At 37.0% G+C, this 139,568-nt stretch overlaps 6 protein-coding genes and 1 long non-coding RNA gene across 12 annotated transcripts; 4 read left to right on the top strand and 3 right to left on the bottom strand.

The window, feature by feature from the left end:
• Positions 1 to 18,211: 18,211 nt before the first annotated feature.
• LOC18436888 (wound-responsive family protein) lies at positions 18,212 to 52,075 on the bottom strand. The gene is made up of 13 exons (XM_006847110.4): positions 51,330 to 52,075; positions 49,285 to 49,371; positions 48,528 to 48,620; positions 40,547 to 40,623; positions 36,675 to 37,296; positions 35,697 to 35,796; positions 35,426 to 35,535; positions 35,079 to 35,165; positions 28,534 to 28,659; positions 28,099 to 28,239; positions 27,958 to 28,005; positions 27,117 to 27,218; positions 18,212 to 19,289 (listed from the first exon to the last, which is right to left on the bottom strand). The coding sequence occupies exons 1-13, from the start codon at positions 51,591 to 51,593 to the stop codon at positions 18,762 to 18,764; spliced, it is 2,385 nt and encodes a 794-aa protein (XP_006847173.1). The 5' UTR covers positions 51,594 to 52,075; the 3' UTR covers positions 18,212 to 18,761.
• Positions 52,076 to 56,213: 4,138 nt separating this feature from the next.
• On the top strand, positions 56,214 to 77,176 carry LOC18436887 (zinc ion binding protein). 3 transcript variants are annotated; one of them, XM_011626071.3, is made up of 10 exons: positions 56,214 to 58,297; positions 59,789 to 59,844; positions 62,367 to 62,639; positions 63,512 to 63,748; positions 69,746 to 69,865; positions 70,072 to 70,200; positions 74,424 to 74,524; positions 74,681 to 74,783; positions 75,184 to 75,245; positions 77,057 to 77,176. In XM_011626071.3, the coding sequence occupies exons 1-7, from the start codon at positions 56,638 to 56,640 to the stop codon at positions 74,442 to 74,444; spliced, it is 2,496 nt and encodes an 831-aa protein (XP_011624373.2). In that variant the 5' UTR covers positions 56,214 to 56,637; the 3' UTR covers positions 74,445 to 74,524; positions 74,681 to 74,783; positions 75,184 to 75,245; positions 77,057 to 77,176. The 3 variants fall into 3 exon arrangements, with proteins under 3 accessions (XP_011624373.2, XP_006847172.3, XP_088707607.1); XM_006847109.4 differs by lacking the exon at positions 75,184 to 75,245; XM_088851481.1 differs by lacking the exons at positions 75,184 to 75,245; positions 77,057 to 77,176 and having other exon boundaries at positions 74,681 to 74,988.
• Positions 76,438 to 82,297, top strand: LOC18436886 (Photosystem II reaction center PsbP family protein). 2 transcript variants are annotated; one of them, XM_006847108.4, is made up of 3 exons: positions 76,438 to 77,263; positions 77,354 to 77,509; positions 78,448 to 78,723. In XM_006847108.4, exons 1-3 carry the CDS (start codon positions 76,919 to 76,921, stop codon positions 78,700 to 78,702), a joined length of 756 nt encoding a protein of 251 aa, XP_006847171.2. In that variant the 5' UTR covers positions 76,438 to 76,918; the 3' UTR covers positions 78,703 to 78,723. The 2 variants fall into 2 exon arrangements, with proteins under 2 accessions (XP_006847171.2, XP_088707608.1); XM_088851482.1 differs by lacking the exon at positions 78,448 to 78,723 and adding an exon at positions 82,055 to 82,297 and having other exon boundaries at positions 76,451 to 77,263.
• Positions 82,298 to 84,990: 2,693 nt separating this feature from the next.
• On the top strand, positions 84,991 to 87,299 carry LOC18436885 (putative receptor-like protein kinase At1g11050). The gene has a single exon (XM_006847107.3). The coding sequence runs from the start codon at positions 85,261 to 85,263 to the stop codon at positions 87,178 to 87,180; it is 1,920 nt and encodes a 639-aa protein (XP_006847170.2). The 5' UTR covers positions 84,991 to 85,260; the 3' UTR covers positions 87,181 to 87,299.
• Positions 87,300 to 99,286: 11,987 nt separating this feature from the next.
• LOC18436883 (2-oxoglutarate (2OG) and Fe(II)-dependent oxygenase superfamily protein) lies at positions 99,287 to 103,757 on the bottom strand. The gene is made up of 3 exons (XM_020668913.2): positions 103,049 to 103,757; positions 102,674 to 102,933; positions 99,287 to 100,051 (listed from the first exon to the last, which is right to left on the bottom strand). The coding sequence occupies exons 1-3, from the start codon at positions 103,148 to 103,150 to the stop codon at positions 99,436 to 99,438; spliced, it is 978 nt and encodes a 325-aa protein (XP_020524572.1). The 5' UTR covers positions 103,151 to 103,757; the 3' UTR covers positions 99,287 to 99,435.
• Positions 103,758 to 119,412: 15,655 nt separating this feature from the next.
• PI (K-box region and MADS-box transcription factor family protein) lies at positions 119,413 to 121,454 on the bottom strand. 2 transcript variants are annotated; one of them, XM_088851479.1, is made up of 8 exons: positions 121,211 to 121,454; positions 120,915 to 120,981; positions 120,777 to 120,838; positions 120,553 to 120,652; positions 120,418 to 120,459; positions 120,169 to 120,243; positions 119,899 to 120,041; positions 119,413 to 119,713 (listed from the first exon to the last, which is right to left on the bottom strand). In XM_088851479.1, exons 1-7 carry the CDS (start codon positions 121,396 to 121,398, stop codon positions 119,910 to 119,912), a joined length of 666 nt encoding a protein of 221 aa, XP_088707605.1. In that variant the 5' UTR covers positions 121,399 to 121,454; the 3' UTR covers positions 119,413 to 119,713; positions 119,899 to 119,909. The 2 variants fall into 2 exon arrangements, with proteins under 2 accessions (XP_088707605.1, XP_088707606.1); XM_088851480.1 differs by having other exon boundaries at positions 120,169 to 120,213.
• A 328-nt stretch (positions 121,455 to 121,782) lies between these two features.
• Positions 121,783 to 136,653, top strand: LOC110007482 (uncharacterized). 2 transcript variants are annotated; one of them, XR_016044051.1, is made up of 5 exons: positions 121,783 to 122,236; positions 126,296 to 126,363; positions 126,459 to 126,527; positions 135,463 to 135,857; positions 136,007 to 136,653. It is a non-coding gene; the product is annotated as an uncharacterized LOC110007482 (long non-coding RNA). The 2 variants fall into 2 exon arrangements; XR_016044050.1 differs by lacking the exons at positions 121,783 to 122,236; positions 126,296 to 126,363; positions 126,459 to 126,527 and adding an exon at positions 135,167 to 135,251.
• The last annotated feature ends 2,915 nt before the right edge of the window (positions 136,654 to 139,568 follow it).

Genomic DNA, 139,568 nt, shown 5'->3' with positions numbered 1-139,568 from the left:
GCATGGAAGATTGTAGAAAGAGAATGAATTATAGGCTGGAAGTAAGAAATAAAAATACAAGATGGAAAGTGAAAAGAAGGCAAAAGAAGAGAGATTGATAAGTTTGAATATGGGGTTTCTGAGATAAAGCGTAAGAGTATGAGTAAACTATATGGACATATGAAATTTATTGTAAATAAATTTATATGATTATATTCATTGGTTAGTGAGGCAAGACACCAAATGATGTTTGGAAATGGTTATTCTCTCTTTCTTTTCTTGAGCAGAATATAAATGGTTGGGTTTAATATCTAGGAGGTCCAACTCTAATACTAAAGTAAAGAATCAATCATATTAGTGATTGAATTATACTCCTATTATTTATGTATATGTAATTAAATAATAATTTGGCCTTCAAACAGGAATTCGAGTCTCTAGTACTCTTATTTTGATTCTTTATTCCTCAGTAACTATTCTATTAATATGTGAACCCCCAATGGGAGACTGTGTTGGGTGGCTCACATGTTAAATTGGTTCTCTGGAAAACAAAATCACTATCTGCATGCCATCCAATATGCCAAATTGTAGCCTAAGATAAGAAATTACATATTTGTGTCTGTTTTGGAGTCGTATGCAAAAATGTTGGTGACATGGGGAATCAAGAGGGCTCAAGTCATAATCAAAATTATGCAACTTCAAAGGCGAGGCTTTTGAATCTTCTTGTTTTGTATATTTCTTTCCATAACTCGCCATCCATTTTTAAAAAAAAATTAGAATCCTATCAATAATTTTTAGAAGTATCCTTTCTAAATAAGGTTTAATTCCTAACAAGAGGTTTTTCAAACTCATAGCCACGCTGGAAGAACCCTACGATTTTTTTTGCTCTCTCTGATTTTTTTATCTAGATATGGTTTTAATCCACACATGCTTATCCATTGTACTGTTTTGGTCACATTCTCTCTTGTTACAGCTAGAAGGCTATATTTCCTGTAGTTTTGAACCATTTCTTCCTTGACATGTATTTAGACTGGGCTGTGACAAATCACAAACAATTACAACATATTGGGCAAAACAGTAAATGTGAGAGAATTACCTGTGGAGTTCATTTAAATGGTTGGGTTTCATTTCGAACTCATTTGAATAAACAATTCATTCTTAAGAAGGTGTATTTTCTTCCCAAATAAATAAGATGAAGAAATTTTTGCAGTGTGAACAAATCCAACCTTTTACCCCTGCATAAATTACTATTTAATTACTTTTGCATGTATCTAAGATATGGTTAGAGAGGTTCATATTATTCTTTGAGTTTTATACCAGTGGTTTTAGAAGATCAATTGGTTAGCACCTTATATTTGTAGTTTATGTTTAAAATGGGTGCACAAAGATCGTATGTGTTTAGTGGTAAAAAGGAAAAAAAAGAAGTATGTGTTTTTTACTCTAAACCTTCACCTAGCTAACTTTGGGAGCATCTTTAACTTTTTAATACTTATCTTTTTCTATGCTTTGTAGTCTATTCATTGCCCGTTTAGCTCCTTATTGATTATATATACCTGCCATATTCTATGCACCTTTTGCTTGGGTCTGTTATGAATATGAATTTGAATTATAGACAACTTGAACTTAGAGGAACCTATGCTTGAAGAATAGGCACTTAGTGATTATCTTGCTTTCTTTTATAGGATTTGATTAGATTTTTGTTATTAAGCTCTCTTTTGTTATGCTTTACTTTGTGGTTTTGCAAGTTTAGGTGCAATGTTCACACAAATTCAATACATATGTGTGTTCTCCTTACAGGAATTTACTTATGTGACAAAATACATAAGCAAGTCTTTGCCTGTATACTTCAACGAATTGGAGAAGATATTTGGCATGGATGCTTCAGATTGAAGCCATGTGGAAGGGGGAAGAAATAGGTGTTGATGTTTTCCTCAAGGCATCTCGGCATCTCAAGACTGTCTTCCTTAGCATCCAATCTTTGCTTTCATTAAAATTCTAATTGTTGTCTAAATCTTTTTTTTAATATTGGGAACATTGTGGGATAAACAACAATTTTGTTTTATTGTTGAATGAAATACATTTTTGAGGTTGGCATCTGGTTTCATTAGTGGTGAATATATGTCTAAGTAGTGTTCAAGCTATTACAGGTTATTGTTGAATGGGCTGGTTTCTTATTGCTTGCATATGGATGCATTGATTGTCCATGTGTGTTTGTTTGTTGTGCTGAAGCTATTATAGCACAGTCCAATAGAATACAGTAAATTAAATCCATAATTGCCATGACCGTTGATAGATATGAGTTTGTATGTATGTGTGTGTGAGAGAAATAATGAGAGAGCAAGAGAGAGTTTGTATTCGGTTTAAGAAGAAAGTCATCGACTACCTACTTATGAGATTTAAGCACCTATTCCACTTCATAATTGTAAAAAGACTCAGCAAATTGTATACCCACAACAGGCAAGAAAATATATTGATTTCTATTTTAAGATAGTCGATTAGGAAACTAGTGATTTGGTACACAATATTGAATTGAGGTTGTGCTTGACATTGTCTACATGCTACTTCATTTTTGAGGTGCAATGAAGTTTTATCATGTAACATCTGCTTCAGTTGTTGTACAAATATATATCTCTAAGACGTTTCTCTCACTCATCAATAAAATTTTCTCTCTCTGTCTCTCAATCCAACGTACTGTACTTTCAATTGATATTTTTCCCAAAAAATAAAATTCTAAAAATTAATAAAAAAATAAATAATATCTACATATCAATTTTAACATTTTACTTGTTGCCTATTACTTCTAAAGCTAATCCAATACAAATACCCAGAACTTTTTTAACTTCACAGGAGGTTATCAAACACGAAAACCAAGAGCTTCTTTAACTTCTCAAGAGGTTATCAAACACAGAAACCATGAACTTCTTTAACTTCTCAGAAGGTTATCCAACACAGAAACCATAAACTTCTTACAGTAACTTCTATCTTCCCAGCAAGGAAGAACTTCCCATCTACAGTTCATGAACTTGCTTTTGGTTATCAAACTAGCCCTAGAGGTCAGCGGTAGGGCATCAAGTTGGGCCTTTAGGGTGTTAGCGTGAGGGAGAGAAATTATAAAGAGAGATGTCATGAGTTGAGGAGAGAGAGAGAGAGAAGTAGGGATTTATAATAATCTATGTATATTGTCATTTTTCTTTTATTAAAAATAAAATAAAATAAAAAGTCTCTCTCTAGATTTGGTATGCGCATATGTGCGCGTAATCTCTGATGTATACATGTTTTATTTATGTATTTTTTATTATGCACATAGTGCTTGTTTTGAGCGTAATTTTTTAGTTCCAGCAACATAGTTATTGTATTGCATTGTTCATATTGTGGATGGAAAACACTAGCCCATGGTTGAGAACATGCGACGATAGCATCTCCTGTAATAGGTTGGTATATGCTTCTAGCAATTGTGTTAAAGTGTTAATATTTATCTTTTAGTTCTATCTCGAGGTTTTCCCTTTTAAAGGATTCATGTGTAAAATATAAATTTTTTATATAGTTTCCTAAGTTGTGAGATATCAATTAGTATTTGGGTGGTACTGATATAAGGTGTCTTATGTGAGATGTCATGTCTTAATATTTAAAAAACATGTATTTACATTTTTAAAAAAACGGATTACAAATTTATTTATGTTATTGGTTTTCGTGCAATCTATTATGCTTTAGCATACTAAAATTTGCTTATAGTAAATAAATAAATAAAAACTATCAGGTTAATTTGGTTTAGTCTATTAAGGGTAGGTGCTCCTTATTTTAAACCAAATAAGGTAGAATGATTGTGTTAACCACCAAAGTGGTGCAATCATGAGAGCTTGGATTGTATTAAAATATTTGATGACTACCGATAATAATTTTTGCTTTGATTTATTTTGATAAAAATAATAGAAAGAAAGGTGTGAATCATCAAGGAGCCTACAAATTGGCGTTGAGCCGTTAAAAATAAAAATCAAACTCAAAGGTGGTTTTTTATCTGTAAGACTTGACGGAATAGGGTGGATGGTATGAGCACTGTAGAATTAGATGACATTAACCCAAATGAGTAACGTCTTCATTATCTATAATGTTTGTGATCAACCAGCCCTATGATGGACATAAGGAATGATTGTTCACTAACAATAGATCATTTGTGTGTTATAATCTCAACCTAAAGGAGGGGTTGTGATAATGCATTGGTTTACTAAAGGTACTTGATTTTAAAATTGTGAAATATTAATTACTCAGTTTTATGGGTAAATACAGTTTTGTGAGCATAATTTTTTTACAACTATGGCAATTATAAATCCCTTTGCACTTTTTGGATACTTAGCCAGAATTGAAATTCTGAATGGATCTAAATTACCTTATTGGAAGCAAAAGATTGAGATTACTCTAGGAATTTTGGATCTTGATTTAGCTTGCATGAAAATGAACCTCCCAAATGCAACAGAAAACTAAATATGAGAAATGGGAAAGGTCTAAACAGGATGAGCCTCATGATTATGAAAAGGTCTCTAGGAAAGGCTATACGAGGCGTTATTTCTGATAAACATAATGCTGAGAGTTTCATGAATAAGGTAGAAGAACAACTATTAAAGCACTGATGAACACACTTATGACAAAGTTACTGACCTTGAGGTATGATGGGCACTGCTTTTGTTAGGAACCACATTATGCAAATGATTGGTATCACAAATCAGTTGATGTTTATGGACATAGAGATCTCAGAAGGTGTTTTTTGTGCAATTCATTCTCCTCTTTGCCTGCGCAATCTGATAAGTTCATGCTTGCTTATAATACGCATAAAGAAAGTAGAATTTGAATGAGGTTCAAACTATGTGTTCAAAAAGAAGAAAGATTTAATTACAATAAGCTAGAAGTTTCCTATTTAGCAGAGGTTAGCTCAGGCAGAAAAATGAAACTTTAGAGTATTAGAAAATAAAGGTTTTGGAACACATGTAAATTAAAGGAACTACTACTTAGATTTAAAACAAAATGCCCATAAGGAAAGAAAGTACTACTTTTGCATAAAGAATGCGCATTTAAAGAAAGATTGTCTCAAATACAATAAGTAGTTGTAAAATAAACGTATCCATCAGCAGTCAGAGACTCATTGATAGAGAACGTAAGCTTGTGATGGCAAATGGAGTCGATAAAGAAATAAAAGCGATAAGAGTAGTTAGGTTAATTCTAGATGGTAGTTTTGTAGTTGACCTGGGACATGCTCTTTATGTGTCAACTGTTGTGCATAATCATATATTAGTATGAAAATTAGATATTTATAGTTTTAAATTAATTTTCGCAATGAAAATTACTTCTTATTTCATAATAAGCATTTTGTGGGTTCTGAAAAATTATGTGATGAGATCTATAAATTGAATTTGGATTTTATTTTTTTGTTGAATCACTTTTATCACTTTATGTGTGTAATATGAAACATGAAAAAGTGAATGAGAATTTATTATGTTGTAGCATAGAAGGCTAGGGCACATCTCAAGAGAAAAACTGCAGAGATCAGTCAAGTAAGGAGCATAGTTTGTAGTTCAAATTTACCTGTTTTCCTACGTGGAGCCCTGAAGACCATTGTTTATATAGTAAATCATGTTCTTGGTAAAAAAAGTTATACCAGAGACCCTATTTGAAGTTATGGCCTAGTAGGAAGCGTAGTTTAAGATATTTGTATCTATGGGGATGTCCTGCAAAAGCTAGATTTTATAATCCTTTTGAAAAGGAATTAAATCTAAAGTCTATAAGTTGTTACTTTAAGTCTTCTGGATTTGTGGAGAATATTGGGGACGAATGTATTTACCTCAAGTTCAGTGGGAGCGAATTCACTATTTCGATTCTATATATAGATGACATTCTACTGCCAACAATGACATTCATACGTTGCATGAAATAAATATTTTTATCTTTGACGTGAAGGACTTGGGTGCTGCTTCATGTGTGATTAGCATAGAAATTCATCAAGACATCTCAAGGGATTCTAGGACTATCACAAAATGCATATATTGAGAGAGTGCTCAAAAGTTATAATATACATAATTGTTCTCCAAGTATAGCACCTATTATTAAGGGCGATAATGTCAAAAATTACAAAATCCAAAAAATAATTTATAAAGAAAAAAATATAAAAAATATTCCTTATGTATTAGCTGTGGGAAGTTTAATGTATGCTCGAGACTGCACATATCCAAATATAGCTTTTTTGGTCAGTATATTGGCTAGATATCTGGGTAACCAACAGCTAGAACATTGGAACGCGGCTAAGAAAATAATGACATAATGCAAGGGATAAAGAACATTATGCTCATACAAAGTAAATTTGATCATCTTGATGTGATTGAATATTCGGTTACAGATTTTGCTGCCTATCCCGACGATAGGAAGTCGACATCAGGTTAAAACTTCACAATGACTGGTGGAGCCGTTCCATGATAGACTCGTCGATTACGTTAGCGAAATTTACAACTTGCTATAAGGTTACCAAGCAAGTTTTGTAGTTGCAGAATTTTATCTCGAGGCTTCGAGTTGTAGATTTTATTTCTAAGCCACTGAAATTTTTCTGTAATGATTCCGCTGCAGTTTTCTTCTCTTAAAACAACAAGAGCTTGGACTTATCCTAGCATAGAAAAATTAAATATCTTATTGTAAGGGAGAATGTAAGGGTACTTGTAGTGTCCATTGAGCATTCAGCACAAAACTGATAATCGTTGTTACTTTGACCAAGGTTTTGAGTCCCAAATGGTTTGTAGAGCATGTTGCTCATATGGATTTAACTAATATGTTAGATGCACTTGAACAGTGGGAATTATATTGTTAGCATACAGTATGTGACACTCATTCAGTTTGATTTATGCATATTGCATGCATCAAGTTTTTGTTTTATATATATACATAAGGATAACATGATATAAAAATTTTGACCGTTTTTAGATGGGATATGGATTTTACCATGTCATAAGGTTTTTGTCCACCATAAAAGTTAAATGTTGGAGATTATAGAGAGTGTTGGTGCTAATACTATAACTATAGAACGGAAATGTGTCATTTATATAATACAATTAGCTTTCATGATTTAGTATTAGTAGTTTCACTTGTAAAAGTCTTTATTTTGAGAGAGTATTTGCATTTGCTTAAATTGATGATGTATTTTTAGTTATAATTATTGGTAGCCCAAGTGAGAGAATGTTAGAAAATTCCCTATTTTGTGGTCTAACGATAATTATATAAGGGTAATATTATCCACAATTTAAGTGAGTCAATTATCCAATATTAAGTTAAGGATTAGTAATAATAATCTCCCCCATTCTCTCTTAAAGATAACTACCTATGATGGGTTAAGATAAAAGAAAGAAACATAATAAGGAAAGAATATAAGGTGATGCTCTCAACTCTTTCTCATTTTCCATAAGGAAGTTTCCCATCAAGCTTGGAGGAGAAAAGAGATGAAGGCCAATCTCCTCATTCAGATATCAGAACGACAAGTTGTTTTTTGTTATTATCGGATCATGGAAGGTATGTTTACAACTACTATTTTATTCTTGTTTTTCGGTAATCATGAACAACGATCCAAGAAAAATTTACATGTGTTCACATTCTTAAACATGTAAATCTGTAGTTTAAAATTACAGATCAAACCACATCTCCATGTATTTTACTAACTTAAGTATTTCACACAAGCACAAGGAGGCACAAAATCATTGGTTATTAAAAAACTAGCTCTTTCAAACTTGTTAGCACCTATCAACTAATGTCTATACAGTCCATACATATTCATTAAACAAACAGCCAAAATATAATTAAAGAAATATAAATGACACCAAAAAAAAAGTTATTTGAATCATTTTTCCCCTTATGACCTAAAAATATCATTTGAGTGGAAGGTGGAAACAACCAAAGCCTTGGGAGGATTTGATTGACCACAATTGTAGATTTCTCGTTATTCATCTAAAAAAACATGTTATATTGATCCCAAATTGTAGATTTTCTCCTCACTATAGGTTGAACAATTATAAAAGAAAAAAGTTTATATAATATGTCAACCTACTGTATAAGTAAGGCACACCTCAAAAACCATGTAGAAAATATTATTCTAATGTTGGAGAGCCGCCAATTGATGATCTTGATTTCGAAATGTATAGATATTACTCAAAATTTCATATCAATCCAATTTATAAAGAAAATATAAAAAAATCAAATAGTAACATACATTTTTAACCATTCAATCAAGATCTATTGGCTAGGAGTTAACCATTTTGGTGATATCTTAAATCTAAGTTTTAGAAGGATTTTTTTTTCATTTCCAAATTTTTGGACAGTTTTATTATCATTAGATGAACAATGTTTGAAAAAAATGATTTTGAGTTCGGATAGGCCTATACCTTGAAATGCATCAAATAGATGATCTAAATTTATTGTGGAATGGGGACTCATTTTGACTTATGTCAGGTGAAAATTGAATTTTATTTATTGGGATAAAGAAAGTATATGCGTAATTTTTTGGGTCATACAAATATCACAAATATGGTTTTTTAGAAGTGTAGATTCATTATTTACAATGATACGGTGAGATGTAATTCTTTCATTATGTTACTATAGAACCGTTGTACGAAACCACTCCCCTAAATCACTCTTCTATGGAGGGGAGTGGTTTCGTGCTACAGTTTTATAGTAATATAATGAAAGAAAATTAAAAAAACTATGTTAGGGCCATTTGGTGGACTCTAATTTTTATATATACACTCTAATCACTTTAATGAACAATTACAAATAAAATAAGAATGATTTTTGGTGGGACACTCAAATCTAGGTCTTAGAAGGACTTTTTTCCCTTTCTAATTTTTTAGATGGCATTATTGTTATTAGATAAACAATGTAAAAAAAAAGAATGATTTTGAGTTTGTAAAGGCCTAGATCTTGAAAGTGATTCAGGGAGAATTAATAATAAATCAAAAAATAAAAATAAAATAAAAGTTTGAGAGAATTAATAATAAATCAAAAAATAAAAAATAAAATAAAAGTTTGAGAGAATATATACTCTTTCAAGTTCTACAAGAGAATCTACCCCCAAAAATATCTTTTCACAAGACCAACTTTACACCATTCCAATTTATGTTGTTTACAAAGAAGAGATTTCTCTCTTTAAATAGACTTTAAAAATATAAACAAATAAAAAAAAACCCAAAAAAGAAAACTCTCTTTCTCTTTCTTCCAAGTTGATCAGCATTAAATCTCTAACTAAATCTCTTAAGTCCATGAAAATCGAACTTTCCTATATCCCAGAGCACTTCCTATCCTCAAGAAAAACTAAAAATAATAATAACACTAAAAAAAGCAAAAAAATAATAACACTAATATTTATCTGCATCAGAAATTTATCACATAGATGGTCTAGATTTATTGATGATGGGGGATTCATTTTGACCATACAAAAGGTGTAAACTGAATTGTTTTTTTGGGGGGATTGATTATTGGGATTGATTATTGTTTAGAGCCTCAGCTCTATACAAACCGCACCCTATTTTTAAATATACATTTTTTTTTATAACAACCACGTAAAAAAATAATAATAATAATAATATTTTTAGATCAATTGATATAGGTTGTCCATTGTGATGAGATGCTTAGATCTAAGTCTTAGAATGACTTTTTCCTTTTCAAAATTTTAAATGAATTTATTATCATTAGATGGATAATGTTGAAAAAGAAAAAATGATTCTGAGTTCATATTCAAGATCTTAAAATTCAGCAAATGGATGGTCTAGATTTGTTATTATAAGGAGACTCGTTTTGATCATATATAGGCACAAATGGACTTTATTTCTTCTTTTTTTTTTGTAGAATGATTGCTAGGATTTGGGTGTACGTATAAAGCAAGAGAGAGTAAGTATATGTGTAAGTGAGAGAGTATCACATATAGGTAAGTGAGGGTGGGGTGATTAATACCGGCAAGCCAAAAATCTTTCACCGAAAAAAATTTGAGTCCTAATTTTTTTTTTGGATATGCTTTAGGCTAAACTAAAATCTTTTTGAACGCCTATTTCCCAAACTGCTCTGAACCCTTAGATGAAGTTGTTGAGTTGAAATAAAAAAAAGGCAAGCTTTCTATGTTCCCCCAACAACATCGAAGTTCTATCTTCCCTTTTATCCAACCTTCTACTAAACCCAACCGTCTATTTTTTAATGGAGGGCTAAGATTGCTCCAATCACAACGTTACGTCTTTATACTATTTTATTTTACTTTTTTTTCTATAAACTGTTTTTACACCAAATTTTGGACGTCCATTCCTCTATTAAACTTGCACTAACAAAAAATATAAAAAATATATTTTTAATAAAATAAAATGACCAAAATACCTTTGAAAATTTCAAGGGGTATTTTAGTCATTATTTTTTATCGAAAAATTATTGTTAATATTTTTTATAATGAGAAGATGACACTTACTAAATTTAATATTTAGAAAAATTGTATTAAAAAAACTAAAAATAAAATACTTTGAGACGTCGGATCTAAGATCAAATGGTGAGTGGCTATTTTGATAAAAAATGGACGGCTCGATGGTAGGGGGAGGATAGCACTTCTATGTTGTAGGGGATACATAAAAAGCTTTCCCATCAAAAAAAATTATGCCAAATTTGAGTGATAATTGGTTATGCAAAAATAGCATTGAATAGAGGAAATGCCTATAATAGGATTATTTACCTTTTATACAATGACACAATAACTTTTCATTATTGGATTTCAAATAGGAAGGGTAAGAGTGTATCATTGAATAGGCTCCAAATTCAAAAAAAAGAATTTCGAACTCTATAACATGCTCTAATCTTACGATTTGACATCTGATAGCTAAGATAATTGTGACCTCATTCTAAATATAACTGGTCTCATAGAATCATTGTTAGAAAAACTGGGCGATCTAACCGGTAACCAACCCGGTTAGATTGAAATCAGCCCTTTACCAGTTATGGTTTTGGGTGGTTTTGGTGATAAGTTGGTATTTAAAAAAAAAAATGTCTATAAAATCCCAAAAATAAGGAATTTGATTTGTAATACATTTTTTAATATTTTTTATATTATGGTAAATATTAAAATTTGTTTTGGTCATTAATACTCACTTTTAACATTCATTTTTTCATTAATTTTCAACTTCATTTGAATGTGTTTTGTTTTAATCATTTTATATATACTTTTCATATTCTATTTTTTTTGCATTTTTTTTATTTTTTTCAACAATTTTTTGATCACCCGAGACTTGCCAGGCTAGAATGGTTGAATCTGCCGGTTTACTGGTTAGGCCAGTTAAATGGCTTTTAGCCCCATGTTCGGTTAACTGTTCCGGTTCAATTTTGCGAACACTGCATAGTATATAATCCCTTTAATAAAACTATACTGAAATTTCATGTTATTTTCATTGTTAGAGCTAATAATATTAAGTAGTTTATAAAAGGTTGCAACGTTATTCTATAGAAAGGTGTACCTAAACAATCTAGTGGAAAAGTGTGTTTTGAAATTGGAAAATCTCTCAATTGATTATCGCACCTTAAGATATATAGATATAAATAAAAAATATAATTACAAGTCCTAAAAATAATGCATCTTGTAACAAGTTTTCTAAATTGTTTTAAGAATTATAAAATATATGATACGCTTAACCTGCATTTTTTGAAATTTTTAACTTTATATTTAGGGTTCGACATAGATTTTCAACTCATCTTAATATTTCCAACACCGGAACTACAGCTTCTACTAAAATTTAAAGGTGTACCTTATTTGTATAGTACAAGGTAGGCACTTTATGCAAACCTCACCCTATATTAATTGCATAATAATCATTGGGTTCAGATCTGTGTTGTTTCTACGAGACGCTAAAGCCATAATGCATGACTACAAAATGATTACACATTATATTTTGTGTTTGATAGTTGGGGTCACGCACTATGCATGGTTAACGCATGGTTTAAAGTTAACGTGATTTATCTGCATATTGTTTTTTTGTTAAGAGTCATTTCTGCAATTTGTTATGGTCCAAAATCTTCATTTATCCAAAGTATTTCAGATATTGGGGGAGATTGATTTCTATAAATAATATGTAGAAAGAGAATCTTAAAATTAACTGACAAAATGATGAGGGTCCAAAATCTTCATTTATCCGAAGTATTTCAGATATTGGAGGAGATTCACTTCTATAAATAATATGTAGAAAGAGAATCTTAAAATATTGACAAAATGATGAGGTTAGAAGTGATATTAAAGTCCAACATATCGCAGAACATAAACAAAGATAGAAAATGAGAGGTTAATTACCCTAAATTTAAGGTCCCAAAACCAAAACTACTCCTAAATAGCATTTTTCGTTTGGGGATGAGTGAAGGATATATTGTGGAAGGAGCACGCAATCTTTTGACCCAACAAAATGTGCATCGATGCGCTTCAGCCTTTTTTTGATAGAATAAAAATGGGATATGTGCATCGATGAGCTTCAGCTTTTTTTGATAGAATAAAAATGGGATTAGCTTCCTCTGAGTAAAAAACTAGGGATAGCAACGGTTCAAGTCCGGCAAAACGTGGATTCAGACCTGAACACGCTTCAGCTTGAGTAAAAAACTAGGGTAGCAACGGTTCAAGTCCAACAAGACGTGGACTCAGACCTGAACACGCTTCAGCTTGAGTAAAAAACTAGGGGTAGCAACGGTTCAAGTCCGGCAAGATGTGGACTCAGACCTAAACAAGGTTTTGGACCTAGACCCGATCGGTTGGGTCTAAAAGTTGGGCCATAGCTGTACTCATTGGTCTTAGGTCTGTCCCATCGGGTCTTGAGTTTGGTCGGGCTTACTACGACCATCACTATGAGCTTCTTTTTTTTTTTTTTTTTGGGCCCTATTTTTACCATCATGTACCCGTGTTATTGGTAATAAGGTCACAATCACCCGCCATTAGATTTCAAGCCGTCTGATTTGTCATTTAATAGCCAAAGATGACTATGAGATCGTATTGTATACGATTCTTAATACACTCCAACGAATGGGGCTTGAAGTATTTTGTCATATTGTATACGATTCTTAATACACTCAAATGAATGGGGCTTGAATTATTTTGTCTCCAACATTTTACAGGTAAGTGTCAAGTGCGGGTCAGATCTACCCGAGCCCAGACCCAGACCCAAATAGTGTTCAAGTCCAGGTTTTGGACCCGGACCCAACCCACTGGGTACAAATGTTGGACCCATACCCGGACATGTATTGGGTATATCCGGCAGGTCCTAGGTCAAGTCCAGGACCATTGCCACCCGTATAAAAAACCCAACTCTTCGGCCAACGCAAAGACGATGTGGCTTCAAACCCCTATTTGAAATGGTCCACCAACCATTCGTGCTTGTTTAAGAGAAACCCTGTGATTTGTAACCATGTCCATCACTATATTCACTGTACCCACAACTGAGGGTGACAATGGTCTGGGCATGGGCCAGGCCAGCCTTAGACCTAGTCTCGCCCTTGTCCCCTATGGGCAAGACTTGACCTAGGCCAATAAAGAATGAAAAAAATAAATATAAATAAATAAATAAAGGGACCAGGCCGGATTGAATTGAGGCGGCACTAACCCTAACCCAGCCTTCGGGCCATAGTTTATGGCCCAAACCCTACCTTTTATGGCCGGGCCAATTGGGCCAAGCCAAGCCAACCGACTCATTGCCAGCCTTATCCACTGTAGCGCAAGACATTTAGTTCAAATTGAATATGTGCCAGCTTACTGAGTAAATGTTTTAAGTACTTACCTATTTCAAAATATAAGGTCTAAACCCCAAATTTACACCGTTGGACTTGATGAGCAGAAAGGACTGAATTCTTTTTTATGAGCCTAACAAGATAGAGAAGAACTCTTAAAATTACTCATGAGTTAAATTTTACAGTACTTCACTCATGGCTCATTATTATCTAAAGTTCATCAAACAGTAGTGATTGTACGATAATGTTTGAATTTTTTAATAATTTTTTCCAGAAATCTAATTAACCTCAAATTTTGTGGGTATATACCTTGGTGAGGCAGGATATAAAAAGTAATCCAAATGATAAAAATAACCAAATTTCCTTTATGAATATTTTAGGATTTTATTTTACTTATAAAAAGTAATGAAAATTCAAAAAATAACCAAATTACCCCGATGAATGTTTTAGGAATTTTATTCATTTTATTTTTAATAATTATTTGTAAATATTTTATTTAGTTGCAAATTGGTCAAAAGTACACATACTCCAAATTTCAGATAAATCTAACTTGTAAAAAAATTATTGAAATCCAAATACTCGCAAACAATAACGATCCTATAATGACCGATACGTGAAATACCATAGAACGTCACTCATAAGTGTTTATAAGAGTTTTTTATAGATAACTATTTGAGATTATACTATAGACTTTGATATGAATCCTCTCACTCACTCAAGCGATAAAGGAATCTAGTTTCATTGCTTGGTGGCTTGGCAATAAATAAAAGTTTTGATTTCATTGCCGGGTGGATCGTCAGGGAAGAAGTTTGCCTCCATCAACCATTGCAGTAGCTTCATATAGTGTGGTGAACAATTTTCTCCCTAACACCCCTTTTGAATCGGAACCAATATAGTGTATATCCTCATTAAAAAAATCTAACAAATGTTTCGAATCTTTCGCATGGTCTTCCAAGCTCTTAGCACTTTTGAAAAGATCAAGAGTTACTGGACCTAGATCCCTCAAAATAGGCATCATGGATATGTTTAATAAAAGGCAATATGTAAAAAGGCCACATAATACACAGATATCACAATCATTATTGAACATTGAATGTGAAATCGGATAGTTAGAAACATGCTGGTGATTGTTTATGAAGTCCAAAATGAAATTTTTCAAATGTTATAACGCATTTCAATCTGTCTGATTTCACATCCAATGACTAAGAATAATTATGACCTCCTTACATAAAAAATAAATGGACTTATAGTATACAATTCCTTTATAGAAGGTACCTGACCTTTACAAAATGCTAATTTTAAATCTCCACAATACGAATGAGTTTGATGGAGGGCATCAAAGCTTTCCAAAATGCCATTGCTCATGAAACCAGTGTAAGAAGGTATAGTAGCAAACGTTTTGCTTTGGAGAAATCTTTGGGAATGAAAATGGATAGCCTAAAATCCATGTGAGAAACACCAGGGAATTTTGTCAAAAATTCTTAAAACCAAAATTGCCTCACAAAAAGTCTTAACTTTCCAATCATCACTTGGGCCTCCAATCTCTCTCCCAGGCCGGGCATTTAGATCACATTTTCGACGAGATTTCCCAACTCTACAATTATATCAAAGTGTCCTGGACCCACATTTATAGAGAAGCCAATGCAGCAGCGGATCTATAGAGAAGCCAATACAGCAGCGGATCTTGTGCCCGCGCAAATACCCCATTGGGGCCTTTATTTTTTGGGATCCATCCTTTTCTTCCTCTCCTTTTTTTTGTTTTGTTGTTCTTCTCAATTGTAAATCATTTTCGAACCCCTTGGGGTTTTTTATAGGGCACCGATTGTTTGGTCGACTCATGTTTTGTACAACTTTCATAATCATCATAGCTTTTTTCCAATTAATTGAAATCAGCAACACCTTTTGGGCCTACCTTTTGTCATTTTTAGTCATTCTACTTGAACTAACTCGCACCTTGGGCCCATCTTTCATCATTTTTAGTCATTCTACTTGAACTAACTCGTACTTCTTAATAGGTATTGTACTTGATCGTAGGGCTAAGAATTTACCCAATTCAAATCCAAAACTTGAATTTCAGATTCAGGTATGGATCCAAGATTCGGATCCGAATAGTATTTCAAGTCAAATCCATATATATATATATATATATATAGAGAGAGAGAGAGAGAGAGAGAGAGAGAGAGAGAGAGAATAATGATCCTATGAGACCCTCCCACACCCATGTGTTTAGGACCCCAAAAGATCACTATTAAATTTAACACAGATCTCTATAAAAGTTATCACATGGTGTGGGACTTGACTTTTCTAGAGATCTGTGTCAAATTCAATGGTGATCCTTTGAGGTCCTACACACATGGGTGTAGGAGGGTGTCGCAAGGTCATTTCCCATATATATGTAGGGAAAAGTTCCTGTACGCCCATGTGTGTACCACTACAGTAAACGCCCAACGACCGCGATCGAATCTGGGCCAATCTGACATTCACAATTGTCCGAGAGTGTTTGAATTTTAGTTTTTTTTTCTACAAATCGGAATGGTCTGAAATTTAGAGCGTGCATACATCTTAGTAAAGTGCACCTAAAAAATATAAAAAAAATAATTCGTAAAAAATATATTAACCAATCCCCTGAAACTTTTCGACGGTATTTTGATCAATTCATTTCATGTAAAAATATTTTTTGATATTTTTCATAGATTTGCCTATTTTTTATGAACACAGGCTCCATCAGACCATTCAAATTAATAGAAAAAAAAAAATTGAAACACTATCAGACATTTGTGATCGTCAAATCGACCCAAATTCGATCAGGGCTGTTTGGTATTTACTGTAGCGTAGACGAATCGGTGTACCGTAGCATCTTTCATATATATATATATATATATATATATATATATATATATATATATATATATATATATATATATATATATATATATATATATATTATACTAATTTATATTTATAATATATGTAATACTTTTAAGAACTTTTAAAACTTCATCCGCAGTCATTTTAACTTTCTAAAACTAATTCCCACCGTTCGATTTGGGGAAAGTTAAATCTTTCCTCATTTGTATCTCGTTCTCTCTCAAATAGAAAAAGTAGGGTTTCTCTATGTATTATCTCTGCATGTAAGCCCATCTCTCTCCATTGACCCATCTCTCATCTCTCTCTACACTGAAACCCATCTATACTCACCATCGATGCTTTCATAGCAGAGAAGCTGAACATTCAAAGGGTGGAATCGATGGCCATGGTTCTCAAGAACGTGATATAAGAGAGAGAGAGAGAGAGAGAGAGAGGAGAATGTGTCCATTAAAGCAAGTCGGGATGGGTGCCACAAACACAGCTTGTACTGGCCCTATCTTTCCATTTGAAGGAGTCTATCCCACTGCTTAAGTCTGACAAATGTCTGACACTACTATATCGGACGTAAACATGGGCATCCCCATGATGTTTATGTATATACACAAACATGGGCATCGCCATGATATTTATTCCTTTGGACAAAATCGGCTCTCTCTAGCCTCCCTCTCTCTCTCTCTCTCTCTCTCTGCCTGTATTTTACCTTTTGATGGTGTGGATCTAGATAAAGTATGTATTTTCATGATGGGTGCAGTCGGCTCATCCGTAGGTGTAGAGGTAACGTGCACCTTCAAATTTTATCATGGTATATAATTTTGATGTAAAATGCTCTTAAGACTATCTCAAGATCTATTTTTATATCTAATTATAAAATTTTAAATTTTAAAAATGGTTAAAATCAAATACATCTATAAACATATAAAAATTTTGAAAATGGAAGGTGTAGATAACATGTTGTAAAAAGCACTATTTTTGATACTTAAAATCTTGTTATTTTTCATGATCATACATCTCGATGTCGAGATGATCAAAGGGTTTTTCAACATTAAAACTACCTTTTCTGATGGATTTTTGAAGTGCATCCGTAGTTCTACATTATAAGGTTGCATCCTTAGATAAACTTTTTCCTTTCATGATTGGAAAATATAAAACCTTAGATAAACTTTTTCCTTTCATGATTGGAAAATATAATGGATGGTGTGGTTCTAGAGTATTTTCATGCTCCGAAAATAAAATGAATAAGAAACAGTATTGTGCATGCTTAGAAGCAGTTTCTGCATTTCTTTCGAAGGTTCACTTTTCTCTGAGACAGCGAAGTCTTATTTGAAGAGGTGACCCTCTCTCTTAACTAATTCGGATCGGGTCCCACGGGTAAATTCAGATCCGGATTCATATCCACGCATTTCACATCCGATCGGATCCAGATCCACATCCGGATCGTGTATATTATTTGGATTCGAACCCAATCTGAAAAATTTTCAACCCCACTTGGTCGGTGCCACACATGGCCAACCCACCTAAATCTACTCTCTCATTTTGTCGCTTTTGATGCCACACCTAAATTGTCCCAAATTGAATTTTATCCCATCTTGTCTTGCTACTCATCCATCTCAATATCCTTAGCTACACTTTATTTTTTGTACAACTTTATTTCAAATGATACAAGAGAACATTCCAAAAAAAAAAACGGCACTCCCCCACTAAGATAATGGAAATGTGGCATAATCCCTGCTTTGGGGGGGGGGGGGCATACGAATTCCAATTCCCCTTCCTTGATTCTTAGAAATTCTATCTATAATTAAATGATGCTAAAATGTAGGTTAGGGTCATGGTCATAACACTAGATGAACCCTAACTAAGGTCTAGGCTTTCATTTTCTCCTAACACCAACGAAAACCACTAAAGATTTCAAAAAAGTGCAGGGACCTATATCCCTATTGAACTACTCAAAAAAATAAGGACGCTAAAACAATCGAGCTCTCTCTTTCTGTACTTTTTTTTTTTTTTTTGGTCAACATAAAACAATGGAGCAATTTTACATTTCGATTTTTCCAATGAAAATAGCAAAAAGAGCAGCCTCCTCCTCCTCCTCCCCCCTTTCCCCCCCCCCAATAATAAAACATAGAAAAGGCAAAGCGGCATCTACAAATGGATGACACTTGTTGACATACCTCTCAACTGTTCTTAAGTAGCTCATAACTGGAAGCAGGAGGAAGGCACGCGGCACTAACCGTGGAGTTTGCCTTGTGATGGTGCTGAACCAAGCTTGAGTGGTGCTTGTTCAACTTGTGGTGGTGTAGCGAAGAGCTTTGCTTGCCATCGAGTGACTGGAGTTTTGATGGATACATTGGGGAACCCGAGGCCTCCATTGATTTTCTCTTCAACTTCTTGCTAACAAGACCACTTTCATGATCTATTGTAGTTCTCCTCACCTTTTCTAATATTGCCCCAGTAGCTTCATTTGAAATAAATGAGTCAGAAGTCCTGTTGGGCAGGGCCCCCAAGGCATGGTTTCTGGGGGATGATGATGATAATGTATTATGGATGATGAGGTGGCCATGGGATGTGTATGGCTGTTGTTGATTGGAAGGTGGCCGTTCTTGTAAGGACCGTGCTTGAGAATTGGTGGCAGCAGCACCCAGATTCTCTTCTACTCTAACTGCAGCTGATGATATCTTCTTCCGCCTCAACTTCTCGCCATCCTGATCAAGGGCAAAAAACATGCTCCCACTTGATTCAAGGCTTCAATACACAAGATTTTGTATAGAAAGATAACTACGGTGCAAGGACATGATCAACAGAGGCATCTGTCTTTTCTTCTTTTTTTAAAGAAAAATCAATAGAGAGGGCCACCAGTTCTTCAGTTAGGAACAAACATTGACATGCCCAGTTGGAAGCCGAACAGAGGCCTCCAATTTTGCTATACATTTAACCACTAAAAGATTTTGTTTGCCACTTTAAAGAGCTCAAAACATCTCAATATACATCTATATGTATATACCCCACGAATCACAGTCATCAGAAAAATTACAGAAATAATTTCAAGTTTATTAACTTGCAAGAACAAAAGAAAAATGATAATCCATAGCAAGTTGTCCATTAAAGAATGTGAACTATTCAATAGAATATACAAAACCAAAGCCCCTTGGAATCATGGTCCAACGAAGTAATGAAAGTTGTGTGTGTGTGTGTGAGAGAGAGAGAGAGAGGAATGCACCATTGGAGTCATTTCTCGCGGTTGCACTCTCTCTACCAATGTCCACCATTCCATTGGACAGTGATAACCCTAACGGAATATCAATAAAGCATTTCTAGGATTCTAGAATAGTTCCCCTTCTCCTCTATTTATTTTTCCTTTTCTTTCTTTAATTCTATTTTTGGGGCTTTTTTTAATTTTATTTTTGGGGACGAAGTAAAATTGTAGTGACTTGGGTCAAAACCTACAGCTTGTTCGTGTATTGGAGGCAAAAAACATTATATGGATTGAAGGTTACATGATGTTAGTAGGTCTGACAGCCTGCTTACGGCAAGGGTGTCCACAGTGAGGGGTCCGATTGAGGCCCTTACTTTGGCAAGGGTGTCAGCAGCGGCATTGGCCTCCATGCATGTTTGAAGTTGATGTGGAGGCTTTGACAGAGCTTGGAGATCTCATCAAAGGTCTGTACAATCTCCAAAGGGCATTGAGTTTGGTTCTTGGCTCACTAATATTCTGGGAGTCTCCTTAATTTTTAAGTAAAAGGGAGGAACTCCAATTGGTATCAAAGACTTCGAACCCAGTTGGTGGTGCTAGTGCCCCTGCCCAAGTGGCAACTCAATGCCTAAATGTCCTGAGAACGTGAACAGAGAGTCTCACTTCCAAGGTTCCTGAGAATTTATCTCTTCCTGGCACAGAGGTTGCCAAGAGAGTTGCCGTCAAAGAAATTTACCTCTAGTAGAATCCAAACCTTGTGATTTTGTGGGGGATCTAGACCATACAACGTCTCTCCAGCATTGCTTAAGATCCGACAGTGTGCATTGTCCAAGATCTTGCCCAGAAACCAAGGCTTTGATGCAGTCCAAGATGGACTTGATGCACCTCTCATCAAACAGCCTACCCTTTCTCTCTAGCCAAATGCTCCAAGCTGTGCCATATACTAAGGCTCGCCACAAAAAAAGAACAGCAGAGAGGAAGGGGGGGAATTTGGAATAACTATGTGGTCGAATTTGGAGTTGCCCAGGACCAGTCGAATAGTATTAGGACCCATCCCAAATTTGGTGAGCCACACTATAATGCAAGAATAGGTCGTTAATATTTTCCTCTAGTTCCTTGCACATAGGGCATCTATGTGGCAGGGGATCCCTTTTGTTTTAAGTTTGTCCTGGGTCAAGACTTTGTTTGATGTCAACAGCCAGTAAAAAGACTACAACTTGGGAGAAGTAGGTGTGAACAAGGACGACTCAAAGAGATAGCCAGTCTAGGACCTGATGAGTTTAGGTGCCTCTAGAAAGATTTACTGAGACCAGCCCAAGGAGGAGGGTTCCCAGAATAGTTTGTTACTACCTGAGCCTGGGAGAAAGTGCTGGCCCAAGGCAGCAAGGAAGCGAGGTCTACCATCGCTTGGCCATTAAGATTTCTACTGAAAGTTGTGGACCATAATCTGTGACCTCCTAGAAACTCGTAGCAATCAGAGACCAGAGCATCTTAGGCAGCCACTAGAAGAAATAGTGCCGTGCTGTAGTCTCTTAACATTCGAATCCCCAAACCCCCATCTCTTTTGTGTAGGCAAACAGTATCCCATCTTACCATATGGAATTTGTGGTGGCCGAGCCATATTCTCTTGTATGCTGCCCTTAACTTACATTCCACATGGGCGGGCATCCAAAAAATACATTTGGAACACATGAATACATGTCAAAGTAGCCTTGAGCCTTAACCAATATGACAAGGTCCCCAAAGGACAGTAGCCTGCATTACGAGGCTACCAATCTTCTCTCAACTTTCTCGATGACTCCATCCCAGAGGGCCTTTCTAGCCCTCTCCACACAGTGCAAGATGAGAACCAACTACTTGGTGGGGAGCGAATTTACACCACACCAAACCTTCTGGCAAAGTTCAGGGTGTGGTTTGGGGGTATACCAACTCCAAAGGAGTTTTTATTCTTGGCCATGCTAACCTTTGAGTCCATGGAGAGCTCCAAGAATCTGATGAAAAACTAGTAGCACTTTACTTCGGCTGGACAGGCATCGCAGACAAGGGAGTCGTTTACATATTAGATATGGGAGATGGTTCGTCCTCTCAGAGAGGCACGAAGTCCAAGAGGGTGTGGCAATTGTAGATATTGGTACTAGAGGCATTGAAGATTTCAGCAACTATCACATTTGGAGTGGCCCAGGTCCGGGGGTCTCCAGAGGGAAGAACGGGTAGGGGTGGCAATGGACCTGGGATCCGAGGGGTAGACCCAACCTGGGTCCAAGTATGGGTCCAAAAATTGGACCCAGCAGGTCAGGTCCGAGTCCAAATCTTGGATCCGGAACACTATTCAGGTCCGGGTCCGGAAATATTTTTTGGGTCCCAAAATATGAAAAATTCAGTTAAATACATAATATTTTAATTTTTGGGTCGGGTCCAATCGGTTCCGGGTGCCACAGTATATTTTCAACCCGTTGCCACCCCTAAGAACTGGTCACCTGCCTAGGCATGTGATGGAGGATCATGGTCCAATTGAGGTGAAAGCCAGAGGTTGAAAGAAGCTTGAAGTGGTTGTAGTTGGTGGCCCAGAAGATCACCAGGAAATGGATAGATTCCAATACTTTTTTACTGTGAGACAGCTGTCCCCGAAAGATTCTATTGTTGCATTCCTTCCAGATCGACCAGAGAGTGACCGCCACAGCTGCCTTCCAAAGCATAGCACCTGATTTGGGCCATGTTAGGAATAGTAATTACTGGAAAAGCTGAGGAACTGATTTCGGTGTGATCCACGACCAGCCAAATAGTTGAAGCAAGTGCTCCCAGAGCTAGCTTGCAAATGTGCAGTGGATGAATAAGTGGGAATTTGCAAATGCGCATCTATTAGGGATTTGCAGGCCTTTTCTTTGCAGTTGGTCCATGGTAAGGACTCTTTCCCAGAGCCCAACCCAATTAAAGATCTGCAATCTAGGAGGAATAAATTTGATCCAAGCTTTGGCAATACTGTCGTGTGGGCAGTATAGTAAGGGGTGAGATAAGGCGGTGAAAGGAGGAGGATATTGAGAAGATCCCAGAAGAAGCGGGGATCCATATGATTTTATCCTCACTGAAAGAAGAGAGAGGAGGAATGGAGAAAGGAGGAGGGTTTGAGGAAGACCGGGATCTCTTCGTCGTGAAGAGCCCCACGAAAGTCAGGACTCCACGATCTGGTGTTCCCAACTGGCCCGAATAGATCTGCAATGAAGGCACTAGAGTCCCTAGCCAAGCTAAAGAGATTGGGGAAACATAGCGAAAGAGGGAGATGACCTAACCAAAGGTCGGTCCAGAACTTGATTCTCGTTCCTTCCCTGGGGTGGAAGTGGATGAAAGATTTAAGAGGTGGAGGCTACGGTGCAGGGATTTCCAAAAACCCGATGAGGCATGGGAAGGCCTATCAGGAAGGAACCAGGGACAGGAAAGAAGGCAATATTTGTGACTTAGGACGTGGTGCCAAAGTTGACCCCAAAAGTTCGCAAGCCTCCACCACCACTTGCCGAACAGGGTAAGGTTATGCTTGTGAAGGCTATGGATCCCCAAGCCCCCGCCTGATCTGGGTTGGCAGCTCAAAAATTTGGAATAAGGGAGAAATTCTTCAGTTCATTAGCCCTTCAAAAAATTGGAATAAGGGCAACGAATGTCAATTTTAGCCCCTTGTGGTTGGTACCTCTTTGATAAAACTCAGTGAACATGGCCATGAATTCCAGGCAAACGCAATCCCAAAAGTGGTAGTTGAGAATCATCAAAGAGCCATCAGGCCCTGAGGTTTTATAATGACAAAGGTCTTCAATGACTTGAACCAGAAATTTGTCGTGCTGGATCTAGTGGGAGGTTGGCATTGAAGAAACTAATGAAAAAGTTCGCAAGAATCTAGGTATGGTTTACATCTTTAATTTGCAGAATGGTATTGCTTCTCCTTCTACAGCTTGTCATCTTATGGAAGATAGCTGTGTTACATCACCTTCCTTGAGCCACATGATTTAAGACCTCTGGACCATTACAGTTCCTCCAGTTCGAGTACCATTTAGAATTTCAGTATTTAGCACCGTTCTTGCTCTCTCGTCAACAGACAAGACTCTGGACTCTTCAACTGGATCTATCTCCATGATCTCTTTGAGTAAAGTAGACACGGTCTAAATGACAGAATTTCTCGCGGTTCCACTATTCTAGCTTAGCTTTTAGACATTTCAATCTATTTGCAAAGTGGAAAGCCACCCATCCATGGGCTTCAAAACTAGTCCACCACTGAGGTATTAAAGAAAAAAGATCCTTTTCTTCTAGCTATGCCAGTTCCAACCTAGAGGGCCTAAGAGCAGCTTGGGCAGGTTTCATATTGAGATGGGTTTGCACATGGTGCAAGAGGGTACCCCTAGGAACCTATCCTCCCACTCATTGGAAATAAGAGATCTCTCTATTTTAGTGTGAATAGGACAGCTGGACCAAGTGTAGGAGGCACCATTTACTGGGATATCAATAATGTTTTACCTGAACATAAAATCAAATAAACATGTCATAGTAGAGGTAATGGAACCCCCCAGGTTCTAAAATCCCCACTGATGCACCATGGGAGAGGGTAGATGGTAGGGCTGTCAATTGGCTAAGCAACAGGGCCCAGTCCAGTCTGAAAAACCAAGGCATAGGCAACAAAATGTGGCCCGAGGACTGGGTTACCAGGTTCCAAGGGTCGGTAGAGGCCTGGACCTAGGCCACAACAGGACCAGCCGGGCCCAAACCCAGAATGGGCCAGGCACCCCTGGGCCGGGCCAGGGTTCAGGCTTGGGCCACCCCTAGATCACCTAGACCTCAAGTTAAGGCCAGCAAGGCCGGCCCAAAGCCCAGACCCATTGCCAGCATAGAGGCATTGGGAGGGATCTAGTTCTGCCTAAAACGATTCTCTAGGTTTGGCCTATTTGGACCGCAATGAACATCCACTTAAAGTTGTCTGAAGAACTTGAAAAGATGACAAAGACTAAGAACGCACCAATGGCGAAGGAGATTGTGACTACAGTTGGGGTTGTCCAGATCCCATATGTTCCATGCAAGAGTCTTTATTTTGTGGAGGTTTTCTTGGAGGTGGGGGGTTGTTAGTGCCAAGAGAAACATCTTCGGGGACAAGGATTATTGCTGGAGGGTTTTGATCCAAGCCTGAAAGTGGTTTGGTAAGCAGACTTCTCATAGTTTATATTGGAATTGAAGCTTGTTTAGTTTGCAGCTGCCATATGGGACTTTGCAGGAATTTTGTCTAAACATCGTATTGACCTCTTGCATAGGACAAATGATTCTTTAAACATTTCTTCTACTTCCCTTCATTCCTATCATACGCTCTATTTCCTCATGGTCAATTAGTAGAAGGATTCGTTTTCAGAAGTGCTGGACTCCTCCATAAGAGAATCTGTCAGCAGAGAGGCCTGAGGGTTGATGCTCAGGGATGGAAGATTTCGAGACTTTGGAGCAGTGGGGAAGAAGGTCTTGAAATCAGCAGAGGGCCAGCAGAGGGCCATGGCCCAACCCTGAAAAACTAGGGCTCTGGGCCACAAAATATGACCCAAGGGCTGACCTCGATCCTGGCCACCACATCCCAAGGACTGACCCACGCCTAGGGCCATGGCCGGGCCGGCCAGATGTTTCCCAAAAGATTTTCTTTCGTTTTTTAAAAGAGAATCTATTAGACCACACTTGGCCAGAGCCAGATAGGGCAGAAGTATCATCAATGAAGCGGGAAGTGTCAAGCATTGGTGTGGTTTGAATTTTGACTGGCTTCCATCTCATTGCCATGTCATCAACCCTGTTCCCCATGCTGTTTCTTCTCTGAAATCGCTGCAGCAATTTTTTCTGGGGACCACAATCTTCCACCCCTTATGGTCTTGACTTTCTAGATCATGGAACTCTTGAGCATCTTCCTCTAGTATTGTGCTGTATTGAGCTCTATGGCTATTCTCCGGGATAAGGGACTCCACCTATTCTTTGTATAGGGTCTGTTGACCCATTTTTTGTATAGGGTCTGTTGACCTGTTCGTTTTTACCAAAAGTCCCGTCTAGTGGGTACTGTCGGACTAACCCACATTTGTACTCTCCTTTTATATAGCAATACAAATGTTAACGCTTATCAAAAAAAAGGGACTCCACCTGGTGATTGATGGTGATTAAGAAACTTGCTGGCACAATGAGTACCGCGATGTTATTGGGGATTTTGACGGGGTTTGGCTGTTCCAAGGAGTAGTTGGACTACATCTAGGGGTAGAACCCCAAAAGAGTTCCACTGGACCTTGACAAAACCTCCACACAGGTCCCAATTTCCTAGAATGTTTCATAATGTGTGCAAAGGAATTCTGATGCCTTTGATCCATTTTGTTTTGGGTTTTTTGGGGCTCCCATCCATGGTGACCACCACCATAGATTGAGGGCAACACCCCTGTAACTCGCTGCTGGTATTTTGAGCACCTTTTGTGCATGGCAAATCAGTTGTGGATAGGCGCATAGTCCACTGGACTATGTTGTGATGCCTTTGATGTCTTGAATGGGAAGATTGATAGATCAGATGAGAGAAGCATTCAAGTGGGACAATATCTCTTTACTGATGTCAAGTTCAATTTCGTCGTAGAAGTCCCCCCAAGGCAGATGGGATGAGGGCAAGGAGATATGGCATATACGGTATCAATTTTGAACGCCGTAGTGCTTTGGGGAAAGCTTACATGTGAGATTTTGGATCTGGTGCAGGCAGATAGTGTTTACACGGGTTGACTGTGTGTGGGATATGTGGTAGGTATTGGGCATATTGGCTGTGTCATTGGGTGTGATGGGTGGGTGCTTTGGGATTGTTGGACATGGGCTTTGAGATGGTGTTTGAGTATATGGCTGGTGAAGTGGGGTTACATTGAGGGAAATGCCTTGTGGTTGGAGGGCTTGCTTGGGTATGGGTGGGGGCAGGTCCTTCTGATTTCAGCGGTTGGAGGTCCGTGTGCAAACTGCTCATGTTGGAACTGCTTCTGGTGCTTCTTGGCGAAATGTGTGGTTTCTAAAGAGTTGTGAATGGCAAGATTAGGGGAATGGGTTTGGCAAGATTGATAGGGGAATGGGTCAATGATAGTAGAGGAGGACGGCCATATGTCTGTCCCTTATCTTTCAACTCCATCATCTAAGGAGGTGATTTAGAAATTTGGCTTCCAATATGCATTGCTTAATTTTAAATATACTAAGTTATCTACAGATATTTGCATTTACTTTGAAGTCTGATTAGTCTGTCCACTGAATGTCTGAATATACTCAACAATATTGAGTTCTTTTCAATCAACAATACTGGAACACCATAAAAACAAGAATCTGGTACCTTTCCATGGCCATACAGCCGTTTCCTTCGTTCTTTAGCCCTGCAAACCGCATATTTTATCCCATTATTGTCCATCCAACCTTCTGGCCACAATTCTGCAAGCTGAAACAATGACACAAACTTGTTAGCAAGTGCTTCCTCTCAGGCAGCATATCCCAAACGAGAAGAAGGCGGATACAGATTTCCTAAAATAGTGTATTATCACATTTAAACTATGTTAAGCTAAGTGTTTATGATTACAAAACACCATCATGATACAGAACAACAGACTGAGAAAACAAGGAGCACGTGACTCAAGAACTAACACCAAAATAGAACATACTAAAACAGAATGTGAATACATCTCACTAATTAAGGGATGGCATGTTACAATGGAACAATGAATTGAGTACCACCAAGAGCAAGTCCATGAATGATCATGAAACGAGGTCTTATGATAAGGGGAAGTATACAATCAGAGCATTTACAAGTTGTACAGAGAGATCATAATGACCCCAAGCTGTCAGATGAGATTGAGCAATTGGGGTGTACAATGGACTACGCTTAAAGTCCAGGAAATTTTTCCTCATACTTTGTGCATAGAAATTACATACCCCAGCCATTCTGATTTTACATCTGATGGCATGAGGTAATTGTGACCCATGTGTACGATAGGCAATGGTCTCTTTGTACTATAAGTACAACCCCTTGTTGTAAATGAAAGATAACTGCTTTGAGCAGTGACACAACAAACAACACTACTTTTTATTTGTGAAGACTAATATCTGGACTGGTAGATTCCAGAATGAGTGACAACAGGCGAACATAAAATGGAAACAGGGCAGTAACAAGATTATAATACCTCCACATAAAGCTTCCTAATCTGAGGGCCCTTGTCTTCATCCATCCCCTGAAAATTTCACAAACATTTAGACATCTAGAGAGATTTCTTTATTTTGCATCACCAGGAATGAGATGTGTGTTCTTAGACATGTTTTAGCACCTCAACATACTGATCATAGAGATCACAAAGGCGGTCCTCAGTTGCGTTATCCCATTTATATCGTCCTTTAAGAGCTCCTTTCTCATCAGAATTGGGTGCATCTTGAAAATCATCAGAAGATAATTTATGCATGTCTGCTTCCTGCAAATAAATGACAATTAGAATCTTAAATAGAAACCCAAGCATGAGCTGAATTTGTTTGAAGACCAATTTTGACCATCGACACACTTTCATTGCTCAATGGAAGAACTGAAACTATCATGTTTTCCTTTTTTCGGCTAAGATGCCTTGTGATTTTAGAACCAATCTCAAGACCTATAATCCCCTATGGAGAAAGTTTTTTCCTTTTTCGTTGGTGGATCTCCAAAAAAGGTTACAATTTAATACTCATGACTTTTAGTTAAAAAAGAATAAACAAAGAATTCAGCAACCCACCTTGGACTTCAAAATTGAGACCTGCTCTTTAACCATTTCAGTCACTTCATTTTTCATCTTTTGAAGCTTATCTTCTTTTTCTTGTTTGGCTGACAAACCTAATTCAACCATCTCTTTCATGTGTCTCTGTCAAAGCAAGAACAAGTTAAAGCTTGAGCCTTGGCTCAACCATTTATTCATGAACAGCACAAGATTAATAAAAACTAATGATAGATAATACATTGACTACATTGGAAATTTTTCTTTTATACCATAAAATCTCTTTTTTTGATTGAATGTATAGTCTCAATCATTCAAGTTGTGTTTAGAAGGAAAATAACAACAGTGTGGATGCACCAATGCAATCTTAACAACTATGTACACAACACATCCTATTAAGGAGCCGCCTACTTTAGATTGTAAGGACAAAATGGCACTACTTCCCACCAATGTTATTAAGAAAAACCTGGTCCTGACAGACCAGCTGGTAGCAGGGCCCAGAACAGGTCCTGTCTGAATTCGTCAAAGCCAGTGTACTATGGTTTTTTCATTTGTTTTTCAGACTGCCCGAACCGGTGAACTGGCCAATCTTACTAGTTTGGACTGGACAGGTGTTCTCACCAGCTTAATGATAGGTCGAGTCCTATAAAGTTTTTTAATTGGTACCTGGTCCTAATAACATTGGATCCTGCAAGTTGAGAAGTAAATAAAATTACAATTTCCATTAGCTTTAGTTATATTTCTATAATATTTTGACACTAACCTAGAAAGATACAAGCCCCACTCAGTCCAGTGGGACAAACAATGAAACAAGGGCAATAAGCATACACTCGCATGTAAAAGGATCCCATGCATCTCCTATTAGATGCAATACTGCTCAATACCAAAATAAAGGATAGCTTACACCTCTCTCCAATCATATGCATACTTATCCTTGTAATGATTTCTCCATTTTTTGTCCTCGTAACAACCTTTAAAGGTTGTCTTCTTATGCTATGCACTCCTATTAGATGCAATACTGCTCAATACCAAAATAAAGGATAGCTTACACCTCTCTCCAATCATATGCATACTTTTCCTTGTAATGATTTCTCCATTTTTTGTCTTCCTAACAACCTTTAAAGGTTGTCTTCTTACGCTATGCACTCCACGCACATATGAATTCATAAATTCTCATTTTTATTGTCTCACTCCATCAGTTATATTGTTACTTTGTCAACATAATCATTAACAGGAATTGCTTGGTCTAGGGGCATCATTTTTTCTGTTGGATCGACATTAGGGCATCTTTGGCTATTGTAATGTGTAGGGGTATTTGTCACCGTCATTCCTGAAGTTACAAAGCCTATTGCTTTAGTAATAAGACAACACAAATCATCCCAATTTCTGATAGAATATGACAGGAAAACCAGGCCAGCGTCGCTAGAAGTCACAATGTGCAACCAAAAATTCCTGTCAGCATGGAAAAACAAGGGACTCAAGTTGGGACTCCCTAGGGTCCCAAGCCCCAGTAACGTCTGACAGACTCAGCCAACTTCAAATAAAAAATAATAAAATATTGGGAACCAGCTGGATTTGCTCAGTTCCATGGGTTTGGCTCCTACCTTGGAAGGGTGCCGAGCCTGAGTGACTCGAGTGAGTCACCAATCTTCATCATTATGAACTTGCCCAAAACTTGATCCATTCAAGAGTGTAACCTTGATCCATTCAAGAGTGTAACCGTTTTTAGAATATCAAAGCTGGTTTACATATGAGATGATTGCTCATAGCCTCACTCATTTCTCCAGAATTTAGATCTAGTCACAGTTTGACTTCAAAATGAGTTGATTCATTTATTAGAAAAAACAAAGTCAGTGGTGGTGGCACCATGTAAGTGAAAAAAGAGATCCCCAAAATTCATGTGAAACCCATCTTGGGGAGCCACACACCACATGTTTTCCTTCCTATCCAAATCCAATCCATATACATTGCTGAGAATCCTTTAGGCTCAAACTTTTAACTCATCATGACATCAAATCTAAAATTATGGTCGCACATTTTTCCATTTCTTTGTTTTAAATGGTCTGCTCAATGTCAATGGAGGAGGCACCATGGAAATGTGAAAAGAGATACCCAAAATTTATACACCTTGGGGAGCCTCAAGCCACGCACTATACATCCTTTCAAATCAAATACATATCACACTACAAATTGCTATGAGGCCTTTAGGCTCTAAGAATTCCATCGTGATGTTGATCCTAGAACTAAGGTTTGCACATTTTTCTATTTTTTAGTTTCTCCTGGCTCCCAATTTTTTCTTAGTACCTTTCACACATGATCTAGAGGTTTATGACACAGGTTGGTAAAGGAAACTGTAAGAACCCCATGTCTAAGTTTGGTTTCAAACCTAAGATGCCCAGATATGAGTACAAGTACAAACACACCACACAAATGCGGGAGGTGAGGACAGATCTCTGCAGTTCCTAAAATCCAAGACACAGCCATTGATATGAATATGAGACACAGTCATGGTCTACTTACCCATAAGACATTAGAAAGAAGTAACATAAAATATACTTGACCAATCCATGTGAAAACCTGGATGGAGATTAAAATCTAAAAATTACATGTAAACATGTATGACACTTTCATCATTAAAATGTGCCTTGCATAACAACTGCCACTATTGGAAATAAACGAGGTACCCACAGGTCAGTTTGGAATACATGACAGTTCCCAGAAGCTTTTCACAATTTTCAATAGGTTTGTGCCACACATGCCTCACAACATCTTACTGAGAGAGTATCAACGAAGATCATCAAAACCTTGGATATGAAGTTCAAATTCAATGGAATATGCATCGCCAGTGTGCGCCAACTAACCAACCCCAAGCTGCATTTGCATGCCATTTTCCTAATTTAAAATCAACAGGAAGTTTGCAAATTCAACCTGAAGTCTGATGCAAGCTACTAGAACTTGGCTAGACATATTCAATGGCATACAATGTTCAAAGAGGCAGATTCGGCCTCCTAGGCGGGCGCCCAAATACCTAGGCAGCCCTAGACAATGGGGGTAGGGGAATAAGTTGAGAGAAAGGAGAGAGAGAGAGAGAGAGAGACGAACCATACGGAATGAAGAGAGAGGGTGAGAGAGAGAGAGAGAGCATTAGACCATTTAATTTAAGTTGCCAAGCCTATTGTCTATTTATCAATATTTTAAGACCTTTGTGTTGCAGTTAATTGTACTATATTATATTAATAACTTTATAATTTGGTATTTGATAGTTAATAATATATTAGTGTACTTGTACTATAGTATCAGTTATATATTAGAAACATAATCAATCCATTTATTAATAATATACTGGTATTGACAGCATTGACACATATATCAGCAGTAATATATTAATATCTTAATACATTTGTACTGTAATCAATAGTACTACTGGTATTATATCAGTAACTTTGTAGTTTAGTATTAATATTTAATAGTATATTATTCTATTTGTACCAAGGTTTAAAAAAATGGATTGGTGACCCGGATCAGCCACCCCAAAAACAATATCGGATCGGTGGATCAGAGAATCGGCTGGTTTCGGCCTAAAATGCTTTAAAAACAAAACACTATAATTTCTCAAAAATCTAGTTTTTTAGGTTTCTAAAAAAAATAGTGGCAATTGCATTATGGTTTTTCATTATTGTGTCAAAAAAATATAAATACTGAGAACCTGTCTCATGTTGATTGTTTGTTGTCTTATCAAATTTATTTTATAATCAAAACAAAGTTTAAAATGCAACATGACAATAAAATAAATCTCTCTAACTCAATTTATTTATTTTATTATTGTATTAACTTAGGAGCTTTGATTTTTGAAAGAAGCTATATAGAACAAATTTAATGGAAGAGGTTGTTAGTAGAGAGGGAGAGAGAGAGAGAGAAAGAGAGTTTTAGTACAATTATTTGTTTGTACTACTTAATAGAGAGAATTTTAGTGGAATTAATTTTAGTGGAATTATTAATGGAACAGACTTTGTAAAGAGAGAGAGAGAGGTTGTTAGTAGAGAGAGACGCCAAGGTTGGGGCGAGGGGACAGCAAGGTTGGGGAGAGGGGATAGAGAGAGAGAGAGATGCCAAGGTTGGGAGGGGAGAGAGAGATGCCAAGGTTGGGAGGGGAGAGAAAAACGCAAAGGTTGGGGCGGAGTGAGAGAGAGAGAGGAGTTAAGTTTATGGTGATTTTATTAGTAAATAAAGCTACTTCAACTTTCAAGCCCATCACAGCTCATTTAAGAAAAAAAGTCAAACCTAGCTTAACTGACAAAACGTGAGAACAAAAGAAAAACAAAATCCCACATTGGGGATTCAAAGGTGCATAAGGCACTATACAAACTACCACATAACATTTGAAGTTACACAATTGGTGAACTGTGCTCACGTCTCACATAGCGTTGAAGTGGGATGATGTAGGTGACTGGCACTGCTTCCCATAAAGTTTGGTGGGGCTGCCACCTTTTTCTAAAGAATACTTTAAAAATTGCACAAGTTCCAGAAAAGATTTCAAAAACCTCAACAACACATGACGGCCTACTATCAGATTAGTTTTGGTCTGACAGGATTGGCCGATTCTATCAAAGAACAGGTATTAATACGTCTGGACCGGTTCCAAGGGGAACACAGCCGGATCCTGATATATTTTGGGATCTAAAATGGTCAGGACGATTCCTGATTTGGATCAGGCGATTCCGATCTAGATCACCAAATTTTTAAACACTGATTTCTACCAATGTGTTAAACCCGGCGATTTCCGATTCAGGACGCCAAACCGGATGCCAAATCGGTTGGGACCGAATTGGTTATGAATGGTATGGGGTCCCAACCTGATTCCCCCTTAAAACCTTTTACATTTTTTTATTTTAAGCTTATCTAATGTTTTCTGTGCAGCCACCACCCCCCCCCCCCCCCCCCCCCCAAAAAAAAAATTGCCACCCCAAAAACCTATATTTTAATTTCTATTTATTTCTTCTACTTTTTAATTTATTTTTTGATCACCAATGCAGACAATTTGAGAACAATCCGAACCACCAATCCAGTTGATCCGAACCACCAATCCGAACTGGGATTAAGGGTGGACGATCCACCCCACCGATCCTTTTTTCAAACATTGATTTGTACTATAGTAGTAGTAATATTAATTTTCAAAGGAACATCATTGACCCATTTATCAATAAAATATTCAGATTGACAGCAATGACACACATGTCAATAATATGTAATGATACTTTAATACATTTGTAATGCAGTTAATAGTACCATATAATAATATACATTAATAACTTTGTACTTTGGTATTGATAGTTAGTAGTCTCTCAATATATTTGAACTGTAGCATTAATAATATATTATTTTTTAAGAACATCCTTGACACATCTATTAGTGACATATTGACATTGATGCACTTGCACTCTCTCAAAAACAAAAACAAAAAATATACTAATGTATCACTTTCAAAAAATAATAATATATAATGTACATTATTAATGTATCTGTAATATGGTACTGCATAGTGAATAATATCTAAATAAATAATTGAACACCAATACAACATTGCCACGATATTATTAATATATTTATATTATAATACATGTGCACTATAGTTAGTAATATATTGATATATTTGTACTATGGTACTATTTATATTATGATATATGTGTACTATAGTTAGTAACAGTACTATGATACTAATAATATACTATTAATTGTCATTCCTTTCCCCCCTTTTAGGGGGAAAATACACCCAAAAAGCCCTTAGCCGAAGGCCATTTTTGGCCCTCAACCAAGGGCTTGTGAGGTGCCGCCTAGGCGCCTGCCTTGAAAGGGCACATAGGCAGTGCCTACTTTTTCAACCTTAATTACATATCTAATCAAAACATGGAAGACGCCATGCAATATGATTCTTTTCAACTTGACATGACCAATAAAACAGGATGAGAAACATGTTGCCAGATCATTGTAGGATATTCATAACTAGTTTCTTTTTGTGGCAAAACCTTCATTTACTAATAATTAATCAAAAAAAAAACTCATTTACTAATCGACCAATACAAAGGAAGAATGAGTCTTGGGCTCTGAACTCTATAAATGCTTTCAACATGATTGCAGAATCATTACTCAGTTACCATCAGAGAACTAGTAAGAAATCATTAAAATCCCCATATAGTTCTCATTGGATCATCCCAATTACTCGAAATTCTTGAGACAATCCACCAACTAATAACAGGTTTAGAATGCTGCTGCAACAGGAATCCAGTGTACATCGGTCTTTGGTGATTAATGAGGGTGGCTTCCCAAAAAAAATCCATAAGGTTATAACAGAAATAATAAGCCACTCTTATTACACATTTCCCCATTTAACAACAAATCCAAGCAAATATTCAAGATCGCTCTGCATGAATTATCTAGAACAGTGTGTCCGTTCAATCCAAGCACAGTGATCTGATTGCAATATGAAGTAAAATTAGCTATTACGATACAAACCGTTCATCAGAAGTTAAATTTGTTCAATGAATATAAATTGACTATAGAGAGATTACCTTCAATGTCTTAATTTGGACTACATGACCAAGGATGCTCATCAGGCGATTGATCAACTCCTCAGATATTCTCCCTTGGCTCGACTGCTGCAATCCGCATAGTACAACAACATAAGCATCCCAAGACAAATTCCCCAGCACACCACCCTCCCCCCACCGCCCCTCCCCGGGCCCAAAACAACACAAATGCACACACCAAAAAAAAAGTCCAAAATAAATAAACAAATAAACGGGCAAAGGAAAAAAAAAAAAAAAGGAATCACATTCCTTAAGGACCCAACAAAACATTAGGAGGGTAAGTATACAAAGATAAGCTATGCAAGTAAACTCATGCTAATTTCGAGTACCGCAAGTCTGGCAACTTTGGCGAGCTTCTGCTTTATATCTTGAGGCAATCTCCTCTTGATTCCTTGTGCTGAAGCATCAACTTCTTGAAGATCCATAGCTGGAGGTCGTACTATGACAGGTCCATTCAGCCAAACAACAAAATACAAATTTAAATGACAATCAAAGTCCACAACCTCCTTCTCCAGACACAAATTGATTTAATAAGAATCAAAATGAATGACGAATTTTCTTTTCCAAAAACAGTTTTGGTCTAATAGCAGTCACACTTACATTCCGCAACTTTATTTTCTAATTCTCGAATGGCCCTTTCGAGCATTGTGCCTTTTGGTCTTACTGCTGCCCCTTCCTTGGAAGCCAAGGATGGCAACTTCTGCATGGAAGGAAACACAGCATTCAATAGTCAGCGTACTTCATAATACCAAGTAATCAACGAAGCATTTGCATCAGCTTAAACATGAATTATCATAAACAAAAACAAGTTCTCATCAAACCACCAAATCTTTTAACATCATTCATAATAAGGGGAAGAATAAAGGTTTCAAACAATGCAAGGGACTCAAGCACCTAAGCTACATGAAACATAAGTTAGAAGCAATGAAGCATGGCTACACAATCCTACAGTTAAGTTTTCCTTTATCGATAGAAGAACTGGAAAAAGAAACAAAAAAAGGAGAAATCCAAGCAGGTGCAGATAGATAATCTAAAACTCCAGAGAAAAACTAGTATATATGTTGATCCACGAGTGAATTCATTTAATACAGCTCGTAACTACTTTGAATGGACAAGATTGGTCAGCTATCCGCAGTTGCAATGGCATAAAATAATTTTTAGCACACATTATTATCTAACGTGCATCAATCACGCGATTGGAAACCCCAACCACTCAAGTAAAAACAGATTAATATGTGAAGTGACTAGCAGCCATGCACAAAAGAGTTAATTTTCAAAAAATAACACGGATATCATCATCACATCACAATATTCAATTATAAACAGAAGTCTAATTACAATATTTACATGTGGACCAATAGAAAAGCATATCAAGAATGATCAAAATGGAAAGCAAACTCACAATGCATGCATATTGACTTGTATAGAAGATAGGTATTATCGCAATAATCACAATGAAACACAAAACACAAATAATGCCACATTAATTAAGAACCTCTAGTCAAGATCAATCACTAAAGGGGAGACAAGAAATATAAACCAAGAGACATCATTTGACAGAAGAAAGATGGAGAATACCATCTTTTGTAATGGAGACTTGCTTGCCAGAATATGAGTGTCTCGCATATCACTGCTCCCAACTCCCTCTTTCGGCCGAATTTTGCTGGATGGCAACAGTCCCTTTGCATCTTTCAGTGCTTTTTTGTGTTGACTTTCGACTTGTACAGGATTCCCTTTATCCAGCAAATCTCGATCAATGGGATGTGCATGCTCTTTATTCACAGTTAGTTTACTTGCACCTTCTCCAGATGGGAGGAGTCCAGGCTTTTGCTTACTACCATCCTTATCTTCCATGGATATATCCTTATTTGGCAACTTTGTAGAAATCGAATTCTCCTGCTTCATGGAAGAATCCAAAGGCTTCTGCTTGGAAGTTTCGACACAGGCTATCAATTGGTTCTGCGAGGACTTTATGTCATGACCTAGCTCACCACCAACAGAGGTTTTGGCAGTTTGTGAGGGCACCGACAACTTGTTCCCCACCAAAGGTGCATTCCTAGCAGCTGCTTTCATTCGAACTCCACCAACGTTCAGATGTCTCTTTGGCAAATTCTCAGCTGCATTTTCACTGATTGCATTATTCAGATCTCTCCTCCTCCGTTTCTTTGGTGCATGGACAGGGGAGGAGATTGGATCATTTCTAGGAGATATACAAAAACAAGAGGATCAGAATTGAAACAAATAATTCATCATTAAGGGCTCCGAATATGCCAAACAAAAGCAGCAAGATGCACTGATATTATTTGAAAATCAACATACTATTTAAAGCACATATTAAAAGCAATATGAAGATTACAACAGGTAATAAGCATGAGCAATGCATCTAATGAAATTGGCTTCGAGCCATGTTGAACAAATGAAACCAGCACATAGACCCCAAAAACACCACGTGCTCAAATATATTTATACCAAGAAATCGAATTTGTGATGGGGATGAATTCCTGCTTCTTAATAATAAAACTCAGCAGATAAAAATCCTGGCTGCTGAATTGGTATGAAAATCTGATGCAAACTTCCAGTCTCTAAATGCTACAAAGAATAATAAGTACCAGTTCTAATATACTTCAACAGACGATAGAGAGAAATTATCAGAAAACGATTCCAAAACCAGCAAACAACAAACTACTGATTGTAAAGGAATAAAACATATGAAGTGGATAATTCTCACAAAGGTGGGACCATATGAAGTGGATAAATCTCACAAAGGTGAGAAGAGACCAGAAAATTTTCAATTGTTCAAAGGAAAGAACCACAATATTATAACATATAAATGACCAACCGACCATGAGGAGATTGGTTCAACAAGAGGTCTTAGGATAGACTATGTGGCTCGTTTTAGCAGGCTAGAGCTTTGAAAAGATCGAGGTACAGTGAGGAGAGCAGAGATAGGATGAAAAAAGCTAGCTGGGATGAAGGCTTGTAGGGGTATCGGAGATTGTGAACAATTCAGGCTTACAAGGGTGGTGGAGTTGGCTGGTCTGATGAGGATGTGGGTAGGCTAGGGTGTGAGGATGTGGGTAGGCTAGAGTGTGACAGAGTTAGGGTCATCGGAAAGGTGAGTTAAGGTTATGGATGGAAGACTACGGTTTTGCTTAGATGAAGGAATGTGGTTTTGGCTGGTTGAAGGAGTTGAGGAGATGAAGGAGATGAGGTGAGGCATCGTTTGCAAGGAATAGAGACAGTTGGGATGTGATGGGCGTGGTTGATCTTGGATTGGAAGATCCCATGAGGTTTAGGGAGGGGTATGTTGGTGCTTGGTGGTTAGGTTTCTGGATAAGAGAAAGGAATAGGTGGAGTGTGGCTGATCTTAGTTTAAAGAGATGGGTAGTTGGGAGAGGGTTTGTGGGAAAAGGATGGCAGGGAGGAAAAGGGAGGGAGATAAAGAGGACAAGAGATGGATGATGGGCAAGCAAAAAAAATGGAGGAGGAGCCCTAACTTGTGGATGGAATCTCTCCTTTATGGATCTCACCACAGAAAATGGAGGAACCTCCCTCTCAAGATGGCATTCCACCACCAAAGAAAGAAGAAATCCTAAGTCTCCAAAATAACATGTATTCCAAAATAACTTGTATTGGGCATAAGGTCACGCCCTTGATTGCATTGTGTAAACAGACTCTATTTCTAATAGATTTGGGCATCAAATCATCTAATGTCTTGGCCATCACTTCTAAACAAGAAAACAAAGCCAACAAACTAATACCAATCAAATTAAGAGCGGCATTATCTACATGAAACCTAAGCCAACTCGAGAACCCCAATGAATAAACAAAATATAAACCTAAACATAATGGGACAGACATGGGTCCATCACTCTGTATTCTAGGGTGCCTTGGGACAAAGCCCCTTTGTCATGCATCTTCCAGAGAATCTGTCACTCTTCCTCCTAGTCTTGGGAGGGACCCAGCCCCCACCCCCACGCTATATACACTGCATGTGTCTTTAGTTTTTGGCACATGTAGACACACCATGGATAGTACCTAACACTTTAGAAACTTAGACACTGCTGCTTAACTTTTCTTTTTTGAGCCCAACTACGAAAGCACTCAATCTCACTTAAAAATCCCACCTCTCCTCTCCTTTAAATGATGCACAGATTTGCCATGCCTAAACGGTCAATTTTCCGGTTGGCATTTCTGACGCCTATGTCAGTGTCAAATGTTGACATGTGCATCAGTGTCTTTGTGACCTGGGATCCACATGATTGCCCGCCCTTCTTTCTATGCTAACTAGCCATGGATGGCTTAAGGCTTGCCAACAGCAACATAGGACAAAAACTCATACTAATCAAGGCACTTGACTGAACGACTTCATAAATACAAGGAAGAAAGGAAAGACAAACAAAGAGCAGAGCTATGATCTGCTTCAATGCCTTCCACATATAGATATGGACATAGTGAAATTCATATTTCCAATTGATCGGTATATATCCATAATCTCAAAAAACACTGATACTAATCCATAGCAATTTCAGAGGAGCCCTATCACATCTGACAACATTAAATGCATAGATCAAGGACTCCAAGGAACAAGCAGAGGCCATGCATTACGGCAAAAATTGATAATAATCCACAGCAATTTCAGAGGAGCCCTGTCACATCTGACAACATTAAATGCATCGACCAAGGACTCCAAAGAGCTCAACATCACTAACATCGCATCCACATATGCAGCGCATCAACTGCATATGCTGGTACATCACATTGAACATGTAATCCAAAATCGTGCTTGGTTACAGCAGGAAAGGAGCTTTAGCAGCTAAGCAGTTCATATTACAGCTCATAGATTAGTACACATAAAAGTAACAGGGAAGAAGTAGAAAGAATAGATTTTGACATGTAATACTAACTGAGATATATCTTTTAAAAAACCTAAAATAACTTACAGGCAGAGTAGAATACTGTTCTTTGTCAAAGAAGATGAACGTTCAAATCATGCTCAGTTTTAGAATCAAGGGGATAGACTGATCAGTCTTCTATTACATCTTTCGCATAATGAAAAGAAAGGGCAGTGCATAAGTTAGATGTGGCGAGGTTAACTACAACGTCATGCAAGGCAATTCATAACACAGAAAATGAAATAGTAGATTAAAATCCAATACTGAAAGAATGTCCATTTAATCATGTACTATTTATGAACATGAGTCACAATATGCCCTGAGTCGTATAAATCCAAGAACAGTGATAAATGGTCGTTCCACTAATAGGAAAAATTAAAAGGTGTCTAACTCTAGATCATACCAATTAAAGGATCCCCTTAATGATTTTAAAATTGGACATCGCACATATGAAAATGACCAAACGGTCATATCATTTGGATTCTATGTGACCATAGAAATATGACATAGTATACCAGAGCTAGCACAAGATAAATCAGTCATAAAGAAGCTTACGTCTTTTCCAATTTTCCCCTATTTACAAAGAAGCCATTATGCTTAGTCTCAGATTTGTCAACTTGGAAGTATTCATCCTGCAAAATACCCGAGAGATCTGAGAAAACTGAAGACTTAAACTTATCCTTATGGAGGACATAGAACATGATCAGAAATTTAACAACAAATCTAGCCATAAACCCAGCACAAAGAAAATATCTGCATGAGGAGGACCTGACATCAATTACACGAGACAACTTCTTCAATGGATATGAAAGCAAATAAGAGAAAGAATAGTATGACAGCTGGATGCATAAGACCCATTGTCAATCAAATGCACAAGAAAACAACAGATTTAATTAAAAAGATCAGCTTTAGACATACCACTCTATTTTTATACCAATCTATTTTTCCAAACATTTTAAAGCTCCATGTTGCACATAAGCAGCTCTATGTTCATCCTAGAGAAGAGGGCCGACATTGGAAGTTCAACATGAATGAGCGTTTACAATCATTTAAAAAAAAAAAAAAACGCTATTTCATGCACATATCAATAGGCTAAATCAAAACACCAGATTCCCAAACTCTTGAATCCTCCCATGGGCCAATTCAATGGACCCAGACCCAATATATGTTAATCAAACCTCTTTTACTGTCATCAGAAGTATGTAATTAGCATGAGCAAAACCCCAGAGGAACTACTACAACATGTTTGTGTAGAAATATTGTGAGATGCCGATTTGCAATGATCATTCAAGTAAAAGAATAGCTTCCTACATTTCAGTCTCATACTTCCATGACAGCATGTCCTACTCTCCTCTATGCAATCCCATTGTTTTGTGCATGACAGACTCGACAACAGTAAGGTTGTATGCAAGCCCATATTGGGATCAATGAAGAAGCAACCCTATTGATGATATAGATATTGTGGGTCATTGATGAAGGTTGATCAACAAGCACTGATTCAAACATTAAAACGATTATAACAATAAAAACGCTTATTAAAATCCAAATCACAATGCATAGAGGCACCATTGGCATGTCGTGATGAAGTACACAGGCTGGGCAGAAACCTTTGATACTAAAGGCATAAAATGCCACTGCTCAAAGGAATGTTGTCTTTTTAATAATGCTCTGTGTTTACATTTTTCCTTGTAAGTTGGTTTGACGGAGTTCCATCGAGCACAAACACAAGCATATTACACTTCCATTCCACAGTTCAATATTTTGACATGGCATTGTTCGCATCTCTCGGCGCGCGCCTGAATATTGCGCATGTGGTGTGTGCTTGGGTTCTTTATCGACTCCAAAGGAAAGGCGACAACCAGATGCTTTCACATGAAAGAGGCGAAAATCTGTTCGAATACAGATGGGGCGGAGAATGCTCTTACAAGAGGGTTCTTGAATTCCCAGGTCGGTGTAGCCAACCCACTTAGACCCCCCGACTGATATGAATGCAGGGAAGGCCCACTCACCGTTAACAATCTATTGGGAAATCCGGTCGAGTATTCAACACTTTTCCTTGCAGGGAATTTAGCCCCACCTTGCTCATTTTAAGCGAGAAGGGAAGTGCGACTCGACGCTAGAACCTGAGAGATCTGAAAAGTGGCGGAGTCGATCCTCCTTTGAGTGCTTTAGGTTTTTTTTTGGGGGGGGGGGATTTCTAGGGGTAATTGGGTTGATGCCCTAGAGTTTATGGAAATTTTTGGGAATCATTGGGAATTTTCTTATTTCGAAGGGTATTATGGGTATATTTTGGATTTTTATGGGGGGGAGTAATTTGGACCTGAAGCCACTCCCCTCTCCATGGATAAACCTGGGGCTGCACGCTCTCAAGACTAGGTCAAAATCCCCTGAATGTTCTCTTTTTCAGATCAAGCCCCCAAAGCAACTCGATTTCAAAGAACGGCTGACGAAATTTCAGTAGCATCACCCCTATACGAAGTCACTTTGAAGACCGCGCATAAAAGGGTCCGACTCAGTGTAGGAAACCCCCCCAGGGGTGGATCCATGACCAAGGTCTGAAGGGCCTGAAGCCCAACCGAAGCAACGGCAAGGACCCAACCCTCGCCACTCCAAACTTGGAATTTCCAAGGATATTTTGGTGTTCTAAGATTTGTGGTAATTCTTGGGAATTTTCTAATTTGTAAGGGTATTTTGAGATTTTGATAAAGTTGAGGGGCAGTTTGGGATCATTGGATGGAGGTTGGGATAATTTGGGAAGTTCAAATTTTCTCTCTCTAGGGCAAGGGTTTCTCTCTCTAAGTTAAAGCTTAATTTTCCCACTCTTAAAAATGAGGTTATGAGGGCTTTTATAGACATGGGAAAACATGGGTGGAATATTAAAAGTTGGTGCGTGGAAAATCAAAAGTATGGCTTGATCAAGGGTAGATTATTAAAAAATAAAATGGACGCCTAAACCTTGGAATTCTTTAATGATTTGGCCTTGAGGAGGCTTCCTTCTTCATTCACCATCAAAGCCCACTAAATCGGACCCTTTGTCCACCATTTTGCAACAAATTTGAGCGAAAACAGTCCTCAATTCGCGAAGTTTCACTCATTTTAAGTTTTGGTATTCCATTTTCAGTAAATATTGCATACCCATTTCTACACCTTGTCATTGCGCTCAAATTAGGCCGCTATTTGACAATCAGCCAGTAAATTCTTGTGGTAGATGCAGAGACTGATATTTGGTGAGAAGTTCACCTCAAGATGATGCCAGAGATATGGCTTTTTTTCCTTTTTTATTATTTTTGGCAACTGCAATCTCATAAATTTAGGCAACTTTTCACTAAGACTCACCCCCTAAATTGGATTTGATCGTGAATTACTATATATGGATGCATTCGTCTCTAAGTTAAGAAGCTCCCTGCAAAATTTTGGCTTAAATCGCTATATGGATTACAAGATATTACTCCGAGAGTGAGTAAGGGGTCGTTTGGGTACCTAGAAATATATTGTCTAGAAAATATATTGCTGGTGTAATACACTACTGACGTAATACATTACCTGCAGATAGATTGTTAATGTTTGGGTAATATCTAGATTCAACCTGGGAAATCCATTGCTATTATTTGGCTATTCCTGAAAAAATCTAGAAAATGCATTACCGACATTTTGACTAGGAAATAATGTGTTAATTTTATCTATAGTAATGTGTTTTTAATATTTTTTTTTTTTTTAGTATAAAATATCAATTAAAACTACTTTGTTTTCTAATATGTGAAGGTAGCATCCAGTTTAATTTTATCCAGCAACAGTTACCTGGCAAGTTAGAATTTACATAAAAAAACATTAAATGCAAACCTTTGAATTTACATAAAAAAACATTAAAATGCAAACCCATAATAACCCAATAAAATTCCCACCCTACTATTACTACACTTTACTCAAAAGAATCACATAGTCCCATTCCCAATACTTCCACCGCCTATACCTTTTCCCTCTCCTCCTCCACTTCTAATATTTCCACCGCCAATGCCTATTCTCACTCCTCCGCCACTGCCTAACCTACCACCCCCAGTGCCTATTCTCTCTCCTCCCCCAGTTTCGATGCTCCCACCACCTGCACCTCTTCTCTCTCCTTCAGTGCGGCCTCACCAGTGACTGTAAGACCACCTCCACCAGCGGTGCTGACCCCTTAGCCCCCACAAATTGCCCATTTTTCCTTGAAAAAATGTATGATTTTAAGCATGTTTTCCTTGCTTTATTTATTTTCCCCCTAAAAACGAGGGATGATATCAATAAAGGTTGTAAATTTTGAACAATTACGATTAGAAAGGCGGATGCCTCAACATAACCAGTCTCCAATCTAGAGAGAGAGCACAACAGTTTTAGAGAGACAAAGAAATGGACAGTGAGACCGTGAATGGGCTAACGCTCAAAAAGAGGATGTACTTTGAAGATGTGGGTTCTGGAAATCCGGCTAAGAAACCACCGGAAAATGGAAATCCAAGTAGTTCGAGTTAAAAATCTAGGGTTTCAAGCCAAAATAGGCAACCACCAAGGTGCCAAGTTGAGGGATGTAGTGTGAAGCCATATTATTCAACGAGCAGAGTTTTTCTGCGAGAGAGAGGTCGAAGATGGCACGATGCAAACCTCAAATTTATGAAGTGTACTTAATATTTTCTAGCGGCCGTTGGGGGTTTGATATTACCCATCTTTTTCGTAATACATTTTTTAGCTATTGGGGTGGGTAATCGATTTCATGATTTTGGAGGAAATGTTAGGTAATGTGTTTCATTTCCTGCCCACTGCGTAGGTACCCAAACACTGGAAATAGCATATTTCCTCATAATCTATTTCCCCGTTATAGAAATACAAGTATCCAAACGGCCCCTAAAGGTCATGGGGACTGAGACAGATCACTTGTTGCAAACCTCCAACGTTTTGGCTCGATTCAACCTTGATTCGAGTGGAGAAACCCATCGATCCATACATGGACGAAAAGCCCATGTTGCAAGGAGCAACATACTGAAATTTGGGCTTGTTTGGCTGTAGGAATTGAGAGATATGGCCCTCGACTTTTTGAAAAACATTTGTTGCTTGTTGTAATTCCAATGAAGAAGTGAACTACATTGCACAGTATGGTCTGTTCTTCTTTTCTGTGTGATCCCCTTGTAGTGCGGTAAAGATGGTGCCCAAAAAGGCAATTCTGGACATCAAATTTGGCTAAAATTTTTGTCAAAGGCTTTCCTCATCATCACCTTCGTCTCATAAAAATTTGGAGGCCACTTATTTCTTGGGTTCCTTTTGTAAAGTTGAACCAATTTTAGTGGACTCTAGCTACGGTTCAAGACGTTCAAAAAGCCATTTCTCTTCTATCCGATGTCGAATTCGGCTCAAATTTGGACCATAGCCTTCTTATACTGATACTTCCACCCATAAAGTTTATCGGCCCATTTATTTATTTATAGATATATATAGTGGGTTAAAAAACAGACAGGTGCCCCGGATCGGGCACCTCAAAACCCATCCGGATCGGAGAATAGGAGATCTGGATCGGGAGTCGGCCGAATCGATGGGATTGAGCATTAAAAAAAATCCAAAAAATTTGTTAAAATTCATTATAAATGTTGTTTTTTAAGAATCCAATAAGAAATGGGCGTACTACATTATTAACTTCATTTTTGTCATCAATATGCGAATATTGAGATGTTCGTTCCCTGTATGAAGATTCTCATCAAATATTTATTAAAATTTAACTAAAGACAATATTATACATTGAATTTAGAATTATTGGTATGTATTTTATTATTTTATCATTATTTTAGCATACAAATAAAAATAAATTTGAAATTTGTCTTATAATATCATCTAATTTAAAATCTAACAATTTAACAATAACTTAGGAGAATCGGCCAAATCAGCAAATTTTGTCTCAAAATATTTTTAAAAAATAATTATGAATATTTAAAAATAGTGTTCTTTTAGTTAGAAGTGATGCATTATGTATTCTCATTACTTTGTAAAAATAGATGACTATTGAGACATTGTTTCCTGTTTGGATGTCTACATAATTATTAATTATAATATTATAATAAACATGATTTCAAAGTTATTAGAAAACGATTCCATTTCTTTTTTTTTTTGGTCAAGTAATTCCATTTCGTAGGATTAAAAAAATAAAACCCCCTATAAATTTTAATGTTATGATATTAAAAAAAAAAAAAAAATTACCCTAAAACATAGAAAAAAATAAATATAAAAAAAATAAAAATAAAAAAGTGGCTTGTTTGCCCCAATCCAATCATGTTTATTGTTGTGACAAAAAAATTAAAAAACAATGGTATGAAGTAGAAGAACTAGCTAGAGAAAGAAAGCTATTTTGTAGCGCTTTTCCTTGTTACTGCCTTAGTCCAACTATGCCTTTATCCCCTATCTCTTAGCCCTTTACGTACTTGAAAAGCAAGCACGAATAGTCCCACATCCAACGATTAAAGGCTGAAATAGCCATAGAAAACTCTATCTCTTAGCCCCTTAGGAAAAGCCATGTGCTCATTATAGTGGTTGGTAGGTACTTATGGTGGCTACATGTACGTGGAAGAAATATATATTAAAATAATGTAAATGGTGGCTGCTTGGTGGTACATGTAATAAATTTTACATTAAAATAATGTAAAAAACCCAGTTCTCCCAGATCCCGATATATAATTGGATCCGGATCGCTTTGGACAATATCCGATCCGCGGCGATTTTTCAAACATGGGATATATATATTGAGGAAGCTTTGTTCAAACATGGGATATATATATTGAGGAAGCTTTGTAAATTGGCCTTAGATCAATGCTGTCAAAGACGGTTGAGCTTCGCCAGACCATATCTTTATCGTCAGGCCTCGGATTGGCCTGATTTGTGGAGCTTATACTTGGGGTACCTTGGATTAAAGATTGAACCATCAGATTACCGGGCTAGTTTGACCAGATTTTGATCATGCCTCCTAGACCGCCTGATTGTTGATTTGGGAATGATTGGGCTCGGATCTTTCTCATTTTTGGCAGGAAGCTTCCTTTCATCACATTAAGGGGATTTTTCACCTTTTGATTTATATTATGAGACTACTTCTTGTTTTTTTATACCCATTGTATCCATTTCTAGTAGTTCTTTCAATATTCTGGCAGTTATCGTGCCGGGAATTTATTTGACTAGACATTGTCACTCATGAGTCCGGTGACATTTTATTAGAGACAAAAACACCCCCCAAACAGGCATGCTTATTATTCATCTACAGAACAACGTTCTACTGAGTACACGAAAACATCTACCTTTTAATGTTTTACTCCTTAAGGAAAATGCCTGACTCCTAGCACATAAACCTGCTAGTATAATTAAACCACAAGTCCTATATCTCTAAGAACATGGCCATAGAGTGTTAAAGACTATTAAGCATTCCCCCTACAGATAAAAAACTAGACCACAAATTTTTGGACTTGGTATCAAGAAACTCCAAAAATAACCAGTAAAAATCATACATAACAAGGAGAAAACATAGTAGTTCCATGCATTGTTGTCGTAACGCTCCCTCTATTGTTATTAGTTAAAGGGCTTTTTGACCATGTTTTGCAAAGCATTGATAATGTTTATGTCATGTTTACTTACCCACAGAGCTTGGTTCGTATGGTGTGCGCAAAATTACTCTAACTCCCTAATGATGGAAGCTAGAGCAATACCAACTCTTATGTTTAGAATATCTAAAAGAATACTCAACTTAAAGTCAACTTGTATCCTCAGCTCATGATTTCTGATAACTCCTAACATACCAGTCAAGACTTAGAGCAATGTTCCATCTATTGGCCATCGTGCAAGGATCAAAAATAAGAGCAAAGACACAAGGATTACATGATTAGAGTTGTCATCTTGCTGAAGTCCCGAGTGGGGTGGGGAATCCTGAAAGCTGTTTAAGATTTGGATGCGCTTGGAAGTTAAGGGCATTGTTCAGTATTTTAAGCCAAGTTCAAAACAATACTATGTTCACCATCCACTTCCCATGGATTTCTGATGTTGAACTTCAATAGCAGTTCCAAAGCTATTCCTAGTTTGTGAATTCATTGAGGTATTTCAAGGAAGAGGAGGAGCAACTTACCATGTTATGCAGGGTTTCGGGTAGTGTAAGAATTGGTTAGCTTTATTAAAAAATGATCATAGATTATAACATTTATCGTCCACTTCTTACTAGTTATCAATGTTAATGATCTCAACATTCTGGATAGGATATGTAGCAAGCATCAATGCTGCTGCCATTTTGCTTCTGATTTATATGATATGAAAGAGACTCCACTAGGTAACTACAAGCTTGCTGAGGTCAACTACCCCTACTCTGTATAAAGGGTTATTCATATAGAAGACTCAATTATCAAAACAAAATCTATGACCCCATAACTAAGATATGCAATCGTTCCTTCCTGATTATGATTAAAAAATTCCATTCTTTTGTTTATGTATTGTGATAATTATGAGTATTTTTCCCAAGTATCTGACAAAAAAAGAATAGAAAATTACTGACCAACTCAGCGTCATCTATAAAGGAGTCATCTGTGTCATATTGGTCATCATCTGGAATATCATCAAGATCTTCTTCATCACTACTTTCCCTCCCCTGAAACCCATTTATAAATGTGCAGTTAGTAACAAATGAAATATATGTGTATGCATGCCAATAGAACAGTACTAGACCAACGGCCCAAATTCGATATTGACAAATCTGCCGACCAGCGTGTATGGACAATATTTGATTTTAAACTATTTTTTGCATAATTTTGTTTGACCTTGAAATTTTGGGAACATGTGTGCCTAACTGAAACACACCAAAAAATTATAACAAAACATAATACCCAAAGCCTAAAATTAACAAAATATCCTGCCACATTCACCAACAAGAGAAGGGGTATTTTGGCCATTTTAAATTTTGCACAATACTTGTTTATATTCTTTTTGGTATGCCACAACCAGGCACATGTATCCCCAAATTTTCAGGCCAAATAGATTTACGGAAAAGTATTAAAAATCAAACAATTTCCCTAAATTCTGATCATTGGATCTCTCATGATTAAATCTGACCATTGGGTTAATACTTTTACATTAGCCCTTTGGCCAACAAAAGAGTGTGTGTGTGTGTGTGTCTGCAAGTATTGCCAAACCAAACTAGAAGTTCCTAAATTTGAACCTAGAAATCATTACAAAAAGCTCTAGCACGAGATTAAAATCCAACAACACTGCATATTTAGATGTAACACAAGATTAGAATCCAGCAAACTCCATACCTTATAAAGACGTTCAATCTTCTGTATAACAGCACTAAATCGATTAGAAGGCGGCACAACATCCTCCAGTTCATGACGAGCATGACCCTGTAGCATAAGAGTCTCATGAACATTAACTTCACAGTAACTAATCTTTATTTCATTCCTAGAAAACAAATTTACATAATGAATCGTCATGAATGATGACTACTTAAAAGAGATATAGCGCAACATGGCTTTACATGTATTATTTTATCCAATTTTAGATCAAAAAACTACATTGGTCTGTTGGTATCTTATGTTTTTGAAAGAAACATGTATAAGTCAATGGACTAAACTAAATGGGTGGAGTTGTAAATTGTCCAACGTTAACTCAACTAGAGAATCTCAACCCAAACCCATTTGAATGACATTAAGTAATGGTTAAACATCCCCAATCAAAATGTACGACCCTCAACATGTGGTATCTGTACCATAAACCTCTGCAACACTTGTGAAAAGAAATTAAAAGATTCTAAAGAAATTAAAAGATTCATTGGAATTGGATTGATGAGTCATAGATTCTCATCTAAATGACTCACAAAACAATCAGCTGCCCAACCGCCTGGCCTTCTTGATTTGTAAACTAAGGCCCCATCCAACAGTAGCTTAGTAATTTGGCATCACTCTCATATTTAAGAATACATATATCACATACAAGCATGATACAAACCAACTCAGTCTAAGAATATATACCCCTTAGAAAACTTATTCCCTACATGTTTCATAGACTCCTATACCTGAAATCCATGTCGAAGAGGAGGGAATAATGGAAGCAATTTGTTAAATTTCTAATGTATTTGAGATTATGTGAATCCCTTAAGAAATGTGTGATTTCAAACTCAGCATATTTTTTTAATATTGACAGATCATTAAAAATGATAAGGAGTAAAACAAAATAATCTTGCTGTATATTTACGTAGATTCAATATTATTCAAGTGTCATTCAATATACACAGCAGGATGAAAAGGTTAATAACAAGAAGTGCAGATAATGACGTAGCTGAACACATGAAAAACATGAGATCCAAGCCTAAAACAATTGAAAAAAAACACAGTTTCCCAAAACTCAAAGATAACACATGCTTATGGGCTACACGGAGCATACTACTGTTATGCTCCTCCATTTCCCTCCGCAGCCAGTAGGACAAGAAGAGGATCAGCAGCAGTACAGCGGATGGGAAAGCAGGCAATTTTTTATTTATAAATAACAAAACTATCTCTTGATAGTTCCCAAAGGGAATTTTTTTTATGGGCAACGAAAGAAAAGCATAGAGTTTCTCACAGAGGTTTGAAGAAGTTGTGCATGACAACAGAAACATGACAATGTATGGGCAATCCCAAAACACAAGACACCCTTTCAGACAACAACTCACTCCAAAATATGAGCAAGCTGAAATAAAAACATACGTTCCACAAAATAATATGCACAATTTAAGAAAATGGAAAAAATAGAAATAAAAATGAAAGATCAAACATAAATACCAAATTATAATTAAAAATGTGTGAACTCTAGTAGAAAATATACCAATAATCATAATAAGCAAAGAAAATATTACATTTCAACAAACAAGATACATTGTAACAAACAACAAACATGTTGTAATTAACAATACCCACAATTCAAAAAAGCGAAAAATAAGAAAAAGCGGAGCATAACATAAAAAAGTTTTGGACATTGTTTAGGAAATTAAAAAGTTTCAGACATTGGGTATGGAACACCACAATGGAATCAGTGATTGAAGCTCAACAAAACCCAATAAAAATCCAATACTTTGTCAGAATCTAATAAAATACATTGCAAGGAACTATGCTTACAATTCAAAAAATGGAGAAAAGAAAACCAAAAAATAAACAGAAACAGCAGGTTTCAGACATTCCAAAAAGAGATGACAAAAGTGATCATCTTTATAAACTCAAGAAGCCCCAAAAAGTTCTCAATTATAAGAAAAACACCTAGTTTCGTTATGGAAAACTAATAACCAAAAAAAAACTTAAGAGGAAAAAAAACAGGCAATTTTGAGTACCTCGGGTGCAATTCGAGACTCAAGAGCGGGATGGGCACCAACAGGGGGCTCCACAGAAGCAGAATTCCGAATGGCTTTGTTGGAGTCCTTCACCAACCTCTTCCAAGAAACAATGGTGGTCTCACCTGGTCTCAGATCCACAGAGAAGCTCTGTCTCTGAGAAATCGCTCCCTTTGGGTCATACAAAGAAGAGGAAGCCACCGCTCCACTTGGAGAGACAGAAGCCCTAGCGACAACAGAAGGGCCCCCTCTTTCTTCCCCCATATCTCTCTCTCTCTTCTCAACCCAAAATACGAATAAACACCAGAATCTCTTCTGCTAAAAACTAGGGCACGGATCAACAAACCACAACTGCAACAAAACAAGTCCGATGAAAATTAGGGTTTGGGGGAAGCAATGTTGCACAGGCAGGGAGAATGACGATTACGAGCGTGAAGAGGAGAACGGTGGCGATGATGGGTGAGCCCGAGTTGGTTTCGTGGACCTGGTTACGGCTTGGTTTCGTGGGTTTGTTTTGGTCTCTGCCTTTTCCGTTCAGTGTATGGGAAAGGAGGCGGCATGGGCAAAGGCCATGGGGATTGAATTGCAGTTTGTTTTTACAAAGTTGGTTTTGGAACTTTTGCACCCCATGCACATTTGGTTGAGGAATGGAGAGATCAAAATTTGGGGTCATGGGACATGGGTATAAACCCCTTGAAAAGGACTAGGTTAGGGTTCACTTCTGTGTCTCTAAGCCTAGTAGAACTAAGAGGAAAATAAAGGGCCTTTTTGTGTTATATTTGAATTAGGAGTCCCTCAATGAATATAAACGGACTTCATGGATAAATACTATGTTGTAACGGAGTTTATGGATAAATACTATGTTGTTATTAAGAACTCAAAAAATTGGGGAAGATTATATGCAACTCATATTCTATTTTCTTTGAAGAGGTGACTATATGGTTGGGACTTTATTTTTAGGGATTATATGCTATGAGACTCAACAACACATTATAATCCACCCGATTTCATATCCAATGGACATTAATGATTATGACCTCCTTGTAAAAAAATAAATGGTCTCACTGTATATATTGCCTTATCTTTATCCCTACATATAAGGCTCCTTGACTATATTACAATTAACAAAATTTTAGAAGTTGTCACTAGATAAACAAAAATCAAGAGCCCATGTTATAAATAACAATGACGCACATACATCATGAGAAATTTACCACATGTGCTTCAAGTTTTCCATAAGCACAATTACTTTTATTTTGCTTTTCCTAAAAAACAGGGGCAAGTAAACTCAAATCTAGTTCGAGTGTGCTTTTTGGCATCAGATCAAGAAAGTTTGTGGGGTCCATCGATTGGCAATGTCGCATTGCAACCAATTTTGATTAGGAATAACCATTTAAGAGATGCAACCCCAGAAAAATATCCATGTGTTCAAATCCCTCCAATGTAGGCTCACATACCTACATAGCTTTATATAAATGGATTGTATACTATGCGACCATTTATCTTTGTCACAAAGATGTCACAATTACCTTTAGTCATTAGATGTCAAACAAGAGTGGTCACATTGTACTAAAAGTAAATGGTCTATTTATATACTTTTCCACATAAAACCCATTGAATAGTTACCAACCATTCTCTAAGTTTTTAGGAGGGAAGAAGCAACCACTAGTGGTATGAGGTCCTATAAAAGGTTTTTAATAGCATTATTACCTATTTCCTTCATCCACCATTTTTATCCACTCCCATCTAAGGTAGATTAGAAGAAATGGTGTTATACCATTTGAGTCGTGTTACAGTGGGTATATGCCATAATTTAACACATGCTAAAAAAGATGCGTGGGTCGGTCACTTTTACAGTTCAAGAGCTACACCACTACCTCCTTACACATCAAATGCAACTAATCTCCGAGTTGATCCCCCTATATATCCTATGATATGTCAAGTCACCATCTAATGCGCAATGTGGTCAATCCTCCTTATGGATTTCGACATTATATATAACCCGAAAGTGTTGTGAATAAACAAGCATCTGCCAATTTTCTTGCAGTACACCCACTTTTAGGGGGTTTTCCTCATAATGAGACCTCCGAAATGAAAGCATTTTGGTCAGAAAACCTTAATCTATCGAATACATTAGAGCATCATAGATGTGGGGGCCAGAACTGGAGTTGTCTTTGTTGCTTCTTAAAAGAGGATTTATTCTGTTGTCCTCCTTCAGTAAGATTTTCTCAAATAACAAGGTGGAATGCAAACCCTTCATTACTGGCTTTAAGATGGCTACTGAGATGTACACTGATATCGCAGTTGTATTTGGCGATTCTTCATTGGTTTGCTTAACTTGTGAAGTTAGAAGGCTGATTTAGGTCCCTATGTCAACACAATCAGGATTCTCATGTCCATGTTTCGCACGGTTAAATCAGTCTTTTATCTAAACAACTCAATGGGCAGGTTGGTTGTTGGCAGGGCTGGGGAACATCTATGAACACTCCCATCAAGTCAACCAATGCAAATATAGATCTAAGAGAGGCATAATCTACCTCTGGTGTTAGAATTGTAGCCCAGTAAAAGTCACTGCCCTGAAGAAGTGACTTTCGGGTGTGTATACCTCCATTTCGTCCCTTGGGCTGAAGCGAAAGTCAATGATCAATGACAACCCTTAAAGATTTCATCCAATATCATCGGTTGCTGCCAAATAGGAAGGAGAGAATGCCTTAAAAAGAGTATAAATGAGAATATACCTCATGACACTATACGGGAGATCCTCTGATGATATCTTTTTTTGTTGCTTGTCTCAATGGAAGACCTTTTGGATGAAGTCTGTATCGGAGTTTGTAACAAACCCCAATCGGGACCCAAATTGTACACGAGGCTTGAATACCTTACTATTTATTAGCCATCTAAGATGAATGACTCCTTGAACTTTAGTATATGATGCGACATACGATCAAATACACAGAGATGTCATTCCACTAGCACGTAAGCATAATCTCCCACGCTGTCATCACGGCCATTTGCCAAGAGGGGGATGGATATTGTTGATCAAAGTCCTAGTTGAGGCATTTCAACATGATACTAAGGCCCCAAATAAATCAGTCTCAAAAGGCTAGAAAGATTGGCATGAAAGAATGCTCGAGAACCAATGGGCCTATGGCTCAACCTTTCCGGACATCTAAGTCGCACCTAATGGTTGTTTTTCACGGAGAAACATTGTTGCTGCCGGAGGCTAAGATTGCCTCCATTAGAGTTGCCTTTACTTACCAGATATGCAGACAAGATTGTGCTGGAATTCTACTGGAGATGAAAAATGAATTGAAGCCCAATAGAGTCTAGAAGCCGTGGGGAAGTTTAAGCCAAAATATGCCTACTGAAGTGCATTCTCTACAAGCAAGGTTTTTTTAAAAAATGGTTATTCAGATTGGAACCCTCCCATTCAGGAGAACTAGAAAGGTAAGCTTGGTTCTGTAAAATATTGATTTTGGCTGATTCTCAGTCTCGCCAGAACCGGCCTATGTCAAAATTGGCTTCATTTTTTCCTTTTTATTTTTAAAATTTTTAAAAATTTATTATTAACTAATACCAGTGTTTTAAAAAACGCCGAGTCGAACCAGACTAGCCCGGTTCGACTCGAAAATCGTGAAAAGGGGACCGGATCGCCTAAAAAATCGGAAATCGTCCAGTTCTAGAGAGAACCGGATGATTCTGTACAGTGAATCGCCGATTCATTGTACGGAATCGGCGAGTCCGAACAGTGAATCGGCGAGTCCCGTAGGGAATTTTTTTTTTTTTTTTTTTTTTTTTGTAATCCATGATAGATTTTTTTGTAATACTTGATCGATTTTTTTGTAATCCATGATCGAATTGTTTTTGTTTTTTTGTAATCCATGATCGAATGTTTTGGTTTTTTGTAACCCATAATAGAATTTTTTGTAATCCATGATCGAAATGTTTGTTTTCTTTTCTTGTAATCCATGATCGATTTTTTTGTTTTTTTTTTTTTTTTTGTAACCCATGATAGAATTTTTTGTAATCCATGATCGAATGTTTTGTAATACATAATTGAAATGTTTGTTTTTTTTTTGTAATCCATGATCGAAATGTTTGTTTTGTTTTTTGTAATCCATGATTGAATTTTTTGTTTTTTGCTTTTTTTGTAACCCATGATAGAGTTTTTTGTAATCCATGATTGAATTTTTTGTAATCCATGATCGATCTGTTTTTTTCTTTTTTTGTAATCCACGATTGAATTTTTTGTTTTTTTTTGTTTGTTTTTTTTTGTAATCCATGATCGAATTTCTTGTAATCCATGATCGAATTTTTTGAAAATTTGTGATTTTTTTTTTTTAATCCATGATCGAATTTTTTTTTGTAATCCATGATAGAATTTTTTGAAAATTTGTGATTTTTTTTTTAATCCATGATCGATTTTTTTGAAAATTTGTTTTTTTTTTTTTTTAATCCATATTATTCAAAGAGAAAATGAGAGAGATGATGATTCTGAAGCCACCCTATCCCAGCCATATTATTCACATATCGAGTCCCAACAGCAACAGTGTAGGGATGAACACGAAATACTGTAAATTAAATGCTGAATGGCGGTTCATGCAGGGAAAGAACATATCAATATTCGCATATTCATTCAAAAACATGAAAATTCTTAATGGAGTACCCTCATTTTTTATTGAATTCCTAAAAAACAATATTTATAATGAATTTTAATAATTTTTTTGAATTTTTTTTAAGTTTTATTCTGACCGATTTACCTGATTCTCGATCCGAATCGCCGATTCATCGATCCGGATCGATTTTTTAAAAACCCAATCCGGATCACCGATCCATTTTTTAAACCATTGACTAATACAATTGGCTAAACTGCCGATTCAAACCATTGATTCCGCAAAATATAGGGGTGGCAAAGAGTCAAGTCACGTCCAGCAGGGCGCAGACCCAGACTCGGACCTAACTAGACCCGACTCAAATATTCAAATATTTGTATATTTTCAGATCTATATCGAGACCCGGATAGAATCCACCCCTCAAGCCCAGCTGAGGTCGGATCCGCAGTCCCCACCTCCCAGGTTCTCCCTCATTGACTGCTATCCTTATAATTCCCGCCAATCTGTCTCTGTCCACTATTTTTGTCTTCGTCCTGCTGTCCCGTCCCTTCTCAGTCAACTCCTGCGAACCTCCTCCCTCTCTCCTTACGAATAAATCCCTCCACCTCTCTGTTCTCAGCTTCACTCTCTCCCAATTGCAGTGCGTGTCTTGGTTTGTCCAACCAATTTGTAGGTGTAAGTGTAACCCAGACTCGATGAATACGATGGAGATGGATATCCCGGAGTGTCCTGTGTGTCTCCAAGTCTACGATCCCCACCAGGTGATCCCCAGGGTCCTCGCCTGCGGACACTCCCTCTGCCAACTCTGCATCGTCAACCTCCCTTCCCACGATAACTTCGCTGGCACCATCCGGTGCCCTCAGTGCAACCACCTGGTCCCCTTTCCGCCTCAAGGCCCCTCTGCCCTCCCCAAAAACATTGACCTCCTCCGACTCGTCCGGACCTCGGCAAATCCGAAAACCTCTCCTGGCAATGGTTCCGACCCTCATCTCAAAACCCTAGCCAATTCTGATTTCGACGATAATTGCAGCAATGTCAGATTTGCGCTTTCCTTTGATGCAAGCTTCTACGAGACATGGAGAGAGTATGTGATCCCGAGCGAAGCCATTGAGGCCTCCTCCTCCTCCACAACAAAGGGGAGCGATGAATTCGTGGATATGCAATTCGAAGGAAGAGTGATGTTTTCATGGAGGAATTGGTTGAAAAAGGATCAGGAGGTGAGCCTTTTGCCTGTTGCGCGGGATTCCTCTCTGTCTGGTTCTCAACGGTTGCGTTTGAGCTACATGACACGAGTAATGGAAATGCTTAATAGGTTGAGAAAGGAGCAGAGGGAAGAGCTTGAGCTTCTCTTGAAAGCCTCTATGCTTAGACGCAGACTTTCCAGGACTTATGGGTTATGGATGGATTCAGATGGGGTTCTTATGCTGGTCTTTGAGAGGATAGCGCACCATGGTTCTGCTTTAGATTTTGATTTCTTGGTGGACTCTGATGAGTTGCAGGGTGGGTTTTCAGAGCATGGTCTGGAGATGATATTGAGAATAGGCTTAGAGCTCTGTGAAGCTTTCCTGGAGTTGCATGCGGAGGGCATAGCCATTGGATATTTAGGTCCTTCGTGTTTTGGTATTGATGAATTGGGTCTCGTGGTTCTGGACTTGAAGAATGTTTTGTTGATTGGGAGGGGAATAAGGATGTTCCTTGATCAAGACTGTACCTTTTCTGATCTAGTCAGGGCACAAAAATTCTTGAGCCCAGAGCTGTTTAATGCACTTTCCAATGATTTGTTGCCATCGAGAGGGGGGTTTTCTTTTTCGTTCAAATCAGATAGTTGGGCATTGGCATGTGTTTTTCTGCACCTTATTTTCAATCAGAAATCAAGAATTGAGGAGTTCTTCTGCACAATTTGCTCAAGAAGCGATGAAACAGTTGTTTTGAAGGAGAAATTAGCTTATATAATGGAGCTGTTAAACTCAAACAAGCAATTCGAACCGTTGGGGTATCTCCTCTCCAAATGTTTAGATTATGACACAGAGAGTCGCCCTGATGTGATTGATATTTGGAGATGTATGAGAACTGATCTCATTGAATCTCCTTGGAATTCTACTGTGTCTGGTTTGGTTACTCAAGAAGAAGCTGTATGTTGCTTAGTTGCTGGGGAGTTGCTCGTTTTGTCCAATACTGTTGAACGCACTATGCAAAAAATGCAAAAAAAAAGTGACTCTCATTTGAGTTCAGTGGAAACTAGTGGGAATGGTAATACTGATGGAAATGACGAGGGGGGTTCAAATATGGTGCCTGACATGGAAAGCTTGACCTTGGATGGCCACCATGATTGCATCACAGGTTTAGCAATCTGTGGTATGTTTTTACACTTCATGCTCGATAATGGTATAGAAGTCTCTGAATTATCTTCTTCGATTGAATTGATTGGTTCAACCATTTATCTTGCAGAAATTTTAGTTAAAACATTGCCAAAAGAGATTAAAGATATCGATTTTCAATTTTCTTTCTTTGCTGTTCTAGGTCCAACTACACTGAAATCAGGGAACAATTTATTTTGGTGTTGTTCACTGAGCCTGATATGCATTTTGCTTTTCTTTTCTTTTGCCTGGTAATAAAGATATTTGTTAAATATGAGAAAATGTAAAAGGTATAACAAGGTATGATAAACATTGTTAGAAAAACCAGGTGATCTAACTGGTGACTGCCCAGTTAGATCGGAACCGGCCCCTTGCAGGTTCCGGTTTCGGGCGGTTTTGGTGATCGGCTGGTATTAAAAAAAAAAAAGTATAAAATCCTAAAGATAAGGAATTTGGTTTTGTAATACAGTTTTTAATATTCTTTACATTACGGTAAAGATAAAAAATTGTTTTGGTCATTAATACTCACTTTTATATTTTCTCATCTTTTTCGAATTTTTTTAAAAATACCCCCTAGGCACTAATCGATTATTTAAAATCCATTTTTTTCATTAACTTTCAACTTCATTTGAATGTATTTTGTTTTAATCATTCTTTATATGCTTTTCATAATTTAATAGATTTTTTTGTATCTTTCTTATTTTTTTCAACAATTTTTTGACCGCCCGGGACTTGCTGGATTAGAACGGTTGAATTGGCCGGTTTACTGGTTAGGCCGGTTTACTGGTTAGGCCGGTTAAACCGCTTCTGACCCCATGTCCGGTTAACCGTTATGGTTCGATTTTGCGAACACTGATGACAAATAATCATCAATCTTGAGTCCTGGACATGTCTAGATGGCATCTCAAAACCCTAGGTTCAATCTCCACATCAAGAGCAAGATTCTCTCTAAATGACCGCTTGATTCAAAATGGTGTCTACTTCTTCATTGGCCTTGGATGAAATGCACAAAGGATATCCCTTTAGAATTAGAGAAGTCAAACCTCTTCCCGAGAAACACAGCCACATCCCATGTTGTGCTTGCTTTTCTTTCTCAAGCTGCATTCCAAATTCCTGAGTTTAGTTTTAGTTCTTTTCCTGGGCACAAACTTAAAGCAATGGTTTTCAAGTCAATCTGTGCCATGTATTTGCAAGTCCTGAGCAATTTAATGGAAGTGCTTTCTGAGCTTAGTTGTCCAAATAGCTTAAGAAACGATATTTGGTCAATACTTTTATTTTCGTCCTTTTCTTTGTTCTCAAATTACGAGCACAATTCTATTGTTTTTTCTAATATTTTGACAATTCATATGACTCCATAATTTAAGCTCCTTTAGTTACTTCACCACCATTTTGAAGCAATTGAAATAAAGGAGTTTCATCAGAATCATCATAAAACATCAGCAATCTTTGACACTGGCATTGAATGATAAGAATATTTGTATCTTTGCAGGTGATTATCTTCTGAGCTCCTCGTTTGATAAAACTATTGGTGTGTGGTCCTTGAAGGTATGGACTCATCTTTGTTTTGTCCAAATGTGATAAAGGCATGCTATTTTAGGTTTTGATAGGATAAAGCTCAACTTTCCGATGACATCATCATGATCATCACCATCATCATCATTATCCGAGCTTTATCCCAACTTTTCGACATAGTTTTATAATTTTAGTTGTATTAAAGGATATAAAAAGTGGGTTTCACATTTTAAATGGCATTAGTAATTTAGCATTATTTGGCTTGCTAAAAGCATATCCTTAGGCTGGCAGAGTCCTTTTTAATTTTTGAGTTTACATTGCACAAATCCTTGAAGATATACTAAAGTGAGAATCATACGCATTTCCTTTTACAATCGTGTTTGTTCATAAGGTTTGGAATCCAAGATCACTGAATTGTTGTGCTGCTCGGGGATATGGATCATACTTAGCGGTTGTTTGGCAATTGGAAGCTAGAATCAGTCTGAAATCCAGAAGTTGGAAGTTTGAGTGCATGGTAATAGAATATATTAGGTTTGATTAAGCTGTCTGGAACTCTGGGATTTTGGAAAACTAATTTTGGTTTAAATTGGGGCTTTGTAAACTTGGAGATCTAGAAATTAGCCAGTTCTAACCGTTAATTGAAGTTTCATTGATGAGAGGGTGATATTTGTTAGATGAATGTGATTTCAAAAATCGTAGCTCATCCACGGTAGGACTAAGAAAAAGGACGGTCTAGATCACATAAGAAAAGTATACTTCACCAATAAAATGCGAGCATGTATGACTATTTCAATTTTTTTTTTTTCATTTGATTGAGCTAAAATTTTGGGCATTCATACTTCTCACCCTCAGGCACCTATAAACAATATAAAACAATACTTTGAAAAAATTAAAATGACTGAAATGACCCAGAAACTTAATGAGTATTTTGGTCATTTTATTTCATTTTTTTATATTTATTTTTTTCAAATGCTCCCCCCTAATGAGGCACACACCATTCATATTTCATTTCGATCTGACCTAAAGAAAGTAAAAATGGATGAAGATGGGCCAATATGACCAAATAGTCCTATCGAAATTCTCCAATCTCAATTGTATGGTCTAGAGCATGTATGAGTATTTCAATTTTATTTTATTTTTGTATACATTGGATTGAGCTAAAATTTTGGATGTCCATGCTTCTCCCCATCACAGACCTATAAAAAGTGTAATGTAGATATTTCAAAAATCAAAAGAAATAAAACGACTGAAATACTCTAGAAATTTTGAGGCCTATTTTGGTCATTTTATGTTATTTGAGTTGATACATACATGTCCTGATAAGGTGCGCATGCTCTCCAAATTTCATCTAGATCTAATGTTAAAAAAAATGAAAATAGATGAAGATAGGGATAACATTTTCATAGTGAAAAATCATCATCATCATCCGAGCGTTATCTCAACTATTTGGGGTTGGCTACATGAATCCTGCTCGGCCATTCCATTCTATCAAATGTCATACTCTTTGTTAGACCATAAGTCACCATATCTCTCCTCACTACTTCCATCCAGGTCCCTTTGGACCTTCCCCTTGCCTTTTTTTAGAACCTTTCACTTGAATTAAATCACTCTTCCTAACCGGTGTTCTAGGTCAATGCTGGGCATGGCCAAACCACCCAAGTCTACTTCCCTTATCTTATTGCCTATTGGAGTTACCCATAAATTCACTCGGATGTATCCATTCCAAACTTTATCCTTTTTTGTCTTGCCACTCATCCATCGCAATATCTTCATCTTAGCTACACTTATTCATTTTCAAAGTGGCAAACAAGTCCAAAAGATGGAGTTTGCCTTTCTCATTTTTTGGAAAATCTCCATATTTTTTTTTTTGGTGGGTGGGGGGGTGGAAAGGAACTCTGTGATTCTCATTAGGATGAGAATTATGGCGGCTTCGGTGAAGGTAGGAGTGATAGAGACTTAGCATGATTGTGTTCATCTCTATGTTCCATTCGCTGGGGAAGAAATAATGGCACCCTACTAAATCCCTCAGATGGTACTGGTTAAGATTGCAGGCTGAAATGGGGAGCTTGGAGGTATAATGATTATTATTGGGGCCGCATTATTAAATTACTACAAATTGTAGATAGGTTTGTCATGATGTTCCACGAAGCTAGTCTGATGCGCATCATCTATCGTTGACAGACGCACTTTTGACTATCCGGTCATCCGCCTCTTTGCTTTGATCAATTTGAACGCTTGACGTCGGTCGGGCCGTATTATTAAGCAAGCGTTATACTAGACTGTAAAGAAGTGAATGTTATGCTATGCCGTCACCATTGTGGTGAATATGACGAAAATGTGTGAAATCATTAGTATATTCTATGTGGCTATGTGACTTGCTGAATTGGCATAGTTATCTTGTACTTTGTTACTCTTGACGACATCCAATGTACATTTTGAAGTTATAATCATAAATTCATAGGTATACATATTTAGTAAAGAGTACGAAATACGAATAATTGAAAGCTTATTTTCTTAGTGTATGTTGATAAGTGTGCTAATATCATTTCCTACAGGACTTCTCGCATGTACAATTTTTAAAAGGTCATGGGCATAGAATAGTAGCACTACTTGTTGTGCATGCAAAGGAAACCTTGTGCGTAAGTGGTGATAGTGGAAACAATATTTTTGTATGGACCATCAGTCCTGTGCTTGTCCATGAGCCTATAAAGAAATGGTCCGAACATAATGATTGGCGTTACAGTGGTGTCCATGCTCTGGCTGCTTCTGGGGCCGACTACCTTTACAGTGGAAGTGGGGATAAATCAATAAAAGTTTGGTCTCTAGAGGTAATGTATATTCAGTCTAATGATATAAGTTTCATTGTTATCTTGCAATTCAATTTTTGTGTAACGAAGTATGTACTTAAATTGATTTTTTTTTTTTTTTTTTGCCTTTTAACTAACATCTTGTTATGATCCATGAACGTAACTGTTCATTCTGCATGCCATGGATGCTACATATTTTCTACATCATTTTGTAAGACTACATTTTGTAGAAAACTTAAGTGATGCGTATTTTATTTATATTGTCTATTAGGGAACTTTATATATATATATATATATATATATATATATATATATATATATATATATATATATATATATATATATATATATATATGGAGTGATGAAAGTTTTTTCCTTTGTAGTCATTCAGGATTGATTTTTCAAAGAATGCACAAACAAGTAAAATGTGGAATCACTCATTGGGAACGCTAGTTATCTTGAAGCTTACACTAATGGTTTTTATATCAATATTTTATTTTTTACAGTTTACTTTTAACATTGAATTAGTCTCATAAAGCCATCTAATCCAAATACTTCTAATTCGGTGAAGACTTTGGGGCTCATCACTATATCTTGTGTTCTTCTTATATCTTCAGGAGACATCCTTACATTGGTCACATCATTGTGTGACTGCATGTCTAATATTGATCTACTACTTTGAATTTCACTTCTTGTGTTTCTCCTTAATTGATGTGCAGATTGTGCTCCAATAGCTGATGAGTATTGTTGACTGTTTTGATATCCCCTTTAGCTTAAGGAGCGTCATATGTTGCATTTTAAAAAATGATTCATTAATGCAAATCAACTTGGTTTTTAAACCAAGTTATTATATCAACTTGAATTTTTCATAATCACACTTCTTCATTTTTCAGGATTACACTCTCATATGTACAATGACTGGACATAAGTCTGCAGTTTCTTCCATGGCAGTAAAAGATGGGATCCTTTATAGTGGAAGCTGGGATGGAACTGTTCGTTTATGGTGGATTAATAGCCATACTCCTCTTGCTGTACTAGGAGATGATGCTTCCAGTAGTGTGAGCTGTGTGTCAGCCCTTTCAGTGGACCACAGTATACTTGTTGCATCTTACGAGAATGGCTCTATAAAGGTAAGTACGTAAGTGCCATTCTGTGTACTTACATAGGACATGAATGAAATTCTCCTGTTTGATGTATCTAATATATTTTGGCTTGTTTTTTTAAATGTGAGTTGCAGTTAAATTATGGCTGCCAGGCATAACTAATATGTTGGCGTGGTACTCTTCATGTTGGTTATTAGCTTTTCAAAATTTTAGGATTTGGGCTTGGACTTGGGCTTGATTATTTAAAGTGTTGACATTGCAACGCTACATCCCAAGTTTGAATCCTACTGCTGAACTACCCAAATGAAAAAGCTTTTCTGAATTTGGGTTGTAATATGGTCCAAGCGTGACCACCATGTTGGACAAGGCTTCCTCATGGTGGCTGTTTTCTTTTCTAAACATTCAAATGTAGTCTTCTTCTATAATCAAATGCTTTTTTGTATAGACATGTCTTTTGTTCATACTGGATTACAGTTATTGCTCCAAAAGTTTATTTATGCATAATTCATATTAGTATTTTAACAAAATCAGATATTATTTGGGGAGATTCCTGAAGTTTGATGCTATCATTAGTTTTTGCAAGCTTCTACACATATTAGTGCTGTCATTGTGGAGATAGAATTCCTCCCAGCCTGCTGCATATGTAGATTTTCGTGGTCTTGCTTCAGTTGTTCTCCATTCATACTCGTTCCCTGTCTCCCATTTAATTTTTTGCTGCATATGCAGATTTTCCTGGCCAAGGGTTTCATCTGGCCACCTAGGCAGCCCTAGAGCGCCTGGGTGGGCGCCAAATCCAACCTGAATAGGGCCTCACCTAGGTCCTATTAGGTTTGGAGAGTCTCCTGGGCCGCCTAGGCTGCCAAATTTTCGTTCACTGTTTCCACATGACTTGAATTACATGAATTTTATTGAGAAGGATCCAGATACTGCCATAACCAGACACCACAAAGCTTGATGAATTATATTTTCCCATATTCGATTTGAATCTGGGTCTGAACATCCGCTGATGACCATTAGTTCATAATTGCTTATGAAAATCAATTAACAATAATGTGTTGGGTGTTAATGTCTTGGCATATATAACTTTCTGACTGTTCCTGCATGCTTAACGTTTATGTGAGATATGAAAATTAATGGTTTTTTATTCCCACTATAATTTTTTTTAAATATAATAAAGGTTAAAAGGAATTTTCCTTTCGTTCTTTTTTCAGGTTTAGGGTTTGGAGGAGGTTGGTTTAGTTGTTAATGCTGTGTTTCTAACCAACTGACATTTTAAAGGGCATTTCATGTCGAAAGAACTGTCATTTGTAACTTGGTAGGGCATTGATTTGAACCCCCTCTTGGTGGGCCAATGGGCGGCCACCTTGTGAGGGGCCAATGGTTGCCCACCTCCATGAGAACCAATAGGAGTGTAACTCGACCATTTGCCTCTTGGAGGATCTATTAAAGCCTCAAAATGTAGAGAAAGAATGTTTGGATTCTCATTTTTATTCTCTCTTTACTGGAGTTTCAGGAAGGTGCTTCTCTGCTCATTTTTCTCTCTCTTGAACTGGAGTTCAATTGTTCCTTGTCCTAGTTTGAAGTGAATCACTGTTCATGTTTCTAGTGTTCTATTTGGGTGTGCAGACCAAAATAAGATATAAATTTCTTCACTGTGCTAGGTTGTATCCTGATGGTATCCTCGCTGAAAATTGATTGCATCTGGAATTGAAAAACTTGAAGACACCGAGGGCATCTCATTTCTCTAGGTCCATGTTGAGTACAACTCACTTTTGTTTGTATTTTTTAGCATTTGCTGGTTACTTGTTCAATATACAAAGTTCTTTTCAATGTAGCTCTTTTCAAAACTGTATTGTCAATGCAACATGTGTTTCCCTGTTAAGAGTGGAACCTCATGCTATTTGAGCTTTATGCTCAATTCTTTCTGTAAGGCATTGTCCCCATGACTCCCGTTTTGCGATTCAGGGTTCTTTGAGCTTTATGCTTGGACGTTTCTTAATGGCAATTGTCATTGGGTCTCCTATTCCAATAATCAATCCTACATGGACACCGACACAGGTGTCGGTATTTACGATGGGTCTGGGTGCCTAATGTGAGGCCACAAACCCAATACTTTCTCGACATGTACATACAAGTGTCACTGAGTGATATAATCCATTATGTAATATAATTTCTTATATTAATGTGTATACACCAAGTAGTGGAGCGGTATAAGTAAGCATCAGATTTTAGGAACCAAGAGTAGTGAGTTCAAGCCTGCTTGTGAGTTTTTGATAGTGTCTTATTTTGAAAAGATAATGATGTTTGTATTCATAACATAGTATTTCCATTATGTCCACATGAAGCTCCTCTGATGGAGTGGTAGTGTTGGCCATACATATTCAAGAGTTAAAGCTCAAATCCTAGCTTAAGCTACGTTGTTTTTACATTTTAATAACAAGTTTACCAACCCCCATCCCCCACATGGCTCAAAAAGTTCAAATGCATTTCAAAATTTAAAACTACTTTAACTCCGTGTGGCTCAAAAAGTGTTTAAATGCATTTCAAAGTTTAAAACTTTTACCCCAATGTGGCTCAAAAATTTAAATTCTTTTCAAACAACTGCCGTCCATGTGGCTTGATTGTTTGAAACTTGAGCCCAAAATAAGCTCCTAGGAATTATACTAAAGATCATCATAAACAAAGAAAGAAGTATAAATGCTAGGTTATCCTTCCAGGTGGACCTTAAAGCTTATATGATTTTAAATTGCAAGTTCTCGTATAAGATACTTCCGAAATAAGTGTCGACACAGTAATAAAAGTAGGTGGTCACTATACCGGACAAGTATCAAGAGAGTGTCGGCACATGTCGACACACGACATCTAAGAAAATAAGAATCTTCGAGTTAACACTGCTACCAATAACAATAAAACTTCATGTTCTTTGAGGTTTTTGCTCAGTTCTTTGCTCAACGGCTTTATCACCATGACATGTGTAATTAAGAGTAGAGCTTTATGCTCTTTGATCTTTATGCTTGGTCATCTTGCTTTAGGGAATTGACCTCATGTTCTGACATCAAGAGTCCACATCTTGTTTCGCGGTTAAGAGATTCCACTATTTGTTCCGTCTTAGGAGCTTGTTCAATGTGCTCTACCATTAAGAGAATGGTCAGCTCTTGTTCTATTGTTAATAACTTGCAAGATCCTGAGAACTCCTGTTCCTTTATTAAGAGTTTAGCACTCTTCCTTGAGCTCTTAATGCTCGATTCAGTGGTTTCTTTACAATGCTTTGAATTTGAAGCAAATTACATTAACTTTGAGGCCAAAAAGGCCCAAGTTTTGGTTGTTCGGGATCCAAGAACCAACAAATGCTATGCTCGTGTGGCAAGTGTTATGTTGATATTTTCTTTGGTGCAGTGTGTTGACACTTTCGCACGTGCTTCCAAAAACTCCTGTGTTGACATCGCCTATTTTTACCACCATGATGACACTTTTTTTAAAAGTGTTTTATATGGTAACTTGCAATTTTAAATCATAAGAACTTTAAGGTTTAACTAGTAGGATAGTCTAACATTTATACTTCTTTTTTTGTCTATGGTTTGATTCTTGGGAGCTTATTTTTTGTCCAAGTTCCAAAGAATCAAGCCACGTGGGGTTAAAGCTGTTTTAAAAGAATTTAAATTCTTTGAGCCATATGGGGGTAAAGTGTGATTGAGCAATGACAAACAAGTGTATCACAAAATCTCTTCTGATTTATGCCAGGGAGGTCAATCATTGGGGCTGTTTTCCTTAGGCAATTGATTGAGAAGTTCAAGGAGAACATAAAAGACCTCCATATAGTCTTTTATTAATTTAGAGAAAGCATAGGATAGGATACCTTTTTGTGGATGCTGGAAAAAAAAGGATACCTTTGATATGTACAAGGGAGCACTAATTAATGTGACAACTAGTGGAGAGACATGTGAGTTTTCAGTGGCAGTAGGCCTATATTAGGGGTCAGGATTGAGCCCATATCTCTTTGCGTTGGTTATGGACGAGTTAACTAGTCATCTATATGATAAGATCCCATGTTGTATGTTCTTTGTGGATGACATAGTTTTGATTGATGAGACTGGAGATGGCATAAATGCAAAGTTAGAACTTTGGAGGGATGCTTTAGAATCTAAAGGTTTTGATTTTAGTCAGACTAAGACAAAATATATAGAACACAAGTTTAGTAATAATAAGAGCAAAAACAAGGAATTAGTTAAGATTGATAGCTAATAAGTACCAAAAAGAGATTAAATTTGATATCTTGGGTTGATAGTTTATGAAAAATGATAGATTGATGAAGATATTGCTCATAGAATTTGAGTTGGGTGACAGAGTGGAGATGTGCTTCCAGTGTCTTATTTGATCGTCGCATACTAATGAAACTGAAGGGGAAGTTGTATAGGATGAGTGTAAGACCAACTATGCTTTATGCAATGGAATATTAAAAAATAAATAAACAACATATGCATAGGTTGAGTGTGGCTGAGATGTGGATGTTGAGATGGATGAGCAGCAAGACAAGGAAGGAAAGAATTCAAAATGAATACATTCAAAGGAACTTAGGGATAGCTCTAATAGGCAATAATGAGGGAAAGTAGATATGGGTGGTTTAGTCACGTACAACGTTGACCTAGAATAATACTAGTTAAGAGGGATGATTTGGTTCAAGTTGAAGTTTCTAAAAAGACAAGGGGAAGGCCCTAAAGGACATTGGATGAAAGTGGTGAGAAAAAATATAGTGAATATTGCCTGACTGAGGGTGTGAATCTTGATAGAGAAAAATTATGGAACAAGATTCGTGTAGCTAACCCCAAATCGTTGGGATAAGGCTTGAATGATGATGATGATGATGACATGGGCTAAAGTAGTTTTGACTTGGGGGTTTAAAGTAGTTTTAAATGTGAAAAACAACTTAGCTTATGTTAGGATTTTGAACCATAAAATACTTAAATATGAGGGTCATCATTACCACTTTACCGGGCTAGCTTTATGTGAACACAATATGATACTATGTTATATTAACAAATATCATTATCTTCTTCGAAATATAACATTACCAAAAATTCACAATAGAGTTTGCACTCACTACTTCTTGTCTCGTAAAATCTGATGCTTACCTGTACTGCTGCATTACTTGGTGTATGTATATCAATATAGGAAATTGCATTATGTATTGGATTATCTTACTCAGTTACACTTGTACAGATGTGGGGGAAGTATTGGGTTTTGGGCCTCATGTACTAGACACCTAAACACATACTAAATATATATACCTGTGTTGGTGTCCATGTAACACTGTCCATTGGCCCCCTACCAACCCAATGTTTTTCTGGTTTAAAAGGGACAAAAGTGACTGAAATTTTCTTCCTTGGCTTTGTCCCCTTGATGTGGCTGTTAGTTACAAGTCACCAATTGCTCGTTTCAGGCTGGCCTTCTTATGGTGGGCCTCTTTGCATAGGTGGGATGGATATGTTCCATGTAACTTTAAGACAAACCTTGCCCTGCCTTTTAAACAGGAATGATGTGGCAGGTCTGGTGTCCAATGTGTACTTATGTAGGACACTACAACATGATAACATCTGGTATGGATAATCTTTGCAATGTGCATCTCAGCCATGCAATCTATTTTCTAAAAAAACAGGTTGACTTGCTTTCTTTGGTTAAGATTCTGTTCCTTTTGTCATCAAGCTCAAGTTGGATATGTTTGAAAGATATTCTTTGTATAATTCTGTGCCCAATTTACTCTTCTCACCCGCAACATTGAACACAAAATGTCTATTCTTCCCAGAAGTAGTACTCCTGTTAAACCATGTTTTTTGCTTAATCAGTTTGACAATAATGTTACTTCCTCTTGTTTGTTGGAGTTCTGTTGCTAAATTCTTACTTTCTTGCACTTTCGCCATGGGTTTACATTTATCTTCAGGCACAATGTGGAAGATCCTGTACTTAATTTAGGGATATATATAAATCAATAGAATGCGCTATGTATATTCAGGTTTTTGTTTGTCTCAGATGTGGAGGAATGGTGTGCTTTTGAATTCGGAGCAAATCAATGGGGGTGCTATTGTTGCCCTTGAAATGAGAAGCAAATGGCTATTCACAGGAGGTTGGGATAAGATAGTGAATATACATGTAAGTATCTAATTTTACCCAGTTCCTCTTTTTGGACGCTTTTGACATAATTTCCTAACATTGCATGATCAATAATCCTTTCAATAGATGCTATGAGTTCTGAGGATTTGTAATCTTTGTGTCTGTTTTTATTTGGGATTTTAATTTTATTTTTCACTGCTCTTAGAAGATTTTTTCTCAAATGCGTTTTGCACTATTCACTATAGGAATTGCAAGAACGTGAGTTTGATGTGGATATCAGACCAGTTGGGGTTGTGGACTGTGATACAGTTGTGACCTCGTTACTGTATGGCAATGGAAAGCTTTTCATTGGGCTGTCTGGAAAGGTCATCAAGGTATGGTCTTAATATAATGATCTTATTTCATTTATGTTTCTTTGGTGCATCTATAACAAGAAAAAGTAGTTTATGGTTAGCATATATATATGTTATATATTGAGGATTACTGTTGTTACACATGTTATCAAAGGGTAGTGTTGGTATTCCCATGTATCAAACCGTATGTTTGGATCTTTGCTCTATTATTATATGTGAATTGCATATTTTTCAAACTATATATCGAATAAAATATGATATTTGCCAAAAGGAATGTTTGGCATTTGTTGTATACCTTATTTCAACTTCAAACAGTTCCCAGGCATTTTTGTTAGGCTTTGTCACAAAACTAACTGGTGTTGCTGATTGGACATGGAAAAAGAAGGTTCTGGTTTTGGAACGGTTCAGTTGTGACTTATGATGAATAGGGTTTGTGGGCTATCATTAGGTATATTTTATTTGAGTTTTGGGCTTTTGTATATGCGTTATGAATTATTTTAGGGCATCATGCATAAAAGGGGAATATTAACTGTTTTTGGGAGAAAAGAAAAGTGAGATTTGCCCTTTCTGGTGCTATAGGATGCTGAGTTCATGCTTTCTAGGATTTTTTTCTTTTTGTTATTAATAATGCTTCCCAAATAGTTGGGATAACACTCGGATGATGATGATGATGATGTTATTACAATGCTTGTAGCTTTCACTCTGTTGTCCCATTTTTGGTGTTATGCATAGAGATTTCTAATGCTCGTGGTGTATCTCCACTTCCAGTAAGCAAATTGAGCTTTCTTGGTTTAGAAGATTCATATTTATTTTATTTGTCTTGGATTGCATTAGTCCATATGTACTTCTGATTTGTTCACCAAGTCCCACACGTCTCCTTGATGTAAATTCTTAAGAGTTTGAGAAGGTTTGTTGGAAAGTTCATTTTGTATTGAGATATTAGAGAGTGAAAATGAATTGGATCCTTTTCTTTGATCTTTTGCTTATTGGTTTTCCCTGAAGTGCAGATTAATCTTCTACTTTTTGGGTAATGCATTTAATCTTTTCTGCTGTATCAATTTGTTTGTATTTCTCTTTTTCACATCTCTGATCATAATGAAGGAAAGCGTCTCTTTCTCTCTGGTGCGTGTGTACAATCTGCAGTTTTGTGGTTGCTGTAGAGAGTTAGTTGGTCACAGATATGAAACCAGGAATGTGTCCGACTCAGGAACAAGATGTAGATGATTTTCCATCATTAGAATATATTGAAGTAGTCTGTGGTCAGTGGATGACTTGAGCATGTGCAACACAGAGATACTAGGGCTCCTTCGCAACATCAATTCTGTTATGCTGGTTGGACCATGGAAAGCAATAGTATGGTATCAGTGATCATAACCTTGTATGTTTCTTGCAGGGATTATGTCCAAGGAGATAAGATACATTGTGCCTTCAGTTATCATTGGAATGTTTCATTGCTTTATTTCTTTCCCATTCATTATAGCAGTGAGCATTTGCATCAGTAAATGAGAATTCTTAGGACTTATCAATCTTGAAATTCTACTACTTAGTATGAACGCCACCTTCATTGCCCTCATTCCTAAAGCGGAGGGGATAGAAGAACTCAAGGATTTCAGACAGCTTTTGTGAAGGACCGCTAAATTTTGGACGGTGCCCTCATCGCCCACGAGTGCATACACTTAGGAACCAAATCCAAGATTCTGGGGTTTCTGATCAAACTGGAATTGGAAAACCTTACAACCACGTTGACTGGGAGGTCTTAGACGAAACACTTCTTTGGATGGGCTTTGATCCTCGTTGGTGTAAATGGATCGAAGGGGGCATCTCTAACCCCTTTTTCTCGGTTCTCCGCAACCGCATGCCCAAGGGCTTCTTTCTGTCTTCTAGGGGTCTTAGACTAGGGGACCCCCAGTCTCTATTCCTTTTTGCCACTGTTGCCGAGGTCTTCAGCAGGTCCCTAGTAAGGTTGTATCGACACAATCTTTTGGACGGCTTCACTTGCTCCAATGGAGGTCTGGTCATCTCCCATCTCCAATATGCCAATGACACCCTCGTTTTTTGTGGGGCCTTCGAGCAACAAGTGGATTCGCTTCTCCTCTTTCTCAAGTGTTTTAAATTGGCCACTGGCTTCAGGGTTAACATGGCCAAATCGAAGATGATTGGTATTGACATATAGCCCTCGGCCACTCAAGTTTTCGCTGATAGATGGGGCTGTGTGGTGGACAATCTCCCCTCCACCTAACTGGACCTCCCACTCTGTCATGGCAAATCTAAACTCAGGCAATGGGGTCAATAATTGACACATTTGATCAGAGGCTACCCACTTGGAAAGGCAGATTCCTGTCCCCAGCCGGCAGAGTAACCCTCATCAAGGCTACCCTTTCCAATGTCCCCATCTTCTATATGTCCCTCTTCCACATGCCCACTGCGGTTGCATCTCATCTTGAAAGACTCATGGGATAGCGAAACCAAGAAATACCATCTCATTTCTTGGACCATAGTTTGCAAGCCCAAGTCTCAGGGGGGCCTGGCATCCCCTCCCTCAAGCTCAATAAACCCGGCCTTATTGGGCAAGTAGTGGTGGCTCTTGGCCACCCAGGAAGGCTACCTGTGGCAAACTGTGCTTCGTCACGAATACCGGCTTATAGCCCTCCATGGCTACCCCATCTCACATCCTACAACTCCAGCTCAGGAGCTTGGAGATCCGTTTTACACTGTCTTTTCCCCTTCAAAGCTAACATTTGTTTCCATGCTAGGGTGGCCAGCAACATAAACTTCTGGTCTGACCTTTGGATCAGCCACACTCCTATTTGCTAGAGATACCAACATCTCGGTTGCAGACTCCTTTCAATCCAATGGAACCTCCTGCCGTCGGAACCCAAATTTCCGTAGACATCTCCTTGAAGGTGGGACTAATGTCTTCCTCCAAGTCCAAGCCCTCTTACACCCTGTATACCTTTCCCTCTATGGACAAGACAAAATTATCTGGTTCCCCACCACAGACGGCTCATTTTCTGTATCCTCCTTGTATTGGAAACACTAATCCTCTTTACTACAACCGCTAATCCCACCCCCTCCATTGCAGCCAAGGCCCGGCAGGCCTTTATTCCTCCTAAAATCCAATTTTTCTGTTGGATCGCCCTTTCCGAAAGGGTCTTAACAGTAGACCAACTTTGTAGAAGGGGTATGATCACCCAAATCGCTGCATCATGTGCATGGCAGATGAGGAAACTAAGCCCTCACCTTTTCATCCATGGGTGCATTGCGAGCATGCTTTGGAAGGATATTCTTTTACTTTTCAACAGGTCTTGCACTACCCCTAGGTCAGTACCCCAACTGTTCGAGTTTGTGAGGTTCCTTCCATGGGCCTCTTTGGGAATCCTACTTTAGAGGGCCTCCGTAGCAGCCACGCTTTGGGCCATCTGGATCGAGTGCAACAATTGCATTTTTCAAGGCTGCTTTTCGCCTATCCACATCCTCAGGGTCAACTTCAAATTGAAGGTCACTTTTGGGCCTCTAATCACAAGTACTTCAAGCATCTCTCAACCTCAGCCTTCCACCTGAATTGGTAGACTCTCCTATCCGTAAGGCCCCTCGACATCCCCACTCATCCTGTTGGAGACCAGAACAGGGAAAGACCAAGCTCAACTTTGATGGCTGCTCGCTTGGCAACGCAGGTCCTGCTGGGATTGGAGGCATTCTCTTCTCTTTTGCCAAATCATCGGTCGAGCTGACTCCACCATGGCAGAAGCTCTCGCTCTCCTAGAAGGGCTCAAACTTTTCAATCCTCCTTGGAGCACCGAAATTATTGTGGAAGGAGACTCTAGAAATGTAATCCTATGGGCCTTAGGGGTGTGGCACCAAGTCGCAGATGCCCTTGCTAGAAAGGCGCAGCATTGACAGGCGAATACTTGCTGTCCACCTTTTTTGGGTTTTCAGCTTCTTGGCTGCCTTTTTGCTGTATGTAATTTTTGGCATCTACCACCTTCTCGGTTGGTTTTGTATAGAGCTACTGGAGTAGTGGGAAGTGTTTTTTTTTTTGGCAAGCTGTACATCTAAACTCTTTAATACAATACAATAGTGAACACGTTAAAGAAAAAAAGAAGAAAAAATTGTGATTCTGAGATGATTTTAATGCTGCATTTCTGGTTTCCCTTTGGTATATGGTAGAAAATTCTTCCTCTACTGAATTATTTAGTGGGATGAGTAGGCCCAAACTGAGAGTTGTATGTTCTTCAATTGATTAGGTATACCATCACCCTTCCTGAGATCCATTAAGTCAAAATCCAATCCTTGGCAGTTGGTGGCATGTGCTTTTCATTGATATGGTTTTTGGTGGTTTGATCAGGTATGCTGTTATTCTATGTCAGGTCAAAGAATATTTGATTTGCTTTTGGGTTTTATTTGTTAGTAATATAAAAATAACATGTATGGACCAGAATCTATCAAATTAAAGGACATGGTTGGCTCTCCTGACTACATATCTCTTGCTTCATCTGTCTAGTTTGTCGACATTTTTCCATTGGGGAAGGAGATTAAAGGAAGCTGAGGCTTCCTTTGCTATGGAGCCTGGAAGAAGACACATGTGAGATTGCCCATCGCTGAATGTACGTAGTCTTCACTCTTGTGATGAGACTGATCCTTTTACAGTTGGTTAGTATTGTTTGGACTGCCAAGTAAAATGTAACAAAATTAGTGTTAGTACACATCCACACAAGGAAAATTGCTGAGTGAAATACAGAGAGACGCACACAAACAACCTCTTAATAAAATGTAATGACATGAATCTTTTAATATATGTCTGCTTTAGCACTTGATTTGGTACTGACTGCCAATGGAGCTCTCTCTCTCTATCTATCTATATATATATATATCTGTGTGGCTATGAGCATAGCCTGGAATGCTGATGCGACGGCCCCTGTTGTCACTAAATGTTATTGTGAGCTTCCCTGAGCACCATATTGAAGGGGAGGCAGTATTCATGATTGAATTTCCTAAAAATTTCAGGTACAAAAGGAATATAGCAAACCATACCGTGTTGGCCACAACATTATGCAAGACAGATTCCGGTGAAATTTGTTAAATGCATCTTTATTCCAGCTCCGCTTTTGTTCTCCTAAATTAACATGTGACGATTCTCTTTATGTTTTATGTTCTCTCTGCCCAGATTTGCATGTTTTTACTTAACAAAAGCAAATTTTACAAAACTAATGCTATCATTAAGAAATGGGATTGTATACTATAAGGCCATTCACTTTGGTACACAGAGGTTACATTTACTCTTAGCCATTGGATGTGAAATTTGACAAATTGGGGTGTATCACAAAGTTGAAGAAATTTTATTTGGGACCTTATGCATAGTCAATGACATATCGCCAGCCACGTTGCACATCAAATGGTCAATATTGAGTATGACCTTGTTACCAAAGTAATGGCCTTAATGTATATTTATCCTTGAGAATAGTCCCTTCCTAAATAGTATGTGAATATACTTAACCATCATTTGATTTGAGACTTCCTATAGGCATTGTTCTAGAGTCCACCATCTTGTGAACTGTTCTATGAGTGTGGCATCAATGTTTGTTATACAAAAAGTATCTAGTACTTGGAAAAGTGTATTGTGCCGTGGGGAGTGTAATTCAACATTAGTTTCCCTAACGCACCAATCATCCATCTTAAAGATGGATGGAAAAAAGTGATACTCCCACTATCGATTAAGGCTAAAGGTAAACAATCGTTCTTCAATTTTTTTTATTTTAAAGTTTTACAAATGTATTTGTTTTTACGTATTAACGATCTCTATGTTAGAGATTGTATATTTCTAACTAAAATTCATCTAAAGAACAAATCATGGAGAGAGGATGCACATTTACATATGAGTTAGCAGTCTCATACAAACTGTGTACCCAATACTTTAGCTTAAAAATTGAATATATTGAGACGTGTCTATACAATTAGTATAAAGATGGGGGAGGGAGGACACTATTATAAGGTTTAAATCCCACCCAAAGCCTTCAATTAATATTCTATTATTTTAGGATATTAAAGGTATCCTAAAAGTATGTGTCCACATACGGTGAAAAAAGATCAATATCTGAACGCTTTATCATCATGGTTTTTTTCAATTATTTAGGATAAGCTATATGAATCTTGGTCTGAAATTTTACTCTATCAAGGGTTGCATCTAGATGGCTTCATGAAAGGGGATATGTACACTAAGAGCGATTGAAGTTAATATCATCAAAGGATGAGGTTTGTATAAGGTTGCCTCCTTATACTGTATAAGTAGAAGTAAGGTGCACTTATAAAATTTATTTAAAGATTCGTTTTGGTGTTGAAAGTCATACGATGGCTTCAAAATCTCTTTTTATCTTCAGATATAAAATTTAAAATTTTAAAAATAGTGTTCATCGAGTAGATCAACAAGTACTTGAAAATCTTGAAAATAGACAGTCCGGATAATCTGTTACAAGATATACTATTTTTCGGACTTAAATTTTTTTTTTTTTTTTTTCACGTCCATTCATCTCAAGGTCGAAATTTTGAGTTGAAGGATTCTCCTATGCCAAAACACTCTCCACTGTAGGTTTGGATTTTTGAGGTGCACCTTACTGCCCCTTATATAAACTTTTTCCACCATCGAGGTGAAGTATACACCATGGTCCATGTTTTGCATGGTGATGTTGGAGTAGAGGAGCGCTCAAAGCTAAGCCAATACGGGGAGTTGGGTTTGTGGTGAAAGATGGGAGTCCAAGGATGGGCAATCTCAACATCCTCTTCATTCCCACACTACCAAAACCTCACTCCCCATTTTCTGAATTCATTCTCAAAAACCCAACCTACTTCTTCTCATCCCATGGTCATGGTTGTTACTCAGCAGCATCATGTCTCAATGAGAGTCATGGTTAGCAAGAGGGACATATTCATGGCCACGACGTTTTTCCCTCTCTTCCCCTCTCCTCTTTCCAGTGCCACACCCACACAACAGCAGAGACAGAAAGACAAAGGATTGGCAGAGGGAGAATTGGAGAGGTACACGGATGCGAAGGAGAGGTTCACCTTGCTCAAGCCCTCCTCATGGATCAAGGTCTCTCTTTCTTTCTCTATTTTACTGCAATTTGAAATTCTCTCTCTATTTGTTTGCAATTTGAGATTGGGTCCATAGAAATTGTGTTAGGTGGAGAAGGCAGGCGCTGCTGCTCTCTTCGAAGATCCAGTCGCAAAGGGCAACAACATTGGGGTGGTGGTGAATCCTGTCCGCATAGCTTCTCTTAAAGAATTTGGAAGCCCCCAAGATGTTGCCCTCAAGCTCATCCAAGCTGAAAAAAGAAAGGTATGTTTTGTTTTTTGATATGTATGTAATGCATTAATGCATGCCAAACAATTTCCCTCTGAATATGCAGAGAGAGAGAAAGAGAGCGACACTCTTTTCCAAGAAATGGGTGGATTGGCCTTTAGAGAGAGAGAGAGAGCACACCATTTTTTTTTGGCCATGAGACATGGTTGGGTTGGGTTCTAGAGAGAAATATTTGGGCTGTGGAGAGCGATAGAGTTGGGTTTGTGTGGCAGGAGAGCACAATGTTTAGGACCGGGCCAAAGAGGCAGAGGCCCAGCTCTGCCATGCTCTATCGGCCGGCCAAGTTGAAAAAGAAAAAGGATAAAGTTTTTATAAGGCCTTAATGAAAATAAAATAAAGTTTTATATCAAATCCTCATCTAAAAAACACTCTGGACAAAAGAAATATCAATGATGGCTCTAAAATTAATTTCCACCACCAGCAATTAATTTTGAAACACAAAGAATGTGTAGTTCTTGTGTATATATGAACACTTGGTTTTAGGGTAAAATAGACTGCCTAGATAATTTGTTACAATATATACTATATTTAGAGTTGAAATCCTAATTTTTTTTCACCACCATAGCCGAGATGATTGATGTATAGGTTTTCCAATACTTGTATAGGTTTTCCCATACTTATTGGGATTTTCCTATCAAACCATTTTTCAATAGAAACTTAAAAAAAAATAAAAAGTCATAAAGAACAAAAGTGCATGTGGAGTTTATCAAACCATTTTTCAATAAAAACTTAAAAAAAAATAAAAAGTTATAAAGAACAAAAGTGCATGTGGAGTTTGGAACACATTTTTGTGGCCCTGGCCCTAATTTTTTAAGACGTGGCTGAACCACCCAGCCCATTGGCACCCATTGATGAGGTTTTTGAGAGAGAAATTTGGGTTGTGGAGAAATGAAAGGGTTGGGTTTGTGTGGCAGGAGAGCACAAAAGATGCACAGTTGATTCGTGTGGGGGAGAGAGAGGGTGATGGGGGTTTGGATGTGTACGAGATGGAATACAAAGTGGACAGCACCAGAGGTGGGTTGAAGAGGATATTATCTGCTGCATTTGTTGCATCAAGAAAGCTCTATCTCCTCAACATTGCCTACTCTGATTCACCTGAAAATCCTCTTGATCCCCTCACCACTTCTCTTTTGGAACAAGTCCTTCAATCCTTTGATTCACTCAATTGAAAAGCATTTTATTCATCGTCATTGTTGTTCTCTTTCCTCTAATTTTATTTGCAATTCTTTTTGTTGAGAAGCTAATGATGGATGACGTTTCCATGGGGCGCAGGCTTTATGAAAACAAAATAAAACCTCACGTCAAATCTTCATCGGACGGCACTTTCACCATTGGAAATCGGCTCTAAAAGTAATTTCCAAACCCCAACAATAAAATTTGAAACTAAAAAAATAGTACAAATCTTGCGGATATGTAAACACTTATTTTTAAAGCGAAATGGAGGGTCTAAATGATTTGTTGCAATATTTACTATTTTTATAATTTGAAATCCTAATGTTTTTGCACGACCATAATGTTTATATGAGATGATCGATTTAAAGGTTTTTTGATGAGTTATGAGGGAAGGCTTTACTTATTTTGATAGGGCTGCAGTTCTATCAAACTATTTTCCATTTAAGTATATGAATTGAGATGTCAAGACGGGTTAGCTTAGGGATGTGGTTTGTATAACAGCTGAGGACAATCAAAGTGAGGCTCACCCTTAAATAGTATCAATAGATGTTGTTTCTATACTAGAAATCTTTGTGAGGGGCTGAATTTTTTTTTTTATACCTACATAGTGTAGATCAAGTGGATCAATGAATACTTGAAATCTTGAAAATTGACGGTCCAAAGATGCACTATTTTCAAGATTTGGAATTCATTTTTCTCATGTGCATACATCTTGAGGTTCAGATGATCGATTTGAGACAGATTTTAGACAAGAAATTTGGGACTTGTTGATCTCAATTATCCAAAATCTATTCCTTTTCTAGATTCGTTATTGAGGATTAATTTGGAAGTTTTCAGCCTCGACCCGCCAAGATATTTCCCCATTTTCAACAACCGTAAATGCATCAGAATTTGAAGGACCCAATGCAGATTACAGAGCACATTTCGCTCTAAAGTGACTTCCTGATGTAAGAAATTAACCGTCCTAAACAAGGATAGGATTTCTTTTGGCTTGCATAAAGAATTGTTGAGTGGATATCCTAATTTTAGAATAAAGGATACTGGAGTTTAGGGGTGGCAATTGGGACTCGGAACTGAAAATATAATATGGGACCTGGATCCAGATTTAGATCCAAACTCGAAAAATATTACGGGATTGGGACCTGGAACTGAAAACATAATGTCGGACCTGGATTTGGGTCTGGACCCGGGCCCAACCAAACCCAATCGGACTCGACCCAAAAATTAAAAAATTTATAAACTTAAATATATAATTATATTTCATAAATAGGAACCTAAAAATATAATATGGGTCAAGGATCAGGACCTGGACCTAAATAGTATACAGGTCCTATTTTTAGACCATACCCATACTTGAGTCTACACATCCGGTACCGGATCAGGTCCGGGTCTATTGCCACTCCTATACTAGTGTTGTGCGACACAGAAGGATTTTGGATCCAATGATTAATAATATAGAATTATAACTAATAAAGAGAAGGGGCTCTAGTCAGATGTGGTCAAGGTGGCAGGCGTCCAATATGACACCTAAAATTACATTATCAAGTCTCAAGTTAATCATATAAAAATAGTAAAAAAAATAAAAAATCAATAAATAATAAGGGCTTTGTTGTCCAGGATTAAAAAAGAAATCAGTATTTTAAAATTTGGATTGATGGGGTTGATTGATGGGGTTGGTCATTTATTACGGATCCATAGATTGGCCATCCAGATTGGGTTTGAACCAGTCTAAATTGGAGATAAAAAAATGTTAAAAAAGAAAAACAAAAAGAAAAAACAAGAAGAGATTCATGGAGTGATGGTTTAAGGGATCTAATAAAACATTTAAAAAGCTTGAAAAAGAAAAAAAAATATAAGAAAAAAGGCTTAGGGAGAATTGGGACAGGAATCGGACCGATTCCCATCTAAATTGACTAGTGATTTAAAGAACATCGGGTCGTCGGCATGGAATTGCCCGGTCCGACCTTGGTCATTCTGTTCCGATTCTACATATGTATAGGAAAATGGCCGAGTCTAGAAGAGCGTTTTACACAGTAAAATGATGATTCTCTACAGTAAAATGGCGATCCGAACCGGTTTTAAGTTGGTTCACTGTTTTTTCACGTATTTTTTCACCAGTTCACTATTTTTATGCATATAATAAAACAACGACCTTGACCGATTTTTGGGGTGCCTGATCCGGGTGACCGATTCATTTTTTAAATCATGGAAATCGATAATAAAGATTGAAAATCACCTTGTTTTAGACAAGAAAAATTGTTCCATGCATCAGGGGACACATTTCTATATTTGCCTCCCCTAAGTATAAAGCATCCATTTTAAGGATGGATGTCAATAGGTGATCGATCTAAAAGCAAATTGGTAGTCGATCTAAAGACAGTTAAAACTAACAATTCAAATGATTTCTTTATAAAATTATTATTTTTAATTTTAAAATTTTATTTATTTATTTTATAATCAGGATCTCCATGTTAGAGATTACAAAATTGAGTAGAAAAATCCATCTCAAAATTATATTTTTAAGAGGGGACTCATTTCTACATGGACTCGTACAAACCTTATCCAGACAGATAAACTGCAAAAGTCTCACAGGGTCTAGAACTAGGAAGGACCAATGAAGCTGCTTTGTGATTTGATTTTGATTTCTACCTAATCATCCAATCCCTGAATTCCAAATAGCCTGCGCACTTACTGCTTGACCGCCCGCCATGAATTATCTTACTTGACTCTCTCTCTCTCTCTACATCTCTCTCTCTACCCCTCTCTCTAACACATTCTCTCTACCCCTCTCTCTCTAACACTCTCTCTACAAATCCTAAGATTTCACTGGTTCTCTCGTTATAAATAGTGAACATAGTCCTCCGAGCAGCCCAAGGAATTATGGTTTCAAAATTGGAGCCCACTTTCAAGTGTCATGGTCATAATATTGAAAATCTTTCTGATAGCTTTAAAATGTATTTTTATTTTTTGTTATAAAATTTAAAGTTTAAAGATAGTGTAGATCGAACGTATCTATGAAAACTTGAAAATTAACGGTCTAAAAATACTTTATAAGATGCACTATTTTTAAAACTTAAAATCCATTTTTTTTCTCATATCCATACATCTTGATGTCAAGATGATCAATTTGAGGATATTTGAGCATCAAAACAAACTCTTCTAATGAAATTTTTGAGGTGGGCTCTAATTTGATTGTTTAGAGCTTCAGCTCCATATAAACTTTATATATATATATGTATAATTTTTTTTTCCACCTTTCATTTTGACGTGTAGTAGAAGCACCATTTTTGGATGTCCATCTCTAAGATGGAGGCCTAATGCATGATGAGGGGTGTTGTTTGTCTGCAGTGGCGCAGCTCCAAGAAATTTGTCGGCCAGCCCCAAAAATCCCCACTACAAAACTTTGTAGGTGTTTGTTAACATATTTTGAGGCCTTGTGGAATTTGAAGCCCAATTGCTTAAATTTAGTTTTGGAGAATTTGTTATGACTTGAAAAATGGACGGTCCAAAAAAATGTGTTGTGCTGAGAGAAGAACTATTTTGAGGGCACAAATCTATTTCTTTTCTAGATTCAGTATTGAGCATTGTTTTTGGAAGTTTTCAGCCTCGGTCCTCGAAGATACTTCTCCATGTTCAACATCCGTAAATTTTTTTTTTTGGATAATTCAATGGAGAATACAGTTCCCTACCCGTTTTACAGTTATTTTTATTTTTGATTTTTTTGGAGAAGATACTTCTTCATGTTCAACATCCACAACTATTTTTTTTTGGGTAATTCAGTGGATTTATTTATTTTTTTTTTGGGGAAGATACTTCTCCATGTTCAACATCCGCAACTATTTTTTTTGGGTAATTCAGTGGAGAATACAGGTCCCTACCCATTTTAAAGCTACTTTTTTATTTATTTTTTTAGGTATTTCAGTGGAAAATACTTGCTCCTATCCATTTTTAATTAATTAGTAGTTTTTGAAGATGTCAGTGAGAATGAAAGCCACCATCTTAAATTAAAATATAAGGTGGTAAAAGGTGTGCTACCGCCGCAACCTCAGCCCCTTTCCTGCAGCTACCTTTTCTTACCGTAGGCTAATGCATCATAATTTGAAAGAGTAAATGCAGATTCCATAGCACATTTCGCTCTAGGGTGACTTCCTGATGTAAGAAATTAACCGTCCTAAACAAAGACAGGATCTTTCGGCATGCATACTTAATTGTTGAAGGAAAATTCTAATTTTAGAGTAAAGAGTACTGAACTAGGGGAGGCAACGGGTCGTGTTGGGTCCGGGCCCTCCGTACTTGGTCTCGAACGAAAAAATATTAAGGGATTAGGACTTTGAACTCAAAAAATAATGTGGGACCCAGACTTAGACCCAACCCAAAAATTGAGATTTCTATGTATTTAAATATATAAATATATATCATAAATTGAGACTTAAAAATATAATATGAAATCCGTACTCATACTCAAATAGTATTTGAGTTCAATATTTAGACCAGAACCCAAGTCCAATTTGTAGACCTATACCCAGACTGTGTCGGATCTCTCCGTCAATTATTGGGTCAGGTCCGGGTCGATCGCCAAGCCTAGGGTTGCGGGACACATGATAAGAAGGATTATGGATCCAATGACTAATACTATAACATTATAACTACTACAGAGAAGGGGCTCTAGTCAGATGTGGTCAAGGTGGCAGGCGCCTAATATGACACCTAAAATTCCATTATCAAGTCCCTCGTTAATCATACAAAAATTAATAAATAATAAAAAAACAATAAATAACAAGAGCTTTGTGGTACAGGATAGATACCAGAAGAAAACCAGTAAAATATTAAAAGAAGCTTTGTGGGTATGCGTTGATTCAAAAAAAAGGTGCGGTCTGTATAGAGCCCAGGCTCTAAACAATTAAATTAGAGCCTACTTTTAAGTATTATTGAGAAACATGGTTTCAATACTGAAAATTTTTGTGATAGCCTTAAAATATATTTTGATCTTTATTTATATTAAAATATATTTTGATTTTTATTTATAAAGTTTAAAGCTTCGAAAATGGTGTAGATCAACAGATATGTGAAAACTTAAAAATCTTAAAAATTGACGGTAAAAAAATACATTATTTCCAAAACTTGAAATCAATTTTTTTCTCATGTCCATGCATCTTGATGTCGAGATGATCAATTTAAGGATTTTTGGACATCAAAACAATTCCATCTAGTGAAATTTTTGAGGTAGGCTCGAATGTGATTGGTTAGAGCCTCAGCTCTATATAAACTTTTCCCTTTAAAAAAAGGTTAATAGTATTTTAAAACTTGGATCGACGAGGCGGTTCATCCACCTACATATTCAGATCACTAGATCGGCCATTCAGATTGGGTTGGGACCTGTCTGAATTGATGATACAAAAATGTTAAAAATAAACAAAGCAAAAAAATAAAAATAAATAAAGGTTCATGGAGTAGGGATGCAAGAGATCTAATAAAATATTAAAAAAGCTTGAAAAAAGAACATATGAAAAAAAAGTCTAGGGAGAATTGAGACAAGAACTAGACTGATTCCCATATAACAGTGATTTAAAAAGCGCCGGGTGGTCTAACCTAGGAATCGGTTACCCCATTTCGATTGTGCGTATATATAAAAAAACGGCTTAATCTGAAAGAAAACTGTCCGTTTTGTACAGTAAAACAATGATCTAGACTAGTTTTTAGCCAATTCACTATTTATTCTATTTTTTCACCAATTCACTATTTTTATTCATAGTAAAACAACGATCCAGACCGAATTTTGGGGTGCCTAATCCGAGTGACCAATCCATTTTTTTAAATTATTGAAATCGACAATAAAGACTGAAAATCACCCGATTTTAAACAAGAAAAGTTGTTCCATGCATAGGGGGACGCATTTCTATATTTGCGTCCCCATGGATATAAAGCTTCCGTATTAAAGATAGATGCAAATCGGTAGTCCGTCTAAAAGCAGTTAAAACTACTGGTCCAAATGATTTCTTCATAAAATTAATATTATTATTAGAGATATGTGTGACTTGACTTTTTTAGAGATTAAATTATCATATGAGTGTGTGACATGATTTTTTAGAGATCTGTGTTAAATTTAATGATGATTCTTTAAGATCCTACACAAATAAATGTGGGATGGTCTCACTATGTCGTTTCCCTTATTTATTATTATTAGGTAAGTAAAAATTACTATTTTTAATATTTAATTATTATTTATTTTTTCATATTCATGAACTCCATGTTAAAAAAAAAACCATCTCAAAAACATATTTTTAAGAAGGGACTCATTTATCCATGGACACATAGAAACCTTAATTCTCTAAAGGGGCAAAAGTATCACGCATTGCACATGGTCGTCCAGGAACTAGGAAGGACCCATGAAGCTGCTTTGTGTTAACGACTTTATGAATTTGAGTTCTACCAAACCGACCAATCCCTGAAGCCCAAATAGCCTGCGCCTTGCTTCTTGACCGCCCGCCATGAACTTTCTCTCTCTACAAATCCCAAGATTTTGATACTTCACTGAGCTGCCCCCGGCAAAGAAAATGGAGAAGCCTGCACTCTTCTCTCTCCTCCTACTCCTCCTCTCTCTAACTCCTCCATCTACTTCTCAGTCACAGTCCCCCTCTTCTTGCCCCATCGATCTCAATTATGTTTCTACAATCCCATGGCAGCGCTCCTCCTGCATTGGAGACCCCAGCAAGAGCGACCATTGCTGTCAAACGCTGCTCAGTCTTTTCGGAATCGGCCTCGCCCAACACCTCCGAGACACCTCGCTCTTCCAGCTCTCCCATCCCTCGGCCGCCACCGCCTGTCTTGCCTCTCTCCAGCAGAGGCTCGTCTCCCTCGGTCTCTCCTCCTCTTTGATTCCCCTCTGCCTCAACAACTCTGCCGAGTTTGTCATCGACTCCTCCAATTGCGTTGGCATAAGGACCAAGGATGACTGGCGACGCAGGCTGGGCAACACCTCGGTCGATGACGCCTGCAGTGGGGACCTCTCGGACCTCACGTCCTGCAACTCATGCGTGCAGAGCGGGTTCAACGTGACGTCTCAGCTGTTGAGCATGGACCGCAACAGTGCTAATGCCACCAACCGCACCAACGAGTGCTTCAACTTCACCGTGTTGTATGCTGCTGGCGTGGCCAATGCGAGGGGGCCGGAGGATCTCGGCACAGCATCCTGCGTGCTGGGGTTGCCCCTCACCAAGAGGAGCAAATCGAACCAACAGAGGCAGCTGTCGCTGCTGTCTGCGCTCTGCGGTGTCATCTCAGGGGTGGTGTTCATGACTTTGTTAGGGGGTTTCTATTTGTGGTGGGAGAGGAAGAGGCAGAGGAAGCAGAAATCATCAGTTGAGGACGGTAGTTGGGAAGGAGGGGACACGAGGGCTCGAGTGAGGCCGAATACTGGGGCGACCTGGTTCGACATTCGGGAGCTGAAGAAGGCCACAGGGGGCTTCTCCCAGAGGACCATGATCGGTCAGGGCGGGTTCGGGATTGTGTACAAGGGGACCCTCCCCGACGGGACCTTTGTTGCAGTAAAGAAAATGGTGACACAGGGGCTGGATTTGCAGGGCGATGACTTCTCGAACGAGGTCAATATCATCTCCAGCATCAGGCATCGCAACCTGCTTCCCCTTCGGGGATGCTGCATAGCCAGAGATGACGAAGGTGAAGAACAGAGGTTCCTCATATACGACTACATGTCTAATGGAAGTGTCGATGAGTGGGTGTTCGGGACGAAGGAGGGGAAGAGGCTGAGCTGGGCGCAGAGGAGGGGGATTGTGGTCGGGGTGGCAAAGGGACTGGCCTACCTCCACAACGGGGTGAGGCCGGCCATCTACCATCGCGACGTGAAGGCCACAAACATCCTGCTGGACACACACATGAACGCGAGGGTGGCCGACTTCGGCCTTGCAAAGCAGAACAGAGAGGGCCAGTCGCACCTCACCACCCGTGTGGCCGGTACCCATGGGTATCTGGCACCCGAATACGCTCTCTACGGGCAGCTAACAGAGAAGAGCGATGTGTACAGCTTCGGGGTGGTGTTGCTCGAGATCATGAGCGGGAGGAGGGCTCTCGACGCAAGCGAGGGCTCCGAGGCGTTTCTGGTGTGCGACTGGGCGTGGGGGCTGGCGAAGGCGGGGAAAGTGAGGGAGGTGATAGAGAAGGGGATAAGGGAGGAGGGGCCGATGGAGGTGATGGAGAGGTTTGTGATGGTGGGGATTCTGTGTTCTCATGTGATGGTGGCATTCAGGCCGAGTATGGGGGAGGCGCTGGGGATGTTGGAGGGAGACTTCGAGGTTCCAGAGATTCCAGACAGGCCTCTGCCCCTAGGCCATGAATCCTTTCAGTGGGGTTCACCTTGTACAGTTGCAAGTAATGGTGATGGCAGTGGCCATCGAAGAAGCATGACTACCAGAGCTATAGCAGGAGCCATTGCTCGAGCCACCTTATCACATTACTAGTGGCCATGGGAATTTTCTTTTTTTTTTTATCTATTCAACATTCATTTGATACTGATTATCATTGTATTTTGATACAAAAACTTTTGTAAGTAATGAAATGTTTTGTCATCAACTCATCATTGAAATGGGTAAGAAATATGTTTGTAGAAGAAGATTAGAAGAAGACAATGATATTTTCATCAATTGTTTGAAACAATCAATGCTGGATGTAGGTGATGTCCTGCCATTGGGATAATGCTAAGTTCCATACAACTGATATTATTCCCACAATAGTTCATAAATACTTTTATTTCTGCTAAAATTTCTACTTATAGCTGGGCGTACAGTTTGTATAAGGTTGCAACCTTAATAAGGCGCACCTCCAAACTTAAACATAAGATGCAATTTTGGTGTTGAAAATTCTTAAGATGCTGCAAGAATCTATTTTTATATTTAATTATAAAATTTGGAACTTTAACAATGGATCAAATTAAATAGATCTATAAATACATGCAAATATTAAAAATAGACAGTCCATATAATGTGTTGCAAGATACACTATATTTGGAATTTGAAATCTTTTTTTCTCCATATCCATACATCTCGATGAAAACCAATTTGGTTTTATGGCAGGAAGGTCAATAACTGAGGTTATTTTCCTATTTAGGCAACTGTTTGAGAAGTTTAGGGCGAAGGAAAAAGACCTCCACATGGTTTTTATTGATCTAGAGAAAACTTATGATGGAGTACCTCGAGATTTGATTTGGCGGACGCTGGAAAAGAAAGACATCTCTAGACAGTACATCGACTTGGTGAGAGATATGTATGATGGAGTGGTAACTAGTGTAAGAGCAACTAGTGGAAAAATGATTGAGTTTTTCAGTAACAATAAGTCTACATCAAGGGTCAGCATTGAGCCTGTACCTCTTTGTTTTAGTTATGGATGACTTAAATAGGCATCTACAGGATGGGGTACCGTGGTGCATGCTATTCTCAGATGACATAGTTTTGATTGACGAGACCCGAAATGACGTCTACACAAAGTTAGAACTTTGGAGGGCTGCTCTAGAATGCAAAGGTTTTAAAATTAGTCAGATTAAAATAGAGTATATGGAATGCAAGTTTAGTAATAATAGGAGTAGAGGCGAGAAAGTAGTTAAGATTGATGGCCAGGAAGTACAAAAAGACCACACTTTTGATATCTTGGGTTGATAATATTGGAAATGGAGAGATCGAAAAAGATGTCTCACACAGAATTAGAGCTGGGTGGGTGAAGTGAAGACGTGCAACTGCAATTTTATGTGATCACCGCATACCAATAAGGCTGAAGGCACAGCGGTGACACCAATTTTGCTCCATGGGGTGGAATGTTGGATAACAAAAAATGATATACCCATAGAATGAGTGCAGCAGAGATGAAGATGTTGAGATGGATGAGTGGCAAGACAAGAAGGGATAGAATTTGAAATGTATCTATTTGAGAGAATTTCGCTGTAGCACCAATAAGCGATAAAATGAGATAACGTAGACTAAGGTGGGCTGGCCATATGTAGCGCCGACCAAGTACAACACCTGTTAGGACGAGCGAGTTAGTTCAAGTGGAAGAATTGACAAGGGAAAGCGCTAGTCCCAAAAGAACGTGATTGGAAGTAGTTAGAAAAGATATGGAGACTTGTAGCCTCACTGAGAATATTGTCTTTAATAGAGCAGAATGGAGAACTAGGATTAATGTAGCAAAACACAATTAATTGGAAAAAGCTAAAATGTTGAATGAATGAATGAATCCATACATCTCGATGTCGAGATGATCAATTAGATATTTTTCTAACATCAAAACAACCTTTTTTGAAAAACAAATTGAGGTACACCTTAATTATACATTTTAAGGTATCAACCCCATATAAACTCGAGAAAGGGGCTGGGGTCGTGGGGTAACATCCCCACACCCTAGTCACCGTATTGTGGTTTCCATTCCCACCACTAACACCACCCATTAACGCCTTCAAAAAAGCTAACTCCTAATCTACTTGAAACAATGAGTAGAGGCATGTCTTCCTCATTGAATAAACCAAACAAAAGACAAACCTCAATAAACTTTTTCTTACTTGAAATACTCTTAGAAAAAAAATTACTATATTGAAGAGTAAATGATTATATAAGGGTGAGGCTCCTAACAATCAAATTAAGGCGCACATCAAAAATTAACTAGAAGAGGTTGTTTTGATGCTAAAAAATTCTCAAAATCGATCATCTTGACCTCAAGATATATGAACATGAGAAGAAATGGATTTTGAGTCTGGTGCATCTCGCAATTTTTTTGGACCATCAATTTTCAAGTGTTTATAGATTTGCTCGATCTACACTATTTTTGACGCCTTAAATTTTATAATTAGATATGAAAATAAAATTTCAAGCCATCCCAAAGATTTCTTGTACTGAAAGAACATCTTTCGACACTATCTGAATGTGCGCCTTACTTTCATTGTTTAGTGCCTCAACCTTATACAAACCACACCCTATATATATATATATATATATATATATATATATATATATATATATATATATATATATATATATATATATATATATATATATATATATATATATATATATATATATATATATATATATATATAATGTAAGGGCACATCATATTATTCAAAGACCTACCATGCCATCCTTTCTATTAGTTTTTGTCATCTCAAATGCATGATATGAGCTCAAGGCATCAGCCTCAGGCCTTGGGCCTGCATTATACTCCAATCCAACTTTCTCTAGTGTTTAAGGATGGCTCTTATAGGGCCAGGGACCCTTGAATTAGGCCCCACTCAATAATAAGTCGGGCCTTACTTCATGTCGCCTCGGCTCTTGTAAGGGCTTGGCCTTGTATGTTCTGGGTTGGGATTGGCCTGCTTCTGGCCCTAGTCCCATGTGGTCGTTGTTTGCTAATAGAAGACATTTGCCAAAACTGATATTGCATGATCGGAAGCTTTAAAACCTAAAAGATTTGTTAAGTAAGTTGCAGACAGACTCATCGAACATTTCCATGATAATTGACCTCTCGACGAGTGGATGCTATATGAACGCAAACCCCTACTGCAGGAGAGGTTCATTTAACTTGAGATGTTCTTACTGTATGCTGGTGTCATGCTTGCCTAATGTATAAGTGTGAACAGGGTGGCTTAGCTTCACTACCATAGAACATGATCAGGTCCCCCTAACAAATAGTTCAGAGGGATAAATTTATCTAAATTTTGTATTTTGATTTACCTTGTGGAAAAGTCCCTCGAAAAAAAGATTTTAATTCCTTGAAAACGACTAGATTTTATTTTCGTTCAAATGGATGATCCAGAGATGATTTTTTAGGGGAATTTGATTTTGAGCATATTTCTTAATCAATTTTTTTAATAGTAATTGATCTTATGGATGAGTAAAGATGACTTGAAAATTTTTGAATCAAACAAATTCCCCAACTATGGGTAATATGCTGAATGTGTCAAACTAAACCACCTTGCCTTTTTCGCATATTATGTAATCCCATTACCATTGTGTTGTTTAAAGATGGTCACCCTATCAGAGACATGCTTTTGACATAACAATTGGGGTTGTGGCATCTCAAAATTCAAGTTGAACAAGTATCCATAAGACTATTGGAGATTCGTTGGGCCTGGATTTGTCCTAGCAGGATGCTGAGACAACAAGATGCCGAAGATTTTGAGCCCGGAGGAATACCTGCTTATCTTGGCTGCTTTGTGGGAGATGCTGGAGCTAAAATCCGTAGGAATACGCTCCTAACCAAGAAGAAGCGGTGTAAGATCCTTGTCATGTCGAATTCGAGATATATGGAGGGATATGGATGGTGATTAGGCGATTAAAATGAAAACCTTGTTATAAGAACTAGTTTGGACTTATTTTTTAGAACATTTTGTTCTCCGGTCGCATCTTCATTGATAGAAAACAGTGCGAGAATAAATCTTAACAAATGTGATGCTTTGCCCCTCCAATCATAATTGACAAAGATGCAATGGTGAACAGAGCAGCAGTGTGATGGGGGAACACTATAAGGATATTGAACTAGTAATTTGCAACTCTTTGAGAGATGGTGCAGGGTATGTTGGTTCTTCCAAAGTTTATTTTGATAAATTAGATAAATATGATCTTAAATCATGCTTCTTGCATTGCTTATTACTAGAAAAATAGTCAATAGGGAAATATAAATTTGTGCAAGGGCTTAGCAAATTGGTAGTGTGATCGCAACACCATCTGCAAATTGACATTGGGATCGTAACACCATTTGCAAGCAATGAGTGTGCTTCAGTTCAAAGCCTTAGGGCTGCACGCATGCGAGAAAGTGGTGATAGCTAAAGTACTATAATATAATATAATATAATATATATATATGAGTAAAGATCCTATGAGCCCCTCACACATATGGACTACATAGGACCTTCCTCAATCACCGTCAAATCTCTTTACAGATCTCATTGACATGAGTTGATCACTCACCCGGTAAACAAATAAAAAGCAAATCGATTGAAATGGTAAACAAACAATTTTCCAAACTTAAAATCTGTGCAATCTCTGTCTCTAACCTAGTTAAAAGTGAACTTTCTTCCCCAAACGGTGAGCTATTGTATATGCTCACCATTACTGCACGTGTGTTTCTCAATCTAATAACCCCAAACCCCAACTTTCAACTCGGCAAAATCAAAGCTTCGCCGTTTGAGCAACCCTGATCAAATCATTGAGATCTTTCACTCAACTCTTAAGCTAGCAGGCATAGTTATGGATCGGTATTTGATGGACCTAGCAATTAAGCAGCTTGCCAAAGCTCAATGTTTATCTGAAATCAAAATCTTACTAAATCGCAGCACTTCTTACATGGCCTTATTATCTCTTATGGTCGAGCTAAAATGGTGGAGCAAAGCACTTATCAGATGGATGAGTTTGGAATCCATCGTCCTGTAGATTACTTCGATGCTCTTTAAGGGCATGCAAAGATGCAAGTGATGGGGAAAAAGGCCAATGTCATTACTTAATTTGCTGCTGATTACTGTAAAAATGCAGAAATTGCATAGATGGGGCAAAAGGGTGGTTCCCAAGTTTCTCATTCATGTTTTTTCTCCATTTTCTCTATGAAATAGATGATTAGGGTTCGCACATAAATGGTTCAAGGACCGTATTATCAAGAAAAATGCTCCTGATTTGGAGGCTCTGGCCATTCAATTACTGTAAAAATGGAGAAATTACATCGATGGGGTAAAAGGGTGGTTCCCAAGTAGATTTTTCATTCGTGTCTTTCTCCCTTTTCTCTATGAAATAGATGATTAGGGTTCGCACATGAACGGTTCCAGGACCGTACTAACAAGAAAAAGGCTCCTGATTTGGAGGCTTTGGGCTTTTTAATTAATGGTCTAGTGAGAGGAGGAAGTAAGAGAGATCATCAAGCTAGTTACGGATACTAATCTAGTTATCCCAAATAAAGAAAGATCATCAGCTTGAGAGGATATCTTACGTATCCTATACATCCCCCTACCCCAAATCTTCAATCCCAAATATCTCAGGCCATTCACACACTTTACTCCCAAGTCCAAAAAAAAACCTTAAGAGAATGACGCCAGGTTTATTTTAGAGAGACCCAAGTCCAAACAAAAAAACCTTAAGAGAACGGCGCCAAATTTATTTTAGAGAGAGAGAGAGAGAGAGAGAGAGATCAAATGGAGAGGATAAGGCCAGCCTTCCCATTCTGGCAGTCTGAGAGCTCTTCAACACTCGAACTCATGTGAGAGTGAGCAGGGTTAGAGAGAGAAGCAGGTTGTCAAGAGAGAGAAAAGGTGTTCACAACAAAAGAAAGTGTTCACAGCAAAAGAAAGTGCTTACAACAAAAGAAAGGGCCGGCTTAGCAGGTCACTTTGCCCATACCTTGACGCCACGATATCTGACGACAGGTACGTGGGGTCCTATGGAGCCATAGGCGTGTGAGGGACGCACAAGGTCATTTCTCATATATATAAAGGACCAATTGGGGAGTGAATACCAAATGAAGCCGAGGCAAGAATCTTTATCCGAGAAATTGACCCTTTGGAAGGCAGATGCGAAAGAGTGGTGCTAGAAAGGGACTCTAGAAACAATATTCACCAGACCAAAGTTACCCTTGGAAATTAAGAGTTACATATGATTAGATATTTAGAAGTAGAATTCACACATTCGTTGAGGGAATTCATTCTATAGAGGTTGCCCTACCAAATGTGGGGTCTCAAAAGCCTTTCTATCTATGATTTGGTTATTAATGTTTTTTTAGTGTTTCATATGCTCATTTTTTTTATGTAACATTGGCATCAAATAAATACTTGTACAACCATTCTATCTATGATTTGGTTATGATTTTTTTTTCGTGTTTCATATTTCATTTTTTTATATAACATTGGCATCAAATAAATACTTTTAGATAAGTTTTAGTAGATTATTGGAAGAAAATTCAATAATTAAAAAAAAAAACATGAACTTGGTTAGTACCTCCCAAACCCATTTGATATGTTGCCCTGCTGATGGCTACCTTTACACTATGGCCATCCTACAGAGGGGCTTAGGTCCACAAGGTTCAATGGGCAAAATCAATGCAACATCATATTTAGACGATACCATCAACCTCTAGACCAAGAATGGATTATAACATAGAAAGGTATTGACTGATCATCACAACCATGGGGAATATGTGGTCACAAGGCTTATCACCGGATGGGAATTCCTAGGGTGAGGCCGGACAGCACAACGCAAGCCAACACAAGCAGAACGCTACTTCGCCACAGAGCGAGATCAGATCAGGAGGAGGAAGCAATGCCACCCGGAGCTTGACTGATCATCATAACCATGGGGAATATGTGTTCACAAGGGTAATCACCATCCAATCAATAGGTTTGATGCGACATGATTTTGACTGATCATCGTAACCGTGGGGAATATATGGTCACAAGGGTTATCACCATCCAATCAGTAGGTTCGATATGACATGATTTTGACTGTATGTTCACTCTCCATCACCATCCAATCCATCCATATTAACAATGATGACCTTCATAACTGTGTCTCCCTTTGATCACGAGGTCTACAACAAATTCTCCTTTATTATAATCCATTTTTGGCAAAATTCTACGTAACACAATACATTTTCTGTTGCGCCCGTATAATATGATCTATATGGTCATAAAAACTCATGACTCGAGGTTTATCCCGATCCCATTAGTGGTGATGGAATAGAGTGGGAACCATTGAATATTTGTATGTCTGCTACTTTATCTCCATCACCATCCTACCTATTGATTGGGTAGTGACCAAATTCATGGTCATTATTGTTGTTGTAATCCACAGGAATCACATGACTCTTTACTCTCCTTTGAACCATTGTCTCAGATTTTGTTTAAGATATTATCGACAACACTGAAGGTTCTTTTGTTTCATGGAAGAGGGGCCAGCAAAGACCTCTTTTTCAATCACTCTTCAAGCTGCCTCTTCCATAGGTTAGCATAGAGATGCCAACTGCCCCAACACATGTCAAATTGGCATTGTATCGGAAGGTGTTGGAGGCAACAACTTCCAAACCAACATTGCAATTCCTGGAAAGTGCAAACAAATACAGTAAGTAGTATAGTTGTTGACACCGTACTTGTAGAAGCCATGGCTTCTACAAAAACAAACATCCCCTAGGTAAGGGAGTCAATTGTTGACGGAAAAATATTTTTCCGTTTCTATAAATACTGGACATTTTGTGTGACTCCATAATTTTGGCCTAATTACAACGTATCTTTTTGGTTTTCAGAAAGCAAACAAAGCTATATGAACATGTAAATTGGGTTTTAAATTCAACCAGAAATATCATCAAACATATGACATACAACCGTTTATCAAGGACCCATAAATTTAATGGTTTATAACCCAAAATAGCTTGCTGTAAATCTCTTCAATTCTCTAAAATTGATACATTAAGATCATCCCTCCTGCATGCATAAATTAAACAAAACCCAAAGTAGAATATAATTGTTGTGAAACTTTTCTTAACAATCCAAAGGAAATTTTCAGCAAGTACGTCCAAGTTAAAACTCCATTCAGACCAATTCAAGCTATTAAGGATAGTATTTTGAATACAAAATATGAATAAAATTACGAAACAAACTCCCCAAATTCGTAGACACTTGCAAGCCCTTTTCTATTGCCTATCTACAGAGAGAAAGTTGTTGAAATTGGGCTTTTCATGAGTATAGTGCAGGAGAGGGAAGACAAGCTTGTTGTAAAATAAGAGCTAGCAAATAATCTAGAGAGAGTGCTCTGAGAGGCAACACTGTAATCTTATCCCACACTGTACTGTAATCTTATCCCATGATGCTGAGGGCTATTACAAAGATGAGAGGCGTCTCTGCACAGAGCTTACGATAAAGTTTAAAGAGAGACAAAGAGGTTTGAGAGAGACAAATAGCTCCTGTGGAATACCCAAGTCTTTTTTTAATTTGAAATTTTATTTATTCTTTTATATATATACATCGAGTAATGATCGTATGCGACCCTCCCAGACACATCACTATTAAAACAAAGTCAAGTCTCGCACGATGGGATAACTTTATTTTGATATTTATTATAAATTTAGTGGTGATCTTGAAGTGTGTGAAGGTCATATATATATATATATATATATATATATATATATATATATATATATATATATATATATATATATATATATATATATATATATATATATATATATATATATATATATATAAAAAAGTTTATATAGAGCCTATATATATATTATATATAAATGATCTTGTGGGATCCTGTATAGGACCTCAAAAGATCACCATTAAATTTGGTATACATATCTAGAAAAATCAAGTCTCATACCCATGTGATAACTTTTTTAGATATATGTATCAAATTTAATAGTGATCGTTGGGGTCCTACACACATGGGTGTGAGAGGGTCCTATATGATCATTACTCATATATATATATATATATATATATATATATATATATATATATATATATATATATATATATATATATATATATATATATATATGATCCTTGGGGTCCTACATACATGGGTGTGAGAGGGTCTCATAGAATCATTACTCATGTATATATATATATATATATATATATATATATATATATATATATATATATATATATATATATATATATATAAAATGAAAAGTTTAGATAGAGCCAAGGCTCTAAACAATCAAATTTGAGCCTACCTCAAAAAGTTCACTAGTAGATGTTGTTTTGATGCCCAAATGTCTTCAAATTGATCATCTCGATATCAAGATGCATAGACATGAGAAAAAAAATAGATTTCAAGTTTATGAAATAATGTATTTTGTAACGTATTTTAAACGTCAATTTTCAAGTTTTCATAAATCTATCGATATACACTATTTTTGAAGCATTGCACTTTATAAATAAATATACAAATATATTTTAAGGCTATCACAAAGATTTCTAGTAGTGAAACCATATTTCTCGGCACCATTTGAAGATAGGCTCCAATTTCATTATTTAGAGTCTAAGCTCTATACAAACCGCACCCATATATACATATGGGAAAAGTTTATATAGAGCCGAGGTTCTAAACCATTAAATTAGAGCCTGCCTCAAAAATTTCATTAGAAGAGGTTGTTTTGATGTCCAAATATCTTCAAATTGATCATCTTGACATCAAGTTGCATGGACATGAAAAAAAATGGATTTCAAGTTTTAGAAATAGTGTATTTTGTAATACATTTTTGGACCGTCAATTTTCAATAATTTAAAGTTTTCATAGATCTATTGATCTACACTATTTTTGAAGCTTGAAACTTTATAATTAAAGATGAAAATGTATTTTAAGGTTATCACAATGATTTTTAGTATTGAAATCACATTTATCAACACTATTTGAAACTAGGCTCTGATATGATTGTTTAGAGCTTGGGCTCGCACCTTATATATATATATATATATATATATTTGGATAAGTTAGTGCGAGAGAAGGCCCCTCTAAAAAAAAAAAAAGAAGAAGGAAAAGTAAGCTCAGTTGGGATTTGGGCTTCTACTTTGGTTGAAAATGAAGTTAGAGATCTCACCATGGAGGTCGGCAATACTATCAGAAAAGCATCAAGCCATTCTAAAAAAGTGGTAAGTCAGTGGGGATTGGACTCCTACTTTTTGGTGGCAATGGAGTCGGATTCTTACTTTTTGATGGCAATGGAGTTGGAGACTTCATCATGCGGCTCAATAATACTTCTAAGTTAGAGTAGAAAAACAAATTAAAAGTGGATCCTTATTTTACAATTATTTTAAGAACACATTTTTCATCAACACATAAGTCATCACCCGAACAAACCAAAGTGGGTTGTATTTTACTCCTAGGAAGTGGCAAGAAAAATAAAACAGCCCTATCAAAGTTTAGTGGGAGCTTAATTGTTAGTGAATCGTTCTACAATCGCTTCCTCTAGCCTAGGTCTAGCTTCCTTCCCAAGAAAGAGCACCCTTGCACTAATCCTGCTTCTTTCTCTTTTCTCATCCCTAGCACCTCCACAAAATCTCTTATCATCTCTGTTTTGGCTGTAGTCATATATATGAATGATAAGTTGCCTCGATAGATAACCATGAAAAAAAGCAACTTTCATTAGAAATAATCAAAGTTTTAAAAAATGATGATCCGAATTGAATTGGCTTTAGATATGAAATTGGTCAGGCCGATCTGGATCCCATAAAATATTAGGAACTGATTAGTTCCCTCTATAAACCGGCCCCACTTTTATTTTTGATTTTTTTAACATTTTTATATTCAATTCACTCAATCAGATCATCAATTCGGATCGCCGATCTGCTGAACATGACTGGTTTTCCAAATGGGCGATCCGAGTCACTAATTTTACTACTTGGTAATAATCAAGTGGAAGAGTATCAACTTGGAAGAAAAAATGTATTTTTTCTCTTGAATTATAAGGGAAAAATGAGGGTTGTATATGCCTCCAAGCGTGTTAGTTTAGGAGTAGAGGCATGCAAGTTGGAAGACTACACTAGGGCACAAATATACATGGAAGATTTATTTCAATTGCCAATAGAAGGGCGCGAACGAAATCTAAATAGACTTGATAGGCAAACCAAACGGCGCTTAAACAGTTGTTTTAAAAGTACATGTTTAGGACTCCAGTTTAGAGATCCTACCCCTCAGTGGCCTCACAAATTTTTAAATTTGAGGGCTAATTTGATCGGTCGGTTAAATCTCTAATTGTCTGGTTAAATCGGATCCAACCATTGGCTGGTTTTGGTGAACCGGTTAGGTATTTTAAAAATAAATTATAAAAAATGATATAAACTCGTAAAAAATAAGAGATTTTATTTATAATGACTTTTGTTATATTTTTTTCATTTTGGCAAAAATAGGAAATTGCTTTGGCCAATAATATTTACTTTTATATTTTTCCATCCTATTTAGAAAATTTCAAAAATATCCCTCGACACAAATCGATTCTTTAAATCCATTTTATTCATTATTTTCAACTTTCGGATGTGTTTTGTTTAATCATGTTTTAAAAATATTGTTCATATTTTATTAGATTTTATTTTATATTTTTAACACTTTTTTGACCGCCCGAGACTTGTCTAGTTATGCCGGTTGAACCGCTTCCGGCCCCATGTCCGGTTAATCGTTTCTGTTTGATTTTTCTTACATTGGTATGGACCCTAAATTGTTTTTTAAAATACGGAATGCTCCATTTATAGTTAGAAATTACATAGAAGGCCGGTTAACTCGTCTTTTTTATTTTTTTTTCAAAATTGCTCCTCGGTCCGAAAACATCTTCAGATCGAATTTAAATTTTTTTAATATATTTTTCTTTAGTATGGCACTATCCTACTAATGGAAAAAAAAAACTAAAAAACATAAAATTGAAATTTGGACCAAGAATTTCATCCTCAAACATAAAGGCAATTTTGAAAAAAAAATGGGTTGACCGACTTTCTTTTGAAATTTCTTTGGAGCATTTCGTGTTTTAAAAAACAATTTTAGGGTATGTAAGTAAATCACTCTATCTTAAATTGCTATTTTGGGAACAGTCATTACATATTTCATAATGTGAGTTGAAACTTGATACTTCATTAGAGAAAGGAAACAAGGGCTCTACTTACAGGCCCTCGAATGGGTAGCACAACAATTCACAAGCCAAGCATTAACAACAGGCATAAAGCAAACTAGAGACAAAGCTAGGACCCTTCCACCATTTATTTACACTGCAGCTGCCCCTACAGCCTGGAATCTGGGCTCCTTGGGGAGGAACTTCTGGCACTGATACACCTGCATGTAGTCCCCAAACACGAACCTCGGGTACTTAACCTTGTCCACAGTGGTCTCATTCTCAGCCTCAAGATGCATGAGGAGCTTAGCCGCAGGCTCAATGGTGGCACTGAGTGAGGGGTTATAAAATGAGGCGATGGAGCGTCGGTTACCTTCGTGGAGGGCGAGAACTCGGTGCCACACGCTCTTGTACCGCCCATTGCTGATCACCTCCAATTGGTCCCCAGTGTTAATGACAATGGCATTTTTGATTGGCTGAACGTCGATCCACTGGCCGTCTTTGAGTATCTGGAGGCCACCGACTTCATCGTCCTGGAAGAGGAGGATGACGCCCCCGGCATCAGTGTGGGCTCGCAGGCCGGCGACGAGGTCGGGCCTCGGGCAGGGGGGATAATGGCTCACTTTTGTCCCAAAGAATGGATTCTCCTCAGGCCCTCCAAATGCCCTCTTTATGTAGCCCTTTTCAAGCCCAAGGTTCTCATCCATCACCTCCATCACTCTTTCTGCCAACTTCTTCAGCTCCCTTCGGTACTCGCCCATGGTTTCCCTTTTTTCAATCACCCAAGTCGAGTTCATTATTTTTTTTTTAAGTTTATGAAGTCTAAACTATAATGTAAAGAGTAAGGAGCGTATGATAAGGGAAACTTCTCAAAAGATAAAGAATTGAACAGTTTAAAAACATTTCCCTCATATATATTTTTAATCATTATTTTAATCTTTTGATCAAATTTTACATAACTTATGATAATCATTATGGGTCTTGAAATTTATCAATTCACACCCAATAACTAAGACGTTAAATAGTTCAACCCCTATGTTTTGTTGTGCACCCACCATATATATAGTTCATATAAATTAAGATAGCAACTTTGCCCAGAAATGTTAAAATGGCGCATTGGGTTGCTCCAATGCTCATATCACAACTTGGTTAACCGGTATGCCATTTGATGTTTTGTGTAACAAGAAGGGAAGTAATATAATATAGGTTATCGTTTGTATAGAGCCTAGGTTCTAAACTATCAAATTAGAGCCTACCTTTAAATAGTGTCGAGAAATGTAGTTTCAATACTCGAAATTTTTGTGATAGCCTTAAAATATATTTGCATCTTTATTTATAAAGTTTAAAGCTTCAAAATTAGTGTATATCGATATATATATGAAAACTTGAAATCTTTAAAATTGAAAGTCCAAAAATGTGTTATAAAATACACTATTTCTAAAACTTGAAATCTATTTTTTTTTTCTCATGTCCGAGCATCTTGATCAAGATGATCAATTTGAGGATATTCGGGCATCAAAACAACCTCTTCTAGTCAAATTTTTAAAGTAAGCTCAAATTTGATTGTTTAGAGCCTCGGTTATATATAAACTTTTCTCTATAATATTATATATATATATATATATATATATATATATATATATATATATTTATTGATTGTAACTCGGGGCTAGACTCCTATGAGCTAATGTGGCCAAAGTCCAGGTACTTACCGTACTCGATTTGTGCAATAAGTTCAAGTATTAAATGTGATTTGATAAATTCCCCTTATAATATTGCATAATTGAAGAAAGTTTCCCCCGGGTGGTTGTTTTCTTTTTCTTGCAAAGTTTTTTTTAAAGGCAAAAGTTTATAGGGAGCCGAGGCTTTAAACATTTAAATTAGATGCATGGACATAAAAAAAATAGATTTCAAGTTTTATAAATAATGCATCTTCTAACGTATTTTTTGACCGTCAATTTGCAAAGTTTCATAGATATGCTTGATCTATATTATTTTTAAGATTTAAATTTTATAATTAAAAGTATTTTCACTATTTAAAAGTGCGTTTACTTTGATTGTTGAGAGCCTCGGCCCTATATAAACAGCACCCTGGGCGAGTCACCAAAGCTAGCAAACTCATTTTCTTAGTCTAAGGGGTCTAAGGCCAGAATTTTATTTGATGGAAGCATGCACGTGCTATTTGCGCGTACGGAGAAGACGTGCCATTTCAAAAGTAACTCGCGTGTCGTGCATGCCATGTGTCGCCTATGACTCACTTCTCCTTTGCCGGGAGAGTGGTAAGCGCAAAGTGGGTGTCTCTCAAATTTAGAGAGAGAAATTATTATTTTTGAATGTTAGATAGAGAAATTATTAGGTTTTGTATTTTATATATAAGTATAACTGGGAGCATACTCTGAAATAGTGACTTTATTGACCACAAGGGTGTTCAAAATTTCATTAATAAATGGTATGCATATTAATTGCAGTGTCCTTCAAACTTATACTACTAATTTTTACCTAAAAAATAAGCTTAATAAGCTTGTTTTGCTTTTTTTAGGAAATTAAGACCTCTCACACCCACACCGCTACATCAGCCACTAGGCTAAACCTCAAGGGGCAACCTTTTTTTTTTTTTTTTTTGGTTATATTATAATAAGGATAGGTACTATTTTTTTTTGTGGTTGTATTATAGTAAGGATAGGTACTATTTTGGTTTTTTTGTTTTTGTTATAGTATAACAAAGATAGGTCTTCTACCCATAATAAGAATAGAACTGAAGATGTCATGTTGTGATTAAGTTTAAAAAAGACGTCATTTTGTAGTGACCTACCACCCTGCCTAACCTTAAGCTCGAGGAGCATCTATGGTGGGCAGGAATGTAAAACACATGGTAGCCATATAGTATGCACCACATGCTGTATGTCATTGGTCAGGCTATATACTTTCACTTAGCCTATTAGAAATGGGGAATTAAAAATGGGATTCATCTCCACCATCCATCTTGAGAAGGTACAGTAGATGAAGTACATTTTGGCTGGAAGGCAAGTGATACAGGGTGATTCCTATTATTGGGCGTCGACACCACCACTTTGAAGAAGGCAGAAAAGAAAATACATCTATTAATCTGTTTTAGAACAGAGCATATTTCCCTAGCCCATGGGAAAGTAGTATGACTGAAAGAACTTTTCACTCAGTCCATAAAAATGCTTTCACACCTAAATTCACATTAATTCCATTCTTAAAGAGAGAAAGAAGGCAGTAAAAGTTGGAAAAACACTTTCACAATTGCTACGCAACCGTTTCAAAAATCAAACATGAGAAAACAATAGACCAGTGAAAAACAAGTTAATTTTTTACTGCTAAACAAACGTGATATTAGGCAAAGCAAGGATGGCGTTAGGTGCTTACTTGAAGTCATGGGGAATGGAAGGCCATTCATTATCATCTTGGAGAACAAAAACATCCTCCCAATCTACACCCTCCACCCTCTTCTTTACCTCCTCCTCCACCTTTTTCTCACTCTTTTCCTTCTCTGCAACCAAAATCTCATCCAGCATCTTAACTGGGACAGATTTGTTGAATCCTTCTTCTCTCTCCAACTTGTAGCACTCTGAGCACCCCTTCTTCAGTCTCTCCAACAGCTCCACTGGTACCCCATGGTTGATCAACTGAAAAAACCACCACCCATCAACAATCTAATCAACAAGCAACATAGAACATGTTGAACACATGAACACACCATAATTTATTGACAATTCACAATTGAGAGAAAGAGAGAGAGACCTGAAAGAATCCCCACTCCTCACACCCATTAGCGATCTCGGCCATTGTCTTGGCTCGCTCCTCGCCATCGAGCTTTGACATGTCAATCACCGGAATCGTCATTTTAATCGTAAAACAACACACACACTTTCTTTCTCTCTCTCTCTGAGCAAGCAGTTGCAAGAAGGCAAGAACTGTGTTTGAGTTGCAGAAGCAGAATGAGGGGCTGGGTTTTTATAGGCATCAGCTTCTTATGTCAACGGTGACTAAAGAAAAGGGAGATGGGGAAGCTGTTGGGCGGTGTCTTTACAATAGAAAACAAAAGGTCAATGCAGGCGTGGAAGCCCACAACATAAGGATTGTACTTCAGGTGATGAACCCCCTTTTTTTACTTCATTTCTTGCCAACAATTGTATTATTCTTAATCATCTAGCCATTAAACGGTTTCAACGTGAATGCTAGAGAAAGAGAGAGAGATACAGAGTACTGCATTCTATAACATAAGAAACCAAACTTTATATGAAAAGAAGGGAATATGATATGTAGGAAAAAGCTTATATAAGGTTGCAATTTTATGATGTAGAAGGTGCATCTCAATGATCAAGTAGAAAACAGTGTTTTGGAGTTGGTAAACATTCCAATCGATTATCTTGACTTTGAGATGTATCAATATAAAGAAAAGAAAAACTTTTTCAAGTTTTAAAAATAATATATTGTAACTAGTTATCTGAATCATCCATTTTTAAGATTTTCAAGTATTTAAAGATCAAGGTGGGCATCTTATACAAACCTCGCCGTTACACGTATGTCTTCAGATAATTAATATAGGTTTTTGTTAGCGCAAAGGCTAGGCTGTACGCTAAAAAGTGAAGCGCCGCCTTAGAACTCCATCGGAAATGTAGCTGGGCCGCCGAAAGCCCTTATATTGGCCTAAAAATCTATCTTCAGTCTTGATTATAACATTTGAAGTTTAAAAAACTATGTAGATTGGGAGAATACGTGAATGCCTAAAAATTGACAATTTGGATAAGCGATTTAAAAAACGTCAAGTCGGCACATTGCCCGGTCCAGCCTAGAAAGAGGTTACGCCGTGCCAATTACGTCAATATATAGGAAATCGCCTGGGTTTAGAAGAGAGCTATTGATTTGCTACAGTAAAAATGGTATTTTTCTAAAGTAAAAATGTCATTTTGCTACAGTAAAAATGCCAAATTCACCGATCCGAACCGGTTTTTGGTCAGTTCACTATTTTTGCACGTATTTTTTCACACAGTAAAGCGACGATCCAGATCGACAATTCACCGATCCAAACTGGTTTTTGTGATGCCCCATCCGGGTCACCAATAGCTTTTTTTAAATCATTGGTTCAAATATTGTAGTACAAGATATATTATGTTTTCAAATGCATGATTGTCAAGATCGAAATGATCAATTTAAAGGTTTTCTGATGTCTCAAAGGTTTTCTGATGTCATTACTGTATTTTCTAGTAGATGGAAATAGAACCTCATTTTTAACGTAAAGCCTAAGCCTTAGACAATCTTCTTCCATTAATATATGGTAGATGTAGATCAATGTGGCCTTTGTGTTTGCTGTTTTTAATGCATTCTGTTATCTGTTAATCTCCATGGCTTTGGTCGGTACGCCAACTAATTTCCATGGATTGACAAATGGAGGTTAGTTTATAGTTTGGGCTTTATCCCTTGACTTTGCCTAAATTAAAACCAAACATTGCCTTCATAAGAGGAAAACCAACACATTGGTGGCCGGGTTTTTTGGGATGAAAAGTGTAGAAGACTTTGTTTAAAGAATGACAAAAAGGAAATTTTAATTGGAAAAGTGATAATGGCCTCATTTTTTAATTGAATTAAGGGTGGTCAACTCCTTCACAGTGCTGCAATGTGAATAAAGAAAGAACAGTGAATGGTTTGTTGATAATGCCCACTGAAAATGGAGCCACGTAAGACTTGGGCAGGTCTCATGCATTGGCCATCTTCACATGTAGTTGGACCTAGCTCCCCACCTTCTCTAGAATTCTCAACATGCCCTCTGTCTTCCGATAAAGCAATTCTTTTGATAAATTTATCAAAGGTATACCTACTTTTTGAACGATTTAATACTTTATTTCAGTGATTTAGAAATTTTCAGGATGGTGTAGAATCGCCACCTCATTCTCCTTTTGCGAATATATAGAAAAAAGACTGAGTCTAGAAAGGAACCAGTGATTTCGTACAGTAAAATGACAATTTTATTAGCAAAACGACGATCCGGACTGCCAATTCACTGGTCCAGACATATTTTGGTCGCTTCACTATTTTCCCTATATTTTTTTGCCAGTTTATTGTGTTTTTTGCACAATAAAATAGTGATCTAGACCATTGATTCACCTTTTCGAATCAGGTTTTGAGGTGCCCAATCTAGGTCACCGATCTAGTTTTTAATCCACAGGTTTGTTCTTTGTGATTGTCTATTATGAGACTATTTATTTTTGGTATAAAGTGGTCACAATCATTTTGCGCTATTATATGTAAAATCTATTAGAAGAAAGTACGTCACAATATTCAAAAAATTTTATTTTGAACTTTTTAACAAAGGCATATCCTCAACCACTTATTTTTAAATCCAATAGTCAACCATGATTTTGTCCTCCTTATATAAAAACTTCAAAAATAAATGGTCTCATTATATATATTTTCTTATTCTTTTTCAATTCATGATCCTCTATAATTTTTATAGCTATTTTCAAATTAAATAATAAACAAGAACATGGGTAAAATATTAAATAGCTAATCTCCTACGGGTTTTCTTTGTTGCGTGATTTATGTAGCATTTTTGCTATATCGATGTAATGATTGGCCCTGAGTCCCTAACATATTTGCCAAGAGATAGTAAGCCCCAAGTTCAGGCACATCTTTGGCCATCTAGTTGCGAGCCCAAACCCTAAATATTAGCATTAACCTTATGAAATATAATGCTAATTATTTTCAAGCTTTGGACTAGAGGCAATAAGTTTGATTTTGTGAAGCCCAACAATGAATTGAAGAAAGGGACGATTGGGTGAGGTTTGTATACCGTGCTCACCCTATACTATACAAGTATAGCGCACCTCTAAATTTTATTGGAAGATGTAGTTTCAGTGCCGAAAGCCTTTCAATGGCTTGAAAATCTATGTTCAATTATAAATATGAAATTCAAAATTCTAAAAATGGTACAGAGAGAGTATAGCTACAAACACTTGAAAATCTCGAAAACATATACTATACAAGTATAGTGCACCTCTAAATTTTACTAGAAGATGTAGTTCTAGTCTCGAAAGCCCTTCAATGGCTTGAAAATCTACGTTCAATTATAAATATGAAATTTAAAATTCTAAAAACGGTACATATAGAGTATATCTATGCTCAATTATAATTATTTGTGAGCGTACTCACATCAATGACGAACCATCTGAACCTTGATATTCGTCCCTATTTTTTTTTTTCCATGAATTTTGCGCTTGATCATGTTTGTGCTTAATTTTCTCTGGATTTTTCACATTTTCATCGACAAGTCTGAATAGGGTTGAGAATGGGGTTGGGGTCATCCACTTGTGCACCCGCTAAGGTTTAGGCTTTTATTCTCATCTATCGCATTAAAAAACCACTAATGATTTAAAAAAAAGAATAGGGGCTCGTCATCCCCATTGAATTATCAAAAAAAAAAAAAAATCTGAATAGGGTTTTATAGAATGAGTAATTTGTGACATTTCAACAACTCATGGGGGTGGAGGTCATGTTTTAGAAATTTGGTGGCTAAATTACTTTGCCAAAAGATATTGTACCCCTCTGGGCGTATACCGTCCATTTACTCCCTCAGGAAAAATCCCACATAGGATTAATTTCAGGACCTCAAGCATTGGAGATTTAACTCTTCAACCCATGGATGAACTCAATAAAATTTTTTTTCTTAATTGCACTCTCTACGCACTAAAAATAATAATAATGTCTCTAGATTGAATAAAGGCTGTCCAATTTTTAGAAGTTGAGATCCATTCTAACATTTTAAATTTTTTCTTTTGATAATAATCATCTAGTGATTCTTAAGTGGTCTCTGTAATTTTAAATTGGAAAAAATATTCAAAGTAGGTCTGCTTACCAAAGGAGTAAATGTAAACTATGCTTTTGATGTAGGGGTAGGGGTGACAACCAAAATGCTCAGGCCGGGTCTGATCCAGGTCCAGCTGGATCCGTACCTAGACCAGGACCTGGAAAACTATTATGGAACCCGAACCTGATCGGACTCGAACTCCCCAGATCTAGACCGGGACCCGGACCCAAAAATAATGTGGGACCATGGCCCGGACCCAGACCCGATTAGACCCAAACCCGAACGGACCTTACCCAAAAATTAAGATATCTATATATTAAAATATATTTTCATCAATTGGAAAATGTGAGACCTGGACCTAAATAGTGTTTTTGGACCCACCTAGGGGATCCTTAGACCCATACGAGGACCAGGGTCAGGTCTAGGCGTTGGGTCCCAGGTCCATTGACACCGTAATGTAACTGCTCGAAGAGTGGTTTTGATTACGTGGTTTTAGACTTTTGAGTCGTTATCCAAGGTTTTGATATTGAACGCGGCATGTGAGTTGTATGGGGGAGGAAACATGAGCCCATTCATGTATTAATAATACAAATATAATATAATTAACATTAAAAAAAAAAAACAATACAAATATAACATTGCATTTGGGGAAGAGTGACTCATGTTCTTCTGTACTCGGACACCTCTTCCTTTTTCTCGAGGCCTTCCTTTGTTTGTTTGCAAAGTCTTCGGTCTTAGAGGGAGTCTAGGAAGCATTCCAACTGTGATAGTCGGTGGCATTCACAAGACATGCGTGTCGGCATGCATCGTCCCAATCTGATCATCTCAACCCTCACACCCTACAATTATAGGGGTGGCAATGGACCCGAACCTGACGCAGACCTGGCGACCTGACTTGACTTAAGTCCAGGTATAGGTCTAAAAATTGAACCCGACAGGCTGGGTCTGGGTTCATATAGACCGGCTTTGAATAATGCTATTATTTAAATAATATAGTATTTAAATAATATTTAAATAGATATAAGTATATCTTTTAATTATAATATTTAAATAAGAAAAAAGTTTATCTAAGGTTGCAACCTTAAAATGTAGATTTACGTATGCACCTCAAAAATCTATCGGACAAGCTTGTTTTAATGTTGAAAAACCCTCTAATTGATCATCTCGACATCGAGATGCATGAATATAAAAAAAGAAAAAACATCCGAGTCCCAAAAATAGTACATTTTGCAAAATATTATCTGGACTTTCCATTTTCAAGATTTTCATATGTTTATAGTTCTACTATTTGATTTTAACTATTTTTGGAGTTTAAAATCTTATAATCAGATATAAAAATAGATTTTAAGATAATCTTAAGAATTTTTTACACCAAAATTACATGTTATGATAAAATTTGGAAGTAGTCCTTAATTAGATTGTTTAAGGTTGCAACCTTATAGAAACCATACCCTTTAAATAATATATATATATATATATATATATTGGGTCGGTTCCAACAGGACCGAACCCGACCCGTTGCCACCAGTGGACGGTTGAAATGAGTCGTTCTTCTCCCTCATTTAGAAGAGCAGCTTACCTCTACCGATAGCATAGGCTACCATCCACAAGTAACATTGAGAAAACGATCAATCATATTGATGTATCAGCCACAGTAGGATGATGAGCCAAGATCAGGCGGCCAAATATCACTCAATTTTAGAAAGTATGAGATTGTAATTGATGATGTGAAGGCTGATGCATTATGTTTGAAATATACAAATGGAAAAAAGAACATTTCATACTTGATGTTCACTCTGTTTAAATAAGTCAATTTTAAAAATATTGACCGATAAATCTGCCGTATTTTTGAGAATTTATTACTGAATATTTAATAAATAAATAATATAAAGGTCGTTTTACCCCCAACTACAGATATACGCATTGACCTACACTATCCAATTTTGCATCCATTTTACCTGCCTAGGCTTATACTATTATGTATGAGAATAATATCAATCACCTTGAGCTATTAAATGTGAAATCAAGCAACTGAGGCATGTTAAAATGTTTGAGAATAAATTCCTTGGACTTATATTATGACTCATTCCCAACCATCGGACTTCAAATCCGGCACGTAGTAGTAATTGTGACCTTGTTGTATGAAAGCGAAACAATCTTACTCTTTTATATATAGATGTCTCAGTCCACCTTGAAATTAGTATTTATGCCCTTTTTTAAATGCTTTGATGGCCATCATTTTTGTTTGTTTAGGTAATTCAATAGAGAAGACAACCCTTACTTATTTTTTCAAATAGTTAAGAGTTAGGTTTTTTAAGGTGTTAGAGAGGTGGTCTTAGTGAGAATTGAAAACATGGCACGGTGACTAAGATGTGGGGGTGTTACCACCACAACCTTAACCCATCATTGTCAACACTTAATAGCTGAGATTAATCAATTTTCCATTAAAGCATAGGACAACTTTAGGGGTGGCAATGCATCAGGTTAGGTTGGGTCTGGCCGGACCCGAAGTTATTGGATTTGGATCCAGACTTGACCCGCAAGATCTAATTTTTGGACCCATACCCATCAAGTCTAGTCATCGGGTCCCCGGGTCGGTCCAGTGCCGCCCCTAGACAACTTCATGTTAACCCTCCATTGTTAACAATTGAAGGTTGAGAACAAATGTAGCATACCACTTTTAAACTACATTTGTTCATGTGTACACGGTTGAGTGTGGCCGTTGAATCTGTAAAAAAGCCTAAAAATGTAGCAGTCGTTTTTCATGTAAGCGGATATGTCCTTTCTTAGTTCTCAAGCCTATTCATAAATTATACATAAAAAAAGCCTATTCATAAATAACCAATTTCCTCCTTATTATATTACTTAAACTTAAACAATGTTATCGACATTACAGTTATTTCTTAGTAATGTGGAGCGAATTTCGGAAGCATTACAACTAAGGTGGCCGGTTCAATCTACATGGCCAGCCTAGTGTTGTCCAGGGTGAATGTATGCACCAGCATAGTGGGTATTAATCTTATCCTATACTATTAAATTTATATAATATTTTTTCTATACTATTAAATTTATAAAATATTTTTACTGTACTATTAAATTTATAAAATATTTTTACTACTAGTTTTGAAGCCAACGCCCCCTCTAGTTTAAGAATGATTGATTACCAATTGATGGTCCAAACAGTAACATGTGTAGAATGGATTTTTTTTTATATAGAATAAAAGAAAAACTTCATGGTGGTCCTTTGATTTAACCAAGAAGCATGCATTTGGCATCCTCGTGGCCTGACTATGTAATTTACGGTAATAATGGTGTGTTTTTTTATCATTTTTTTTTCTTTTTTTTAACAAGACTTTGTGGTGTTTGGATGGATCACTTAAATGAGAATCGCATCGTTTATCCCTCCAGCTGTTAGGAGTCAAAGCAACTTTGTCCTCTCTAATGTTCACACTTTAGGATGGATTTTTTGGGTTCCAAACAGGACCTTTGCTTTGAATTGTTAGATTTGGTATTTGTCAAATCAACACATCTATGTTTTCCTCAAAAAGGAAAAATGAAGTTTTTTGGGGTAGAAAAAAAATCGTTTTTTTTCTCTATAAAAGGGGATAAAAAAGACATCACTCTTTTAGGGTCACATTATTATGGTTATAGGAATCTTTGTCTTCTAGAGTGGGAGGTAGGGCCTTGGATCTTAGAGAGAGAGAATAGATAGAGAGAGAGATAGAGAGAGAAGCTTGGCCCCCAAAAAAGAGATTTGGGGGTTTGTTCACTTTCCACATCTATAGATTGTAATTCAATTGTTGTTAGGATTTTTTTTTCTGTGAGCGTTAGAATGGTAGAAAAGAGGAGGTTGATTGGTGATGTTGTATGGTCTAAGTGAGTAGATTTAGAAAGGAAGGTTAGTGAGGGTTTTGCTAATGTTTAGATAGAGATAGACCTTGTGAAACCAAAAGTTGCAACATTCATTGAGATAAAATATTTCTACTTATCGAGATCATGGATGTAGCCCATTAAGGGTGAACACAATATAAATTGCATGTCTATAGTGTGCCTTTAAAGTTTACTTTGTAACTCATACAAGTTTTTGTTGTTGTATTCATATATTCCGTATCTAATCAACTATATATACGATCTTGAGTGAGATTTCGATATATGAGGTTCATAGTTTTGTAAGCGAATGGTTCCCAAAGACCCTGCATTAACAGAAGGCCCAAGTTTGAAAGACCAATTTGTTTATGGTCCTGTTTGTGTGCTGTTCAACATACAAAAGCACTATATGAATGGACACAAACTGGAAAAAATTGGTTTTTAACTTGTTCACAAATTAGCATCCACTAGTACTTACAAATATAACAAGAGAGTGATGCTACATTCAATGTTTGTACTTTGTAGTAGAGCATAAAAAGCTTCCACAACATGATTAGGAGGGCTATCCAAAGTTTCCAAACAGCCACTTAAAACATGAGAAACATTAAAACAGTTATCGGCTTCCTTCTAGCTGAAACATGGTTGGGTGGCCTATTCAAACTGGGCAAATAATCAAATGGGACTTAAACCTGTCTCAGCCCTCATCAAAGACTCAATAACTGATAGGGAAAACTTACTGTACAACCCCATCCATATATATTTTTCCTATATCCCCCATCTCCTAACCATCCAATATGAATGGATGGCTGAGATGGCCTCAATCACAATGTCATGCCTAAACACGATTTTATTTTTATTTATTTTTCTAAACATGATATTGACACCAAATTCGGGGCTTCCAATGCTCTCTTGAGCTCACACATACAAAAAGAAATTTCTTGATAAAATAAAATGATTAAAATACCCTTAAAACTTTAGAGGTATTCTGGTCATCTTATTTTTTGAAAATAATACTTAAATTTTTTTTAGGTGCGTCCCATTGAGATGGTGACATGTATCAATTATATTATTTTACCAAACAGGTCATTTTCAGGCTCCTTTCATGACTTTATGGTCCTTTTAACGCCTTTAAAACTCAAGCTTACGGGGACATCTTCAACATATAATCTTAAACAAGGTGTATACTTCACAAAAGTTGGTACATGTCATCATCTCGTGCCTTTTCTCAGGAATATTAACACATGTGAATATATAAGGTTGAAATCTTATACAAACTGCACCATTCAATAAAAGATAGCAATGCAGCTAAATATGTGAATACTAACACCATTCAAACTTGTCATACCTTATAGATAAATAGATAGCTCAATTCAAATATTCATCTGTGTTTATCAAACACAGAATATTCACATTTTTGAAACCCAGATCCCAAATTTTCGTTGGTTTTTACACCAATTAATCCAATTTAAAACTAACAATCCCCACCTGTTTTGCAGCTACTTAAACAATGAGTTGGCAAATCATAAACAATAATATTTTAGTGAAAATATCCTTGAAACTTGAATTTCCACAAAATTTTATGCTGAATACCATCCTAGATAGTGAATGGATGAATATGGAACTATGTCCTCTGGCTTTGGCTCTCTTTGTTCCTAAGCATTTGGGTACACCATATCTTACCGTCATAAGCAAATCCAGGTAATATCGGCCAAAATTTCACACTCATGTAGAAGAATCTATGGGAAATGGCGTTGTGACTCAGTCCCCCCACCTATGTCCCTTCATCTAGGTGACTGGAATCATTAAAACTGAAGCTCAACCTCGCAACAAGTTGCAGGCTTTGGTACCACACACCCAGAGATGAGGTATGAAATAATAGTTTTGTCCAATAGATTACATCAAAATGTTCTCAATGTCATACAAGTGAAATGTCCATGAACCTAGGAGTTGGGATCATCTCCTTCACTAGTTAAGATCCAGGGGGGGGGGGTAAAAAATGATTTTTATTTTTGTTCTTGATTTTTTAATTTAAAAATGACATTAATCTAAGATTTTGACTTTAGATTCATTTTAATAAGAGAATTTAATAGAAATAATAAAAAAATATTTTAAATAAAAAAATGGTGATTAAAATAAATTGATAGATATTTTGATCATTTTTCTATTTAAAATATTTTTTAGTCATTTTTATTTAGTTATGTTTATAAAAATAAACCTACACCTCAAAATTTAGATAAATATTATTTGTATAAAAATAAAAATAAGATTTTGGTTGTTAATATAGTATTTTAAAATCTCAACCATTTGGTGCTTGTGCACCCTTACACCTGTCCACATCATGTGGACGAGATACTTTTCCTAGTAGTGGTGAGATGTGGTATCATCTACGATTGTTACTCAATCCTAGAGTAATTGTCTCAATAAACTATGCCACAAGTGAGCACTATACACAACAATTACACAATCATAGTATATACAAGAACAGGTCTAGGCTTCCAAGGAAATTAACTATGATTCCAGTCTTATTCTAGAAGGGATGCAAAATTTATTTAATTAATGGGCAAGAATGATTGCGACCTCTTTGTACAAAAACAGATGGATGGCTTAAGTTTTTTGAAAAGAAAATAAAACCTCACCTCAAATCCACATCTGAAAAGTACTTTCAGCACTGGAAATCTTTATGATGGCTTTAAAATTAATTTCCAACACTGACAATATTGAAACTCAAAAAATGGTATAGATCATGCGGATCTGTTACCACTTAATTTTAGAGAAAAATGAATGGTCTAGATGATTTATTGCAATATATACTATTTTTAGAATTTAAGATACTAATTTTTTTGCACAAGCATAATGTTCAAGCTGAGATGATCGATTTAAAGGTGTTTCAACACTTGAATTGTAAACTTTTATGAGTTATAAAGTGAGGCTTTACTTATTTTGATAGGACTGCAGCCCTATGAAACTATTTTCCAAAGATAAATAATCTCTTTCTAAACAATCCCTCATGTTTTGTAGGTCTTAATGTTGGTTATAATGTTGAATGAATTTTGCATCCATAGTTAATTTCAATTGTAGTTGCTCAAATCCTATCAAGACCTTGCAATCATTTTTCATCAATCCAGGTCTAAAAGTCTATAGACCTTGCTTTTAACAACATAACCTATAAAAACATGCTTGAAAGTCTTAGGATCAAGCTTGGGCCTCCTCAGGTCTGGTAGTTTACATATGGAAGACATCCCTCTACCAATTTTGTCTAAGGCTTCCTGGGCTTCACATGGTTCATTAGCTAAGTGCAAGTTAGAGTACAAGTCAAAGAGAGGATCACAAAGGGCATTCAAGATAGTTTGTATCGAGCTGAGGCTCTAAACAATCAAAATAGAGCCCACCTTCAAATGGTGTTGAGAAATGTGGTTTCAATACTGAAAATCTTTATGACAGCCTTCAAATATATTTTCATCTCTAATTATAAAATTTAAAGCTTAAATAATAGTGTAGATCAAGCAGATCTATGAAAACTTGAAAATCTTGAGTATTGATGGTCCAAAACGAATTACAAGATACACTATTTTCAAAACTTGCATTCCATTTTTCTCATGTCCATTCATCTTGATGTCGAAGTGATCAATATGAGGATATTTGGGCATCAAAACAACCTTCCAGTGAAATTTTTTAGGTGGGCTCTAATCTGATTGTTTAGAGCCTATGCTCTATATAAACGTTTCCCTTCAAGATATGCCCTTTTCATATATTCGTTGAATTGCAATTTTTGCAATTTTGGGCAACATTGCATAATAACTTTGGTTAGCATTGAATAGTATGCTAGTGTATGGAACCAAATGATATGGTACCAAACAGTGCATAATAGTTCTTTGATGACTTTTTCTTATCATACCTTTGAATTTCAGCTTTGTTGGGTACTGATTTCCAAGGCTCTCTTTGTAAATCGACCTACTTTTCCGTGCTACCCAGGTTACTATTCATGCTGTAAAGATTGCCACTTGCAATCTCAGCCTCCTGATATTAGAAAGGTCTAATTTTGGAGATATCTTAGGGGTTCCTTAGATTAGATTTTGGTTAATTTTAGGGCCCACTTGCATTCGTCTTGATAGGGTTTGACCGACTACTCCTATCAGTTATTCGATCGTGTGTTTAGGATTAAAATCGATCCTAAAGCTCACGACCTTTAATTGTAAGGTCCCCTAACGTAAAATATGAGGATTCTCCAAAATTGACCTCAATGTTGTTAGCTTTCCTGCAATATTCTGACTTTTTTGACAATTTTCCATCATTGTATATGTTATTGGCTTTCTAATTCCCATCAAAGTGGGTAACCCTTTGCTTTGGTGCTTGGCAGGTCATCATTGGCTAGGAACCACCATCTACTCTGCCTTTGAAGGGTTTTTTTAATAAAATGAGGCACTGATTTCCTATCCCTAGGATTTAAGCCTGTTTTCGAGAACGGTCGATATGTATGGTTCAATGGATGTTCTAATACCAGAATACACCTAAAGAACAAATTTTGTAATCCTCAAACCATTAGATTTATGCTTCTTGAGCCTTTAAGAATGGCCGGATCTGGTCCTAAAGGTGCTACTAAGCTTGAGCCTGTGGAATTGAGGGGTCCAATTGTAGGGTCTATTGAAGTATCCGAATAGGCATCAATCAGCATTGAATCTACTGTAGAAGCTTATCGAACCGGACAAAGAACTTTCAACATATATGCTACCTAAGAGCGATTAGCAGGAATACATTTTGCTGCCTTCATTTAGATCCACCATGTGAAACCTGTCTAGTTTGACTAGATCTTGATTCATGAACTTCAACGCATTGGAAACATCTGTTTGTGTCTAATACTTCAAAATTGTTGGCTTTAGGGTCAATTAAAGCCTTAATACAATACTACAAAAGTAATATCCAATATACAACCCTAATTTCTTCTTTCTTTCTTTCTTTTTTGTTTTTTTTTTTTTGAAACATCCACAACATTAAATTGAGGCTACAATTTCTTGAAACAGTGGGAACTGCAGTAAGAATTTGTGCACAATGTATTTACTGTGGCAAGTTGCACAAGTTTTGAGGCTGAACATTGTGAATGTATTCTGCCACTATGATGGAATGAAATTATAATAAAGTTGTGGCCTCAGCAAGTGCAAACCACAAAAAAAACAAGGGCCCCAAACTAAGAGTTCCTAGTTAACCATGGCCAAGAGTCATAGGGAGCCTTTAAGCTCCGTATTTCTCAAAGAAACTAAGAGTTCCTAGTTAACCATGGCCAAGAGTCATAGGGAGCCTTTAAGCTCCGGAAACTTCTCAAAACAACTACCAAACTGCGGGAATGATACTCAATGATCTTCTGACAAACTGAGAAGCTTGTTCATAGTCCAATGTCTGAGTATCAAAACTTTAACCGAGGTCAAAGCATAGCTTCTAAGCCTTGGGAAGCAGCCAACCTAGAGGTATAGAGATAAGGTCTCATATGAGTCAGAGCCACTCAAAAGCAAATCCTAGTCATAGTAAGTCATGAAAACCATAAACAATCGAAGTCGCAAAGAGAACTCTTCTCAATAGAACAGCATGCTTAGAGTAGAAAAGCTCGTTCTTTCTTGAAAGAAAGTTGCTTGCGCTTCGATGAGATCGAGAGTCATGGGATGCTCTCACTATCTACGAAGTATTAGATGCTCTCAACACAAACTTTCTCTGTAATGCAATCAAGTCTTAAGCATGTAATCTCTTAGGATTAAAATGGGATGTGAGAAACAATTGCTAAAAAACTCTCAGAGCTGAAGTCTCTTGAGAGCCTTCAAGGGACTAAGGAGCCTGAAACTGTTTTGCCTATTGGCTAGAATTGGTACTTCTTGGCTGAGGATCGCAGAGAAGCGGAAATACAAGGAAATTGTTGAGAAATCACATAGCCCTATCTTCATATAACCACAATGAAAACTCGCGAGAGCAGAGTTTCGCATCTTTGATTGCATTTCTTTCAACTTTTAAACTCAAATGTGGGGTTTTATAGACAAAAAATCTAGAGTTCATCTATTATAGCTACATGGGGCAAGAATCAAAACTACACCATATGTAAGATTAGGTCATAATCGTGGCAAAAATCTGTCAAGAAACCTTTGGTCATCCGAACTCTTTCAGCAAATATTAAGGGGGAAATTTTAATTTCAATAGATTGAAATTATCCCAAGTCACTGATAAACAAAAACATTAACCCAAACAATCTTGTAATTAATCCAAACAATCTTTTGTGATGATTAGACAAAATAGCTGATTCTTTGTGGTTTGAAACCAAAGTCTTCACACTCTGTTTAGGTTGATTTGAAAAATCAGATGAATCGGTTTTACGTAACAATTAAAGTTTGGAGGAATTTACTACCAACTTACAATTCAAGTTAAAGAATGATTGATACATCATTACTAATTTAGCAACATAATTACTCAGCATATACGTGGAGATTATGCAGCAAAATATAATTCAACTGAAAGAACAAAGAAAAGGGAAAATTATATTTTCTAGGGCATACAACCCGCCAATATTTTACAAATCACACTCCTAACCCTAAAATTTTTTATATTTGCAACTATCCTCAAAGTAAAAAAAATCGACAATATTTTTACTAAAATACCCTCCTTTTGGGCTGTGGTTTCTATTCTCTCTCTCTCTAAGCTGTTCTTATCGAGTTTGGCTCATACCATCTAGGAATGCTCCAATTTTCTGTCACATTAAAGGCATTAAAACAACAGGCCTAATACCTGTTTACAGTTGTGATTAGTAGCAAGATGTGCTATTACCATGTATAACATTTGGCCAACTGCATGTTACATTTTTTTTTGGATGGATTTGAAAACATGGTTAATAATGTGACCTTGGATTTGCATTGTTGTTACCCGAACTCTGGTTTGAAATAAATATGAATTTTGAGGCATTTAGCCTCTCTAGGATGCCAAATCCCTATCCAAGAAGGGTTGCAAAGGGTCCAAGTTGAAAAGAATAAAAATAGCTGCAGGCAGCTGGTACTTATTAACATCTAATATTGGATCTTTGTAAAATACATTTTGCTTTGTTCTGCTTAAAAATTACAAAACTCACCCCTCCCCTTCCCCCCCCCCCCCAAAAAAAACCCAAAAAAAAAAAAAAAAAAAAAAAAAATTGTACTAATTAAACATCCTCCTCCCCAACACTTACTATACTACACTAGTTACCCCAACACTATTTTTCTTTGTAACTAGCCCTACCAAGTAAAAAAGTTAATTTTTTTAGGCCAAAGTACCCCCATAGGTTTTAACCCATGATTCCAATATGCGATGCCCAACATGTGTCAGTCCGGCATAAAAATGTGTCGATTTGTCTGGCACAAAATCTGTTGGACAGGCACAACTTGATATAGAGACAGTCCAGCATATTTTTGTGCTAGACTGTCACATGTTGGGCATCACGTTTTAAAGTCATGGGTTAAAATGTGGGCTATTTTGGCCCAAAAAAATAACTTTTTACTTTTGGGGATGGTTGTAAAGAAAAATAGGTTGGGTTTAATAGTGGCATCAAAAATATTGAAGGGGGAGGATGCTTAGAAAGTACAAATTTAATTTTCCCAAAAACTAAGCAAAGCAAAGGAAAATCTATTTTATAAAGATCCAATATTTGATGATAATGTGTGTCTACAGCCTGCGGCCATTCTTATTCTTTTCAGCTTGGATCCTCCGCAACCTTTTTGGAGAGGGATTCAGTTTCCTATAGACGATAAATGCCTCAAAATTCACCTTTGTTTCAAACCACGGTTTGAGGCACAAAAACTCAAATCCAGTAACACATTATTAACAATGTTTACAAATCGATCCAAGAAATATGTCACATGCAGTTAGCACGATGTTATACAAGGTAATAGCATAGGTGTTGTTGCTAATCGCAATCCTTCCGGTGTATGGCTTCTAATGTGACAGAAGATTGGAGTACTCCTAGATGGTGTGAGATCAATTGACAAGAATCCCCTTATTCATGTCCAAGAGATTAATACAGATTCCATTAGCCGCTCACAAACAAATTGCTACTCCTACACAATATTCCCAGCAGTCTCTAAAACAAATGATAGTTTTCCAAATGTAGGGATGGCAACGGGTCGGTGTCATTTGGGCGTGGATCCTGCACTTGGATTATGAATATTTTTTTAAAAAAAAAAAAATTACATTGTATAATATATATTCAACATATTTTATACCTGGTTGGGTCAGGGGCGTGTCGGACCCGAACCGACCCAACCCGACAAGGTCCAAGCTAGACCTAGACCCGAAACGACCCGCCGGGTCCAAAACATGAACCTGGATCTGTACCCGATTCGGATGGACCTGAATTGCCACCCCTATCCAAATGCAACATAAATAATTATTCTAATTCTCCTAGAAAACCAAGTTGTAAAGAAACCAATTTCACTTTGGCATAAATGGCTTAACCTAACATATAATAGAGAATTAGGGATAATAATCTTGCTTCAGCAAACCATGTCTTACATATATGAGAACTCTATCCATGATCTAGCATTCAACTGATGCTAATAAAAGAGATGCCTCTTTCTATTGCCCAAAAGCTCCCGAAAACATAAACAAGCTTGTTCCTTGTCAACAAATTAAAACTAAGTCCAAGGTGCATGCATATAAAGAGTCTTCTCCCCAAACCAAACTATTTCAGGTCTAACAAACAGATCTACTAGATTTTGTTCAAGGTAGTGCATCACCTACAAGAGAAAGGGGAGATATCATTAGTATTAAGACATTCGAATTTCTTGAATTTAACAGTATGAAATAGATAGCCAAGAATTTTAAATAGAAACCAAAACTTCTTGGATTTAATACCATGAAATAGATGACCAAAAACTAGAAATAGAAAGCCAAAAATCAGAAATAGCATGGTGAAACAAACTTTTTAGGTGTCTATTTATTCTGCTGAAGATTGGGTTGGATGGGTTGCACACGAAATGCAGTGAGAGCTTGCTGAGGATAATCCCTTCCGTTCTGTTGGTTTTGATACCTGCGCTCCGCTTCATCACCACCTTCAATCTGATGCTGGTTTAGTGAAACGAAGTGTTGGTCAGTCGGGATAAGGCTCCAATGATGATGAAAGTAAGCGTTGGTCTCATCTCTTGGTGTCTTAATCTTAATTTGAAAGACTAAAACATGCAAAAGGAGTTACCATTATGTACTTCAATTGTTTGTTCTGATCTTCGAGAATCCTTTCCTGAAAAAGAGTAATCTCACACATCCATTGCTGATGCAGTCGCCCATGAATTATTTCCATAAAAGAGAGAGATGGATGTTGGGGTTATTACATTATTGGTTCAACATTTAAGGGAGAGGTGAATTACTAGATATTTTTTAACAGCTGAGAGAAAAGGTGAAACTACATTATTTTCGAGCATCAGAGAGACAGAGATAACATTACGTTGTTTTTTAGCATCTCAGTCCTGGTGCGAATGTGTTCCATCTGTAAAGCCAGAGAGAGAGGCAAAAAAAGGTTGAGGAACCTGGATATAAGAGATAATGTCTCTGATCCAATTCAAGAAAAACTTTAGCAGACCTGTTTAGCACGAACACTGGAGAGGCCCATTTGCAGGGAGTCCTCAATCCTATTGAGTTCATGGGGCGTCAATGAGTTGAGATCTTCTCCCATCAAGTGCCTTCAAAACAAATTACACATCAAACCCATATGCATCAGTAAGTAATTCAAAAGATTTCAGACAACTTAAAATCCCAATCACTTGAAATTTAACTCTGGTCACAAAAAAAAAACTTGAAATTTACCTCAACTCAATCCTCATCTGTTCGTTGTCTTTCTTCATCCTATCTACCTCTGTGCTCAAATACTACACCACCACCCATTACTCGCAAACAGCCGGAAACAGCAATGTAGAGAGAGAGAGAGAGAGAGAGAGGAGTTACCTCATGACGGGAATCCCATAACTTTTTCCCTGAAGTCCTCTGGTACTCTTCTAGCATATTCTTCAACCTTCAATCCCGAAACAGAGGAAATCCAAACCCGAAAAGCTTAATTCTTAAAACAGAGGAGAGAGAGAGAGAGAGAGAGAGAGAGAGAGAGAGAGAGAGAGAGAGAGGAAAACCCAACAAACAAAAGAATCTAAACAGGAAATAATGAGAACCCAGAGACAAATGAAACAAAAAACAGAGAGAGACTAAACCCAAAAACAATAGGAAACCCAAAGAAGAGAGAGAGATACTCGATGGATGGACTGCAAAACTCGGACATTTTGCCAGCACTGGAGAATATGACGAGGGAGACCTTGGCATCGCATAGAACCGAAATCTCCTTGGCCTTCTTCAGTATTCCGCTCTTCCTCTTCGAATAAGTCACCTGCCTGTTCGCCGAGTTCTCTATCCGCTTTATCTCAATCTTCCCCCTCCCCATTCTCTCTCTTCACTCCCTCTCTCTTTCTGCAACTCCAATCTGAAAAGGAAGCAAGCAAAAGAAGAAGAAGAAGATGAAGGAGAGGGTAAAGGCATGATAGCGGGGGGCTTCCATTTAGAGAGGGAGGGGTGAGGGAGCTTTCGTGAGAGAGCAGGTACAGGTCTGTGTTTTTGGAAATAAAGTGAGTTAATGAGAGTGTGAGGACTTTCACGTGTTGTCACATTCACCTGGGAGCCCACTTCCATTTTCGTAGGAAAAACCGAAGCAATTCCCTGTCTGCTTCGCCCGATTCTGAACAAGAATTGGAAATTTTAAAAATACATAAAATATGGGGAAAATTATAAAAATCCCTCCAATATAAACTATTCACTCAATTTATTCCCCTCTAACTTTTTTCTCTCATCTTTTTTTTTCCCTTTTAAGGAGTTATCTTGGCAAAAACCCCCCAACCCAAAAATAAATAAAAATAAAAAAGGTTCAAAATATCATTTTCTCTTCATACCTTTTTTCTCCGCATAGTTTTCTTTCACCCAAAAGCTTTGTTTTTCCCACGCCTTCTCCCTCACGGCCCGAGCTCCTCTCCATCTCTCGCTTTCTCTCTCCATCTCGAGCCCCCTCCTCTCACTCTCTCTCTACGGCCCAAGCCCCCTCTCATGCTCTCTTTCGTGGGTTAAAAGCTCTCTCCCTCTCTCTCTTCGAAGGAACGCCCAAACTAAGGCCCGAGCTCTTTCCGTCTCTCTCTTCAAAAGATACCATTGGGCTCTCAAAATCTTTTCCCAGCCCAAACCCGATAGCCCTATTTCCATTTTTAGCTTACCCCAAATCAGCCCCATATAAGGTAAATTTTTATTTATTTTATTTCATATAAAACAGAGCATATTTACATATTTATTTAATAAAATCGCTCGAATCTGTTGTTGGGTTATTGTTGTTCGAAATTTGTTGTATTTGATTTGGCATTGACAATGAATCTGTTGTATTTGATTTGGCATTGAGTTATTTGATTTGGCAATAACAATGAATCTGTTGTATTTGATTTGGCATTGACAATGAATTTGTTGTTGGGTTGTATTTGATTTGGTATTGACAATGAATCGTTCTTCGAAATTTGTTGTATTTGTTGTATTTAATAAAATCGCTCGAATCTCTTGTTGGGTTATTGTTCTTCGAAACTTTGTATTTGATTCGGCAGTGACAATGAATGCTTTGGTTTTTTCTCTCTCTTTATGGGGATTGACATTTCTCTTACTCAGTTGTTTTTTCTTTTTAACTAATTTAATAACAATTTCAGTCCAAATTGATATATTATATTCTTAGTTTCATGGTATTATTTGAGCTTGTCATTTTGTGATTGTTTACTCCCCATCTTCCTCTGAGGAGGCACTATTTCTTCTTTATGGGCGATTGCATTGGTTTGTAAATGTATTCAAAGAGTTCTTGAATGTGATGGGAATGTTGTGGAAGAGGAGGGTCTTTCCCGTTTCTTCATATCCTCACATTGTCCTTTATCCCTTGAGTATTCTATTACATCGATTAAATCGGGCATAAATAATTAAGACATGTTGCTGTATTATTGTCTTTTGGTTTCTTTGCATATTTTTATCTAGCTCAACATATAAAATCGAGGTCTTGTTTCATATCATGAAGCATATTTCTCTCTCTCTCTCCAATTGGAATGAAAAATGAATATGCTATGATATTCTAGTTGCCGAATTTATTCTTTATAAGCACTGTAAATCTCGTATGGGAAGCATGTTATTCATTTTCAAAGGTTCAACTGACACCTTTGTTGTATAATGAGAGTTGATACTGAGAGTGAAGATTATGATGAGATAGCTGTTGTATAATTGTTAGAAGAGATATTAATTAGACTTTATTTATGTTCAATTCTACCATTTTAGAATTCTTAGAGTGATGATTAGGGTGAGATAGGATGAAGTTGATATTGAGAGTGACGATTAGGGTGAGAGTTGTTGTATAATGACTAAAAGAGATATTAATTGGACTTTATTAATTCTTAGAGTGAGGATTTAGGTGAGATAGTATGAAGTTCATACTGAGAGTGACAAATAGGGTGAGATATTAATTGTATAATGACAAGAAGAGATATTAAGTGAACTCACTAGAAGAGAACAGGTAAATGAATTTACTATTGTGCTTTGGAAATGGGTTTTAGATCATTTGACAATGATCGTATATTAACTGAAGAATTGCTTGTGTGAACACCTATACTCAATTATTTCCATGAAGCAATTCCTTTGCATCACAATTGCTTCCATTTCCTGTTGTCATTGAGCAATTTTGATTTTTAACTCCTTTGCATCATAATTGTGTTTATCTATATTGTTAGATTGAATTGTAGCTTAGAGATGGTATTGTTTATCTACAAGAACTTTAGGATTGGGTTTTAAATGCATTGGAATCATTTATTAGTCTATGTTTATATCCACAAAGTCATTAGTGTTGTATTCAGATAATCATTGGATTTGTTTATCTGTGGGGTGTACATTATTACAAATCTTGTGCAGGACAAAAGAAAATGAGTAATAGAAGATTGATTTATTGTATTTTTTGTGGAGAACTTCAATCAAATATCGATGAGACTTTGGATTATATTGGTAGTGATATACGTACATTTATGATTGAAAGTAGAACTAGGTTAGATGACCTGCAAAAGTACACAGTAGAGCGTTTCTCGCTAGATATACATTTGATATCATTGAGGCATTTTATCCCGAGAAATAGAAGATTTATTATGAATCTATTCATTGACGATGATATTGAGATAATGTTGCATGCACATGAAGGCGCGAATGATATATTGGTTTATGTAATTGATGGGATCGAAGTACTTCACATAATACTAGGACAATCGAAGAGGTCAGACCCCTCCAAACCTCTAATGTTTTGGTCTCTAGTTCTGAACAAAGTAATGCACCAAGGTTGCTTAGTTCATGAGATGATGCACTTACCGGTATAGGCCAACAATTTGAATCTCCAGATGACTTCCGAGAAGCCCTTAGCAAGTTTGCTATAGCACACTTTCTCAGTTACCGTCTTGTTAAAAATGAGGGGTATCGCGTAAGGGCGAAATGCAAGGGTGACAGATGCAAATGGGAGATATACGCTTCAAAGTTTGTTAAGACGATTGTCGTTAGCATCAAAACATGGAAAAGAGAACACTCATGTAATATTGGAACAAGCAATGATGTACAGAGAAGAGCGTTACAAAAATTTATTGCATCATTAATCAAGGATAAATTAAGAGACACTGCGCATTACAAGGCCAAAAAAATCACGAATGATTTGTCTTGAGATTATGGGCTAGAAATACCCTATTGCAAGGATTGACGAAGGAAAGAAATTGTCATCAAAGACATACATGGTTCGTACGATGAGGCATACAACCAGTTACCCGCACATGTAAACTGAGTAATGGAGACGAATCCTGATAGTTATACCATAGGACAAGTATGGCAAGATGGCATACTTTGTTGAATGTTCTTAAGCTTTTATGGCTCAATACATGGCTTCAAAAGTGAATGTCGTCCACTGATATTTCTCGATGGGACATCACTGAAGGCACGATACCTTGGAACTTTACTTGCTGCCAACTCACTCGATGGGGAAGAACAAATGTTTCATGTTGCATTCGCTATTGTGGATGCCGAAAGTACCGACAACTGGTTATGGTCTTTGGAATCTCTAAAGATTGCTATTGGGATAGATCGTGAAATAGTTTTTTTGTCTGATAGACACCCTGGCCTAGTTGATAATGTTTGTCAAGTTTTTTAGAATGCCCATCATGCCTTTTGTGAGCGTCATTTAGTGGAGAATTTCAAGAAGGAAGTAAAGACATACCTACTGATATTAAGAAGGCAATTGTAAAATACTTTGCCTACTGATATCAAGTAACAACCGATGTGGCTGAGTCATATAACAAGTGGATTCTAGAAGCACGTGACGACATGCTAATTCTTCAGTATGTTGACTTGATTAGAAGGCAAATCATGAAACTAATGGTCACCCGCAGCTTGGAAGCTGAAACTTGGACTACAACAGTTACCCCATACGCGCAAAACGAACTGAGAAAAATCATAAAGCAATCCCTGTCCGTTAAGGTCACTGTATCAAATAGAGCAGTGTTTGAAGCAAGAGATGATCGCATGAATTATAAGGTAAATATAATTGCACAAGAATGTGAATGTCAAGGTTGACAAATTACGGGTTTGCCCTGCAAACATGCTTGTAAAGCCTTCAATGGATGAATAGGGATTTCGTTGACTATTGTAAAGACTATTTCACGGTTGTAAAGTTTTGTGAAACATATTCTGAACCTATCGTGCCAGTTACCTTGATCGATCTATCTGGGCGTATGCGTAGACAACTTTATCTAGATGGAATAAGAGTACTTTCACCTCACTCAAGACGGCCCCCTGGCCAACCTAAAAAGAAGCGCATCGAGTTGCAGGAAGTACCAGTACAACCTATTCACTGTAGTAGGTGCAAAGGAACTAGTCACAGCAAGGCAACATGTAAAGCACCTACTTGAAGGACCTTTTTTTAGTTATCTTCTTTATTTTGTCTTTTTAAATTGTAGCGACCACTTATAGGAAATTTTGTCATTACATATATTTTTGTCAGTACATATATTGTATATGCCACTTGTCTCGCTCTTTTTTATTGGATATACTACTTATTAGTGGATATTAATGGTGTTTGTTTATAGTGTTTGTTTCATTTTAATTCATTTAGCGAGATTAGCTCACATATATTGGATGTACCATTGTTCCATCTATTTTTTTATTGGATTGGATATGCCAATATTTTATTTCTTTTCTTATTGAATATGCTACTTGTGGTTAACTTTTTATGCCAATTATGAAAATATAATTAGTAATACAAGACCCGGAACAACTACGAGGCACAAGGGAGCCATCCACTTCATAAGGTCAAAGGCATGAGGTACAATGATCTATTTGTTTTAGTTAGTGATTTACATTAATTAGGTATTTCTCATGTGACTGAGTATTGCAATTTCTTGTTAATTTTCATTTTAGGAGAGAAATATACTTCGTATTAATGAATCAACTCAAGCCTTAGCAAAATGGAAGCTCGATCAACAACAGGTAACTCTAATTCATAAGACTGGGTTGAGCCCATTGATGGATATTGGGGTCTCGCATATCGATTGCAACCTAGTGAGGGCATCGGTGAAATGACTCCAATATTATACGATGTATGGCAGATATTAAGGATACCCATGACAGGAAAGCCTGTAACCAACATCAGGCCTGAAAACTATATTGTTTTTGTCAAGGAGTATTTGGGAGATTGCACTAAAGATATCACCCCGATGCGTCTAAATCATACATGGTTGAGTCGATTCGGCTAACTACCAAAAAAACCACCAAATTACAACTCACGCAATACACACGAGCATGTCTCCTTTATTTAGTTGGAACAACTATATTTGCTGACTCATTTAAAGGATCGACACTTTCAATATATCTGCAATTGTTTCGATATTTTTATGAGGCAGGGAAGTATGCATGGGGTGCTGCAGCTCTTGCTTTCTTGTATCGTTCCTTGTCTAAGGTAGCAGGTGGGAAAAATAATCAGTGGGTCAGCAACCTTACTACAGGCATTTCTCACTATCTCTATTATATAGGCTTCTTGCTTTTTTTCTTTTTCTACAGTGCTGGATCTATGAGCATTTTCGAGCTCTAGCTACCAAGCCAGCATTGGTCATCAACCCAAAGATGCCTAAGGCTTGCATGTGGAAGAAACAAGTACGCCACAAAAACATCTCATTTGATAATATCTCGTTTAATATGGTTAATGCTTGGCTTGTGTAACAATCCTAAAATTTCAAAAAAAAAAAAAAAAAAAAAAAAGAAGAGAAAAGATGCTTTTAAATAGGTGATGGTCTGTTTGAGTATGATGGTCCTTGGGGACCATCACTATTTTCAAAAGTTTTTACTTTGGTTTAAACTTTTGCTTTTGCCTGCTGCTTTTGCCTGCTGCTGCTTGCTGCTTGCCACGTCCTTTAGTGGACATGGTTTTCGTATGTTAAAAGCAGACTCTTGACGCGACACCTCAGGTATGAGGTAGAGCGTAATAAAATAATATAATAATACGTTATAAGAATTTAAATAGGGGAGGTGAGCACTCCCACCCTAGAAAATTTTGAGATCTCTCTCTCTCTGGTCGAAATACAATGAACTCCTCTTTCGAACCGAATTTTTATTGAAAGCTCCCTCTCAAATATTTGTGAGTAAGTGACATCGTCTTCCTGAAAAATAGTCTGTTTTTAATAAATAGTGATATTTCTGTCTAGGATCTTTATTTTATAAGTTTTGCGTGTAAGTGACCTCATTGTCTCGAAAAATACTCCATTCTTTTAAAAATAAAATGAAATAATTATTTCTGCTTATTATCATGAATTTTAGGCGCGATAAATTTTATGCGCACGTGACCTCATTATCTTGAAAAATAATCTTTTTAATAAAAATTGTGATATTTTATCTATGTTAGAAATTTTGAATGCTGTAAATTAAATTTATTTTTCTTGTCTATTGTTAAAAATAAATGTGATATTTCTGCTTTTAGTAAAATTGTGATATTTCTTTCTACTGTTTTGAATATTTAGACATTGTAAAATTCATGTGCAAATGACTGCCTTATTATTTAAAAATTGACATTTTTGCAATTGATTATAGTATTGTTGTGAAATGTTTATTTGTGGATTGATATCCCACAAATTGTGATAATTCTATATTCTTGAATTTCTATAAGAGTTTTTTTCTATACATATTAAATTGGCAATTATACTAGAATGCCTTTACAAACTTCTACCGTTCTAAATTTGAGCCCAAAATATTTGATTGGTTATTTTTGAAATGTTATAGAGAGTGGCTGTTATTAATGGTTTAAGTGAAATTCATATTAATGATTTCAGTGATATGTTGAGTACATGATATTGCTGCTTTCGAATGTTTAAAGAGATTTAGAAATAATTTAAGTATGCAAGTGGACTCATCCGGTTCGCCGGTGAAGTATAAGTGGACCTATCTGGGACGCCGGTAGGGATTAAGTGGACTCATCCGGTACGCCGGTGAGGTATAAGTGGACCTGCAGGGATTAAGTGGACCTATCTGGGACGCCGATAGGGATTAAGTGGGCCCATCAGGACGCTGATGGGGTATATAGGTGACCTACCTGGGACGCCAATAGGGTATTTTGTGAAATCCTTTGAATTATGCACTGCCGTTAAAAGTGTTATAAGCATTTCAATTACTCGGATTATACTTAATTATGCATTTATTGAAAGTGAAACTGTTGATGCATTTCTGTTAATAGATCTCATTTTGGAAAATATTGATATCTTTCAATCATGATTATTTTTAGGATGATGATGATCACTTACTGAGTAGCCAAACTCATCAAACTATGGTAAACATTTTTCAGGATAACTACGGATTTATTTTGAGTGCTAGTCAAGATCAACCTTGGAAGATACTGTTGTTGTGTTAGCTTTCTTTATTTACTTTGTAAGACCTCGCCACTGTAAATTTGTCCTATCAATAGATGTATATATGTTTTGTCTGTTACATCTCAGAAATAACAGTATTGTAAATTCTTGGAGTGTGACAATTATGGTATCAGAGCAATAGGTTTAAGATCATTAGGAAATTTTAAAAGAATGTACTTAAAATCACATTTATTGTGTGTACAGACAGGGATAAAGTCAAGATCCAGAATAGCTGAAGCCAATATGGAAGGAATTCACAAAGCCTTGGAAAATATGGTTGCTCTAATGCAACATCAGATGGAAAACAACAATCCACCCAGGCAGTCAGTTACAGGAAATGGTGGGAGCAATATCGAACAATTTAAGAAATTAAACCCACCTTCTTTCAAGGGTGCTGTAAACCCACTGGAAGCCGAGGGATGGATTATGCAATTGGAAAAAATATTCGAGGTTATGGAATGTCCTGATGATAGGAAGGTGGCCTTGGCAGTTTTTATGTTAGAAGGTGAGGCACAACACTGGTGGCGAATGGCAAAAGAAGTATTGGTCAAAGAAAATAAAACCTTGACTTGGGAAGTATTTCTAGAGGCATTTAATAAAAAATATTTCCCAGATTTTATTCGAGACCAAAAAGAAATGGAATTTCTAGAATTAATCCAAGGAAATAGGACAGTAGCACAGTACGAAGCCAAGTTTACTGAATTGGCCAGGTTTGCACCACATATGATTAACAATGAGGCAAGAAAGGTGAAGAAATTTGAAAGGGGTCTCAGGCCAGCTATTAGAAGCAAAATATCAGTCTTGAAATTAAGAACTTATGCTGAAATAGTGGATCGTGCCCAAATTGTCGAAAAAGATTTTGAAGATTACCAAAAGAAAAAAAATCAGAACAGTCATGTTAGACCTACATCATCTAATCGACAACAGTTTGAAAGGCCAAACAAGAAGCCAAGGCCCTCGCCATTTCAAAACCCAATAGAACCATGTAGAAAATGTGGGAAAAATCATGGATCAAGCCCTTGTTATTGGAATACCGAAGCCTGTTTTAAATGTGGAAAATTGGGACACTAGATTAAACAATGTCCTAGCTTACAGACACAACAGCTTCCAAAGCAGGAAGAGATAGCTCCAAAGCTTCAGATGAAAGGAAGAGTATTTGCGATTACCGAGCAAGACGCTCAGGCCTCAAAATCAGTGATCCAAGGTACTCTTACTATCTTCCAAAAAGTAGCTCATGTTTTGATTGATCCTGGATCTACTCATTCATTTGTGTCACAACACTTTGCATGCCACTTAAAGGTAGAACCAGAACAATTAGAATACATTATAGAAGTAGCCACACCGATGGGAGATTCAATTAACACCAATATAATGTATAAATCATGTGTAATAAAGATGGAAGAAAAGGAACTGTTGGTTGATTTAATACTCCTGGAAATTCAAGATTTTGATGTAATCTTAGGCATGGATTGGCTTTCTGCATACTATGCAAGTATTGATTGTTATAAGAAAATTGTTACCTTTAGTATTCCGAATCAACCAGTATTTTACTTCAATGGTGTCAAAGAAGACTCCCCATCATATTTAATCTCTTGTATTCGAGCTAATCGCCTCCTTCGAAAAGGGTGTCAAGGCTTTCTTGCCTATATCAAAGAAGATAGGAAGGAAGAAATAAATTTGGATACCACTCCGGTTATCCGAGAATTTCTCGACGTTTTTCCTGAAGAATTGCCAGGATTACCGCCTGACAGGGAAATTGAATTCTCCATTGAATTATTGCCAGGGGTAGCACCAATTTCTAAGGCACCTTACAGAATGGCTCCTGCAGAACTTAAAGAACTGAAACAACAATTGGAAGAATTATTAGATAAAGGTTTTATCAGGCCCAATGTGTCACCTTGGGGTGCTCCAGTACTGTTTGCCAAAAAGAGAGATGGGACTATGAGATTGTGTATTGATTATAAACACTTGAACCAAGTGACAGTGAAAAATAAGTATCCATTACCTAAAATTGATGATTTATTTGATCAATTGCAAGGATCACAAGTGTTTTCAAAAATTGATCTTAGATCTGGATACCATCAGCTTAAGATTAAAAGTGAAGATGTACTCAAGACAGCTTTCAGAACAAGGTATGGCCATTATGAATTTTTAATCATGCCTTTTGAATTAACCAATGCACCAGCTGCATTTATGGATTTGATGAATCGGATCTTTAAGCCCTTTTTGGATAAATTTACTGTGGTATTCGTCGATGATATTTTAATTTATTTCAAGAATCAGAAGGAACATGAACAGCATGTAAGAATGGTATTGCAAATATTAAGAGAAAAGAAATTGTATGCCAAACTTAGTAAATGCGAATTTTGGCTTGAACAAGTGACATTTTTAGGACATGTCATATCAAAGGAAGGTCTATCAGTTGATTCTTCAAAGGTTGAAGCCGTTGTTAATTGGAAACAACCAAGTAATGTGACTGAAGTTCGAAGCTTTTTGGGATTGGCAGGATATTACAGAAAATTTGTAGAAGGATTTCCTGGAATCGCAATCCCGTTGACTCGATTGACACAGAAAAATGTCAAATTTGAGTGGACAAGTGAATGTGAGGAGAGTTTTCAAGAACTAAAAGTTTGATTAACTTCAGCACCTATTTTAACTATTCCTGAGGGGAGTGGCGGATTTGTGATTTATAGTAATGCTTCACATAAAGGTTTGAGCTGTGTATTAATGCAATATGGGAAAGTAGTGGCATATGCATCCAGACAGTTGAAAGAATATGAGAAAAAATATCCAATTCATGATTTGGAGCTAGCTGCAATAGTATTCGCTTTGAAAATATGGAGGCATTATCTCTATGGTGAGCAATTCGTAATATACACGGATCATAAGAGTTTGAAATACCTTTTCTCTCAAAAGGATTTAAATATGCGACAGATAAGATGGATGGATTTCTTAAAAGATTATGATTGTATAATCCATTATCATTCAGGAAAAGCTAACGTTATGGCCGACGCTCTAAGTAGAAAATCTACGGGAGTCTTAGCTCATCTAATGATCCAAGAATGCGATTGTTAGAGGAAATAGTGGATTGACATCCAACTCCGTCCATTAATGGTGTGGTAAGTATGATTGCCAATATTAAGGCGGAACCCCAATTAATCCAACAGATTCGATTGGCACAAAAGAAAGACCCTCAGCTTATAACAATTATAGAAGAGGTGAAGCAAGGAAAGAGAGATGAATTCTCTATATGTAGTGAGGATTTGCTAAGATTCAAAGGTCGGGTTTGTGTCCCGAATGATAAGAGTGTAAAGAAAGCTATCTTAGAAGAAGCACATCATTCTCGTTATACGATACATCTCGGAAGTATTAAAATGTATCAGGACCTGAAGAAAACCTTTTGGTGGAATAATATGAAAAAAGAGGTAGCACTATTTGTGTCTAAATGCCTAACATGCCAGCAAGTAAAAGCTGAACATCAAAGGCCCGCTGGGTTGTTGCAGCCTTTACCCGTGCCAGAATGGAAGTGGGAGCACATATCTATAGATTTTGTCTCTGGCTTGCCTAGAACAAATTCAGGACATGATATCATTTGGGTCATCGTGGACCGGTTGACCAAAGCTGCCCACTTTCTACCGATTCGCACGACGTACACTTTGGATCGACTGGCTCAGTTGTACATTAAGGAAATAGTGTGATTGCATGGAGTTCCTGTCAGTATTATATCGGACAGGGATACTCGGTTTACTTCTAAATTTTGGGTTAGACTACAGTCAGCCATGGGGACGAGGCTCACCTTTAGTACTGCCTTTCACCTCCAAACTGATGGACAATCGGAGAGGACCATCCAAAACTTGGAAGATATGCTGAGGGCCTGTGTTATTGACCTTACAGGAAGCTGGGATGACCATTTACCCTTAATTGAGTTTGCTTATAATAATAGCTTCCAAGCCAGTATTCAGATGGCACCATATGAAGCCTTGTATGGAAGGAAATGCAGGTCACCCATATGTTGGGACGAGGTTGGTGAAAGAAAGCTTATGGGGCCAGAAATTGTCCAGATAACCACAGATAAAATAGCATTAATTCGTAAAAGGCTCAGGACAGCTCAGTGTCGGCAAAAGAGTTATGCCGATAACCGAAGGAGAGATCTTGAATTTGAGGAAAGTGATCGAGTTTTCCTAAAAATCTCACCAATAAAGGGCATTATGAGATTCGGCAAGAAAAGAAAGTTGAGCCCACGTTACATCGGACCATTTGAAATCCTAGAAAGAATCGAAGGTGTCGCTTATAGACTTGCCTTACCACCTGAATTGGCAAATGTCCATAATGTCTTTCATGTATCTTCACTACGAAAATATCAGCCCGACCCATCCCATATCTTAAAATATGAACCTTTACCGATCAAGAAGGACCTATCCTTCATTGAGCAGCCAATTTTGATACGGGATAGAATGGTGCAAGTGTTGCGTAAAAAGGAGATTCCTTTGGTCCGTGTATTATGGCAGTATCATTCAAGAGAAGAGTCGACTTGGGAACGAGAAGACGAAATCAGAGAAAAATACCCCTATCTTTTTCAGTAATCAGGTACACAAATTTAAAGGACTAAATTTCTTTAAGGGGGGAAGAATGTAACAATCCTAAAATTTCAAAAAAAAAAAAAAAAAAAAAAAAAAAAAAGAGAAAAGATGCTTTTAAATAGGTGATGGTCTGTTTGAGTATGATGGGCCTTGGGGACCATCACTATTTTCAAAAGTTTTTACTTTGGTTTAAACTTTTGCTTTTGCCTGCTGCTGCTTGCTGCTTGCCACGTCCTTTAGTGGACGTGGTTTTCGTATGTTAAAAGCAGACTCTTAACGCGACACCTCAGGTATGAGGTAGAGCGTAATAAAATAATATAATAATACGTTATAAGAATTTAAATAGGGGAGGTGAGCACTCCCACCCTAGAAAATTTTGAGATCTCTCTCTCTCTAGTCGAAACACAGTGAACTCCTCTTTCGAGCCGAATTTTTATCGGAAGCTCCCTCTCAAATATTTGTAAGTAAGTGACATCGTCTTCCTGAAAATAGTCTGTTTTTAATAAATAGTGATATTTCTGTCTAGGATCTTTATTTTATAAGTTTTGTGTGTAAGTGACCTCATTGTCTCGAAAAATACTCCATTCTTTTAAAAATAAAATGAAATAATTATTTATACTTATTATCATGAATTTTAGGTGCGATAAATTTTATGCGCACGTGACCTCATTATCTTGAAAATTAATCTTTTTAATAAAAATTGTGATATTTTATCTATGTTAGAAATTTTGAATGCTGTAAATTAAATTTATTTTTCTTGTCTATTGTTAAAAATAAATGTGATATTTCTGCTTTTAGTAAAATTGTGATATTTCTTTCTACTGTTTTGAATATTTAGACATTGTAAAATTCATGTGCAAATGACTGCCTTATTATTTAAAAATTGACATTTTTGCAATTGATTATAGTATTGTTGTGAAATGTTTATTTGTCGATTGATATCCCATAAATTGTGATAATTCTGTATTCTTGAATTTCTATAAGAGTTTTTTTCTATACATATTAAATTGGCAATTATGCTAGAATGCCTTTACAAACTACTACCTTTCTAAATTTGAGCCCAAAATATTTGATTGGTTATTTTTGAAATGTTATAGAGAGTGATTGTTATTAATGGTTTAAGTGAAATTCATATTAATGATTTCAGTGATATGTTGAGTACATGATATTGCTGCTTTCGAATGTTTAAAGAGATTTAGAAATAATTTAAGTATGCAAGTGGACTCATCCGGTTCGCCGGTGAGGTATAAGTGGACCTATCTAGGACGCCGGTAGGGATTAAGTGGACTCATCCGGTACGCCGGTGAAGTATAAGTAGACCTGCAGGGATTAAGTGGACCTATCTGGGACGCCGATAGGGATTAAGTGGACCCATCAGGACGCTGATGGGGTATATAGGTGACCTACTTGGGACGCCAGTAGGGTATTTGTTGAAATCCTTTGAATTATGCACTGCCTTTAAAAGTGTTATAAGCATTTCAATTACTCAGATTATACTTAATTATGCATTTATTGAAAGTGAAACTGTTGATGCATTTCTATTAATAGATCTCATTTTGGAAAATATTGATATCTTTCAATCATGATTATTTTTAGGATTATGATGATCACTTACTGAGTAGCCAAACTCATCAAACTATGGTAAACATTTTTCAGGATAACTGCGGATTCTTTTTGAGTGCTAGTCAAGATTAACCTTGGAAGATACTGTTGTTGTGCTAGCTTTCTTTATTTACTTTGTAAGACCTCGCCACTGTAAATTTGTCCTATCAATAGATGTATATATGTTTTGTCTGTCACATCTCAGGAATAACAGTATTGTAAATTCTTGGAGTGTGATAACTTGTGTGCTCATAATGTAGTAGATATTCAACCTGTGCTTATAATCTAGTAGATAATGTATTAAGAATGTCTTGCCTTGTTATTAATATCTCATTTTTTTTTTTGTAGTTGACCTGGCAACCGTATGAGGAGTCGCAGGAAATTGCAGAGTACTTCATGTGTCGATCATACCTTTTAGTTTCAATATTGCAGAGTACTATATACCCGATCGCGTGTTGCTACAATTTGAGAAGATGCAAGGTATTTCTGCTATGCCACCCAAGTGGGATAGGCGGGAGAAGGTTGGTGTACATTCTACAAATTGGACTAATGAATTGGGTAGGTAGATAAAAGATTGGAAACAACATGAGCGTAATGTTGTTAAGGCACCCTTACATAAATCTGGTGGAGTACCTACAGAAGATTACATAGCCTGGTACAACATGTTTACGTAAAGAAAAACACCATTTCGCCCTCCGTCGGAGTTACATTCGCATGTACAGCCCTCCGCAAGCCAATCACATGTACAACCCTCCGTAGGCCAATCCCAAGATAATAGATTGATATAGTATTTATTATATGTATTTTCTTATTTTATCGTTTTAATATATCTTAAAATTATGAAAAATATATCTAATGGTCAATTTTGTTTTTTTTTACTATCTACTTGCAGCGACATACATGTATAGAGTTGCTACAAGCTGCACTTAATGGTGAAGTTTTAGCTAGGGCTTCCAGACGTTATGTACAGACAGCTCATGATCTGCTACTAAATAACACTTCTATGGAGAGAGTTGTCGAAGAGATAACACGGACTTTGGGTGGAGACGTGGAAAGTGAGGGTGAGTAGGGTGATGAAAGTGAAAGAGAAGAAGATGATGATAATGGAGGAGATGATGGAGAAGAGGATACTGATGACGGATAAGAGGATGATGATGGAGGAGATGATGGAGAAGAGGATGCTGATGATGGAGGAGATTATAGTGATAGTGAGCAGGAAAATGAGAGAAGAATAAAGAAAAAAATCGATCACTTTCAAGCATCCGCGTTGCAAGAGGAATCGAGGTGGAATTTGTGGCGGAGAAATTGATGTTTTTTTATTTTTATCTTGGATATGTATATTTCAAACAAATGTTAAGTAAAGAATATGGTTGATATTGATCATTATTCATATGCATTTTTGGATTTGATTGGTATGTTTGAAACAGATGTTAGGTAAATGATATGGTTGGTTATATTTTGATGTTGAGTTTGATATGTATTTTTGGATTTTATATTAATGTTTGAAACAGATGTTCAATCAAGGGTATGTTACATAAATGAGAGATCTCTTTTTATCTGCCTTTTGAATTATGAGAAAGTCATCAAGTTGGAGATTATATATTTTTATGACAATGTAACTTGGTTTCCAGATGCGGTTGGTTTCATGCAATGCTAGTTGTTGCTTTGGTGATAAACTATAAAGCCATCAAAGAGAAGTGTAAATGCTAACATATAGCACCACCAAAGGCTAACATATAACACTACCAAAGGCTAATATATTAGACCACTACATAGAATGTAAACCCACCACCAAAGGCTAACATATAACACTACTAAAGAGAAACACCTAACTCACTTCTAACATACAACACCACAAAAGGCAAAAATCCAAAAAAAAAAAAACGAAGGTAGTGACAGCACTCCGGCAGTATAAGAAGTCACTCCGGCATTCCAACAACTCGCTCTGGCAGTATAGAATAGATGTTCCGGCATTGAAGGCTTTGGAGCCACATCGCTCCGGCAGTCCACATGAACGCTGTAGCAATTAAAACAATTTGCTCCGGCATTACATATTTCACGCTCCGACAGTACAGCTACTGGAGCCACAGCGCACCGACAATCCGTTTACATTGTTCGGCAATAAAGACATCGTGCTCCTGCAATAGATAAACACGCTCCGGCAGTACAACTTTTGGAGCCACAACGCTCCGGCAATCCATTTAGATGCTCCGGCGATAAAGACAACTCGCTCCGGCAATATGGAAACACGCTCCTGCAGACAAGCTTTTGGAGCCACAGCACTCTGGTAGTCATGTCAGCCGCTCCGGCAGTAAGCCATTGCGCTCTGGCGGTTTAGTAGGTCACTCCGGCGATAGAATCATCGCTCTGGCGATATAGACATGCGCTTCGGCAGTACTCTTTTGGAGCCACATCGCTCTGGCAGTGTTGAAGTGCGCTCCGACAGTGTTTGATCTCACTCTGGCATTATGTGAAATCGCTCCGGCACTACACCTTCTGAACATATTTCGATCTGGCACTATATGAATGCGCTTCGGTAGTTGGGAATACTATGGAGCCCGCTCCGGCAGTGAAGTTGCTCGCTCCGGTAGTGTTTCAGCTCTCCAACAGTGCCTATTGCGATCCTGCAATCATTATAAAGCAATCCAGCGGAGTTATTTTTCGCTTCGGTAATACGTAACTTAGGACCGCCAATTGAATTTTTATTGAACGGTACGGGCATTTATGTCCAAAAAATTGCAAATTTTTACCTTGGGAGGTTTTTTTCGAGGAAAGCTTGTTTTGGGGAAAAAGTGTGAGGAAATGTTTGGATGGGGGTAAGTTGCATAAATAGTGTATTTTGGGGGGGTTTTTGTAATTTTCCCTAAAATATAAAAGGTGAAGTTTGTATAGAGCCAAGGCTCTAAACAATCAAATTAGAGCCTACCTTCAAATAGTGTCGAGAAATGTGGTTTCAATATTGGAAATCTTTATATATTGACTTGAAATATATTTTTATATTTATTTATAAAGTTTAAAGCTTCAAAAATAGTGTAGATCGACAGATCTAAGAAAACTTGAAAATCTTGAAAATCGACGGTCCAAAAATGCATTACAAAATACACTATTTTGAAAACTTGAAATCCATTTTTTTTCATGTGGATATATCTTGATGTCGAGATGATCAATTTGAAGATATTTGGACATCAAAATAACCACTTCTAATGAAAATTTTGTGGTAGGCTCAACTTTGATTGTTTAGAGCCTCGACTCTATATAAACTTTTCCCAAATATAAATAAGAATAAAGTTTATATACAGTTGAGGCTCTAAACAATCAAATTAGAGCCCACCTCAAAAATTTCACTAGAAGAGGTTGTTTTAGTGCCCAAATATCTTCAAATTGGTCATCTCCATATCAAGATGCATGGACATGAGAAAAAATGGATTTTAAATTTTGGAAATAGTGCATCTTGTATTGCATTTTTGGACCGTCAGTTTTCAAGATTTTAAAGTTTTCATAGATCTGATGGATCTACACTACTTTTTAACTTTAGCTTCTATAATTACAGATACAAATACATTTAAGGCTATCACAAAAATTTCCAGTATTGAAACCACATTTCTCGATACTATTTGAAGGTGCGCTCTACTTTGATTGTTTAGAGCATCGGCTCTATATAAACCACACCCTATAAATAAGTATCTATTTATATAGAAAATTAGTCGGATCAAAAGTTTTAAAATTAATCGACTAAAACAAAGTATATGGAGTGCAACTTTAGTATTAATAGGAATAGAGACGAGGAAGTAGTCAAGATTGATGGCCATGAGGTACAAAAGAGACCGCACTTTCGATATCTTGGATCGATAATCAAGGAAAATGGAGAGATCAAGAAAGATGTTGCACACATGATTAAAGCTAGGTGGGCGAAGTAGAGATGTGCAACTGGAATTTTATGTGATCGCCACATACCAATGAGGTTGAAGGGTAAGTTTTATAGGACAGCGGTGAGACCTGTTATGCTCTATGGGGCAGAAAGTTGGGCAAATAAAAAACAATATGCCCATAGAATGAGTGTAGTAGAAATGATAATGTTGAGATGGATGAGTAGCCAGACAAAAAGGACTAGAATTCGAAATGAAACTATTCAAGAGAATTTAGGTGTAGCACCAATAGGCAGTAAAATGAGAGAGAGTAGACTTACGTGGGCTGGCCATGTGTGGCTCCAACCAAGTACAACACCTATTAGGAGGTACGAATTAGTTCAAGTGGAATGACTGAAAATGGCAAGAGGTAGGACCAAAAGAATGTGATTGGAAGTAGTCTGAAAAGATAAAGGGACTGGTGACATCACTGAGGATATGACCTTTAATAGAATAGAATAGATAACCAAAATTCATGTAGCCGACACCAACTAATTGGGAAAATACTAAAATGATGATGAAGGTATATTTATATATCAAAATTTAAAA

The sequence above is a fragment of the Amborella trichopoda genome, chromosome 11, assembly GCF_054954075.1.
Source record: "Amborella trichopoda isolate Santa Cruz 75 chromosome 11, AtrichopodaSantaCruz75HAP2 v2.0, whole genome shotgun sequence".
Lineage (NCBI taxonomy): Eukaryota > Viridiplantae > Streptophyta > Magnoliopsida > Amborellales > Amborellaceae > Amborella > Amborella trichopoda.
Note: the sequence above shows the minus strand (reverse complement) of the source record. Positions and strands in the feature narration are given on the sequence as shown.

Excerpts from the sequence above, each read along its gene's own strand:
- LOC18436885 (XM_006847107.3), top strand. The coding sequence starts at position 85,261 with ATGGAGAAGCCTGCACTCTTCTCTCTCCTCCTACTCCTCCTCTCTCTA.
- LOC18436883 (XM_020668913.2), bottom strand. The coding sequence starts at position 103,150 with ATGACGATTCCGGTGATTGACATGTCAAAGCTCGATGGCGAGGAGCGA. Across the intron at positions 102,934-103,048 it reads AGGAGTGGGGATTCTTTCAG|TTGATCAACCATGGGGTACC; the intron begins GTCTCTCTCTCT and ends TGGTTTTTTCAG. Across the intron at positions 100,052-102,673 it reads TCCATTCCCCATGACTTCAA|GGAAACCATGGGCGAGTACC; the intron begins GTAAGCACCTAA and ends GATTGAAAAAAG.
- LOC18436887 (XM_006847109.4), top strand. The coding sequence starts at position 56,638 with ATGAATACGATGGAGATGGATATCCCGGAGTGTCCTGTGTGTCTCCAA. Across the intron at positions 58,298-59,788 it reads CACAGGTTTAGCAATCTGTG|GTGATTATCTTCTGAGCTCC; the intron begins GTATGTTTTTAC and ends GTATCTTTGCAG. Across the intron at positions 63,749-69,745 it reads ACGAGAATGGCTCTATAAAG|ATGTGGAGGAATGGTGTGCT; the intron begins GTAAGTACGTAA and ends TGTTTGTCTCAG.
- LOC18436888 (XM_006847110.4), bottom strand. The coding sequence starts at position 51,593 with ATGGGGGAAGAAAGAGGGGGCCCTTCTGTTGTCGCTAGGGCTTCTGTC. Across the intron at positions 40,624-48,527 it reads TTATAGATGACGCTGAGTTG|GATGAATACTTCCAAGTTGA; the intron begins GTCAGTAATTTT and ends GGTATTTTGCAG. Across the intron at positions 35,536-35,696 it reads AGAAAATAAAGTTGCGGAAT|TACGACCTCCAGCTATGGAT; the intron begins GTAAGTGTGACT and ends GACCTGTCATAG.
- PI (XM_088851479.1), bottom strand. The coding sequence starts at position 121,398 with ATGGGGAGGGGGAAGATTGAGATAAAGCGGATAGAGAACTCGGCGAAC. Across the intron at positions 120,982-121,210 it reads TTTTGCAGTCCATCCATCGA|GTTGAAGAATATGCTAGAAG; the intron begins GTATCTCTCTCT and ends TCGGGATTGAAG. Across the intron at positions 120,653-120,776 it reads CAGATGAGGATTGAGTTGAG|GCACTTGATGGGAGAAGATC; the intron begins GTAAATTTCAAG and ends TTTGTTTTGAAG.
- LOC18436886 (XM_006847108.4), top strand. The coding sequence starts at position 76,919 with ATGGGAGTCCAAGGATGGGCAATCTCAACATCCTCTTCATTCCCACAC. Across the intron at positions 77,264-77,353 it reads AGCCCTCCTCATGGATCAAG|GTGGAGAAGGCAGGCGCTGC; the intron begins GTCTCTCTTTCT and ends AAATTGTGTTAG. Across the intron at positions 77,510-78,447 it reads TCCAAGCTGAAAAAAGAAAG|GAGAGCACAAAAGATGCACA; the intron begins GTATGTTTTGTT and ends TTTGTGTGGCAG.